The 144,179-nt window shown below is 49.6% G+C and overlaps 1 protein-coding gene across 3 annotated transcripts; it reads right to left on the bottom strand.

Annotated features, from left to right (window-relative positions):
• Nucleotides 1–25,785: 25,785 nt before the first annotated feature.
• Nucleotides 25,786–107,164, bottom strand: SMAD6 (SMAD family member 6). 3 transcript variants are annotated; one of them, XM_059697472.1, is made up of 4 exons: nucleotides 105,198–107,160; nucleotides 96,944–97,000; nucleotides 93,200–93,277; nucleotides 25,786–26,755 (listed from the first exon to the last, which is right to left on the bottom strand). In XM_059697472.1, exons 1-4 carry the CDS (start codon nucleotides 106,009–106,011, stop codon nucleotides 26,214–26,216), a joined length of 1,491 nt encoding a protein of 496 aa, XP_059553455.1. In that variant the 5' UTR covers nucleotides 106,012–107,160; the 3' UTR covers nucleotides 25,786–26,213. The 3 variants fall into 3 exon arrangements, with proteins under 3 accessions (XP_059553455.1, XP_059553473.1, XP_059553465.1); XM_059697490.1 differs by lacking the exon at nucleotides 93,200–93,277 and having other exon boundaries at nucleotides 105,198–107,164; XM_059697482.1 differs by lacking the exon at nucleotides 96,944–97,000 and having other exon boundaries at nucleotides 105,198–107,163.
• Between the last annotated feature and the right edge of the window lie 37,015 nt (nucleotides 107,165–144,179).

Here is a 144,179-nt window from a genome sequence, read left to right on the forward strand (position 1 = left end):
TGGCTACTCCAGCTTTCTGACTAGTGTTAGCATGGTTTATCTTTCTCCATCCCTTTAATTTATCTGTATCTTTATGTTTAAAGTGGGCTTCTTATAGACAACAGATAGTTGAGTCTTGTTTTTTATTTCTCTAATAGTCTGTTTTTTATTTTATTTATTTATTTATTTATTTATTTATTTATTTATTTATTTATTTAATTGATTGATTGATTGATTTCAGAGAGGAAAAGGGGGCTGCCTCCCACACGCCCCCTACTGGGAATTGAGCCTGCAACCATGTGCCCTTGACCAGAATTGAACCCAGTTTCCTTCCGTTTGCAGGCCAACGCTCTATCCACTGAGCCAAATCAGCTAGGGCAATAGTTTATTTTCTAATTGGTGTATATACATAATTCATATTTAAGGTGGTTACTAATCTCTACCATGATATTACTAATATCTAGGTTAATATCTACCATGTTTATAACTAATTTTATATGCTGCACTTTTTCTGCCTTACCTGGTTTTATATGATTTTTCTCCCCTCTCTTAGTTATACCAATTAAATTCCTTTAAAAAAAATTAGTTGTTGCCCTGAACTTTGCAGTATACATCTACAACTGATCTAAGTCCTTTTTTCAACAGCACTATATCATATTGTGGTGCCTGATAGCAGAATATTCCCAATTCCTCCTGCCTATCCCTTATAACAATGCTGATATTCATTTCACTTACCCACATGCTAGAATCACCCAATACTTTCTTATTATATTTTTGCTATTACTTTAAACAGTTACCTTTTAGACCAACTAAGAATTAAAAAAAAGGTTTATTTTATCTTCATTATTCCTTCTTTGATACTCAGCCTTTCTTTATGTACTCCAAGTTTCTGACCTACATCTTTTTCTTTCTCTCCAAAGAACTCCTTTTAACATTTCTTGGAAGGCAGGCCTATGGGTGACAAATTCTCTCAATTTTTGTTTGTCTGAGAAAGTCTTTATTTCTCTTTTAAATATAATTTTGCTGGACACAGAATTCTAGGTTGATAGGTACTTTAATTTCAATACTTTAAAATTTTCACTCCATTCTCTTCATTGCATGGTTTCAGATGAGAAGTCTGTTATAATTCTTATCCTTGTTGCTCTGTGGGTAAAATGTATTTTTCCTTTGGCTCCTTTTGAAATTTTGTCTTTGCTTTTCTGCAGTTTGAACATGATATGCTTAAGTATAGGTATTTTTGTATTTATCCTGCTCAGTATTCTATGAGCTTCCTAGATCTATGGTTTGATGTCTGTCATTGATTTTGGAAAACTCCCAGCCATTATTTCTTTGGCTTTTTTTTCTCTTTCTGCTCCCTCTGGTATTCCCATTACACATGTGTTATATTTTTTTATAATTGTCCATACTTCTTATATATCCTGTTACTTTTTTTTTTCTTTTCTCTTTGCATTTCCGTTTGGGAAGTTTCTATTGATATGTCTTTATGCTCACTGATCCTCTCCTTGGCCATATCCCATCAAAGGCATGCTTCATTTTGTTAGGGTGTTTTCGATTTCTCACATTTCCCTTTGATTTTTTCTTAGAGTTCCAATCTCTCTGCTTATATGACCCAGGTGTTTTTGCATGTCATATATTTTTTCCACTGAAATATTAATCATAGTTATTTTAAATTGCTTGTTTAATTTCAAAAAAAATCTTTGTGAGATCTGAGTCTGGTTCTAATGATTGCTTTCTCTCTTCAGGCTGCTTTTTCTTGCCTTTTGGCAAGAATTTTCTGTTGAAAGGCAGACATGACATATTGAATTATGGGAACTGAGGTAATTAGGCTCCTAGTGTGAGATTTTGTATTAATTTTACTAGGAGCTGGGCTGTGCGTAAGGTTTGCTGCTAACTGTAGGTGCCAGAGGCTTCAGCTCCCTAGAATTGTTTGTTTTCCTCCCTTGTTATCTTTGGGTTTCCCTGAGAACTCTTTCTTAAAAAGCGTCTGTGCCTGGCAGCTCTTTTACTTGTCATTCGCTCTTATTATACTGAAGACCTGCTGTTGGTGCTAAGATGTTGGGGACGGGAGCCTCCTACACTCATCGTTAAACCTCAGCGTTTTAGTTGACCTGAGTCCCTGGGCTGTGACCTTGAGAAGCCCATCTTAGCCCTTTTTTCCTTCCCTTCAATGAAACAGGGAGCCTCAGAGGGCTGGAGTTGCCTAACTGCCCTCCCCCAGGTCAGACAGGCTCTGGTAAAGTCGTTTCTCCTGAAGGGTAGGCCTTTGTTATGGAGAAAGCGCTGGGCATATTTCAAAATGTTTATTTTTCCTCTCTTCCTACCTAAAACAGAGGGTTTTCCCCTGGTTTTTACCATGTGGGCCTGGTGGGGTTCCTGGGGATAAAACCCATGATAGTATGGGAGGTTTGAGATGGGCCCCCAGAAACTTTTAACTTTCAAGCTAGCCCACACTCAGTGTATGGCACAGATTGTAATGACGGTTTCACAGGTCTAGACTTACCTGCAGCCTCATCAAGTTGCAAACATTAAATATGTACAGCTTTTCTGTATGTCAACCACCCCTCAATGGCGTAGTTTTAAAAATTATCATTTAGGTGTTTCCAATAGTTACTGGTTCTGGAGGCTTCTGCTTGCGGGTAAGTTGATCTTAGTTATGATTCTCCGTATGCACCCATTTCTCCAGATTTCAGAGTAGAACTCTACCTGTGACATGAATTCTCTGATGGATCTAAGGAAAGGTGTTGACTTTCAATTTGATCCGTTTTTTCTTGTTGTTAGTGTAGAATGACTGCTTCCAAGACCTTTATGCTCCAGAGTTGAAACCAGAGTCCTCCTTTGCTGGGTGTTCACGCATCTTCCAAAGGCCTGCTTTCTAGTCACAGGACAGAGGGATGGACAAACTTTGTTGAAGGAGCAAGGCCAGGAGCAGCTAAATCCCTACAGGTCCACTCGGCAGACCTGACCGGCACCTGCAAGAAGGAAGCATCACAAAGGAGACGGAGGCCCTAAGGAGAGAGCCCTGAGCATGTCCTTAGGAGCCTCCACCCACCTCTGCCAGCTCAGACCTTCTAGCTCCCCGATCTCCTTGGGGACAGGGTTTGGCTGTAATGGAGGCAAAAGCATGCGTCATGTGAAGTGGGTACGGGACTGAGGGGAGGTTGACCAGGCAGCCCACCAACACTAGCTCTACCCTTAAACAGTTGTGTCCTTAGGCTGGTCACTGTACTTCTGGAACCTCAACCCTCATCTGTAAGCTCAGAAAATAACACTGCTTTCCCGGTACAAGTGGAGAGGAGGACAATGCCTGGCAATGATATCGTACAGGGATCATTTCTTCTTCCCCCACAGGAGCCCCTGTCACCTCCGGAATCCAATTCAGCAGCCCCGCCTTGGCACTAACTCTTCACAGGTCAGGACTACCTTTTCTCTAGCCTGCCTCAGCCCACGGGCCACCCAGAAGAGGGAGAGCAGGAAGAATGAAAGCAGGTAGCTAATGTTAAGGGAGTTATGTGCCAAACACTGTTTTAAGTACTTTATGTGTATTCACTAACTTAATCAGCCCCCCCAAAATATGTGATCTAGGAAATATTGTTACCCTATTTAAAGAAAAGGAAAATCGAGGCACCAAGAAGGTTATAACAGGAATCAGTCAGTCTAAATGGCAGAGCCTGAATTTGAGCCCAGAGCCCACCTTCTAGGAAGAGAGTATAGGAAGTGAAGACCCTTGATCTTGGGGAAAGCAGACCTGGCAAAGGGAGAGTCCCGCCTGCCATATTAGTTTGGCTGAGTTTTAAGGGCTGCAGGCTCACTCCAGTGCCCTTGGGCTCCAGAGTTTACTGAAGGGATGCTTATGCTAACACTGGAGCCCAAGCCCAAAGGATGCAGATCCCAGACCCCATGACCCTTCCCGCTCTGAGGCAAGAAGAGACTCAGGGATATATGTTCTTACGTGCCCCTGCCCATGCTTCTCGAACTTGAAAGTGCACATGACCATGTTAAAATGCAGATTCAGACTCGGGTGGCCTGGTGGGGCCCGAGATCCTGAATTTCTAATAGGCTCCTGGGTCATGTGGATACTGCCGGTTCAGGGACCACATTTGGACAAATAAGATTCTACAGCAAACATGTCAAACTCGCAGCCCGCAGGCCACATGCGGCCCACAACCAACGCTTTTGCAGCCCAGCCGATGTAACGGTATGTAAGAAATGTTTTAATAAAAATTTCGTAACTTAGTTTTTACAATATCCTGTTATACATAATTATTAATAACGAACTACAACGTTCAGTAATAACTGATTACTATAATCGTGTTGCATTCATTTCCCTTACACACCTTACACTAATACTAGCAGCGAATATTTTAGCAGCTGATTGTCACGTCATTAGTCTTGGACTGACTTGTTTCCTGTGCACAACAGGAAATATTTCGCTTTCGGAGAACAAGAAAAATAGGTTTATTTGCATTATGCTTCTTAATTTGTGCAGATATTCAGTGTCTGGTAAGTTAATGTTCAAGAAAAATATTAATTTTTATTAAAATGTTTTATTATTTCATGTTAACGATTACTTATTTATTTCAGCCCTTCGTATTCAGCACGTCTATGGAAATAAACCTACGTTTCTATGAAAATTGAAGCTTTTGTTTCTTTGCGGCCCACATACACTTACACCTTGTGCATGTGGCCCGCGTTAGCCTTTGAGTTTGACATGCTTGCTCTGGCGGACCCTGTGTCTCTCGGCCCAGCTTGCTCTCTTCTTCCTCCTCTGCACTCCACCTGCCCGATTGCCTCTGACTCCCCACTTCCCGAGGGAGAGCTTGCCCTGCCACCACCTCTCAGGCAGCAGGGCCGCCTCGGAAGAGCATTTAAGCCAGTGGTTCTCAACCTTCCTAATGCCACAACCCTTGAATACAGTTCCTCATGTTGTGGTGACCCCCAGTTTCATTGTTACAAATTGAATGTAATTAAAGCATAGTGATTAATCACAAAAACAATACGTAATTATATATGTGTTTTCCGATGGTCTTAGGCGACCCCTGTGAAAGGGTCGTTCGACCCCCAAAGGGGTCGAGACCCACAGGTTGAGAACCGCTGATTTAAGAAAAGCTACCCAGGGAAAGGTCAGCTAAGAGACCAGGTACCCAGCATGGGCGAAATCTATCAGTTGGGCCCCGCATCTCCCATCACCTCCAAGGTCCAAGCATGCTGGCTTCTGGCCAAAAAGTAGCACTTATGTCACCTGTAAAATGGAGAAACTATCACAGAACCTGACCTCCGGGTGGACGTGAGGCTCCAGCGACTCGGCGTGTGTAAAGCAGACAGCCCAGTACCCGGCACGCAGTAAGCACGCCGTAAGCATTACCTCCTAGTTCTTTGAATGAATAACCAGCAGATGTGAGTTTGAAGCCCACTTACAGATCTTCAAGTACAGCGGCCCTCCAACTTGAGTGTGCGTCAGGATGGCCTGGAGGGCTTGTTAGAACACAGATCTCGGACTCTACCCCAAGAGTTTCTGGCTTAGTAGGTCTGGGGTTGGCGCCTGAGAATCTGCATCTCTGACCAGTTCCCGGCTGATACTGATGCCGCTGGTCCAAGGACTGATTCTGAGAACCTCTGATCCAGGGCACTCTCGCCTCTGCCCCACGAGGAGGAGCCTCGAGGCCAGGCCAGAACTGGCAGTGCTAGGCCAGGTCACACCGAGAGGTGGGGGCCTTCCCAGCAGCCCAGGTTCCAAGGACACCAGAGAGGGCCCTGCCAGGCCCAAGGCCCCTCTGCAGGCCTCTCCTCCAGGCTTGCTCCCTCCTGCCTGGCCCCGTGGCCCAGCCCTCAGAAGGCCCCTCCACCCAGCTTTGTTTGCATTCCTGGAGCCTGCGTCAGCCTGGGCAGCAGGCATGTCTATGCGGGCAGGCCTGGCGCGGTCCTGCTGGCGGGCCCTGGGCTCCAGGCCTCCTGGGCTTGGGGCCACAGTGTCCACGCAGAGCTCACTTAGCAGGCTGGTGACTCACACTTCCTCCCGGATTCCGGGAAATGCTTTCCTGCTGCTGTAGCTGATGCTTTTTTTCTTGTTTAATGAGAAGTTCTCTGCAGACTTCCATGGCAACGTCAGGATGGGGAGGCAGGAGGAGAAAGTGGACAAATCCATTCCCAAGAAGGGCCCCCCAAATTCCCATCTCACACACAATCGCACTCACACACACACACACTTGCACACATACTTCCATCCTCTTGCCAGCCTTGGCCTGAGCCCCCAACCCACCACGGAGCTTTGGTCCAGGAAGGCCAGCCCCAGAAATGCTTGCTTTTATTAAAAAGGAATGGCCTCACAAAGGCACGACTGTAGGAAAGGTTGTAATTTGCCCAAATAAAACTTAATTTGATCCATGAAATAGCTGTGGTTTATTGTGTAATAGATGTGCTATGTGTTTCAATTTAATAGAAGCCAATATAATAGGGGGCCAGCTAGGGCCTCCAGAGGTCGGCCTCTTTCCCACCACACATAGTAGGGCCACACAACCTGCCTCGATGGTGGGACCCTCCTGGCCCAGACCACAGAGGCCCATGGACGAGACAGCCCAGGGGCAGATAAGTAAGAGTGCTTGAAGGAAAAAGAAAGAAAGAAAGAAAGAAATGAAAACCACCCTTTTTCAAAAGCAAGACTGTGAGTGTGTGAGTTTGAAGAGGGGGTTGTGGGGGTTGAGTCACCTTCCTGTCCCCTGCCGGAGTGGGAGGGCCTCTAGCAGGGGGTGCAGGAGAAAGAAGGATGGGTCTGTCGCCCGAATCGTGGTGGGAGGGACCCTCCGGAGAAGCCTTCAGGGACAGTGCCTGGGCAGCGGCAGCGGGCAGCGGCTTAAGCCCCCAGGCTCTGTGGGCAGGCTCAGGCGGAAGGTGGTGCAGGCTAAGAGAGAGCTGGGGGAGGGAGCTCACGTGGGTGTGAAGCCCCAGAGATGGTCCAATTGGCACCCTTGCTCCCCGCCCACTCAGGCAGTCCAACTGAGGCCCAGAGAAGGTAAGTGAGCTCACAAGGTCATACGGTCAGGAGCAGCTCAGCTGACTCTCATTCTATGAACCCTGTGACACACTGGTGCTACGTCAGGGAGAGGAAGGGCAGGGTGCCAGGCTGGTTCTACGAATGCCCCCAGAGTGCGGACTGACTAACAGAGACCAGGAGGAAAGGAAGAGTGGGTAGGAGGAGAGGGACCTCGCATCTGTCGGGCATCTCTTAGGAATGCTCTGAGAATGCCATGTGCACCATCCCATTAATCCTATGACAGCCCTGCACAGTAGGTACTGGGGGCCCCATTTTTCAGATGAGGACATTGAGGTTGGGTTGGTGGCTTGTCTAAAATCATAGCTACCCCTGGACACTCTGCTGCCTCCTGTGGGTGGAGACAGTATCCACCCAGTCGCTCCCCCCGCCCCCCCTTCCCTAGTCCTTTCTGGCTCTGGGACTCTGATCCTGGGTCCAGGTTACTCCAGATTCCTTCTCCCCATTATGCTTCCCTAAAAAGGCCTTTATTTGTCCCAGTGTGACCTTGGCCAAACCTCTGAGCCTCCATTTTTCTCATTTGCAAAATGAGAATAATTATACATGCCCCACAAAGGCTGCCCTGAAAATTAAATGAGATACCACATACAGATCACCAAAGCCAGGGCTCAGCATTCAGTAGGTACTCATTAAATCCATTCATTTCAAATGCCTCCCACTAGAATATCATTTGCTGGGTAAGGTCTGGGTATTAGTTTGGGAGGGAGAACCATCCCTCCTATCTGAATTCCACCTCTGCCATTTATCTCTTGCCAAGTATCCGAACAGGTGACTTCACCTCTCTGAACTGCAGCTTCCAAATCTATAAATGGATATAACATGATCTAGTTCACAGGGGTGATGGGATAATTAAATGAAATAAGAGGTGGCATATAATAGGTGCTCAGTAAATGATAGTTGTTACTTAGTATTGCTGTTGTTACTGTTATTCTCTTTCTAAATGTCTCCTATGGCTTGGCCTCCAAGTACATGACCAACATGTCCGGTGCCGTGCTGCCCCCATACTCCTGCCTGTGCTGCTCCTGCTCCCCCAGGATTTCTCAGTCTCCATGAACTGGGGAATTCTGCGCGGAGGCTCAGAGGGCCCTCTGTATCCTGAGCACCCCAGCAACAAGTCACACATAAGCCACACACTGACAAAATCACTGACTGAAAGAACAGAAAGCAGTCAGCCTGGGAGCATCGGTAGAACATGGTTTTCTCTTTTGTTCCTCTGAGGAACGGTAACCTCTTCGCCAGACCCACTTTGGGGATGAGAAAGGCAGCTCCACGGGCATGGGGAGCAGCAGGAGCCTCATTAGTCATTACGGGTCTTCCAGGGACAGCAGCCAGGAGCCTTCTCTGAAGCCAAGTGAGAGATGAGACGCACCCCATCCCCTCTTGAGGACTATGGGTGTGCTCCTCTCTCCTCCTCTCCCCTCCCCTCCTCCCCCACCCTTCCCTCCTCTCCTCCCCTCCCCTCCTGCCCTGCCAACTCCCACCTGTGCCTACCAAACCCTGGAGAGGCAGGAAGCCCCTCAGAAAGCCGCGCTGTGTCCTGTCATCTAAATACGAGGTTGAAGCCCTTGAACACTGTGACTTGCCCAGGGTCATAGCAGGCGTGTGTGCCAGGTGTGTGCGCACGTGTATGTGTGAGAACACTTTCCCCATCACGTCTTGTTGAGTTTCCTTATCCCACTTCCTTACAGGGGTGCTGCAGAGGGTGAAGGGAGGCAGCCAAGCGTGGAAGTGCACTATTAAATGATACAAATGGGAGGGTTCATTTATTGTCCCTCAGTACAGACAAACTTCAATTAATCTGAACACTGGCAGTTATAAAAGTTCAACTGAGCTTTAACACCAAATCCCTCTTGGTTCAACATTTACTGTGGAGAATCTGTGTGTGTTTTTTAACTATAATTTATAATAAACTTAGTATAATGAAGATATTAAATATTCATTGTAGAAAATTTGAAAACTGTGGGAAAGTTTTTTTAAAATGTGAAAAGCCTCCCTAACTCCACCGTGTTCCCAGATATATTGACTGGTTACATTTTACATACATATATATGCATTACTATGATAATATAGAGATGAATATATATTCAGCACTTTATATGTACAAGGGCTGAATCCAGTGCTTACTCGTGATCTACATACATGTAAATGAAGTATTATAGTGTGTATATGTAGGTTTATCATCTGCTTTTATTCCACCCAGCATCATGATAACTTCTCCATATGCAGGTATCCCCTGCTTTTCAAAAGTTTGCTTTATGCGACTTCACTTTGATGAAAGACATTGCTGCCTGCTTTTGCTCACCAAAAGAAATCAGAAGAGGATTTTTACTTTTACCAAAAAAAAAAAAAAGGCAAAAATAGCGACCAGTGTTTGCTCTGCAGCAAGCGTTCTAGAAGCAGAAGCATCCAGAGCAGTGAGTGTGGCCGGCCAAGCTCCTCCCTGGACCACACTCAGCATCTCAGCATCAAGACAAGCAGCTTTGAACTGGGGCTGTGAGCATCTGGGCTTTATTGATTTGTGCCTCCACTAGCAAGATGTGTCCTAAGGTATTGAAAAGCCTAAATGAGCTCGTAAGGATGTAATTAAGTGTTTTGATCCTGGTGAACAAAATTAAGACATTGTGCATGCCTTGCATTTTGGGCCTGGGAACACTCAAAACATTTTTCGTCTAAATCAGGGGTGACTGCTTCTTTGCTTGATGCCTTTTTGGCTTGTGGAAGGTTTCATAGAAACACTCTACTTTCAGAGAGTGGGGGGAACCTGCAATTTAAAATATTCTAAAACATGATAGTTTTCTTTATAAAAATAATACATGCTTATGGTAAGGCGAATAGTCCAGAAAAATAAAAAGTGGAAAGAGAAAAAAGAACAGTTGCACCTTGATATTGTCTCCCATTCTCCAAGGCACCATTATTAATAATTAAACATGATTTTTAAAGGTGAATAATATTTTATCACACAGATATGCCATCATTTCTGTAATTCCCGTTATTGGATGTTTAGACTGTTTCAAAATTTTGCTGTTATTAAAAAAAAAAAAAAAGAATATTTCTCAGGAAATATCCCCAGAGGCAAAATTGCTGGAACAAAGGGCATATGCCTTTTTAAAAATGTTCTTATTGATTTTTAAGAGAGGAAGGGCAAGGGATAGAGAGAGAGAAACAGGGACCAGCTGCTTCCTGCACGCCCCCCACTGGGGATTGAGCCTACAATCGGGGCATGTGCCCTGACCAGGAATCTAATGGGTGACCTTTTGGTTCCTGGGTCAATGCTCAACCACTGAGCCACACCAGCTAGGCGAGCATAAGCATTGTTGAGACTTTTGATTAATACTGAGAAACAGACTGCATGAAAGCCACCCTTGTTTACAGAGCCATCAGCACAGGGGAACATAATCTTGCTCATCTCACTTTATCTCAGCCCCGTTAGGCCTACTTTTTTTTTTTTTTTTAAATAGTTTGACCAAAGTAATAAGTGAGAAGTAACATCTCACTATTTCAATTGAATCTTTTGTTTTCCAATGAGGTTAAACATATTTTCATATTCTTACACACTTACACTTTCCTGTTATTAATTTTCATGTCCACTGTCCCTTTTTTTTTTCTATTGAGGTTTTCAGAATTTTTTTTTTTATTTTCATGTGCTCTTTACATATTTGTTTTATATGATTCTATTTATGGGATGTTTTGATGTACAGAAGTTTCCACTTTTAAGTATACAAATGCATGCATCTTTTCCTTTGTAATTTCTTTTATTACTGCTGTGCTTAGAGAGGCCCTTTGCATCCAGAGATCAACATCATGAACATTTTATTCTAGTTATTTCATTGTTTTCACATTTTCAGTCTCATCCATCTGGAATTTATTCTACTCTATAGTGTGAGGTGAAGATGTAGCTATTCTCTCCCTACCCCGACCCTCCCATCTCCTCGGTTCCCCCAGCACCACTCATTAAGCAAATATTCCCTTCTAGGGGGCGTTGTGACATGCAGCAGCCCCAGACACTGTGCCGTCACCACCTGAAGACACCCCCAGTCCTCCAGCAATACCTTTAACTTATTTCCACCATGTTCAGGGCCCCCTCTCTCCCGCTGGGGACACAGAAACCAACACAACAGAAAATAGGCCAGTCAACAATCACAATGAATGTGCCCGAGGTTTTAATGGGAGAGACATCTGGTGCGGTGTGAGACTCAGTGGGCAGGCTTATCTGGGCATTTGGGAGAACAGCCATTAGGGGATGGGTCCCAGCGGAAAGGACAGGTGAGCTAGAGCATTCGGAAGTGAACATATTAACGATACAAAGGCACCCAACGCACAGGGAACCCACAGAGGTCTGTGTGGCTGGGCCTGCTTGGGAGGAGACAATTGCTATTCTACGCCATTTTGTGCCACATGCATGTATCTCCTAACGAATACGCTAAATATTCACAAGGATCACTGCTGTAAATGAACAAAAAGGAGTCTGACAATTAAGCAATGGGGTGGGCGAAGGGCATCTGGGAAGAGGACACAGGCTAAGTAAAGACTTGGTGGAGTCACAAGAGGCTGGGCCGTTTAGGGAGCGTTGCCGGCTCCGAGGGCGCATGAGGGCTGCAGGCTAAGGAGGCCTTACAGGTCCCGTAAGGGGCTTGGACGCCAATGGGCAGCCAACGGGTGGCTTAGCCAGGAGAACGGCTCGGCCAGGGCTGCCTTTTAGGAAGGTGCTTCTGGCTGCAGCTTAGAGAGAACAAAAGGAGCTCTGGTGGCCGGTGGCGGGGCACTGCCAGGCGGCTGGGGTAGTGTCACAGAAAGACCATGATGTTCCCAGCGCCATGGTGGTCAGGGGCTGGCCCTTAGTCTGGAAGCCTCTCCTTAAAGAAACTCAATCTTTGGTCACTTTGGGATTCCACCCATGGGGGCGGGGGGCGGTTCTGGGCCAGGAAGCCCCCTTAGAAAGGCCCAGCTGCAGCATGCTTGGCTTCTCTGGGGTAAAAAAAGCCAAAGTTATAAAAGAACCAAGGAGTCCAAAGGCAACCAGGCCCTGAAATAAGAGCCATCTCAGTCAAAACTCTGGTTCTGTCCCTGCTCTCCCATGAGACCTTAGGCAAGTGACTGAGCTCCTCTGAGCCGCATGCTTCCATGTCTATAACGCGGGACCCCACGGGCTAGTGTGAGTGTGCGGTGTGAGCATTCCATTAGATGGTGTATGCAAGGCTCCTGGCACGTGAGAGGGGCACGGTACACCAGTGTGTACTGTACAATACTGCTCTAAAGAGGATGAGTGTTTTATTTATTTTTTTTAAATATAATGTTAGCTCTAGCCGGTTTGGCTCAGTGGATAGAGTGTCAGCCCAGACGGAAGGGTCCCGGGTTTGATGCTGGTCAAGGGCATGCACCTGGGCTGCAGGCTCCATCCTGGCCCTGGTTGGCGCCAGTGCCAGAGGCAACCAACTGAGTGTCTCTCTCACATCAATTTTTCTCTCTCTGTCTTTCCCCCTCCCTCCCATTCTTTCTCTAATAAAATAAAATAAATTATACTTTTATTGATTTCAGAGAGCAAGGGAGAGGGAAACAGAGATAGAAACATCAATGATGAGAGAGAATCATTGATCAGCTGCCTCCTGCAAGCCCCCTACTGGGGATTGAGCCTACAACCTGGGCATGTGCCCTGACCAGGAATTGAACCGTGACCTCCTGGTTTATAGGTCGACGCTCAATCACGGAGCCACACCAGCCGGGTAAGGATGAGTGTCTAGAAAAGGCACTGCTTACCCCAAAGGAATGTCCAGGATTTCAGACACAGGAAGGCAGGCACCATTGCAACTGACAAACAACGCATAGGGGAGCCCTGAACAAGGCTCTGTGTCTGGCTGGCCTTTTCCACTTACATTCTTTCCAGCCCAGGCCCTCCATCCAGCCTTGATTGTCTCCTCCTGGGCCATGGCTCAGATCTCATCACTGTTCACAGCAGTACCTCCTGTTTTCTAAAGCCCTTTCCAGCTCCTGAGTTCATTTGTTCCTCACAACTCCTCTGTTGAGCAGGTTTTAGATCCATTTCACAGATGAAGAAACCAAGACCCCACAAATGGGGAGAAGGTGGTAGTGAGCCCACTGGCAGCTTCATGCTCCCTCACGCTTCTAAGCCTCCCAACCACATGTCCAGAGCCAGGGCACAGGCTAAGAGGTGTGAAATGCTACGGACCAGGGTCTGTGAGGTACGTGGAAGAACCCAGCACCTTGGGTGAGGGAAAGATAGTGAGGTGGAGCTTAGCACCGGAACAAGAGTCAGGCAAACCTGGTTGCAACTCAGTACCACCATTTGCCTGTGTGACCTTGGGCAAATGCTGGACTTCTCTGAACTTTTGCTTCCCATCAGTAAAGCAGGCATCAGCCCACGAATGCTAAAGCATTGCTGTGAGCGTGGAACAAGAGAACTGATGGTGTATTAGTTACCTACTGTTGTGTTACAAGTCACTTTGTTTTTGGAGGGACCACCTGCCCAATCCATCCTGTTTGTCAACACTGCCATTCAAGTGGCATCTTCAGCCCCAAAGGGTGCGTGAGCCGTGGGAGTGGGTGGGGTAGACGTACAAAGTGCTGCTGACAGGTATTCTGCATGGGAAGTGCAGGAATTGGGGTCATCTCATGCTATTTCTCATAACTTCTCGGTTTGGGGGAAGGTTAAAGGAAATGGCAACCAAATCATGGTCAGAGCTGTCTGGCTGGGGATGAGTAAGCCAGCAGTCAGTTAGATTTAAGGCCCTCGCAGCACCGTGGGCGGGGGGGGGGGGTGGCTGCCCAGGGCACTGTCCCCTGTGAGGAGGCCCTGACATCTAAGGTGCTCCCTTCCCAGCTGCTGGGCGGTTACTCTTCCTAAGCGGCCACAAAAGCAGTGTGTTCTGTTCCAGGGGCTATAACTTCACCCTTTCCCCAGTCAACCCCCACTTATATACAGAACTTTCTCCCAGGACTGGGCGCAAGAGTGATAGGATGCTGTTGGTTTTTCAAATGTAACCAGAATTCAGTTTGAATCCTCTTTTGACCAGATAGCAAGCATAGTCGGCATGAATGAGGCTAGCCATTCCATTCCGGGAATGCTCAGGAATGGTAAGGGAGGAACCTCAAATTTTCAAAATAGGTGTATATAAACCCGCACCTCTTTCATGTCGCTCATGACATCCATACAGGAGGTGGCCCAGGGTGGATGATCTGAGGACAGCCAGTCAATGACCAAGCTGCCTTCCTCAGGTTATGGCCCAAGAGGAGGTGAAGGAGATGGAGTTGAGGACTTTGACTTGACAAGACCATCCCTGTCGATGGCAGGGAGCAGGGAAGGTCGTCAAATGCCTAGACTGTCAGCCCACTGCAGAGTGATAAACAGCACACCATGATCAGACTGCACATGATCCAGAAAGCTGAAAACATGACACAGGTTAGTTTCAAGGGCCACCATGTTGTGGCTGGAATAGGCTGAACAGACTGGACAGCAACACTATAACCTGAAAATGTGTCAACAGCAGAGAGGCCCCCACCCATAGCCACAGAAGGGGTCAAAGTTCCAAGGCCGTCCATCTGCTTTAAGCAGGCAGGGGCCATGCCACTGGGAGACAGACAGGTCAGCTTCTGGCAGGAGTCACAGCAGTGTGGAACACAGAGTCCTTACTTGCACAGGTTTCTAAGGGTAGGGGTATGGTACATCTGCTAGGACGATAGGTCCAGGCAGCAACGGGGGGAGGGCATGCCAGTTGGTCTCATAAGAGAATAAATGCCTACAATGGGCACCCATAGGAGTGACCCGCGCAGTTCAATCAGCAGCCTCAACTCATTCCCACAGATGGTGACCCTAGAGAGGGGTGTTTTCAGTGTGCCAGCCCGTTTCCCAAGTGGCAGACACAACAGCCAAGTCATTGGCTATACCCAAGAGACAGTACAAATATAACAAGCTGCATCAAGGGTAGTGTTGGCGAGAGCTGTGAGAACAGCCTTGACTTCTGTCCACTCGGAAAAGTGACCATGGCCATTTTTGGTTCTGCAGAACTGACACCGAGGTGGGACAGACACAGCAGCCTAGTGGACACCATCAGGACAAACCCAATCTGGAGCAGTAAGAGCTCTGATAGTAGTCAATTCCTCACCCACGTTTTCCTCTGGGAGGTTGTCTCATGAGGGGAAATTTCCCCAAGAAGACCAAAATCCCTTACAGCTGCCAGGACTCGCAGTCCTTTTACTATCACCTCCAATGGATCTAAAGTTGGCATGATAAACCTCCAGGGGACCTGAGCCATCATTCTTCCTTAATGGCATGCCCCACCCTCTTGTCTCTGAGTAAACCCGCCGAAGTTCTAGTGATCCCTCCGGTTTCTGCCCACAGCGGTCGTAAATGTCCCTCCAATCATGCTCAGTGTAGGTGTCCATCTTGGTAACTGCTATCTGACAAACACAGCCTCTCTGCCCACCCAGGGCAGTCCCTAATGCTAGTTTGCTGCAGGGAAGAACTGAGGCTGGCCCTACACTGGTGAGGAAGTCCTCCCACCAAGAGGTGAGTTAGCCACGACCGGGGTACCATTTGGGCAGCTGCCTTTGAACCTGCTTCCCAGTACTCAGCCTACAACCACCTCTCCAACTCCTCCTCATGGAAAGGCAAGAGAGAGCCATTTATTGCCCACTTGGTCATACAGTTTGGTCAACATATTTGCTACCGATTTCCATGGACGTCCCTCGAAATTTCATTATTTGGCCTGTGAGGTCCTCATCATTCCTCTTCCAGAATGCCATGTCTCTGTCAGTATTTCATCTGCATCCCCAAAGCTGTCAAGAACTGTGAAGGATCTGAGATTTTACCCAATCTGTACTAATAATAGTCTAGGCCAGTGATGGCGAACCTTTTGAGCTCGGCGTGTCAGCATTTTGAAAAACCCTAACTTAACTCTGGTGCCATGTCACATATAGAAATTTTTTGATATTTGCAACCATAGTAAAACAAAGACTTATATTTTTGATATTTATTTTATATATTTAAATGCCATTTAACAAAGAAAAATCAACCAAAAAAATGAGTTCGCGTGTCACCTCTGACATGCGTGTCATAGGTTCGCCATCACTGGTCTAGGTGGTGTCAAGCCCTCCCATCATCACAAGATGGCTGTCACAAGATGGCTGCACGCACAGCAGAGGCAGGGCCCCGAGGCCACTCCATGCGGTGAGGCCTGGGGGTTGCGCAACTCTGCGCAGCGTGGAGGAGGCGGGTCCCAGTGGAGGAGGCAGGTCATGGCAGGTGAAGGCAGTCATGGGCAATCAGGCTGGCAGGGGAGGGCAGTTGGGGGTGATCAGGCCAGCAGGGGAGCAGTTAGGCATTAATCAGACTGGCAAGGGAGCAGTTAGGGGGGCAATCAGGCAGGCAGGCAGGCTAGTGGTTAGGAGCCAGCAGTCCCAGATTGTAAGAGGGGTGTCTGACTGCCAGTTTAGGCCCGATCCCTGCAGGGGTCTCAGATTGGAGAAGGTGCAGGCCGGGCTGAAGGGCACATCCCCCCTGCATGAATTTCGTGCACCAGGCCTCTAGTTGCAAGATAACAAGCTAGCTTGCCCTGTTCCCTGGAAGCTGGCAGAAGACACAGACTCCTGGGACAGAGACAACAGACTTCTATCACTCATGGCACAGCCAGCAGCATGAGCATCATGTCTGCATTGGTGTCCTTGCAGTGCAAAGAAAGACAGGTGGCACCTGTGCACTTGGTGGAGTGCTTTATAGGAGGGAAACCTTAGCTTAGGGAACTCAAATCCTATAATGGGCAGTAAACATGTCTGCCCTTTGCACCAGAGGGAAACACTATCTCTGTCTTCTAAGGCTGTTGGCTACCATATATTCTTGAAGATATAACCCAGAACAAAGGCAGTCGATACCTCTGCTTGCAAGACTTCCCGAGAGGCCCATGGAGAATTGTCTCCCAACACTACAATCTATCTCATGGTAGATTTGGCCCCTCCATGGTAGAGGATACCATCCCCATTTTACAGATGAGAACACCAAGGCCCAGAGGAAACACATAAAATGCACAAGTTCATACATTGTGGAAAGTGGTGGAGGCAGGATTCAAACCTATGTCCCAGGCTCGCACTTCTCTCCAGAGCTGACCCCTTCATCCTCATTAGCAGCAGCTCAGGCATAAGGTTGACGGAAAAGGTGGGGAAATCTCTCTGTACAAAGTTGGTTTTCAGTGGCTCTGTGGACTTTAGCTCCCCCGTATCTCCTCTCTCCCCAGTCATAGCAAATTCAAGAACAGACTCAGCTCAAAAGGCTTTGGCTTCTCGTAGTCACTTGGGAGCCCACCCCTAAGCCTAGAAACGGTCACAGAAGACTGGCGACGTCATCCACTCGGGCGAGGGCCAGACCAGCCAGAACCCTCCACCCTTGAGGAGCACCCTGGGAATCTTCAGAATCTGACTCATAACAGGATCCCAAACATGTGGACTGACAATTTCTCACTTTAAAACCCATGTGGCTCAAGCAAGCTGTGGCAAGAGCTCCCCTCAGCACGACCGGCGCGGGTGTGTGGCAGGGATCCTGGCTCTGAGCCCAGGGGAGCCAAGTGACCCCAGGGGTCAGCTGACCTCAGCCCCCCACCCCCACTTCAGATCCCCAGAGTAAAGTGGGCCCAGGAGCCAGCCAAGGCCTGTCCCCAAAGCAGGCCAGGTGCCACTCGACTTCCTGGAGATCTAATGTGTTTCTGGTTGTGTGTGCTTTCTGATGTGGCTTTGATGTTCACAGATATTATATTTGGGGCAGCACAAAGCAGGGGATTCTTAAAGAGTCTAAATAATTGTCATCGTGACCATGAGTAACAACCATCCTAGTTCCTTGGGTAGAGCAGGAAAGAAAAGAAGGAGCAGGGGTGGGGGTGGTGTAGCCATTTTCAAAGGGCCTGCTTCTAATACAGTACTTAGGAAACATCAACATGCTGCCCGTTTTATACAGCTTAAGGAACCTGGCCAACAGGATGAATAGGTGTTTTTGTTTGTTAAGATGTTAAGGAGAGCGCATCTTGGGCTTGCCTGTATGTATGTTTTGTGTTTTTCTAGGCATCCCTAAAGCTTCATTGTGCCCATTACTCAATTATAAGACATAAAAAGCAAAACTTGTATTTTTTTAAATTTCCAATTAATTTGCTGGTTCAACAAAACTGACCAAAATAAAATAAAGCTGTTGAGAACATAACATATTTTAAATTGAACAGATGCTAGATGTTACTACTAGCCAGGCCGTGTTTAAACTGCTTCACAAACATAAATGCATTTAACTTAATCTTCCTAACCACCTTATTCTTATGCCCATTTTTACAAATGAGGAAACTGAGGCTCAGACAAGTTAAGTAACTTGCTCAGGGTCACTTAGCTGAGGGCATAGCCTCTAAATAGAGCCTGTGTGCTCGGCAGCCATCAAAGTCAAGTTCAGAAGTGCTGACATCAGCAGGAAGGGAAGTAGGAAAACCAGCTCAGGAACCAGAGAGATCTGGGTAGAATCCTCGTTCTGAATCTTAGTTGTGGTGTGTGACCTCGGGCAACTCTTTCAACTTCTCTGAACCTCATCTACAAAACAGGGTGGGGATTAAATGAGATGATACCAAGTGCCTAGTATAGTAGTCCCCCCTTATCCATAGAGGATATGTTCTACGACCCTCAGTGGATGCCTGCAGGTAGCACGGGGCCCTGTATATATTATATTTTTTATCTATACATATATGCCTATGATCAAGTTTAATTTATAAATTAGACACAGTAAGAGATTAACAATAACTAATAAAAAATAGGACAGTTATAACAATATGTTATAATAAGAGTTATGTAAATGTGGTCTCTCTCTCTCTCAAAATAACTTACTGTGCTGTACTCACCCTTCTTGTGATGATGTGAGAGGATGCAATGCCCAGGTGATGAGATGAAGTGAGGTGAATGGCGCAGCATTGCGACCTAACAACCTGACATAGGCTACTGGTGACCTTCTGACAATAGAAACCAGCACTTTACCACCCCCCTCTTTGGCATCCAAATTGCCAACTTCACTACCTTGCACTTCGGGGCTATCATTAAGTAAAATAAGGGCTGCTTGAGCACAAGCACTGTGACACTGCCGCGGTCAATCTGATCACCAAGATGCAGGCAGCGTAGAGCAGAGCCGGGGACGCAGGACAAACAGGTGATTCAAGCCGCGTGCAGGACAGAGCGGGACTCGCGAGACTGCAGCACCACTCAAATCAGCTTGCATTTAAACGGATGAATTGTTTACTCTGGAATTTTCTATTTGATATTTCTGGACCATGGTTGACCACAGGTAAGAAACCAAAGTGAAACTGTGAATAAGAGGGACTACTGTATACAACAAGTTCCCCAATAAATAACTGCTATTAGTTTTGCTAAACAAAGAGTTATATTTCTAATGATTATCCCAGCTTCTCTCAGCAGGTCCAATATTAAAGTGCACTCTAGCTTCCACCCCTGGAACAGACTTTTAGGAGAGGGGCGGGGCCCCTCCAGAGCCCTTAGGCTCTCCCAGAAGGCACCCTCCAACCATCTGGTTTAGCTCTTTTACTTTTGAGGGGAAATAGACGCCCAGAGGAGGAGGGGGCGCCCCCAGGTCATTCAGGTCTCCCCTGGTGCTCCAGGGAGTCCAAGGAAGGCACATTAAAAACCATCTCTCTCCTGGGCTCAGCCCATGGCCTCCGTCCCATGTTCAGAAATGATGGGCATTTTATCTACACTCCACTAGCCTTGCTGTGATCTGCTTTTACAACAGTCAGCAAGGCTGCAGGGCTGTTCCAGCCTGTGTCCCTACTGATGTCAGCCTAGACTGGACACCCTTCCCCAGCCCCCTCTGCCAACCCCCAACAGGGCCAAGAGGACACACAGCTTCCTCTGGGCTATCAGGGCTGGAAGTCAGCAAAGGCCTCAACATCCCAGGGTGAAGAGCTTTAAAACTTTCTCTTCATTTGCTTTTATTGAAAAGCACAGGGAAGCCGGGCTGGCGTGGCTTGTGATTGAGCATAAACCTATGAACCAACAAGTCAAGGTTTGATTCCCGGTCAGGGCATATGCCCGGTTGCAGGCTCAGACCCCAGTGCGGGGCATGCTGAAGGCAGCCGATCAATGATTCTCTCTCATCGCTGGTGTTTCTATCTCTCTCTCCCTCTCCCTTCCTCTCTGAAATATATATACTAGTATATATAGCACATGGAACACAATGAGAATGTACTTAGTGCCACAGAACTGTACACTTAAAAATGGTTAAAATGGCTAATTTCATGTTGTGTATATTTTATCATAATAACATACAAAGTATAAGGAAGATGAAAAGGTTCTAGAGATGGATGGTGGTGATGGTTGTACAACAAAGCTAATGTACTTAATGCCATTAATCTGTACACTTAAAAATGGTTAAACCAGTTAATTTCATGTTATACTAGAGGCCTGATGCACGAAATTCGTGCCAAGGGCTCAGCCCTCGCAGCTCCTCAAAGCCCTTTGCAGCGCCTCGCAGCCCTGGCTTTGTCTGGAAGGTCGTCCGGACGGTTGTTCTGCTGTTTGGTCTAATTAGCATATTAGCTCTTTATTGTATAGGATCTATTTACCACAATCAAAACAAAACACAGAAATGACCTGCACCCCTGCCCTAATTGCCCCCCGGCTGCGTTGCTCAGGTCCCTGCTGGTTCCACAGAAGACTTTGCAGCTTTGCTAAGAGGCCAGCTCTGGAAGGAGCCCCCAGCCATGGGTTTGGCTCCCCTCTGCCACTGCCTTGCTGTGTGACCCTGGTCAGCACCCTGCCCTCTCTGGGCCTCAGTTCTGTGAGCAATGGAACTAGATGCACTCTAAGAACCTTTCCCAGCATGGATGTGCTCTGACTCTGTGTTCTAAATTACCAAAGGGACAACGCCCCCAACCAGGAATTCTTGCTCCCACACTCTTGAGAGGGCAGAATAAGGCTGCAGAAGGCGAGCCCCCCGAGCCCAGGGCCTGAGGGTGGGGGGAGGGTGAGGGTTCTTAGGGGCCTGTAAGGAGAAGCCAGCTGGGGGTTGTCATGGAGACAGAGGATACCAAACACACACACACACACACACACACACACACACACACACACACACACACACCGTGGGTGCCTGCTTAGTCCTTTAGCATTTATAAAATACACACCCACATCCATTACCTCCATGACCCTTTCATTCCACAAACATGCAGGGGCCCAGGACCACGGGGGCAAACAGTATGTGAGACATCTCCGGCTTCCAGGAGACTTCCTGGGAAGAGAAAGGGGCAGCGGTGTGGTCAGTGCTTGGACTGCGCGGGCTGGGGCATGATCTGGAGTAGGGGCAGCTTGGACAAAGACCTGGGAGAGAGAGACAGGGAGACAGACTGACAGACAGCGAGACAGAGAGGTCTGGAGTGTGGTGTTTGAAGGGGGTTGGCAGGTAGAGGTGGGGCAGGGTCAGATTCCATTAGGGCCACTCTAGGAGGTAGTTCCTTATCCTGAGGGTGCAGGGAGTCATGGGAGAAGAGGCACACTGCCGGATTTGCGTGCAGACCACCGCTTGGGGTGGAGGAGAGTGACTTGGAGGAGGCAGGACTGGCAGGAGGCCCAGTTAAGAAGCCACAGCAGCTGTTGGGGGGTGAGGAGGGAGGCCCTGGTGCCACAGACTGGGGACATCCCAGTGGATCACCGTTCTACTGTCCCCCTGAGGAAACGGAGCATTTCACAGGTAAGGCAATGCCCAAATTCATCAGCTTTTTTCACCTCCCTGAGCTGCCTTTCAGGCCCCCAAACAGTGAGCAGTCCTGAACGCTTCCTACATGCCAGTTCTGAGTGCGTATCATGCTGAGTTCATTTAATCTTCCAAAGAACCTCAGAGGTAGATGCTCTTATTATTGTTCAGATGAGGAAACTGCGGCACGGAGAGGTTACGTAACCTAACATGCCTAAGATCACAGCTGGCCAGTGGCAAAGTCAGGATTATCATCAGGCAGCTGCAGCCAGAGGTGGCCAGAACGTTTAAGCCCCCTGAAATGTGCGTGGGGGACAGGAGAGGTGAAGGGGTGTATGTGCACGTCCTCCAGAGCACCGGAGGAATCTGTGCCCAGACAGAGGAAGCACCCAGACCGGAAATCCCAAGAGCTAAGCTTTAGGTTCAGCTCTGCCCTAAACTTGCTGGGTGACCTTGGGGTACTCACACCCCTCTCTGGGCCTAGAGTTTTCTCACTTGAGGCATAAACACAGATCTGCAGAGTCCCCTCTCCTAGCTATGCTTCTCCCACCCCTAGATTAACCCCTCCACTCCCACACCCCAGACACTCCAGGAGACTAAGGCGGGGGGCGGGGCTGGAGATGGGGTGCACTGTGGAATGGAGAGGAGGTGATGGGCTAATCCTTCTCCAAAAACCTAGTCAATTGCAGAATATCCTGCCTCCCCCCCCCCCCCCACTCTAGGCCTGAGTTTGTGTTTGGGGCAGTAAACCCCACCCACATTGCTTCCCAGAGCCTGCAGGGACCAGGCTCCACAACACTCCCGAGGCCAGGCCTTGCTTAGAAAGTGTCTCCTTCGGAGCCCGAGTCACCAGCTATGTGGGTGCTACCGGGGCACCAAGCCTGGGCGAGGGGAAGGAGGGCAGTCCTGCCACCACTTGTGACAGTGACTCAGCCTCTCCCGTCTGGGACTTGGTTTCCCCATCTGTAAACTGAGGGGCTGGACCTGGATTCTCAGACCCCCATGAAGAAAGGCAGCCACAGGGCCTCTCCCTGACACTTGAGGCCGCCCACGGACCCCAGGGAGGTCCCCTGCCTCAAAGCAGGCAGGTCTGGGAGGCGAAATAGCTGTGAGGTTGATGGCTCTGGGTCCCCTGAGGTTAGCCCTGCAGCGCAGACTGTCCCCAAGGGCAGGCCACTCCAGCAGAGCCAATCACAGCTAGCACATAGGCGCCCAAATGACAGCAACTGAGCATCAGTTTCTCCATCTGAAGAGGGGGAATAACTGAGAACACTGCACAGAGGTTCTTGTGGAGATTAGGTGCATAAAAGACCCTTGGCACATAGGAAGGGCTCACAAATGGTTAGTGTTATTAATTATCGACTTGAAAAGAGAGGATATTCTGCAATTGACTAGGTTTTTGGAGAAGGATTAGCCCATCCCCAAGTAGCACAGCCCAGCCCTGCTCAGGCTCGAGGACCAAGGCCTGGGAGGTGCAAAACAGCAGAGGGAGTTGTGCCTCCCAGGAGGGCCAGGCCCAAGGCTGGCAGGGGAACCAGGACAGCTTTCTACGATAAACTGTGTGGTCCAAGAGGCTTAATTCTAGAGGGAAACAATGTCATCTGCCTGGAGGGCACCTCTGAGAATCTGGGAGATGGGGAAGGGATGTCGCCATCTGGTCTGCATGAAGTAGACCCTGTGGCGGGAAGCAGGAAACCTGCTCACATCCCAGCCCCCATGATCACCTGGCTTGAGATAAGCACTTCCCCACTTCAGGCCTCCGCTTCCTCATCGATAAAATGGGAGAGTGAAGCTCCGTCCCTCTTGCTCTCGGATGAAGGGGAGTTATCACTTCCAGGCCGAGGCCTTGGGTGTGACTGGCTGCTGCCTCGAAGGGTAAGGAGTCTCTGTTAGGAGACTGGCATTAAGGGGCACCGTCTTAATGAGCCAGAAAGGGTTCAGGGCTCAGGGCTCAGGTGACCTATTCCTGCCTGCAGCCTGGCCCTCCTCTGGGAAATCCCTTTAGCTTAGCTCTCATAGCTCACTGGCCCACTCAGAAACCAGCCCATCTGCCTCCTGAATGCCAACTATTCTCCTCATCTTAGCATTTGTGGGCCCCCAGCCTCCCTTCCAGCCCTGGCCCTGTGTTAGTAACAGATGATAGGCACTAATGATGAACCAGGTACGATGTGCTTTGCTTGATTCTTCCAATTCACACCTACTTCTCAGGTGGGAATAATTTTATCCCCTGAACACTGAGGCACCTTAAGTCTCTGAAGCCACTCTGTAAACGGTAGAGCTGGAATTGGAATGCAGGCACGAGGACCAAGGCCTGGGAGGTGCAGTGTCTGAAGACTCCCCTCTCCTGCCTCATCTGCACAGTGGATGCCTCCTGGTTCCTGCCACTCCTATGGCATTGCCCCTTTGCTCCTGCCCCCTCTGCCACTCCTAGCCTGTCACCTTGCCACTCATCTCTCCTGCAAGGATCAGAGGTGAAGCACTGAGACTTCCTGGGAGGCCCCGCTCCCTTCCCTCCGCACTCCCACGGCTCTGGCTTCTTATTCTGTCTTCCTGGGGATCCTGCTGTTTGAGCCCGAGGTGCCTCCACGGACCCCACACTGAGGATACCCCAGTGAGCAGGCATCCCAGAGGAGCGTCTTCAGGGCAGGGTTCAGTGAGGTGCCCTGGCCTGTCCAGCTGTCAGCAGTGGACCAGCCCACAGGTACTCCTGGGCCTTCGTATGGGGACAGGAGTAACGGGTGGGGAGTCTACTGGCAAATCACTTCAAGAAACAAAGTGAAATGATCCTTTTTTTTTTTTTTGGACACAGTGGATATGATCCCCACCTCTTGGCATTCACACTCTTGTGTAGTCTCTTCCATGTTAGCAAGAATGGCTTGTGTGACCAACAGAATGTGCAGAAGTGATGGGATGTCACTTCTGAGATAAGGTTGTAAGAGGCGACAGCTTTGATCTTGGTCTCTTTTGGATCAGGTGCTCTGGGGAAAGCCATGCCATGAGTGGCCAAATGCAGAGGCTTCCATGGTGAGGCACTGAGGCCTCCAGCCAACAGCCCCAGGAATAAGCTTGGAAATGGGTCCTGCAGCCCCCACTAAACCTCGGATTACTGCAACCTCATGGAACCCTGAACCAGAACCACCCAGCTAAGCTGCTCCCACATTCCTGCAGCAGAAACAGTATGAGATAATAAATGTTAGCTGTTTCAAGCTGCAAAGTTTTAGGATAATTTATGATGCAGCAACAGAGAAGCCACAGGACTTCTCAGAGCATTTGCTATGCTGATGTAAATCTCCAGGAAAGATATACTGTATAACATAACATTCCCCTTCGCTATTTGGCCAAGGAGGCTTTCCTCTCTGAATTTCCTTCATCAGACAAAACTGATGTAATATGGCTCTGGTCCTACAGGGAGATGCAACTTCTAACCTAGATCTGCCTCATGAGTGAGCCACTGACCCTTCCAGAACCTCAGTTCTTCCGTTAGAGTAAAAAACCACCTGCCTTTGCGTAACTCATGAATGTAGCCCCAGACGGGCCGATGCTGAGCTACTCAGAGTGGGTGGGAGGGCGGCCTGGGGAGGCCCTAAGAGGAGCGTCACCCTGGGTTCTGCGTGGTGGTAGGTGAGCCTACAGCCCACCGCCTGCTTTCCCCCCGAGTGAGATGTAGTGTTTTCTTCTAGCTTGTGCATGGCTCAGAGACAGGAGGCGTGGGCCTGAGTGTCCACCATCCGACTGGAAGTTCCTCTAGGCCAGGGCAGGAGCCTCCATCCTCAGTCTGGGATGGGGCCCAAATACTCTCCCCTTTCCCTCCTCCTCCCATCCTGTGGACGCACCACAGCCGTGGGTAAGAAGGAACAGCAGAACTCCTGGTCTTAAGAGTAAACATGCCCTTCCTCCCTTTTTAGTTTACTCCCTCTACTCTTTATCTGGTAAAGGGATCAAATTTCAGGATATCTGATGGGTCAGAAACCCACTAATACCATGCATGTCCCTCTTTGTTAAAAAGAAGACAGTTAAAAAAAAAAAAAAAACCTAGAATGCGAATACTTTATTATCAATGAGTGACTGGTTTAGCATTTTGTCTGGGCATTAATATTTCAAAAACCATACACCAAACCCAGGCTTTTCCACCTAGCTCTGCTGTATCATTTTCTTTAAAAAAAAAAAAAAAAAAAAAAGGAGAGGGAGGAGGAAAAGAAAGAAAATATATCTGTATTGAAAGAATTATAAGCCAAAGTGCGTCTTTCTTGTTTTGTCCATATACACACATTGCACCATACATAAATAATTACATTGTAAAAATGACTCCATAATTACAAGTATAATATATATTTCCATATAATATATAAAACTTTATATTAAATCTAGGTAGATGATATTTGGGGGGTTTCGTCCGTGGGGCTGTGTCTCTGGCACTGGCCCGCCTGGCGGTGGGCAGGTCGGCCGGGCTCGCGGCTGCCGCTATCTGTGGTTGTTGAGCAGGATCTCCAGCCAGCAGGGACAGGAGGTGATGAACTGCCGGGAGTAGCAGGGCCCCCAGCCCTTGGCGAAGCTGATGCGGACGCTGTTGGGGTCGTAGGGGCCGTCGGCGGCGTCGGGCTCGGGCCCATGCTGGAGCAGGCCCGAGCGCTCGAAGTCGAACACCTTGATGGAATAGCCCGGTGGCACCTTGCGCACGACGAGGGCGCGGCCGCCGGGCGCGTCCAGCGTCGGGGAGTTGACGAAGATGGGGTGCTCGCCGCGGTTGTAGGCCCACACGCCGTCAGGCTCCTTGCTGAGCAGGATGCCGAAGCCGATCTTGCTGCGCGTCCGCCGCACCGACTCGCTGCGCTGATCCAGGTTGAGCTGGCCCAGGCAGAAGCCGCTGCCCTGAGGTAGGTCGTAGAAGATGCTGACGGCCTGGTCGTACACCGCGTAGAGGCGGCCCACACGCGTTCGGTGCTCCCAGTATGCCACGCTGCACCAGTGGCTCGGCTTGGTGGCATCTGGAGACATGCTGGCGTCTGCGGGGCAAGCACAGGGCACAGGATGTTAGCGGTTCAGGCTGGGGAAGCGGGTGGCCGAGGGGAGCAGCACTCCTGCCTGGACGCCGGGGGTTGGGTTGTGTCTCTAGCAGTCAACACGGATGTCAGCACATACAGTGGGACCTTGACTTACAAGTTTAATTCGTTCGGTGACCGAGCTTGTAACTCAAATGACTCGTATGTCAAATCATTCACGTGAACGAGTGAGACACGTGATGCTGGGCTGATGTGGCGTTCACTGTGATGTTCGCTGCGCCAACTAGCGGTGGGGTATCTGAAGCTGGCTCGTAACCTGAATTTTAGCTCGGAACTCAAAGCAAAAAATCGGCCGAGAGACGGCTGGTATGTCGAAAAACTCGTTAGTCGGGACACTCGTAAGTCAAGGCCCCCCTGTACTGTGTGCCAGGCTGTCCTCAGGAAATTTAACACACAGGGGGGCACCCCCCCCAACACGCACACACACACACATACACACACACTCACTCACTAATAGTTAAAACAGAGGTTATAAATGTACAGAGAAGGCAAGGCACCTACTGTGTGCTAGGTGTTGTGGAGACACAAACATGAACCACACCCAACTCCTGGCCATAAAATTTCTCAAGCTGGCAAGAGTTGGAAAAACACCCATGCACCCAAAGGAGGCGCTGGACCTTGAGCGCCTGCAGTGTGCACCTGACCTCACCGAGTCCTCCAATCACTCTATGAGGAGGCCATCTTCTCCTTTTACAGAAGGACCCAAGACTGCAGGCACCAGCAGCCTGCCACACAGGTAGTGAGTGGCATGGCCAGGATTTGAACCTAGTCAGTCCAAGCCTCCACCTGAACAGAGCAGGGTTAAGTATTAGAGGGCATAGTCACCAATCAGGGGACTCAGGCAGAGGAGGTAAGGGGGGGGGGGAGGAAGTTGGCCCCCATGGTCCCTTCTAGCCCAGAATGGGAACTGCCCGACTGCTCCCAGCCTGGCCCTTGGGCAGTGTGCCCAGTTCCCCCAGTGCCCGCTGCACCCTGCCACTCGAGTTGGCGCTCTGGCAGAAAGTGCAGGTTGTCACCAGGATTGCAGCATCTCTGGGAAAGGGAAGGTGAAGGTCTCCAAAATGCTAGAGAAAGTCACTCCTCAAGGGCTTCGGAGCCTGCCAGCTCTCACGGTTGTGTGCTGTGTCTCTCTGGGCCTCCGTTTCCCCACAGACAAAAAGGGGTGCCCTGGAGGATACCTGGCATCCTTTCTCCCTCCAGCCTGGGGCATCTCCGTGTGTCCAGGTGAATTTAAGTTTTCTGAGACCAGACGCCCCCCCCCCCCCCCCCCCCACACACACGCTGGAGTCTGTCTTGAAGTGCAGCCCATGCTCGCTGCTCTCTGGTGTGGGCAGCTGTTCAGATTCAGAAGCCCTTTAATGCCTGCTCTTTCCCTGGAGCTCACAGCTGAGGAGCCGGTGGGCACCCATGACTGCCCAGTCTGGTGACATGTTCCCACCCGGGCCCTGCTGGGGCGTTTGCCCAGAGGGAGAATTATGCTGGAGGCCTGATGAGAACACAGCAAAGGCGCCTATTCTCCAAGAGAAACTGATTAAAGTCCAACTAAACCTGAGAGAAAAGACCCTGCTAACAACTTCACTGAGGACCCTGCGTATGGTCAGCTCTGACCGTCAGCTCGGCCTTACCCACAAGCCCCAGAGCAGCAGGGCAGCCCCCTGACACCTCCTCCTATGTGCTAGGAAGCCCGCCTGGCTACCTGGCAGGAAACTGTCTGCCTGAGGGGCCTCCCATGACCCGCCAGCTCTGCTGTGGCCTTGGGCTGGGCACAGCCCCAAAGGGCACGCCCCTCATTCTATGAGTGGCTTCAGGTCCCAGCCATAGGTCCCTAGGACAGCTCCTGAGGAGGCATCATTTTACCTCACATCCTCCGTCCCGGGCCCTCCTGGTTCCAGCTGACTGTCATGTGGGGAACGGAGAGGCCCTGCTCCCTGCCCTCACTGACCTGCCCCTTAGCCGGTGGACAGAGACCACTCTATGCCATGGTGAATGACCAAGCTGTGGGCACTGGGTCAGTCCCAGCAGGTGGGCAGCCTTTGCCCCTCTCCAACCACCCACCCACCCACCCATCTGGCACTGGTTGGGAGTTCCCAAGCACCATCCCAGCCTGGCCATCAGACTCCAGCACGAACCTTCTCACCAAGCAAAGAGAGTTAGCACAGTGCTCTCAGCAGAGAGAGGTGAAGAAGCAAAGAAGCTATGCCTGGAGGGCTCTGGGCAATAGGAACCCCCGAGTGCCTTCCATGAGCTAGGCGCCTTCTGCACAACAGCCCTGGTTCACCTCTGTTATCACCCCATTTCACAGGTACAGAAACTGAGGCCCAGGGAGGTGCCCTAACAGCTCGAGGGCACACACTATTGAGTTCTGTGGTCAGCATCAGTTCCAGGCCATACTCCAGAAGGGAGTGCTTCTCCGTACTCTGGGCAGACTCCCCCCTAAAACCCATGCACACTGAACAAGTCCCTCCCTTTCCCTAAGCCTCAGTCTCCCTATCTGTAACCATGACTATTCTCATGGTCTGTGTCCTAGAGGTGCTTACCCACAAGCCTATGAGTCACTCCCCTCTAACCCCCAAACAAAGGTCCTTCACTCCCCAAGGACTCACTGCAATCCCCCTTCACAGATAAGGCTCAGAAAAAGCCACCTCTGCCCCCAGGTGTAGCTGCTCCACTGTACCAGAGAAAGAAACAGGTTCACAGTCAGAGTGTGGGGAGTGAGGGTGAGGATAATGGGACTGGGGTTGGGGTGGGGTTCCTCTCTCCCATCTCCCATAAGGCTTTCAATCCAAGGCCAGATGGGACTTCCTGTCCCCTCCTCCCACCAGCCAAGCCAAATGCCCCCTGATCATCTGCACCCTCTCCCTTCCCAATCAAGACCTGTGTCCCTGGCTTTACCCCAGAGCCCCTCAGGGGGATGGTGAAATGTGCTTGGGGACAAACCTCACAGAGCTGCCCCTAGGGCCTTGCCTGCCCCTGCCCCAGCTCTCAGGCTCAGGGGCACTGCCCACTGCCGGGGCCAGGTCTCGCCTCCTGCAGACTCTTTGGCTGAGCAGACTAGGTGACACTTCATCAGGCTTGGGCTCCTGGCCAAATCTTCCAAATTCCAGAAAATGGACGAGGCCTCAGAAAAGCCCTCCCTGACCCCTCCCTCCTGTGCAATTACAGGCTCAGCCCCTCCCCTGGCCTAAGCAGGTGTCACTGCCCCTGGCTAAGCTAGACTCTCAAATGGGAAGGGGTGGGTCTCAGTTCTCTCTGTCTGTCCCAAGGCTGCATGTATCCCTACTGTGCTCTCAAAGCCACTGAAAGGGAAAGAAAATACATCTCAAATGCTGGCACACTGTCCTCGCCCCCATCAGAATCCTGCTCAGCAGGTGGGGCCCATGGCCTGGGCCAAAGGGGATGGTGGGCAAGGACTTAAGTTGCAGGTCTGATCTGAGAACAAGCCAACAGGTGAGCCAGCACCATGTTCTGGGGAAATCCCCATCCCCATCCCGCTCTTGGGGACTCAGGGCTCCAGAGCTTGAGGACACCGTGACAGCATCTCATCCAGGGAGCCCCAATACTTTGGGCTTTCACAAACCAATACACTGTGTAACAGAGAGGTTGGGAATGTCACAGGGTTACCACTATTTTATTTTGTCATGACATTAAAAATCCCCAAGACCATCTACTATCACTAGCACACAAAAAAAGTGTAATTTGCCCGGCCAGCGTGGGGCGGTCACATTCTGGGGTTTTGGGCTTGATTCCCAGTGTGGGGTGTGCAGGAGGCAATGGATCAATGATTCTCTCTCATCATTGATTTTCTATCTCTCTCTCCCTCTCCCTTCCTCTCTGAAATCAATAAAAAAATACATTTTTTTTAAAAAAAGTGTAACTTAACACTAACAAAATTACAGAAGTATAATTTGATACTAAAAAAAATCAGAAATTTTAAAGTTAATACATTTAGTGATCAGCAATTTTCAACCGATGTGCTACAAGAATTTTTAAAACATGCAATACCTGACTATTTAGTCAGGGGCACTGACCTATTTTCCTTTAGATTGTCAAATAAACAAAATGACAATAGGCAACACAACAATAGCCATCCTGTGTGAATGTCCTGTCTTGAACCATACATATAGGTCATACAATAGAGCTGCATCTTATTGGTCACACTGCATAATAAGGTTGCATCTGATTGGTTAATTCTTGGTACTACAAATCTTTATATAAAAGTATAGACACCTGATTTTTTTAAAAAGTCACTTTGGAGCAAAAAGGGCAGGTAATTACTACTATTATTTTCTTTTGTAAGTCAATCAAAATTATATCTATGGAGGGGAGGGGTGTCAGATTGGCAAAATATGTATGTTTTCGGTGTGCCGCAGTATTTTAGTAATTAATTTATGTGCACCACGAGATGAAAAGGGTTGAAAATCACAGCATTTAGATTATAAGAAATTTTCTTATTTCTTTCATCATGGACCAATGAAAACTTAGTCCTAAAACTAGCCTGTGTGAACCACTGATTGAGTCCAATGTCCTTGTGTCCCAAAGATGGCGCCCCTGGGTGCAGGGTGACTCCCCTGAGGTCATACAGTGGGGTGTGGCAGAACGGGGACCAGACCTTGAAACCCCGGAATTCTAAGCTAACGCTTGCCACATGATCTGAAGGTTCCAGAACTGCGATAGCCCGAATGGAGGCAGACCTAAACTAAGGCTCTCACCACTGACTACATGTGTGGCTGTGGGCAGGCCTCAGTCTCCCCGTTTGGGAACAGGCTTATCCATAATTGAGTGCCTCACTTACACAGTCTACCTTGGGGTTTTCTGGAAACTCCCGGCAGATCAGTTGGGTGCAGAAAGCAGCAGCTGGCTGTTACTGGTCCCAGCACTGGGTTGACTCTCCAGAGGCCTGGGATCCCCAGGGTGTTGGGAGTCACGGCCCACCCACAGTCACCACCATGGGAGGTTACAATAGGACCGGGGACAGCAATGCCCTTTGCAAACTGTTAAGGTTTAGCTCCCAGCCTGGGTATTCAGAAGCAAAATAATGAAGAATGAAGCAATGCGTAACTAAATGTCTAGATTAGAACAAAGGTGAGTAGTGCTGTGGCACTATTTCACTGCACACACATGTACATACATGCATGTGTGTATTCATATATCCTGCAGTGTCTGACAGAAGGTGGCACACTGTCTTTGAGAGGGCTGGCGCCCCCAAACTGATGCAAAGCCCTATTCCATCCACCACACTACACCTCCCATCTGCAGCCTGAGCTGCCACTCAGGGTGCAGGGGGACAGTCTCTTGCAGATCTTTTTCTCCTCATGGTTCCAAGGCTGTGGTCTAGCCATCAGCCTAATTAGGAACCGGCTCCTTAATTGCAAATAAATGCTGGGGAGTCAGACCTGAGTGAACAACATCAAAGATGACCGAGCTCTGACCGAAACTCCTGCTCACTACCCCTGCTCGGGGCCTGGCCTAATTCCCAGCCAGACTCTGGGTCCTGGCTGGGGCGGTTCCTGGGGGAGGAGGGGAGGAGAGGCGCAGTCTGGTGCTGATCTGCCAGGAGTCCTAAGTCAGGTGTCCTGCCTCCTGGCTCTCATCAGGAAGGTGACCTCCTTCTCCTGGCCTCAGTCTTCCCACCGAAACAATCAGCTCTAAATTTCTGTGATTTAGTGAATGTTCACAGCAACTCTACTCATCATCACCCAATCTTGGAAAACTGCCCAGATGTCCAACAGAAGAATGGATGCTACAGACTGAATATTTATGTCCCCTTCAAATTCACATGTTGAAATCCTAACCGCCAGTGTGATGGCACTTGGAAAGGTGGGGCCTTTGAGAGGTCATGAGGGTCATGAATGGTATGCCCTTATAGAAGACATACCAGAGGGCTCTCTAACCCTTCCAGAATGTGAGGAGCAACAAGAAGAAGCCATCTATGACCTAGAAATGGGCCCCTACTACAGACACCAAATCTGCCAGCACCCTGACCTTGGACTTCCTAGCCTCCAGAATTGTGAGAAATAAATGTGTTACTTAAGCCACACAGTGTATGGTATTTTGTTATAGCAGCCCAAACGGACTAAGATAATGAACAAACAAAGATAAAGTACATCCCTGGCATAAAAACAGGCACAGAGCTCAATGAAACAAAATAGAGCCCAGAAGTAAACCCAGGCCTATATAGTATATGGTCAATTAATATATGACCAAGGAGGCAAGAACATATCATGGGGTAAGGACAGTCTATTCAATCAATGGTTTTAGGAAAATTGGACAGATACTTGCAAAACAAACAAAATAGACACTTTCTTACACCATATACAGGAATAAACTCAAAATGGATTAAAGACTTAAATGTACCACTCGAAACTATAAAATGCCTAGAAGAAAACATAGGTAGTAAAATCGCTAACATTTCTCTTGGCAATATTTTTTCTGATATTATCTCCTCAGGCAAGGGAAACAAAGGAAAAAATAAGCAAATAGACTACATCAAATTAAAAAGTTTTTGCACAGCAAAGGAAACCATCAACATGAAAAAATAGTCTACTGAACGGAAGAACATATTTGCCAATGAAACATCTGATAAGGGATTAATATCCAAAACTTATTAAAGAACTCATACAACTCAACCCTCCCTCCCCCCCGCCAAAAAAAAGCAAAAACAAGCAAATGAACAAAAAGGACCAATCCAATTAAAAAACAGGCAGAGGACCTTAATAGACACTACTCCAAAGAGGACATACAGACGGACAATAGATGTGAGAAGATACTCAATGTCACTAATCACCAGAGAAATGAAAATTAAAACCACAATGAGATATCACCTCACACCTGTAAGAATGGCTATCATCAATAAATCAACAAACAACAAGCGTAGGTGAGGATGCGGAGAAAACGGAACCCTAGTACACTGCTGGTGGGAATGTAGACTGGTGCAGCCACTGTGGAAAACAGTATGGAGTTTCCTCAAAAAAATTAAATACGGAACTGCCCAGCATTTCCACTTCTGGATATAGATCCGAAGAAACCTGAAACACCAATTCAAAAGAATATATGCACCCCTATGTTCACTGCAGCATTATTTATAATAGCCAAGATATGTAAACAACCCAATCAACAGACAAGTGGATAAAAAACTTATGATATATATATATATATATATATATATATATATATATATATATATATATATACACAATGCAGCACTGGTCATAAAAAAGAATGAAATTTGCCTTGCCAGTGGTTGAGCGTTGTTCTGCGCACAGAAGGAAAGGATGCCGGTCGATTCCTGGACAGGGCACATACCTAAATTGCGGGTTCAATCCCTGATTGGGGCACATACAAAAGGCAACCAATTGATTCTCTCTCACATCGATGTTTCTCTCCCTCCCTCCCTTCCTCTCTCTAAGCATGTCTTCGAGTGAGGATTAAAAACATAAATAAATCTTACCATCTGTGACAGCATGAATGGACCTAGAGGGTATTATGCTAAGTGAAAGGAATCAGACAGAGAAAGACAAATGCCATATGACTTCACTTATATGTGGAATCTAAAGAGCAAAATAACAAATACAATAGAAACAAACTCAGAGATCAGACTGATGGTTATCAGAGGGGAGTGGGGTTGGGGGGCTGGGTAAAAGTGAATGGATTAAGAAGTACAAACTGGTATTTACAAAACAGTCACGGGATGTAAAGTACAGCATAGAGAATACAGTCAGTAATACTGTAATAACTAAGTATGTGCCCGGTGCTACATCAGGGGACCCCTCTGTAAAGTATGACTGTCTCACCCAGCGGTCGGCAAACTCATTAGTCAACAGAGCCAAATATCAACAGTACAACGACTGAAATTTCTTTTGAGAGCCAAATTTTTTAAACTTAAACTATATAGGTAGGTACACTGTTATTAACTTAATTAGGGTACTCCTAAGGCTGAGGAAGAGCTACACTCAAGGGGCCAAAGAGCCACATGTGGCTCGCAAGCTGCAGTTTGCTGACCATGGGTCTAACCACTATGCTGTACACCTAAAACTAATACAAAATAATCCTATATAATAAAAGAGAAAAATGGTAATTGGCGTACGACGCTACCCTTTTCATTGGCTAATCAGGGCTATATGCAAATTAACTGCCAACTAAGATTGGCACTTAACTGCCAACAAGATGGCGATTAATTTGCATATGTAGGCACAATGCAGGGAGGCGAAAGGGAAAGCAGGAAGAAGCCCCCTGCCACTGACAGTGATCGGAAACCCAGAGGGGAGCTAAGAGCTGGGGGGCAGGGCAAAGGCGGCCCCAGGGCCGCCTTTGCCCTGCCCCCCAGCCATGATCGGAGAATCAGGTGCCTTTCCGCCCTGGCCAGTGATAGCAGGAAGTAGGGGTGGAGCCAGCGATGGGAGCTGGGCACGGTCGAAGCTGGCAGTCCCAGGAGCTAGGGGTCCCTTGCCTGGTCCTAAAGCGAAGCCTACGATCACGGGGCCGCTGCAGCTGCAGCTGCAGGGCCCCGCTGCCCAGGCTGGATGCCTAGGCCAGAGGCGTTAGGCCTGGGCGGGGCGGAGCCTGCAACCGCGGGGAGCTGGGGGTCCCCTGCCCAGGCCTGACACCTCTGCCAGAGGCCTCAGGCCTGGTCAAGGGGCCGATCCGGTGATTGGTGATCGGAGGGTGATGAGGGTCAACTCCTCTGGCCGAGGCATCAGGCCTGGGCGGGGGGCGGAGCCGGGGATTGGGGGGATATGACGGTCCCCTTGCCCAGGCCTGAAGCCTTGGGCGGGGGGGGGGGGGGGTGGAGCAAGCGATCAAAGGGAGATGGGGGTCCCCTGCCCAGGCATGATTCCTGGGCCAGAGGCCTCAGGCCTGGGCGGGGGTCAGAGCCAATGATCGGGGGGAGGTGGGGGTCCCCTGTCCAAGCCTGACACCTCTGGCGGAGGCGTGAGGCCTGGGAAAGGGGCCGATCAGGTGATCGGAGGGTGATGGGGGTCTACGCCTCTGGCCGAGGCATCAGGCCTGGGCAAGGGGCAGAGCCAGCAATCGGAGGGGTTTGGGGGTCCCCTGCCCAGGCCTGATGCCTGGGCCAGAGGCATCAGGCCTGGGCTGGGGGCAGAACCAGTGATGGGGGGAAATGAGGGTCCCCTGCCCAGGCCTGACACCTCTGTCAGAGGCGTCAGGCCTGGGCAAGGGGCCGATCCTGCGATTGGAGGGTGATGGGGGTCAATGCCTGAGGGCTCCCAATATGTGAGAGGGGGCAGGCTGGGCTGAGGGACACCCCCCCACACACACACACACCCAGTGCACGAATTTCGTGCACTGGGCCCCTAGTATTGAATATAAACTGTAATTGCAAAAGAAGAGTTAAAAAGAAAACAAAACAGTAAAATAACACACACACACACACACACACACACACACACACACAAAGAACAAGGTACATCCATACAATAGGATGTGACTCACCAATAAAAAGGAACTACTGAAACATAACAACGCATATCAGAAGCCCAAGTTGCCAACAGCCCACAGAAGTGCTATTTGTTTCCATTTATATAAAATTCTCAGATAGACAAAACTAACCTATAGTGATAGAAATCAGTACAGGGATTACCTCTGTGGAGTAGGGATGATTGGGAAGGAGCATGAGTGGGTGGGGTGATAGAAATGTTTGATATCCTGATTGGTACAATGGGAACTCAGGTATACACATTGTAAAAAATCATGACCTATACACCTAAGAGCTGTGGCTTTCACTGTAGGTATGAGGCCATGAAAGAATTAAAATTAAAAAAGAATTAAAATTAAAATGTTCTGCCCAGGCCAGCTCTAGTTGTGGAGTAGCTCGGCAGGGCTCTGTGGTTGCCCGGGGGACAGCCCTGTGTTTCCAGACCGGGCAGGGGTGGCCCGGCTTCCTGGTGATGCCCACATTCCTGCCACCAGAGGGAGGTGGATGGCTGCGGTGGGCTGGAGGAGACGGGCTCACAATAGGCCTGCTCCCCTAAACTGGAGCCAGCCCCTCCAATGGTTGGCATTCCTTCCTCTTGGCCGCTCTGCCCAGGGAGGGTGCTTTGAGCCCAACATGTAATTTTGTGGGGGTGCTGAGGCACCAAGGGGGCTAAGTGCAGTCTGGGGGAGGCGGGGAGAGCTGAAATCCCAAGAAAAGCCTTTAGCTTCTTCGAATCAGCAGTTTTCTGTCAAAACAAAGGGCAGGAACGTTCCTGTGTGCTCCCCCGTGGGCTGCACGCTCCAAAAGCTTGAGCACACACGATGCAGCTTGTTTTCCTCTTGATTCCCCCCTTTCCATTTGGCCAGACCGCCTTGGCCTCCGCCACCCTGTGAAGGGAACCTAAGACGTGCCGAGATTGTTTCTGATCCCTCAGGCTCTCAGGGAGCTAGACATAAAGGCTCAGAGTATTTGCAGGAGGCCAGCCAGAGTCCTCTTGGTCTCCAGGGTCCTGGCCGTCCACCTCACCCCATGCTCCTCTATGTTCACAGCCTTTGCTGCTGCTTCATACCCAACTTGGGCCACAGCAGCCTCCCTGCCCCTCTCAGGTCTGGATGGAAAGGGTCGGCCCAGCCACACCTCAATGAGCAGGAAGCAAGGGCAGACAGACCCAGACCCCACTGAGAGCTGGGAAGGGAGCTTCAGAGAGAGAAGCTCAAACAGGTTAAGTGACTTGCCCTGGATCATCCAGCAAGTTGGTGGCAGAGCTGGAGAGAAACCCAGGGCTGGCTCTTCCAATCCCCTTTTCACAAGCCAGCCTGGGGCCTCCAGTCCCCCTGGAAAACGCCTTTCTTCTGTCCCATGTCATGCCTGTGGCTTCAAGTTCCAGTCCAACCGGCAGCTTTTTCATCCATGGCTCCTAGGCCTGGGAATAATTACGTGGCCCTGCATCTGGTTAACCTAACACCCCTTTAAAAGCCTTGTTTGCCCATTAGATAAGTAGTTTTTGTTATCAAACTGAAGGGGAAAAAAGAATTTCTACTTAACCTTCCTTTGTCATTTTAAGCTGCAGAAATGGCTTCAGGTTTTGCAGTGAGTCCAAAGATGCAGCATTAATTAAAGGCTCTTTTTTTCTTTGTTAAGGGAGGGGGCGATCAGCCCTTTATTCACTGAGCTCGGGCAGTAAAAGCAGAGAAGGAATGTACACAGGCCCCATTAATGGTCAACAGCTTAGACCAAGCCTCTCTGCTGAACTCTTTCCAAAAGCAGGGCCCAGCTGACAGGAGTTTCCTCTTACTCGCTCCCACCCCCCACCCCCCACCTCAGAGCCAGCACCTTTGGCTCCTAGAGGAAGCCAGGCTTCCAAGAGGAAGTTCCTAATCGGTCATTACATCACGGGCGGTCTGGCCACCGCTGCCGCCTACACAGGGTCCACCTTGGGGGCTCTTTCAGCCGCTGGTCACCTGAGGCCAAGGACTGTGCTTACCGGACAGTCAACCAGCCGCAGATTTGCTGGTGGCGGGGTTTACCCCCAAGACAGAGAGTAAACAGAAATGCAAAAGGAGAATGTCAGTGAGCAGAGGAGGAAGGCCAAAAATGGGACAGTCCATGTGGCCAAAATTCATTGCAAATGCAAAAACTGAGGCCCAAAGAGCTCAAGTGATTTCCCAAGGTCACCGCAGAAATTAGCCACATGCCTAGGACCGTCGGTTATCTCCTGCACAGGCTGGATTAATGTGGGCCCAGGAGCCAAACTGCCTGCATATAAAGCTCAGCTCTGCCACTCACCAGCTGTGAAATCTTGGGCAAGTGACTTCACCGCTGGGGCCTCAGTGTCCTAATCTGTAAAATGGGGATGCAATCAGTGCTTACTTCAAGTGTGTCTAATAATGCCTGGTTCAAAAAAAGCACTTCATAAGTAATAGCTACTATTATTTCACTAATATTATTACCACTGTACACCTACCTCTATATATTATTTGTGTAAATTATTTACTAGATTGATTCAGCTGGCATAGTTTCATAAGGGTATTCATATTAGGTAATAATACCTGCAAAGATAAGATGTACCAATGGAGTTGAGAACCAAGGGGAAATCATAACAGTAGTAGTGGTGTTGATAATAAAAACAACCAGCCTATAATAATAATAATAATGTCCGCTGACATTTAATAAACCTTTACCAAATACCAGGCAGAGTATGAAGCACTTTAAATGTACCATTGCGACATACTATTCATTTTCTCAGTCATTTCCCATTTTACGATGAAGGAGCTAAGGCCCGAACGTTCCACGTCCACAGTCCTCAGCTAGGAAGTTGCAAAGCTGGGATATGAACTCGTGTCTGTCTAGGCTTAGAGACAAGGGACTGTGCATTACTCCCATTGGGTGCAACCTGTGGTCTACAAAACCCCAGAGGACTGCAAGGGCAAGAGCACAGGGACTGTGCTATAATAACGCAGCTACGTCCACTTTACGCCGGCACATAGAGACTCCATAAAGACTGGACAATAAAAGGGATCCTTGGGTGTGGCCACTGCCCCACACTCACTACCCACCTTCCCGTGAGGGCAGTGGGGTTTTCAAATAGCATGCCTTGTCACAACTGTCTATGGCCTCTATGCAGCCCTGCAAACACATACACTTTTTTGGTTTTTCAGTTTCTCCTATACACTCCATGCTCCCATCACCCCTCCAAACACAAGCAGCATTCAAACAGACCCTGTGCTACAATAAAGAACGAAGATCTTGAGAAAGGGCAGCTAATCCTGGCTGAGTCACTGGAGGGTGGAGGTTGCTGGGTGCCCTGTGCTCTTCATCAGTTCTCCCTCCCGAACTCCCCAAGCCCATTCTGACAGACCCCAGTGCAGCATGGGAATCCACCTGGCGGGCCTGACGCCGAGCCCACCCTGTCCCCTTTTGTGCTGCCTCATCGGCCCCATGTCTCCAGTGGAACAAAGTGGCAGCCTGGGCCGAGGTGGTAAGGTTTCCATTCTTTTATCTTGTGCCGTATTCAAACAAATCCTGAAAAGATGGACTCATCTTGCAACTTGACATAAAACAAGCATTAGCCCAGGCCCTAATAGGCAGACCTGTGGGAGGGAAAAAACTGGGGCCCCGCTTTCATCAGCATCCATCTCGCCCTGGAGCCCTGGCAAGACTGTCCCAGCTTCCCTGGGCCCAGGGACCAGTGGCTTTTCTGCCTAGGTCTTGGTGCGTCCTTCTTTTCATTATTTATATATATTTCAGAAAGGGAGCGAGAGATAGAAACATCAATGATGAGAGAGAATCATTGATCGGCTGTCTCCTGCACACCCCCTACTGGGGATCGAGTCTACAACCTGGGCATGTGCCCTGACTGGGAATGGAATCATGACCTCTGGTTTATAGGTCGATGCTGAACCACTGACCCACATCGGCAGGGCCCAGTGCATCCTTCTTAACACTGCAGGCAGCTACGGCTTCTGAGAGCCACACTGAGGCTGCCGTTAGACTGGCCTCCCCCATCACAGCTGATGGATCGGACTCCACACCAGAAGCACTGGTGAGGGCAGGAACCGCTCTCTCTCTGGCAGGCAGTGGAGGCAGGTGGGAGAATTCTGGTTCCTGTGCGCTGGGAGGGAAGGATGGTGACAAGTGTCTGAGGGAAGAGACCGTGATAAACAGCTTATACAATCGGCCCACATTTTTAGAACCAGTTTCAGCAACAAAAGGCTTCAGTGAACTTTGCTCCCATTCCAAGTCCTCTTTTGTTTTATCAGAAAGACTCTGTGTTTGTTTGTTTTCCTACCCAGAGACCCTCTGGGTCCAGGGGTTGGGAAAGCCTGGCTTTTCGTATTGGGCCTGGAAAGATTTAAAATAAGGATTCCTGAAGCTGATAAAGCTGAGTACCTTGGTCCCCAGGGAAGAAGGGAAGGGGCCCCATCTTCCCTGCCTGGGGGTCTGCACTGCTGATGGCTGAATTCCTGAGTTCACACACAAACCAGGCCCCTGGCTGGTCTGGGTTCTGAGCCGAGTCTGGGTTTTCATCTTAGGCTTTAAGTGCCAAAGTTCACTGATTCGATCCAACTTTGACTTCCCTGCTGACTCCAAGACCACAGAGAACACAATCGGCCCTTTGGGGGTTCAGATGGGGACAGCCCAGGCACGAGTCCGAGGGTCCAAGGGGCAGGGGTGCAGGTCGGTGGCAGACGGCAGTGTTGTGATTCAAGGAACATTCCTGCCCTGCAGGTTCCCAGAGTTAGGACAATTTGGGGCACTTCCATTTTTCTTTTATTTCCCCAATACAATTTGAGTTTCATTAGCAAACCTCCTGCCTCAGACTTCTACTTGGACCCAATATAGAGCCATAAAAGCAAAGTACCTCAAAATTGCCCTCAATCATCCCGTCTCAATTCTAAGGGACAGGAACCCCCAAAGTGGTACACAAACATCCCAGTGGATGACCAGGAGAGGCCCCCACAAATCCTTGGCCTCATCATCTCCTGCTATCAGGGTCCCTTAGCTCTCTGTGCCTTTAACACCCCACTCTGCGTGTACTTGGTCCATCCCACTGTCTCTGGATCTGTAAGACTCCCCGAGACCAAAGGCAGCAGAGGTTGAACTGGTGCAAATCTTCACAGCTCTGTTACTACGGGCAGGCAACTGCATCTCTGAGTGCGGGTCTCTGAGTGCAGGGCGGGGAGTAGGGGGGGAAGTGCAACAGGGCTCTTTGTTTAAAAATCATCCAGAATTTCAATGGTGAAAGCAGAGCATTAAAGGGAGGGGAGGCCCCTCTGAGCACCGGCCTGAGCGAGGCATGTGTTGCCTACCTGCGAAGCAGGCCCTGCTCAGCACTGGTTTCCTCTCACTTCATACCTCACTCAGAGGGGTGGAGGGGATTAGTAAAGGGCCCAGAACAGTAACCAGCACTCAAGGAATATGAGCTTCCTCCCGTTCCCCCGTGTTTTCAGAGCTTACTCCACCGGCAAGACCCCGAAGTCACCTCCCTTGAAAAGCCTTCCCCAGTCCCTGGGTCTGAATCTCCTCTGTGACTGATGCTGTCATCAGGTGGGTGTGTCTCCACCCCACCCACCTGGGAGCAGGCTGGCCTAAGAGCCGGCTGCTCTCACCTCTGCCCCCCCTCCCCTGGGACCGGTGGCTGTGCCGCCTGACCCGGGTGCTCTTAACAATGGGAAATCATCAGGTTTTCCCTGCGATTGAAAAAGGCACAGCCGCAGCGCTGTTCCCATTCCACAGGACACCTCTGATGCTCAGAGGCCAGGACACTGAGGCAGGGAGGGAGAAGCTAAAGTCCCTACGTTGCTGGTCCTCATGATGCGGCCTGGCCTATGGAATACGAGATGAGCTCACTATATGCAAGGTTTGTTTCAGCGGCTCAAAATAAAACAACCACCAAAAATCACCTAAAGCCTACAGTCATCTCATCTGGCAATGGGGGTGGATTTCATTTCTGTTTTGCTAAGTCACTCAGGTGAAGGGAACAGAGAGCAAGTCTCTGAACGGAAAAGCCAAAGAAGAGTGTGGGGGGCTGGCTTTCTGGTTTGCAAAGCTCTCAAAAACATGCCCCACCTGCACTAGCTTGTTGTTACTTACCAACAAGACAGTATCATGTGACCTTTGCAAGTCAAAATACACCTGCCTTATTTACCTTAAAGATGCACTTTGGGAAAAACAACCCCAAATTAAAGTCCCAGAGGTAAAGAAATTCAACTTTAAAATAAACCTTGCGTTAAATCATTTCCTTTAAAATACCCTTTTCTAACACAAAAGTCATAATCCACGCCTCTGCAGTGAATGCAGACTTCTCCACATGGGATTTTCTTCACGTGAGGGTGGCCTAGATCATTCTCGTGTATTTCTGGAACACACAGGAGTGCTTTAGAATAACCAGAAAGCTAATATTGACTGGAGAGATCATTAAGCCACAATTAAATACTAATATTTGTTGTAAAGAATGCGGTGACATAAAATTTAAATGTTCCATGCAAAAGTGTTGCAAAATGACCCACGGGCTTGGCAGAAGCTCACCCCTGTGACCCCGTCTCCTGTCTGTGGCTATGCTACTGTGCACACTGAAGCAGCTAAAGCTGCTCGGGCCATCCTTGCCCAAGTTCCAGGATGCCTGAAAAGGGATAGCCTGTTTGATCTGGGGAGGGAGGTGCAGAGGAGAAAGGGAGCCAGTCTGCCAGCAAGTCCCTCAGGCTAGCGGAGAGACACAGACCTGAGCCCCATGCCTCAACCCCAAGTCCAATTAGCTCCTTTCCTGACAGGGTTGAAAAGTCACAGGTCTACTTAGAAAGCAGCATACACCTGGTGTGCATGGGCCAGCAAACATCAGCAGAGATTTGCTAAGTAATGATCCTGATTAAAGAGTTGTTGCAGGTGCCCTTTCCAGTCATCCTATGGGAATTCAGCTGCTATTGAGCACCATCCATCTACCCCATCTCATTTAACCCTGAGGACAATCCTAGAAGGCAGACATAATCTTACAAAGGAGGACATGAAGGTGCAGGGAGATTAAGCCCCTGGTCCAAGGACACACAGCCAATTAGGAGGAATTTGAACCCAGAGCAGCCAGACTCCACAGCCACTCTTCCTTCCATTCCTCCTTGCAAAGTGGGCCCGGGTAGGCACTAAACTTCTAGCCTATACCTAGTTACCACAGGCAGTCAGTACAACCCCTCTCCCACGGGTGTGACTCGCGCCTCCTCCACAGAGGCTGGCGCCTGCCATGCTGCCCCCCCTCTTTCCTCCTCCCTTCCCAGCAGGCAAAAATGGCCCAATAGGCCCCCCAGTCTGCATTCCTGGAGCACAGGCCCAAGTTGGGGCCACTAAGGAGGATCCCAAGTAATTCAGCCCATAAATCATGGCCATTGTGAATTTCCCTTTTAGCCACAGGCAAAGTCAAACTTTTCCTTCCCCCACCGTAGTTAACCACTCTTTGTTAACTGTATCTCTCCCAACTCCGCCTGGCTGGGGGCCAGCTCTCAATTATTAATTAATCTGGGAGGCACAGGTTGCATTCCTGGCCACCTAACCACTTCCTCCTCAGTGGGGAACTCACAGGCCAGGCCCTTTCAGTTACATCAAACATCTCACAACAATCCCAGCCCTATCTTGTGGCCATAGCTGCAATAAAGGACACTTAAAACCAGTTTAAAATAACAGCAGAAAATCCAAATACCCAGAAGCCTCCTTCCCCAAATCCATCCCGCAGGGCCAATCCAACACGTGTGCCATTATCATCATAAAACCACAACATGCCTGTTTCTGGAAGTCAGTGAAATGGGGATCCATCCCCCTGACCTACAGGCTGTGTGCTGTGTGTGTGTGTGTGTGTGTGTGTGTGTGTGTGTGTAGGAAGGGGTACCTGGTACACCCTCCCCTCTGATACTTCTCACTAGCCACAAAGGGAGACACCAAGATTTAAAACAAAGCTAAGAGGCAAATCCAGAGGCCAGCCTCTAACTCCATGGCTCACTATCCTCACTGGGTGAAGAAAATGACAGGCAGCTGGGTGAGCAGAGGGCAAGCGAGGCTACAGTTGAGTTCAGGTTTATTAAAGTTGTTCAGGTGTCTTCAGGGGTGGTAAGGAAAAGGATGGACGTGTGAGCCCCTCTATGTCTGGGTCAAGTCTTTGGGAGGCCTTTGCATGGACAAACACCCACAAGAAATTTGGGATCAACAGAATGAGGTGACCTGCCATGGTGTGAAAGGTAGCCCCCATCTCACTACCCTGGGACCACACTCATGAACTGAGAACACAATTTTCCTAACATCAGTGCTGAACCCTTGGCTAATGGGGTAATAAGTAGGATCTTTAATTCCTAATCAGAAGTAACGCTAAAAGGTTGATGTCAGTGCCAGCTGGATGAATGTCAAAGATAAGATATAACCCAGCGTGGGACAAAAATGATAGAAGGAATGTATCAGATCATAAAAAAGGATAAATGTTTGTTATTGGAAATTGCCATCAAGTATTCCCCACCGGTTCCATACACACCCTACCGTACGTAAACCTCACCTGGAGTGTCCACTGAGCCAGTCAAGCCCAGGGACTCAAACTCTTAGGGTAATAGTCCAGGAAAGACCTTACAAATCTCATGCTTTATCTACCCTGCAACACGTCTACTTTTGATCTGGTAAGACAAATAACTTGTCCCCCAAGTCTTCATATAACACTAACACTCTTGTTTTTATCTTTTAAATATATTTTTTATTCATGTCAGAGAGGAAGGGAGAGGAAGAGAGAGACAGAAACATCAATGATGTTTCCTGTACACGCCTTACTAGGGATCAAGCCCGCAACCCGGCATGTACCCTGACCGGGAATTGAACCGTTCATAGGTTGACGCTCAACCACTGAGCCACTGGGGCCGGGCAGCACTGAGGCTTTTGGATAAAGCACTCATACTGCCAAGATAAATTATTGTACACATATAATAAAGTACCATTAATTAGGACTCATAAATCCAGACTGTAATAATTCCGAAAGCAGCTGGGTTCAAGTTAAAAAAAAGTTTTGATAAACAAATGCAAAATATAAACAAGGTTCAGGAGAACTGTTTATCCTACTAGCACTGTATAAACAACAGGCAAACCAATTACAAATTGCTCTTATCTGTTCACTACAGCAGATCTCCGAATGACCTCTAACAGTTAGCATCATAGTTTACAGTATTTGAACATCCCCAAACTTGGTTTATTAGACAGTATTCTTCCCAATCACCCACCCAATTCCCCTGAATTGGCGAGGAGTCGCCGAGTTGTCAGGTTCCCTTTCAGTGTATCTGGAAAGGAAGCCACCTGGATGGCTGAACCTCTAGTGTCCCCGGGACCTGCAGGCCCTTCGGTGGCTGCCCAGGAGAGACTGGTAGCCCTTGGCTGCTCCAGCACACCACTACGCCACCCAGTTATCTCCATACCCACTTAAAGAAGCAGCGTTTCCTAGGGCATTTGTCCAGGGCACCCAGCCAACTGGGGCATCTCCAAGAGAGAGGCCCCTCAGGCGTCAACTGCAGTAGATGAACCAAGGACGTTTATGGCCTCCTTGGTGACTTACAAATTAGCCAGGCTCCATGTTTTCTCCCATGGAGAAAGAGACACTTACAACTCCAGGGGGGTCAACAATGCTTTCGGAGGAGCAGGCGGAGCAGGCAAGGTGAGAGGCCCAGAGATAAGCTTGGGGAGTGTGGGGTGACAGGAAGAGGCCCCAGGCAAGTTGGGAAGCCAACCATCAAGCTGAGAGGGTGTGTTGGTCCTGGCCTGTGAGGGACAGACTGCAAGGCCCCAGAGGCGGGCAGTGGGCCAAGCTGGAAATACCGAGGGCTGCTCCAGCTCGAGGAGAAGGCCCTGCCAAGTTGGGGAGGCGGTACTGATGGGGGAATGGCAGGTTCCGGCTGGGCAGGTCCCCAAGGCCACCGAGGCAGGAGCAACCGCCTGAGTCTTTGGGCACGTGGGGGCTGGAGCCATGCCAGGAGACCCAGAGCCGCCAGTCTCCCCGGGGTGCCTCTGTCCTGGCGCTACCCTGAAGCCTGCCAGCACAAGGACCCCTGAGGAAGGCAGAGCCTCTCCAAGTGGCACTGACCTTGGGCAGGGAGTCAGAAGATTATTCACCCTCCACCTTCTAATTCGTGGGCATTTCAGACATCTTCTGGATTAACAAGACCCACTGGGTGACAGAAGCAGCCTCCGAAGAGCTCCCCAGGCTTGGGTCCCTCAGGGAAGACTCATCTTGGGAGGCAGGGAAGCCAGGTGTCCTAGCAGATACTCTTCCTCCCTCCCCTACCTACTCCTTTGGGCTTCAAAAATTGTTATCAGGTAAGACCAACAAAAGCACTGAGGCCCGGCTGGAATGGCTCAAAGGTTGAGCATTGACCCATTAACCTGGAGGTCAGGGCACATGACGAGGCTGCAGGCTCAATCCCCAGTAGGGGGCAGCTGATCAATGATTCTCTCTCATCATTGATGTTTCTCTCCCTTCCTCTATGAAATCAATAATAAATACACACACATACACACACGTATGTATATGTGTATGTGTGTGTGTGTGTGTGTGTGTGTATTTAAAGCACTGGGCTGGGGCTTGCCACATCATGCATCCTGCCACCAGATGGATGTTCTGCCACATACACCACGGGTTTTGTAGTTGACCCACCGTTGGATCAAAAGGATCTTCTCTGTTCATATGGAATCTGAGCATCCACTTGGTTCAATCCTCTCCCGCCTCATGGCTTTTACTATAAAACGGGCACACCGACTCTCTCATTTATAAAGACCCACCAAGAACCACAGCCTAGCAGGTCATTCACGTCAGAATCTGGCCATCTCTACCTTCCCGAAGCGCCCCCTCCTGACTGCTCCGACCCAGCCACAAGACCTGCCCTGCCCAGGCCTTAAACACATGGAGCTCCACCCTGAAACCCTGGGAGCAGATTCCCTGAGGGAAAGAGTGGGTAGGATGTTTTCAAGAACCACTCATTGTTGGTTTGGGGTCCAGCCAACAGAGTGCCACTGAGCTGCGAGAAGAACATTTGCTTAGGAGGCACCTCTCTCATGCTCACTAAATGCCTACTGTGTGCTAAGCACCTCCAAAACCAGGGGATGGAAGGTGGAGAGAGAATAATCTTCTGGCCCAGAGGCTGGGCCTGACCCCTTGCTCAAAGTCAGTGCCACTTGGAGGGGCTCTATCTTCCTCAGGGGTCCTTAGGCTGGCTAGCTTCAGGGCAGCGCCAGGACAGAGGCACCCCGGGGAGACTGGCGGCTCTGGGTCTCCTGGCATGGCTCCAGCGCCCATGTGCCCATAGGCTTCCTGGAGGAATTTAATCCTGTGGAGAGGGAAGTGCTGGAGGCTGAAGTCAACAGAAACGAACAGAGATGGCAAAGGAAATCAGAGAATCTTGTTTTTTTAAACACCATTCCTTCTGGTCAGTTCCAAATTATTTGGTGGGCCATACACATATATTTTCTCCCCCAAACCAAAATTGCCCTCCCTGAGATTTCCAGTCTGAGGGGAATAAAAGAAACAGCAGAAATGCTCTTTGTAGCTGGCCTATAGGAAGTGGGCACTAGCCTGGGCCTGTAGCGAACTGCAAGCCTGTGGAAAGCCCACTACCTGTGAGTTCTGAGGGTCATTTCCCGACTCCCATTCAAAACAGACTCTGTCACCTGGGGAATCCACCCACCACCCCAGTGGGTCATGTGAATATCTTAGAGTTGAGGGTGAGGGAGGCATGCCACTCTTGGATGGGTGGAAACTGAAAATTATAGGGTGTTGTGGAACATACTAACAGCAACATCATGTTTATTTCCAAAAGAAACTTAGGGGAATCTAGAGGATTCTTGGGGACTTGCTAAATGTCAGAGCTAGAGATCATTCAGCCCAACCTCCTTCCCTTTGCAGAAAGGGAAACGAAGGCTCAGGGAGCAGAAATCACTGGCCAAGAGCCCAGGGCCAGGCCACACAACTAGGGCTCCTATCTCTTGAGGAATGACCTGGTCCTTGATACCACTGGGCTCAAGGAATAAATAATGCTGATGAGTCTGACCCACACAAATTATTTCTGCAAAAGGGCCTGTTTGTTGGTTCTTGTGGGTAGCAGGGAGAGAGTCCTTCCTCCGTCGCTGTCGGAACAACTCCCCGCCTCTGCCTGAGAAGTGACCCGCCCCAGCTGGCCAGCACCACCACAGACTCTCAGGCAAAGGATGTGCGTTGCAAAAATGGGGCAAAGTTTCCTATTCTGAAGATAACATTGTAAGACACAGGAAGTCTGCAAGCAGAGCCTGCATTTCCAGAAGGTCTCTGCACACCCATTCGCAACCACTTCCATTGTACAGGGTTTCTAGAGATCCGAGGCTGGGGGTGGGGAGGGAGAGGCGGGGACAATGCTGGAAAGGGGCAGCCCAGGTGAGAGTCCAGAGAGGACTGCCCAGTTCCCCAGACTCACTGGGCCTCCCCCAGGCTGGGCTTCTTTAACAGAAAGAGAAAAGGGTTAAAAGAGCCAGTGATTCCCATACTTTAGGTCCTTGAGTCCAGATTCCCAGGCCCCACCCCTGGAGATTCTGATTCATGATCCTGGGTGGAGCCCAGGAATCTCTGTTTTTAACAAGATTTAAGAGGCCCCTTTTCTGGCTCTGATATGTCACCATCCCACAAGTGGAGGGTTCAACAGCCTGGCATGTTAGCGAGAGAGTTGGCTTCCTCGAGGGAGGAATGACAGGGGCAGGAAGGAGACCAAACCAAATCGACTTCCAACAACGAGACGGACGTGGTGGTCCCAGCGCCAGGCCGGGAGACCAGCAGGGAAGCACACTCTGGAGCCACACGGATGGCCCTGACTCGGTGTTTCTGGGTGTGTCTGAGGACAGGCCTTTGGGACAGTGTGCACCTCTCCATGGGATCTGGAATCAAGGACCTCAGTTCAAATCCCAACTTTGCCACTTTCTAGCTGTGTGTCTGGGAAGAACCGCCTTAGCCACTCTGGGCCTCAGGTTCTCTGTCTGTGGAATGGGATCAAAAGCACCCATAACAAAGAATCGTTGGATGGGGACTACCATGCTAGTAATAGCTGACATGTCCTGCGAGCTCACCACCTACTAGGTACATGTAGTTCCGCAACAACCCGAGGAAGTGGATGTTATTTAATTACATTTTTTGTACACCCCTGTGACCAGATACTACATAACTTAATACGTGATCATCCCAATGATTGTCCCATTTTACAGATGAGGAAGGAAACGGAAGCCACCTGACCAATCCCAGGTCACCCACTGGCGAAGAGGGTGGGACTGGGGTTCTCAGGCATTCAGTTCGGCCTTTCTGCAGCAGGCAGGAGGCTCCCCACAGACGCTGCCTTCCTAACACAGGCACTGCCTAGACCTTATGCTGCACACAACACTGTTCTCGTGGGTGCCGGACCACACACCTCTGCCCTCCCAGCTCCAAGCCCAGGGGAGGAAAGAACACAACTGCCAAAGAGCATTATCAGTAAGGAGCAGTGAGACAAGGGAAAGGCAGGCTACCAAACCCACCTGGGGAGGACAGGGGAGTGCCATTACAGAAGGGGTGGAAGGGATGGGGAGGGAAAGTGATGGTCCAAGAACAGCCTGGGCAAAGGCACAGGGGCAAGAGAAGACAAGGAGAGAACAGTGTGCTGTGGCCAGACTACAGAACACAGAAGTGCTCATGGAGAAAGAAGAGTCTACAGAGGGTGAATAGGGCCAGACCATGCAAGACCTTGGCTATCTGACTGGGTCTGAGCACTTGTACTGTGTTGTATGCACAGGGAGCCATGGAAAGGTGCTGGGCAAAAAGGGTCAGGGCCCAACCAGTACACTGTTTCGTGGGTGCACATTCCAACTGACCATTAGCTCATTAAGAATACAAATGGGTGTGATTAATACTAAAATACAAGTGAATCTTAGAAGTGGGAACTCTAGGATAGTGCAAAGCACTCAACACTAAAGATACGTATTTTTGTTTTGCTAACAATAGGAACAAGACAGGGATATCAGCTTTCACCACTCTTATTCAAGAAAATACTGGAAGTCATAGCCATAGCGATCAGACAAGAAAAGAATAAAAGGCATCCAAACTGGAAAGGAGGAAGTAAAACTGTCATTATTCACAGATGACATATTGTACATAGAAAACTCTTAAAGACTCCACCAAAAAAACTACTAGATTTAATAAGTGAATTTGGAAAAGTAGCAGGATACAAAATTAACATCCAGAAATAGATGGCATTTTTATACACCAATAATGACCTCTTAGAAAAAGAAACTGAAAAAACAATCCCATTTACCATTCCAAAAATAAGATACTTAGGAATAAACTTAACCAGGGAGGTGAAAGACCTGTACTCGGAAAACTACAGGACATTGAAAAAAGAGATAGAGGAAGACATAAACAAATGGAAGAATATACAGTGTTTGTGAATTGCTAGAATTAACATCATTAAAATGTCCATACTACCCAAAGCAATCTATAGATTCAATGCAATCCCTATTAAAACACCAATGGCATATTTCACAGATGTACTCCAAAAGTTTATATGGAACCAAAAAAGACCGCGAATAGCCACAGCAATCTCGAGAAAGCAGATTTTTTTTGTTTGTTTGCCCTTACCTTTATTTGTCAAGCCCATTTAGAGATAGACAGACTACTCTAGTTAAAAAAAATTACTCAAAGGGTAACCAAAGACCTCACATAGTACAGTGGGTCAAGCATCTATAAATACACACCTACCAACAAGTTTACAGTGTTCTTAATTCTCTGTCTACTGATCTGTCAACTTTTGGAAGCATTGTGTTATAAAGTCCCATTCTTCTGGGGTTTCTCAAGTTCTCTTTTTATTTCTATTCATCTTTGATTTAGATATTTCAAAGCTATGTTGTTAGTTATATGAAAATCCTTGATTGTTATAGCTTACTGAACATTTTAGCTTTGATTATGCCAGGAGTCAGCAAAAGCCAAATTTGGCCCACCACTTCTTCTTGTAAATAAAGTTTTATTTACAGTCAAGCTCATTTTTTTATGTGTTGTCTGTGGGTGCCACAATGGCAGCATTGAGCAGTTTGGACAGAGACTGTACAGCCTGTAAAGACCCAAATGTTTACTACCCGGCCCTTTATAGAAAAGCCTGACAACCTTGATCTATACAAAATGTGCCTCTTTGTTCCTTTTAATACTGTTTTGCATTAATAATGCTGGAATTATTTAACCTCCTATTAATATTACTGTACTTGCTTGCTTTTGTTTAGCTTTGACTAGTATATCTCCCTTCCCGCATTCTCTTTAGTTTCAACTGTTCTATATAATTTTGTTTAGGTCTCTCTCTTCTGGGAATCCAGCATGTAGCTGGATTTATAGAAACACAGCCTGAGAGCTTTTGTCACATGTATTGTCACCCGTGTTTGGACTCGCCATATATATTTTTAAATCAACCATTCTTTGTTGATTTTTCATCCTGTTGAGTTTTAGAATAGTTAACTGTACTGACGGCTAAGAAAAAGAGGTTTCTGATTTATCAGTACATCTTGAATTCTATAGAAAGAGAATATAACTATATTACTTGTATAAAGGCATACCACTTTATATTTAATAATAAATAGGAGAGGTTTAAAGAACCAAGAGCCAAGAATATACAAGGATCTGTATGACGAATTCTCCAGTCAAAAAAGTTCCAGTCACACTTTCCTTCCCACCACCTCCACCCGCAGACACACACAAAGACAACAACTTTATATAAATAGAGTTTATATAACATGGAGTTTGCTTCAAGGAGTGTCCCCGACCTTCTCAGACTAACCAGAAACCAGCCCCTCTGGCCACGGGAAACTGCTCTCTGAGGTCACCAAGCGCGCCCAGGCAGCTGCCCCGCTTCCTGGCCCCAGCCAGGCCAGCTCCACGTTTACAGAGACCTAATCCCCAGTGCCCAGGCCCATCGCGTTCCACCGAGGCTCTGTTGTCCTGCCAGCACTTCCTTCACAGCTCGGCGGACATTCCGGCATCCAGGGTGTGTGTGCGGAATGCAGTGCTCGGGGCAAGCCCAGCCCGGGCGCCCTCCAACACAGAGCGGCTGCCCCGCTCTCCCTGCAGGCCCCACCTCCAGAATTTCCTTTAGCCTTTTCCAGTTATGTCGGGGCCAGGCAAGACCTCCAAGAGACTGGGGATGAGGGCCTGAAAGGGGCCCGAATTAAGATGAACCAATCCCCAGCCTGGGAGTTGGGGTCAGAACCCATCCTGAGGGGTTGGATGCCCCTCAGCAGCCATGAGGAGTGAGGCCCTGGGTTCAGGCTCTACCCCTGGCAAGTCTCCTGCCATCTCTGGGCCTTTGCCCCGCGCTAAACTAAACAATTTGTCCACTCTTTCCTGACTCCAGTCCCTGTCATTCCGGGTGACTCCTCATTAAGGAAAGGGTGGCTGGAGGAGGTGGGTCCCTAACCAAAAGGGAAAGGGCATTTCCTGCTACGTCTGACATGGATCAGGGGCACCAGATTCTCTCTCCTCTCATGTGCCTCCCTGGGTGTCAGAGTTGGCAGTTTGTGAGGTTTTTACAAAAGCATTCCCTGGACACGTGCTATGCTTCATACTAGCCCTCCCGACACCACCCTCTCCATTAGAGCCTTACAACAAGCAAGGACGACACTATCACCTATGCTTCACAAGTGGGGAAACTGGGGCTCAGGGAGATCACACAATTTACCCAGGTCATGGAAGCTAGTCTCATGACTCTCGGTGGGGGTCAGGGGTTTCCACTATGCCACAGCTACCTCAGGTAGACATAAAGCGGAACTTCCCTCCCAACGTGAGGGCCAAGCCCACAGCTCCCCGAGAGGAGGAGAAAGGTCTCTTCATCGGGAGAATAAACAGCAAGATCCCCCCCCTCAACTTTCACTTCGGTCCAGAGGACCCAGCGTATGTACCTCAAGTCACCCACTCTGTTCCTAATTTGCTGTTGTGACTTAGGCAAGTCACTTTCCCACTCTGACCCTCCATTTCCAAAACAAGGGGGTTAGACGATAAGAAACTCTGGTGTCCCTTCCAGCCTCATCAGCCCAATTCCACCCATTACCAAACCTGATTAAGTCTCCACTGGAAGATTCGAAAGTGTATGGGACCTCTCCTCCTTGAGGGGATGTGGGATGGAGGGGAGGGCAGACAGAGCAATGGAAAACAAATATTTTCAAGGGATGGGAGTAAACACCGCTGTTGGCATGGCAGAGCCGGTGGAGTTGCTGAACTAGAATCCTGAAACCGTTAAAAATAGGAAAAGAAACGGTACAGTTCACATATTTTGCAAAGCTAAGTTAAATCAACATCTGCAAAAAATATCCCCGTTAAACGGAATAGCAGGATTTCATTAAGTAAATTGCAAGTTGGCAAAAATTCTGAAAGAAAGGGGAAAAGCCACGGGCTGGCCTGTAATTTAAACCCTATTTTAACTGTGACAGCATGACTGCAAAGAGCTCCGTTTCCAAACGAAAGGAAAAAAATAAAACCTAAAAAAAAAAAAAAATTTTTTTTTTAAAAAGGCCTCCTGCACTTCTGGGCACGCCCCTCCCCCCAGCTTCCACAGACCCACAATATTTTCAGTAATTATAATGTTACCTAGTTTTCCCATGGATATAACAAATGAGGGACAGAAAGAAGGGGGAGGTGTGGGGAAGAGGGAGGAAAAAGTGAGCACACAGACAAAGTCACTATTGTCACCTCTAATTAGGTTTTTTTTTTGTTTTTTTACCAAAATGGCTTGAAGCACAGAACTCTGGGAATCCTTTCCTTCCTCCAGTAGACCTTTCTGTTTAACCCCACTATGGGTTCCCCTGGCTTGAAACCCCATTTCGTGGTGGGAGCCAAGCCAGTCCTGCCCAGGGATGTGGGAGATTATTCCCCCCCCCCCAACCTTACCATCCCCACTGCATGGCCACTCCCTTAGTCCCTCACTTCCAGCAGGTCTCCTCCTTCCCGAGCCTCAGTTCCTCATCCTTAAAATGGGGTGGTAACAGCAGCATCCCTGCCCAGGCAAGGACAGGAAATCATCTGCGAGCACCTTGAGAAACAGAGCAACCGCAAAGCCCAGGGATGCGCTGTGTGTGGGCTCTTCACCTGGAGCCCAGGTAGGACCATGACTGCAGGTAATCAGATGGCTGCAGTGGGGACTTCATGGACTGGTAAGTTATTGCGGACCCGGTCTTTACCACTTAGAATCCTGCCTTTCATCCTCTACCCAGCACGCCATCTTCCCCCTCTGAGATTCCCTTGAGGGTCATCCAAGGATGAGCTTAGCATAATAAATCCTTATGGGTCATTTACTTGGTTCTTGAAATTTGTTCTCTTAGTTAGCAGGTGGAATACCCACTCCCCTTTCTCCCCCATAAGGAATCTTACCGTGAGTCCCAGGATCTAAAATAGGGAAAAGTAGCCCGGCTAACGTGGCTAATGGTTGAGCATCGACCTATGGACCAGGAGGTCCCAGTTCGATTCCTGATCAGGGCACATGCCCGGGTTGTGGGCTCAATCTCGAATGTGGGGCGTGCAGAAGGCAGCCAATCAATAATTCTCTCTCTTCATTGATGTTTCTATCTCCCTCTCTCTCTCTCTCTCTCTGAAATCGATAAAAAAAAATTAAAAATAGATACATAAAATAAGGAAAAGTTCAGCTACCCCATCCCTCATGCTTTGCAGCAGCACCTGAAAGAGTTTGAAAACCACAGATCCAAGCTGTCTGCTCTCCTCTCCTCCAAAAGGGGAACTGAGGCCCAGGTACAGGGAGTCATCATGGTTTGTTGGTTTCAGGGCAGGTGGAGTCTACCTGGTTCCTTGATTGAGCTAACAGGATTGTCTGTCGGATCCCCAGCCTGGTGGTGACTGCGTAACAGAAGGTGACCCTGAAAGCTGGACCATGATCCCCACACCCCTAAGGAGCTTTTGAAGAGTAAGGACTCTGCTGAAACTAATAAAGAGAGCTCCTTTCTGCACACAACTGATCTGCTGCCAAAATCCATACATGAACTGAGTAAGTGTACAGTCCTTATAGGCCCGGAGAGGGAAAGGGGCTTGCCTAACATCACACAGCAAGCAAGTGGCAGAGGAGGGACTAGGGACAAGAATAAAGCAGCCTATCTCTAGCCCCAAATGAAGTCATACTTCCTTGATGAGGTAAAACTCCCTGTGCCCCCAAACCACAGAGCCATCCCTCCCCCCTGCCACTGTTCCCCATGCTACTTTTGTAGGGAACCATAAGAACTCACCTTGACCCTTGCACTATTGTCTTAAATGGACTTCTAAGCCCTGAACTGTTTCCTTAAGTTGATATGTGCCTTTTCTCTGAGCCTCAGTGAACCTACCTGTAAAATGGGGATTATAATGAACTATACTCCCCTGACAGCCCTATGGTTACAAGGATTATGAAAGACACTCTTACCCTAACCGGTTTGGCTCAGTGGATAGAGCGTCAGCCTGCGGACTCAAGGGTCCCAGGTTGGATTCCGGTCAAGGGCATGTACCTTGGTTGCGGGCACATCCCCAGTAGGGAGTGTGCAGGAGGCAGCTGATCGATGTTTCTCTCTCATCGATGTTTCTAACTCTCTATCCCTCTCCCTTTAAAAAAAACAAACCTCTTTGTAAAGTGCCCAACTTTGTGCTGAACAGCTAGTAGGCTGTTACTCTGCACCACCCTACAATGCCCAGCACAGAGGGCACCCACCTGGTAACATCACTGCAGAGGGATAGAAAATAAAATGGGCACATGCATTATTGAGCTCCTACCAAGTACCACCAGTCGTCCTGCACAAGAGGCATGTGGATGAACGGTGTGTGTTCGTGTATAAGCAGAAGGGGGTCAGAGAGAAGTGGGTGTGATCTCTGCAAACTACAAACCACGCCAAGCCTTTCTGCAGCCCAACAAGAGCCTGCCCACTTCCAGGCAGTGTCACTGCAGCCTGGCCAACGCTGACCTTTCTGCAAGAGTTTGAACTCAACGCCTGCCTTGAACGGAGACCACAAGCCAGCGGCCAGCCCACTTGGTAAGCGTGGTGGCGGCTGAGGGCGCCGGAGGAACGCAGTCAGATAGAGAAAAGGAGGGGGGAGAAGCGCCCCCTTGTCTCAGGACCAGACAACAGCATCACCCATTTATGAAACATTTACTGTATGCGCAAAACTCATTCCCCTGAGGCAGGGCTACCATGATCCCCACTGTTACAGAGCAGGACAAATGAGACCGTGACCACTGGTGGTGAGTGTGGCAGGGCTGGCATTTGACCCAGAGCTTGAGCCCCCCACCCCTTTCCCCTCCAAAGGCTGCCTTTCAGGGTCTCTGATGGTGAAGGCAGGCAGTGCCGGGAAGCTGGGCCAGGAGATGAAGCCTCGGCATCACCCAGCTGGGGCGCCTTCCCTTCCCCACGAATCTCCGAAAGAGCGGTGAAGCCCTTGCAGGAAAAGAAAAAAATGATTTTTTAAATTCCTCCTCAAGTTTATGAGGCTCTTTGGGGTGGGAGGGCCCGTGCTGTACAAGGCAGGGAGGAAGTACTGGATCCCATTAACCATCCTATCATGGCAGAGGGCTAGCAGGCCCACATGGTCACTCCTAGCCAGGGAGCAACAAGAGTTCTGGTCCAGTCCATGTGACTTTGAGCAAGTCACCTCCCTTCTCGGAGCTCCATTACCCCATCTGTAGAATGAAATCTTGAGCTGAGTGACCCCTGATGTCTCGGGTCCATGAAGCAGGACCCTGAGAAAAGGCCATCCAGGGATTTGGGAGAGAAGCAAGCATGCTGAGACTACCCTGGCCACACCTGCTTGCCCTTGGTGCATGTGTCAGAGGCCTCCCAAGGAAGCTAAGGCAGGAGGAGGGGAGAGGTGGCGAGATGGTGCCCGAGGGGCAGTGCTGAGGTTCTGGGATCAAGGAGCCTCTGGGAATCCTTCAAGACGCCCAACTCTACCCAGATCCCGCAGCAGGGATGACTCAAGGGCAGGCTGGGGGGGACAAGGTGTTGGCATTGAGATCGCCCACTCCCATCCTGTGCACACCCTCTTATGGGACTGCTCAGCCTCATCACCTTTTGCAGTTCTCAGATCCTAAAAGTGCTGGGAGGATCTGCTCAGGCTTCAGGGCCTTTGTGACAGGGGTATGGGAGGCTGCAGGAGGTGGAAGGAAGACAAGGGGCTTTGAAACCCAATCCAAACAAGCCATCTCCCTTCTCTTAAGGCCCAATGACCTCACCTGCCAAATGGCAATAATTAAACAACCCTCCAGGCCTGTCTGTCGTAAGAACTCAATAAATAACATACGTAAAGCACTGTGTACATGGTATGTGTTTGGCAAATGCTACTGTCATCCCCCCGCATCTTCTCCTTTGAGTGTCCCTATTCGCAGTAAACGTCACCTCCTCCATGAAGCCTTCCCACATCTACTTAGGCAATTTCTGCTGCAAACCCATAGCAATCTGTTCAGATCTTTAGTATAGATTTCTGAAAATGTAATTTTTCATTAAGTGTCTACTTCCATTAAACTGCGAGCATTCTGAGAAAAGAGGCTTGACTGGTGGAGTGACCTGAGACCATCTATCCTAGTGAAAGAACTCAGAGCAGAGAGGTGATGTGACTTCTGGTAGTGATCAGCAAGCCAGGGGTGTCCTTAAATGACCCACTAAAGCCCCTTGTATGGCAGAAGAGATCACTGCTCTGGAAATTCCAAGGGCCAGGCAAACTTCCCGGGCCTCAGTTACTCCAGCTTGAAAATGGGTGATACTGCTGTTCCTTTCAAGGCTTTCCTAGAACCAAGTGAAAAGCTGGGTTGTAAACTGCTTTTATAAAAAGGAACCATTAAACGTAAGGGACTTTTATTATGTTTATAAGCAACTATAATAAAATGTATTCTACACAGCAGCCTCCTACGGAAGGAGTAGGAAGAAAAGCAAGCTGGCCCTGAGGGGCCCGGCTGCGGCTCTGGTTGTCAATAAATCACCGTGTGCCCTGGCCGTCATCCCAATACACGAAAGGTTGCAGGTTTGATCCCCGGGCAGAGCACATACAAGAAGCAACCAATACATGCATAAGTAAGTAGGACAACAAATCTCTCTCTTCCTCTCTCAAATCAATAAATAAAATAAAAAACAAAAGCGTCACTGGGTGACTTGAGGAAGTCACTGGTGTCTCTGGGACCGTTTCCTCTTCTCAACAAAACAAAGGTTTGAGTGGCTGACGGCCAGAGTCCCACAGGCACTGATACCCATGCCTGGCACTGAGGATGCAGAGGCACAGATCAGAAGCTCCAGTTCTGATGAGTCTAAACATCTTGAGGCGACAACCTGCTCCAGGCGGGTGAGTGGCACAGCCAGAGAGCATGGCTGGTGCACCCCACCCCAGGCAGGCTCTGCAATGTGCTTTGACCTTTGACACACACATGACATGTCAGGAAAGCAATGTCACCCAGGGACACAGGAGACCCGAGTCTTGGTCATAGCTCCTATGGGCCTCAGTTTCCTATCGTGAAAGAGGCAGTGACACACAAGGCATGTTGGAGGCCTATGGAAGGGTAGCGTTTGTGTGATCAGCTTGTAAGAGATGGGAGTGGGGGTAGCCATTTCTTGGGCATCTATGTGCCAGGTACCAGATGAACTATCATTTAATTTCAGGGTCACAATAGGCCAGCAAGGTAGGTTCGGTGGCTTCCTCAAGGCCACAGACTACCAAGTGGCCCTGACTTCTGATTCTAGAGCAGCGGTTCTCAACCTTCCTAATGGCGCGACCCTTTAATACAGTTCCTCATGTTGTGGTGACCCCCCGTTTCATTGTTACAAATTGAACACAATTAAAGCATAGTGATTAATCACAAAAACAATATGTAATTATGTATGTGTTTTCCGATGGTCTTAGGCGACCCCTGTGAAAAGGCCGTTCGACCCCCAAAGGGGTCGCGACCCACAGGTTGAGAACCGCTGTTCTAGAGCAAAGTGCAGAGCTGTGGTCACCACCATCATCCTCTGACCACCCACAGAACAGAACTCAGCAACTGGCAAAGCATTTCCCCCCAGAGAACCTCAAACACAGGGCCCGTCTCACGCTTGTTCTGCAAAGGGCAGGGACTCTCCGTGCTTAGAAGAAGCTACTGCCCCGGGAGGCCAGTGGCAGGGATCTCTGGGCCACTTGGGACCAGGCAAATGGAGGGCGCTCAGCCCTCACCAGTTCAGTGCATGACCCAGCTTTCAAATACGTACCAACATCTGCTGTTGTCTGAGGACATGCCCTGAGAGCCGGGAAGGGCCAGGAATAGATGCCCAGGAGTGGTGAGTTAACACCCCAGCTCCCTCACCCCTGGGATGGGACCACGCTGGGGTGAATTCTACATTGTTTCCCCAAGTTCCCAGCAGGCTTTAACTCCAAGTGCCCCAGAGGCAACTGGCTTCATAATGCTCCCTGCACTGGTCTCCCACTCCTTCCCTTCCCTACGCTCCCCCTGCTGTTTCCTACTGTGCATCCAAATTTTTGTCTCAGGGTCTGCTTCTAGGAACACCCAAACTAAGAATACCTCGCCTTGGCACCAAACAAGTCGTAGCTTACAGTAGCTCAGGGATGGAGAACCTTTTGAGTTCGGCGTGTCAGCATTTTGAAAAACCCTAACTTAACTCTGGTGCCGTGTCACATATAGAAATTTTTTGATATTTGCAACCATAGTGAAACAAAGACATATTTTTGATATTTATTTTATATATTTAAATGCCATTTAACAAAGAAAAATCAACCAAAAAAATGAGTTCGCGTGTCACCTCTGACACGCGTGTCATAGGTTCGCCGTCACTGCAGTAGCTGGTCCCCAGCCCAAGCTCCTGGAGAGACAGGAGGTGCCACAGGGCGGGAGCTGGGTCTCCTCCCCTGCCCTGGGCACAGGCTGGCTCCCAGGAGGTGCCCACAAACGGAGCAAAATGAACTTAAGATGCCTCATTCACTGAGTACTCACTGGCCATATGGAATACTCGTCCTGTCCTGAGGAGCCCCCAGTCTGGCTGGGAGATAAAACATAAAACAGTTCATGAATATACTCAGAAAAAAGGAGGTATTTGGTACCAGGGGTTTTTCCCAGGCATCTAGATAAAAAGGTCATGATTCTTACTGAGAAAGGACTACCCAAGGTCACACAGCTCTTCTGTCTTATGTGTGAAAACAGATGACAAGCCCCTCGAGGGCAGGGTTGAGAGGCCCCCGCGTCTCCCATCGCGGCTCACAGCAGGCAATCAATAAAGGGCCACTGGTTAATTTTTAAGGAAAGACCTGGAGCCCTGTCTGTGGTGAACCTTGGAGGGAGTGCCTGTGTTGCTTCCCATGTGTACACATTAACCTCGAAGAACAGCACCTGGCCAAGTTTGAAAATGTGCTGCAGACCCATGATCTTCCCTTTCTCACAGATGCCAAACCCAATCTGTCAGCAGGCCTCACCGGCTCCGCTGTCCCGGCAACCTGGAACCGCTGTCCACACACATACACAGACCCAACTCTAGGGCACGGTGTGAAGGCCACCTCCCGGACTTAAAACTGCCAAGTCCCTAGATCCTAGAGGATTCAATGAGGTAACCCACAGCTAGCTAGCCCTCTCCCCAGCCCCCCCCACCCCCCGGCACATGGCCCAGCCCCAGGAGGTGCCCAATGGCCACTGTGTCCCTACCCTCTGGATTCCTAGACCCGGAAGAGCAGCTACTCCAGTAATCTTTAACCAGGAAGGCACAACCTTGGCACCCAGGGGACCTGCTGAATCAGACTGGGCACCAAGCACGTGTGTGGTGACAAAGTTCTCCCATCCAAGCCTCTTGGGAGAAACTGAGTCTCAGGGAGGGGTGGTGACTAACCCAGGGTTCCAAAGCCAACACCATATCCTGGCAAACACAGCATTTGGAAAAGCACATCGCATACAGGCCTCTCCAGATAGCTTTACAAGGAAACTCCAGTCCAATTGCCTTTTCCTGACATCTCCGGTAAAAGTGAGTTAGGGCACAGCAGGGAAGGGGAAAAACCCGGGGAGGGGCAGCGGTCTGCCCCCTCCCCCCAGGAGCCCTGCCATCTAATGAAGCGAAGAGAACGCTTCAGGTGGCAGTTCAAAAGCTCACGTTTTAAAGATGAAAGTATGCGATTCAATTAAATGTTTAAGTAGTGTTTTCTCATACTAAATCACTGAAACATTTGTGCATTCCTTGAATTTCTCAGGGCACTGTTCATTTTTATTTATTGTTGTAACCCAATGCCCTTAGCAGCGTGAATGGTGCTATTCGAAGGAAACTTGTTTTGCAATGGGGAAAGTTGTCCCAGGTCTCTTAAAAGGTTCATTATGTACGTGGTAACTCTGTTCTATTAATAATCCCGGACTATATAGGCAGGGCTTACTTTCCATTTAGCATTATATTTTCCACAATTCTGTAAACAGCTCCTCCACACAAACCCTTTTGATATTTAATTTCTCCCTGCTTTTTTCCTAACCACTCTTCTCTCTGGGCCTACTCCTTATAAAAAAAAAAGGGGGGGGGGAATCACCAAGCACACACATTTTTTCAATTAAGCCATGTTTGGTGCCAAAATATATGGATTGCACTAATAGCCATAAGTAATCTTAAGGTCTTTTCCCCAAAATATTTTGATTATTTTACAAATCCCCCACGGAATGTGCTCTGAGGGTGATTTATGGAGTCTAGGCAGGATCCATCATCCAGGGAGGGGTCTGGCTGCAGTGGAGCAAGTTAGGATATGGGGGTAGCTGTGCACGCCCCCCAAATAATGCTAGGGCAAAGGGGAGGGGGACCCAGATGACTTTCAAGACTTTTAGGCCATCTCTGCAGGGGAGAGAAGGGTGAGTTAGTGGTTCCTACACAGGACAGATGGCTGCTGTCAGCCCTCTAAGGAAACAGTGGTTTGATCAAAAGCGGCCGCTCCAAAAAACTCCCCATGTCCAGGGATCCCCACGTCACCCACTCTGGCCTTGCACTCTAAGGTCGGGTGTTTTGCTCAACCTCTACCAAAGGTGCACTGCTCACTTTTCAACTGTTAATAAGTGCATGTGACTGAGGGGAAAACCACGGTGGCAGAGGAAGGCTGACCTGAATGAAGAACTCCATGAACACTGTTCAGGTGAAGAAGCAATGCTGGCGGGCAGACAGGAGGTACCGATGGCCTGGTGGGCTCTGGCAACAGCCTCTCTATGAACGTCCCTGAGCATGAAGCCCCTCAATCCCCCGGGGAACACCCGGCAGATTGGGCCACAGATCTTCAAAGGCCAACTGGGACTGTTGGCTGGGTCCCGCCTGGGGCAGCTGAGGAGCTGACCAGGGGGCCCAAGTCCAGAACAGGCTTATTAGCAGGGGCAGATGAGGCTCTCAAGGGAAGGGCCGGTGTGGCAGCAAGGGCCAGGGCTTGGCAGCCAGAGTCCCAAGGCCCATCCACACCCCAGTGTCTCATGACCTTGCAAGCCAGGCAATCTCAGCCAAGCCTCAGTCTTCCCACTTGCCAACTGGAGCTAAGAATTTCTGTCTTCCTGGCTGGACCCTCTTATGGAAGATCAACTGGATTGTTCTTTGTAAACCGAAAGTCAGGTCAGAAAGAATTTTGTGTATTGGTATTGTTATGCCAATAACTGACATATTAAATGTCCAAATGCATAGTATCTCTCAGAAAGTAGCTTAAATGTACCTTTCCCTTATTTATGCTTTAGAACAAGGCCAGTATCTTCAGATTACAGGAACCTACCCCCACCCCCAACTCTGGGGTACTCAGTTCTTCACACTTAATGCTGATTAGAATGTCCAGTGAATCTACTACACTGGGCAGACTTCCTGGATTCACTAGGGCAGTGGTTCTCAACCTTCTGGCCCTTTAAATACAGTTCCTCATGTTGTGACCCAACCATAAAATTATTTTTGTTGCTACTTCATAACTGTAATGTTGCTACTGTTATGAATCGTAATGTAAATATCTGATATGCAGGATGGTCTTAGGCGACCCCTGTGAAAGGGTCATTCGACCGCCAAAGGGGTCGCGACCCACAGGTTGAGAACCGCTGCACTAGGGGATCATCATACCCATTCACATCAGAAGCCAGAAGCCAGCCCTCTCTGCATTACCTGTCAGCTACAGTCAAATTGAACCTCATCCTTGACTGGCCGCCTGAGCAGTTTAATTATCATGCCCATCAAGGGCATGAAATCAGCAACAGACAGAAGTGGCAGACAATGTCTCAGCCTCCCACAGAGCAAGAGGGTGCCCCGAAATGACATTTTCCCTGAATGAGCCAACAACTTTTCATAAGCAAGTATGCACAGATCCCAGTCCCCAGCCGCCCCCGCCCCCCACTGCCAATACCAGGAACCCCCCCACCCCCACCCCAGTGCAAATCCAGAGAGAAGCTGGGAGCCTCGGTGTCAGCAGCGGGAACAATAAGCTGAAGTCAGGGTCCTTGAGAATGTGCAACAAAGCTGGCTCGCTGGGAAGGGAGACCTTTAACTTCCAGAAACTACACGCGTCCCATCCACACACTGCCCACATGCCAGGAGAGAGCCCCAGGGTCATGTGGCCTTTCAGGCGGTCCCAGGTTTGTTGAGGCCAGAAACGCCCAGGTTTGCACGCACATAATAGTGCAGGAGTCACCAAAGCTGCACAGCTGCAAGTCCAGCATTTGTCATGCAACCTCCTCTCTCACCTGAATGACAGAGCCTGGGGAGGCCCTGAAGGGGGCGGGCCCAGGCTGGTGAGACCAGTGCCAGCCGGCCCTATCTGCCCCCTGCCCCCAACACCTCCAGCTGATTCACAGGGAACACGGCTTCTTATCAGGGCCCGCCAGCCAGGCACCAGCACACATCCCTGCCGGCCGCACCTTCCTCCCAGAGCAGGCCTTTGTCTCTGGCTCCAAACTGGCTGCGGGAAGTGGGGCGCAAGGGAGGGGTGGGGGTGCCACAGGGCCCTGGAGGCACTGCAAGGGGCCTCCTCACCTGATGCCACAGGATACTCACCTAGAGAGAGACAAGCAAGGTGGAAAGGAACTTGAGGAGACATCCACCACCCACCCACCCACCCCCTCTGGCTGAGCAAGCTGAGGCCCAGAGAGGGAATGGGACTTGTCCAAGGTCACACAGCAAGCTGGAGGTAGAGGCTTGGCTGGAGCCCCGGCTTTGCTATGCTAGGCTGCTGCTGTGCCATGCACCCTGAGCAAGTAGCTGCACTTTTCTGGTGCTCAGCGTCCTCACCAACAAAATGGATTCAGCACTCAGATCTTGAGGATACAAGTCCAAGATGGGAAAGTGTTCTGACAAAGTAAAAGTGCCCTCCTGGAGTGGGAAGCCCTTCTCTTCTTAACCTAAGCAGAGGGGAAGCTTAAGGAGCCAAGTGGAGGGGAACAGAACAGAGAAGGGAGAAGGGAGCCATCGAGAGCTGTTTTATTGTCGGGCCCAGGAAGTGGGTGGGGTGGGGGAGTCAAGCGGAGGGGTAGAGGCATGCCAGGCTAGGGGCTGCAAAAGAAGGGCCGCCAGGGATGGGGGTGGGGTGGAGGGACTGAGGCCAGAGCTCAGATTTTAAAAGCAGGATGTTTGGCTGGGGCCTCTCCTCTCAAATAAACAATCCACAATCTTATTCAAAACAGAGGGTCACTGCTGGGGAAAAGCTGGATCACCTTATTTCCATATCCCCTCCTCCCCAGGGACACGCCACCAGCCCTGCTGAGGGGTGGGATGGGAAGCAGCAGCACGGATCTGGCTGGGAAGCAGCTGTCCTTGGCCCAGAGGTCACCTGGGGGAGCCCCCATCTTGCTGGATGTGTGGGGCCAGAGTCTTGTGAACTGACACCCTCCCTTGGCTCCATCCTGACCAGAGGTACCCAGATTCTTGGCCCGAGAGCCAGAAGGGGGCCCTGAGAACAAAATCTAGTCCCTTCGGAAAAATGAGGCTCAGATAGTGAGGCAACTACCCCGTCACACAGGAACAGGGGGATGAAACCGACACCCGGACTCCCTGGCCGGTGCACTCCAGCATCAACAGCAAAAGGACTCATCCCATTTTCTTGGGTGATCTGGACCACTCCTTCTTCACTTCCTTGGAGTCATTTGTCCCAGAGAGCATTCACACTGGGTCCTAGCCAGTATTTATGGAAAAGGGACGCTGTTCTAGGCTCGGGGTGCAGCCAGCTGTGAACAAGACTCAGGCCCTACTTCAAAGCGCTCACGTAGACTTCCACTGGTAACAAGCTGCTTTTTGTCATTCGACGAATATTCGCCACACTTCTGGTCCTCCGAGCACTGAACCGGACGCCAGGGACCGGGACGGAGGTGGCTGAGGCAGCGTGGCCCTGCCCACAGCCTGAACTCGCCGGGCCCGGGCTCACACTCCTGTCGCCTTCCAGGGGTCCAGCATCTTCCCCGTCCCAGGAGGCTGGGAAGCCGGGGAAGTCTCGGGGCTCCTGCGTGCTTCCGCATGGCCTGGCCCGAGGCAGGCCGAAGAGCATCCACTCAGAAGCTGGGAGTGGACTATTTACCAAATGCCTCCCTTCCTCTGGCAGGAAGTCGCTCCCAGCACGGTGGTTTTTATTTTTTATTTTTTTTTTTCCAACTCTTTCTGGGCTCGTGGTTTGGAAATAGCCAAGGGTTGTGAGTTACGAGATCCGGGCCCTCTCCTGCACGGCTGCAGGGAGAGAAAACGGACACAGCCTTTCCGGAGGGCACCCTGGTCCTAGTGTGCATGGCCTTTGACCTAGCAGTCCCACTTCTAGGAATTTATCCTAAGGAAGTCACCGGCGAGGCACGCAGAGATGTGTGCGTGAGGGTGCGCACCAAGAAAGCACAAGAGTCTGTGACAGTTAAAACCTCAATGTCTAGGCCCCTGGGGGTTTGGTAAGTAAGTATGGCACATCCGTGAGATGGCATAACTAAGAAGCCATCAAAAATCACACCGAATATTTGCTGAATTGAGGACATGTTCTCAGGATTGCTAAGAGAAAGAAAGGGAGCTCCAAACGGTTATACGCACTTTTAATAGTGCCCTTCCTTTCATTTGGCAATACAGATGGATAAAGCTGATTTCTAGTTCCCACTTTTTTTGTTAAGAAAGAGGATGACAAGAAAATTAATATTCTAAGCTAACTAAAAAGTAAAAATGATTTTCTTTCAGGGTGGAAGAGTTAAAGTTAATTTGTTTTTCTTTTGTGCTTTTCTTGTTTTCTAAATGTTCTACATTAATCAAGTATTACTTTCAAAAAAAAAAAAAGAAAGAAAGAGGAAATGCTATTGGTGTGGGTCTTTACTCCTTCACTAACTGGCGGTATTAACAAGTCTTTTAATGACTTTGGGAACCTCCTTTACGCATCTGTATGATGAGGAAGGACATTGGTGAGACTGACAGCTAGGGAGATAATACCTGCATAGGTGTTAGTGTACATCATCTCATTTCAGTCACAAAAGCCCCTTCAAGTAGATACCCATTTTACAGATGCAGAAACTGACTCCATGCCAGCCCAGAGGTCTCTGGTCAGCATCCACCCCCAACACCAGCCACCCCAAGTCAATTAGTGGGAACTGCTCAGTAGAACCCTGAGAGAAAACTGCCCACTACAGAGCCACTGACCCTCCTAAAAAGCAAACTCTCAGGTGCTACATTCTCACCGCAAACTGCAGGGGACTCTCAAAATCACAGGGGAATAAGGCACTGTAGGGTCTCTGGCTAGCAGACGCATCCAATCATTCCTCAGCCTTCCCTGTGCAGCTACCACATCCAGGTCAGGGGTGACGTATGGAAGCACCAGTTATGGCCTGGTTTGGGAACTGAGGCCACAGAGGAAAAGGTCACACAGCTAGGGTGTGGCCTACCACATGCCGACCGTGGGGGCAGCCCCTCTGAAATGCCAGACCTCCAGGTGGGGGGGTCCAAGAAAAAGACTTCCAGGACTAAAGCTTCAGGCAAGAACTCAGTAAAAGCACCCAAGCCCAGAGGCGAAGCCAGGTCTCAGGCCAGGGATCCCAGTGGGAAGTCCGAAGCAAAGGCCATGTCCTCTGACCCACGGGGCTTCATAAATAAGGGATACCGACTGTGGCAGGGTCAGAAATACCAATGGTGACCCTGAGAGCCAAGAGCTGCATCAGGAGAGGGCAGAAAGCCAACCAGCCACCCCTTCCCTGGGGGAAGGGTCAACCAGCAAGAGCCCTATGGCCGGGTGCCATTCCTGTGGCTGCCAATTACTGTCCAGGGGCTGGCTGCACAACGCATGGCGCCCCAAGACCACAAACATCAGCGCTGCAGAACCCTGTGCAGGGTCTCCCGGCCTGGAGACACCCGGGGGGGGGGCCTGCCTAAGAACACCAGACACACCCTCCTCCAGGGCAGCGCCTCCTAAACCATCTTCAGGGAGCGGAGGAAACCCCGGAAAGAACCTGCCCCTTTATTGACAGCTACTACAGTGGTAACTACAGTAACTTCTCCCCCACCCCCACCCCTGCCTCAATTCTGTGGCCCTTACAAAGACCTTTCTGCTAGGGGGTAAAGTTTCCAGGTGCCCCAAGTGGCTTGGAGGGGAACTCTCGAAGGGTGTGACCTGGGTGGGATTACTAGGACTTCACCCTTAATGCCCGGAGAAGGGGCGCTTGCTCAGGGCCACAGAGGACACCGACACACATTCGGGGTAAGCTGAGAAAGTGGAGAAGGGCATCCCTGGGGGGTGAGGAGCCCCAGGGTCATCACTGTGTGTGTGTGTCCTGGCTGTGAGCCCAAAGCTGCTCAAGCTGCCCTCAGAATCCCAGGCTGGGGGCTGAAGGGTCACCAGATATACGTGACTGCTAACTGGATAGCAGGGTGTGGGGTGCACTGCACAAGGATGGGAGAGAGCCTCTGCTCCCCTGGAAAGTTATGGGGAAACAGGACCACCTCTCCTGGAATCTGGCCCCCTCCTCTCTCACAGACCCCTCATCCCTATTCACAGAGATCTGAGACACCCACTGATTCTCCCAGCAGGGAACCCGAGCAGCAAGCAGCCTCACCTGGTACGGGTCCACCCCCATCCATGCCTCAGGACACTCTTACAGAGGACCCGAGGGACAGGCGGCATCGGAATCTCTAAGGGCACTTGTTCAAAATGTACATTCCTGCCCTGGCCGGTTTGGCTCAGTGGATAGAGCGTCAGCCTGCAGATAGAAGGGTCCCAGGTTTGATTCCGGTCAAAGACACATCCCCGGGTTGCAGGGTTGATCCCCAGTAGGGAGTGTGCAGGAGGCAGCCAATCAATGATTCTCTCTCATTACTGATGTTTCTATCTCTCTCTCCCTCTCCCTTCCTCTCTGCAATCAATTTTTTTAAAAAAATTAAAATTAAAAACAAACAAATACTAAAATCTAAACTCTCCCTTAATTCTTAAAAAAAAAAAAAGTACATTCCTACTGGATTTCCATAGTGATGATGAGTGCATACCACTGAGAATACACCAAAAAGCACCAAACTATACACTTCAAAATGGTGAATTCTATGTTATGTGAATTTAACCTCAATTTTAAAATTGCCCTCAAAGCATACTCTGCTAGGCCCTGCCCTGAAGATTCAGATTCAGGGGCCTGAGCATTTGCACTTAATACATGGTTCCTGTCCAGGACTAGAAACCTTCAACCCTAGATCCTGGTTTCCCTCAGTACTGGGCCTGAAAGTTACACATCCCCATTTTGCAGATGGGAAAACTGAGGTCCAGAGCAGGAAAAGAACCCAAAGCTCCTGCAGGATCCTAATGAAATTCCAGTAATCCTTCCCTAAGAGAGTCCCTGTGAGGCAAAGCCCCTTGGCCAGCATGGAGTGGTGTGGACCGACCTTCTAGAAGATGAGGTGGGGAGGGGACCCCTTTCTGTCAGACTGCCCTGCACAGGGCAAAGACATCCACCATCTCGCCACTTGGGACCGGAGGAACCAGAAGGCAAAAGGAGATGGAGATTTTTTTATTATTGTTATTTTTTAAATACGAATTATTTCCAGCCGGAAGGCAGAGGGATGAGGGCCATTGGAGGCCTCCGGCCGCCGGCACCCAGCCAGCCTCGTAAATGTCTGGCAGCTGGAGGGAGACTCAGCTCATTGCTATCGAAATGAGCTCGTTACTGCTAATTTCCTTGGCTCACCAACTGATGTATCCAGTGTGTTCCTGAATCTCCAAAGACAAGTTTCCTACGCCACCCTCAAGAGACCTGCCAAGAATCATGGAGTGTAGGCGGAACTTCAGGGTGGCCTCAGTTTCCCCAACCAAAGTGTGGGCAGAAGAAAAGGGAGTAAAGACAGTTCATTCAACTGTAGCTGAGTCAACTGTACTTGGTTCAGGTTAACTTTTCCCCACTGGGCTGTTCATTTCTATGGGCGAAAGGGGAGATGACGGGACAGTACAATCTCACTGTTGCCACTAAGAATAACCCCCACCACTTACCAAGCTCCCACCATGTCCCTGGACACTACGAGGCACTTGGCATATATTATCTCTTTTCATCTACACAACAAACTGGCAAACAGGACATTTTTATCACTTGCATTTACAGAAACCAAGACTCAGAGAGTTCAAGGAACTTGCCCAGTCCGCACAGCGAGTGAAGGGCAAGGCCTTCCTCTAAAGCCAGTTCTTTACGAAGCAACGAAGAAAAAGAGGCCCAGCGTAGCAGGGACGATGCCCACCCTGTAAGCACACAATCTAGGCAGCATGTGACTCCTTAGTGGGAGTTCAGAGGGCAAATACCCACTTGCCACCCCAAGCTGGAGCGACCAGAGAAGGCTTCCTGGAGGAGCCATCCCATTCATGCCCAGGGTTGCCAAAGCTTAAAGGAGGGCGTGGTTAACGCCACCCATGATGGGTGTCCACCTTCCTGGGCCAGGCCCGGGCAGGAAGCAACACAGCCCAGAGGAGTGGTCGGGGAGGACCGAAGGAGCCAGAGTCACTGCCTGCCCCGGGGCAGGGTCCTCCTCCCAGCCTAGGCTCATCTTCCCACCTGGGAGGCCAGGTGTTCAACTGATGAGCTAGTAAGTCAGCCCTGGTCAATCCATAGGCCGGACTAGAATGAAGCCATCAAAAACAATGTTTATGAAGAGTGTTAACGACATGGGGAAATATTTATGTAATGCTGAGGGGGAAAGGCAGGATACAAAATTGTATTTTTTTTTAACAGAAATAAAAAATTTAAACAGAGTAAGCCAAAATGTTAACAGTGGTTCTCTCTAGATGGTAGGATTATGGGAGTTTCCTCCTTGCATCTCTCTGCACTTTTCTATGCTTTCCAAATTTCCCATAATGAGCCATATGCTTTGTTGAGAAACAAAGGCAAATAGGCAGGTGTATTTTACACTGACCAAAGTGATGCCACTGCTAGAGCCCTCTCTGTCCAAGGGTCCTAAGCCCTGCACACCTGCATCCCCGAGCAGCTCCCGCTGGCCTGCCCTACCAGCTGTGCAGAGAACAAGGGAGCTACACTGGGAGACAGATGGCCTGGGTAAGGCTCTCTCTCCAGGGGGTCCTAGGAGTGGCAATCTGAGGCCTCAGGAAGATGGACACACAGGCCACATGTTCACTGGCCACCTCTAGTGACTGGAAGGCTGCTGGGTTGAACGATCCACACCTGAGTTCTATCTGCAGCCAGATGAGAGCCCTAACTCCCCCCATAGGTGATACAGGACCAAGAGAGGGATGCCTGCGAATGTAATGCATGGATGAAAATATGCTACGTAACTATTCCCAGCACCCACTGTCCATGGCCTTGCTCAAATGAGGTGCCCACAAGCTGCCGAGGTGTCTGGCCTACTTCGCCATTTCGGCCCATCCAGCTGAACCTGTTGTCTGGCGCCCAGTGTAGCCAGCACTCCCACACCCACCGGCCCCTCGGAGAGGATTGATGGTAGGAATGCTTCCTAGACAAAGCAGAGCTGTTTGTGAACATTGGGAAGCCTGGGGGTGGAACACGGAAAAGTGGTTCCAGTAAGATGTTAGGTGAGAAGGGCAGAAAGGAACATGTGATCTTCTATGCCACTGCCTTGAGACAATGTGAAAATACGACGGAGACAAGACCCTGAAGGACAGGGAGAAAACTGAGCATGGCCGTCAGTATGGAATGAGCGCTTTTTTTTTCTATTTTCTGAACTTCCTGGATCACTGTGACACTCGTTTCACGCACTGTTTTCACGGGAGTGACATGAACAGATCGATTTATAAAAGTGGCCCGTGTGTGCCATCACTCTTATCGCATTCTGGTAAGTCCCCTCCACAGCACACATCCATCTGGGCCCTCCACATTCACTCGTGTCCAACTTCCCTTGGCTCATTGGTCCAATCTGTCCCACCAGAATGAGAGCCCCCTAAGGGCAGGGTCTGTGTGCGAAGCCATTGTAAAGTAGCCTCTCGTTGTCTATTTTCAACAGAAGTGAATACGAGGCGTTAAAAACCCATTCCCCTTAAAAACAAAACAAAACAAAATGAACAAAAAAAACCCTCCTCCTTTTGCAAGATGAAGACAGTTCTATGAATGGATGGTGGTGATGGCTGCACAACAATGTGACTGTACTTGATGCCAATGAGCTGTTCACTTAGGTTAAAGTGGTAAATGTTGTTATGTGTATTTTATCACAACTTTTTAAAAAAGCAATTCTTTTAATACCCAAAGAACAAGTACCCCGCCTCCCCCCTCCTCCTCTTCCCCAGCCCCTTGGCCGCCTTCTGGGCCAGGGTCCCTCTCAGAAGGCTGGAGGCTTCGCTCCTCACTTCCGTGTTTACCCAGGGGAGTTCTGGGAAGTGGAGAATCAGCCCAGGCTGGCCGGGGCCTGGCTCCAAGGCTCCGGGTTTGCCACAGGGGCCTTTTTCCACCTACCCAGGCCCAGAGCTGGCACTGCACAACATCCTGGCTCACTTGCTTTTTTCTTCCCTCAAGTCATTATAAACCTATTTACCTTTGGGCTGCACAGGGCCTAGGCTCCAGGCAAACAAACGTAGATGCCAGCCCAGAGGAGGAGCAGCAGGCATGGGGAACTCGACTGGAGACAAGAGGGTAAGGAGGAAAGATGGGATCCCATTCTCATAAAATCCTTCTGTTTTCCTCCAATGCAATTCCCATTTTCCAAGTGCCTCCCCATGCCAGGCACCACCTTCAGACATGGACAAGTACCAAGGTAGCAATGCAGGGGGCCAGCAGACCCCTTAGCAGGAATGAACTGCTATCGCAGAGTTGATGCCATCAGTCAGTGGAGGGCAGAGAGGCCAGCTCCGCTGGGAGGGTCAGAGCAGGCTCAGTGAGGAGGAGACGGGAGCTGGACCTCCAGAAGAGGGCCTAGCATGCTGGCAGTGTGGGACAGGACCCGGTGCCAGGCTGAACTTGCTCCTGCCATGGGAGGATGCTGAATTGGAGAGGGTGACAAAAGGGCTCCCTGCTTCTCCCGAGCACATTCCTGGCCCAAGCCGGGGCGGGGGCCCCGCGTACTTTCCAGGTGCCAGAGGTTCGCTCTCGGTCTCTGGTGGACTCCTTCCCACATTCGTGAACAATGAGGGCCCTGGTAGTCTGGGCCAGTGATTCTTGGCCCTGGTTGCATGTTAGATTCACCTGCGGAGCTTTAAAAAACCACTGAGGGAAGGAGGGGGTTGTCCAACAGAAGCTCTAATTTCATTAGTCGGGGTGCTCAGGCATCAGTAATTTTCAAAGCTGCCCTCTGCTTTCAGGCAGCACCTTAGTGAGGCCCTGAAGAGAACTACCTCCAAAACCTCTTGTTAGTGCTGTACCCATCAGGGTCGAAAAACAGAAGCTTTAGTGTCAGCCCCAAATTGAGTATGAATCTTGGTTCTCCACCACTTACAATTAAGTGCCTTAGGTAGGATTGTCAGGTAAAATACTAGATGCCCAGTTAAAATCTGAATTTCAGATAAACAGTGAGAAGCTTTTTAATGTATACCCCAAATGCTGAATGGGACATACTTAAATTTGTTGTTGTTTATCTGAATTTCAAATATAACTGGAATCCTGTAATTTTATTTGCTAAATCTGGCAACCCTAGACTTAGGGCTGATTACTTAACTTCTCCAACTCTCAACTGCCCCATCTGTCTCAGGAAAATAACCCAGGTGAAAGCAAGCAGAGAGCTGTTTGGCATTAAGCCAACCTTCAGCGGGTGGAAGTTACCTTTTCCTTCCTTCCTTCTCAGAATCTCGTTTCACTAAAGATTTTCTTTTTCTTTCTTTTAAAAATATAATATGTATATATATTTAATATATTTTTATTGATTTCAGAGAGGCAGGGAGAAGGAAAGAGATAGAAACATCAATGATAAGAGAGAATCACTGATCAGCTGCCTCCTGCATGCCCCCCACGGGGGATTGAGCCCACAACCCCCGCATGTGCCCTGACCAGGAACCAAACCGTGACCTCCTGGTTCATAGGTCAATGCTCAACCACTAAACCATGCAGGCTGGGCAAGATTTTATTTTTCATTATGAAAAATTTTAAGTATACACCCAAAATTAAAAGAATAGTAAAAATAAAACTCCTATATAAATCCATGTAGTGGATGCTGTTACATGCCCCAACCAGGTCCCCTTTAGCCCCTAGGAGGTCAGGCTGCCACTGTTCACAGATGCCCTTTATGGGAGAATTGTCCTGGGTCAGGTGATTATAGCCCCCCACCACCACCACCACCACCAACATGGGAACAAAAGGCTGACCCTTGCCTCAACGTGTGACCAACTCTGGAGTGCAGTTCCCGCCCCAGAGCTCCCTGCGGATCAGGCTGAGGCTGGACTCCAGCTGAGACCAAACGCTTGCTGCCCTGTCCTGCTTCCCTCGCTCGCTTCTCCTGCAAACACCGCCCGCCCCAATAAATCACATGCATCCAACTCTGCACCTCAGACTCTGCTTTTAAGAACACAACCTAAGTAACGTTCACTCATTTAACAATCACATGGATGGCTTCTTTTAGCCCCTGTAGTTAGTTATCTGCCTGTTTGTTTGGCTGAAGTGCGTACCTCATACCATTTCCCCCTACATCCATCATTACACATCTCTAAAAAAATATGGGCAGTTAGGTTCTGACTTCCTTCCCTGGTTTTCCTCCCAAAGGGGAAGGCTCTTGTGAGGGAAAAAGTCATAGCTCCCATCAATGACAAGGAACAGGGACCAGAAGCCAACCAGGCGGGCACAAGACCATCCACTCTGGCTCCAGCCCAGCCCTGGACTGTGGCGTGGCTTTGATGGCCAGCAGGCCCTGGTCACCCCAGGTCCCACCTCTTTTGTGTGGATCAAGAGTCCTCAGACCATGTCCCAGCATCCTCTTGGGGATGCTATCAGGGTCTAAGTGTCTCTCTATCCTTAAAGAGGGGGATGATGTGGAAAGGCCAACCCAGTCATGGCTATCCACTGGCCAAAGGCCCTGCCCGCCCTTCTGCCTGGACCCTGGGCAGTCGCACCAACCAGGAGACATGGCTGCAAGGGCCCACACTCTCCATGCCAAAGAGCCTGCTATGGCAGGAGGCACCAAAGACTGGGGGAAAGGGCACACCAACCTGTTATGATTATAATGCAATACAGATAATATAAAAATAACCATTTTGAAGTGTACAGTTCAGTGGCATTAAGTACACTCACAATGTTGTACAGACCTCCCCACTACCTAGCTCATCACCCCAACGGAAACCCTGTGCTCATCAGTAATCTTCCCCATCACACCCGCTTTTTAGTTCCTTCACTTGCTACCTCTGTGACCCTAGTAAATACATGAAACCTCTGAGTCTCCGTTTCTTAATCTGTAAAATGGGGTGATAACTCATAGAGGTGCCATGAAAGCCAAAGTTAATGAGCACTAAATGCTAAGAGCTGCTCCTGGCTCTATTTAGTAACAGCCACAGGGGCCTTCCCCTCTCCTCCCTGGTCATACTCCTCAGGTTCCTGGGTCATCTGCAGTGACTAGGGGGAGAGGAGGTTGCTCCCCCCTCCCAGAGGCAGAACAATGGGAATGAGCACTCACGGCTTCCAGTGTTTTCCCCTAGCCATGCCCAGACCCTGCTCCAAACCAAAGAGTTACAAAGGCCTTTAAACTCCACACTTGGGGCGAGGTCAGCCAAAACCCGAGCACAGTGCTCTGATACTCTGAAAACAGCCAAACGTGAACTGGCCACTCCTAAAGGCCACAGCTCCCAGCCGCCTTCTGGCAGGAGGCACAGATGGCCGCCTCTCCAGCCTCTCCCCCTCCTCCCCACCTCCCTCTTGGCTGTGGCAGTGCTGTCACCTCCCACTCACCATGCTGTGCTGTCTTTCCCCGTCCAAGTCAGGGGTCCTGTACTCCCATCAGCTGCTGTGCAAGCCCAGGCCAGTGTTGTACACTCTCAGTTCTGTGAAATGAGAGGGTTCCCTAAGACAGACTCAGCTCTTTTCTAAATCTCCCAGCCTGGAGTTTATGTGAACATCAAGCTCAGAGCTGGAAGGGACCTCACCACCAGGTCATCTGACCCACTTCTCTCCACTGCCTTCATTGTACAGACAGGAAACTGACACCCAAAGCCTTAAGCAACTCACCCAAGATGTCACATCTGACTCGGTAGGATAAATTCACACTTGACTATCTTAGGGAATGGCAGAAGGCAGAAGTGATGTTTCTGAGCGTCAAGGAGAAAAAATTCTCCATTTTGTAACTTCCTCTGGAAACATGGCACCCGAGGCAAAGCACCAGAGCCATTAAAATCCCAGGCATCCAAAAATAAAATAAAATAAAATAAATCCTATGCACCCAAGGACAATATATAAAAATTAAGTGTATGTCTATTTTCTAGTAAATAACTACAGTATGTTTTCCAATGTACAATACTACCAAGAAGCATGAACTACACTGGTATAAATGTAACAATAATGTGCAAGATCTGTATTATCTGATGAGAGAAATCAAAGACCTAAATGTACAGAGCCTGTACCATATTCATCGACTGGAAAACTCAATATTGTCAAGATGTCGATTCTGCCCAAACCGATCTATAGATTCAATGCAAACCCAATCAAAATCTCAGCAGGCTTTTTTTTGTATAAATCAACAGCTGAATCTAAAATTAATATGGAAATGAAAATGCCTAAAATAACCAAAACAACTTTGAACAAGAGGACTCATGCTAATGGAGTGAACCTGCAGAAATCAAGACAGTGCAGTCCTGGCCGGCTTGGCTCAGTGGATAGAGTGTCAGCCTGCGGACTGAAGGGTCCCGGGTTCGATTCCAGTCCAGACACATGCCTGGGTTGCGCACTCAATCCCCAGTAGGGGGTGTGCAGGAGGCAGCTGATCAATGATTCTCTCTCATCATTGATGTTTCTATCTCTCTCTCCCCTTCTCCCTTCCTCTCTGAAATCAATAAAGAAATATATTTTTTTTTAAAAAAAGATAGTGCAGTATTGGTAAAAGGATGGACACATAGACAACAAAACAGAGTAGAATCCAGAAAGAGAACACAAATGATCAATTAATTTTTGACAAAGAGGTCAACATAACTCAACAGAGTTGTCTTTTCAACAAATGGCACTAGAACAATTGGACCTCCTTATCTCACATATAAAAATTAACTCAACATGATTATAATCCTTAATATAAAACCTAAAACTATAAAATGTCTAGGAGAAAAATCTTTGTGACCCTAGGTTTGGCAACGTCTTCATACAAGACAAAAAACTTGAAAAGAAACAACTAATAAATTGGACTTCAGAAAATTTAAAAACTTCTGTTCTTCAAAAGTCTCCATTACGAAAATGAAAAGACAAACAAACCATGGACTGGGGGAAAATAGTTATAAAATACATCTTTTAAAGGACCGACAGAATATGTAAAGAACTTCCAAAATTCAATAAGAAAGCAACCCAATATAAAAAATGTGCTAAGATCTAAACAGACACTTCACCAAAGAGGTACAGTACAGCTGGCAAGTAAGTATATGAAAAGATGTTCAACCTCATTAGTCATCAGGAAAATGTGAATTAAAACCACAATGAAATACCACTACACATCTATTACAATAACCCAAATAAAAATAAACTGGCCATATCAAATGCTGGTAAGGGGGGTGATGAGGGGTGGGAGGGCTGGGGGAAATGGGAGATATCTCTAATACCATCAACAATAAAAAATATTTTTTTAACAAATGCTGGTGAGAATATAGAGTAACTGGAACTCTCACACACTGCTGATGAGATTGCAAAATGGTACAATCGCTTTGGAAAACCATTAGGCAGTTTTTTATAAAGTTAAGCATACCTTTAACCATACACCAGCAATCCTACTCCTAGGTATTTACTCAAGTGATTCAAAACTTATGCTCACTCAAAAACCTAAACACAAATGGTTATAATCAAAAACACTGGAAATAACCTAAACATTCATCCATGCAACATGGATAAATCTCAAATTATTATTCTGAGGTTTTTTTTTTTTTTTAAGGGCATAATAAAAGTTACTTGCTGCCCAGCCAGTGTGGCTCAGTGGTTGAGCATCTACCTATGAACCTGGAGGTCACGGTTCGATTCCTGGTCAGGGCACATATCCAAGTTGTGGGCTCCATCCCCAGTGCGGGGCACGCAGGAGGCAGCCAATCAGTGATTCTTTCTCATCATTGATGTTTCTATCTCTCTCCCCCTCTCCCTTCCTCTCAGAAATCAATAAACATCTATTTGAAAAAATAAATAAATAAAAGTTACTTGCTGTATGATTACACTTGTAGGATATTCAAGAAAAGGCAAAACCATCAAGATGGAAATCAGATGGTAGTTACCGGCAGCTAAAGGCTGGGCTAAGGGCTGACCATAAAGGGGCACCAAGGGACTTTCTGGGGCAATGGAAATGTCCTCTATCTTGATTATGACAATGGTAACATAACTATCAAAATTTACAGAATGATACACTTTCAAAAAGTGTTATTGTATGTAGATTGTATCTCAGTAAAGCAAACAACAAACAGCAAACCTTATGCAGCCTCATGAGGACTTGTCTCGTTTCTCCAACCAGTGTGCAAACTCACTGAGAATGTGAGGGGGATTCGGGCCCAAACAGGTAAAGTGACCTGTCCAAGGACACAAGTTCTGGAGTCAACCCCACCTTTGCCACTTATTAGCTTGGTGCCCCTGGGCAAATTACTTCTCCTCTCTAAGACTCAGTTTTCTCATCTGAAAAATGGGGGTAATTAACAGAACCTACCTTATTGGGACTGAATGGGCTTAAGGAATAAGAAACACAGTGTCCGCTACATGTTTTGCTCTCAAATTTTAGCCATTATGATTACTTCTTTTACTGCTATTGACATTATTACTGTGAAAGAGCCTGGACTGAGTTGCACGTTCCAATCGATCCATGTCTTCCTGCACAGGGTGGGCAATGCCAGGCACCAGGGACAGCAGTTTCCCTGAGGGGCAGAGGCGGGCCCAGGCCCTGAGGAGTCTGGTTGGGGACAGCGAATAACTCAAGGCAGTTAACTCACTGCAAGGGAGTGGTAGAGAGATGAAAAGTACTGACAGTTCAGAAAAGAGAGAAGCCACTGTGGACTGTGCAATTCCTGACAGCTTCCTGGAAAAGGCAGGCTTTAATGAGCTCCAAAGGACAAATCGGGTATAATTAAACCAAAGGAGAGGAGCTATCAGGAAGGCAGGGCATCAGAAAATCCCTCTACCCCTAACTCCTCCCCACCCATCCCTGGCAAAAGGCAGTAGGCAGCCCGCACGCAGCCTTAGCATTTCCTCCCAAGGAACAGCCCAGGGCCAAGGGAAGGGCTAGGCATGACAGCACAAAGTTAGGCACCAAGCGTCAGGCACCCACATGTGTCCCCACATCTGGACAGGAGGCTCCAGCAGAGGGCTGGCCTGGGATGCTGGGCTTTCACTTTCCCCCTTTTTTTCCCATGGACCTGAATTTGGGTTTGTCTGGGGAGTGTTTTCTTAAGCCCAAGTGTTTTTCCTGCAGCCCCGGCCGCCCCCTCCCTGCCCCTCCTGGCCTCGTCTGGAGTGCCAGTCCAGTGAACCGCTGCCTGGCTGGGCCGCCGGCCGCCTTTGATGCGCACCCCTCCCCAGACTTCAATGTCGCTGTGTGCACGGCCCCTTTAATAAGTTATTTCCGTGGAAAACCCTGGTAACTCCGTTGTGAATCAAGCCTATAAACACCTCAAACCCATCAAAGCACCCAAGAAAGGAAGGGGGTGGGCAAGCGAAGAAAATCTCTTACAGTAACTCACACACTGCTCCCTCATAAGGGCCTAGGCAGCTTGTTGTCAGAGGTGCCCCCTGGGGCTGAGCCAGCCCGCTGAAAAAATGGCATGCCACCCCAAAGTCCAGGGATCCAAAGCCCCAGAAGACAATGCCTGCCTGTGTGTCCTGGGGATGATGCAAGAGGAGAGTCCCGACCCAGCACCCAGCAAGATGTACACCCAGAGAAGCAAACCCGATGGGCTGCTCCCGGGCCCAGGAATGTAATGTCTTGGCTACGGGTGAAAGGCCCGGTTTATTGGAAACACGCTTCTTTTCTAATGTTTGGTTTCCTTTCACTCTTTTCTCCTTTTTGTTTTTCCCAGAGTGCACTGCCCAGGGCCTTCAAAAAGGATATGGAGCTCAAACCCTGCCTCAGGGTGAAGGACGGAGGCGGAGCCCAGGACCAGAATTCCTCGGAGTGGCGCACTGGGCACCACCTCCACGTGGGCAGACTCTGGACACTGAGCGTGGAAACCCCAGGTCTAGATGAGCTCTGCCACTTGGGAGCTGTGGGGCCAAGGACAGGCACTGCCCCTTCTCAAGGTCTCGGTAAAATGGGTGGAATGAACCAAAGCGCCCCTAGAAGTGTTCCTGGCTGAACACTGTGGCCTTGGACAACGGTCCAGCGTGGAATAAAGCTGCCCACATGATTAATGGGGAGCCCAGAGGTCCCAGTCCCAAGTATACATACACCCAAGAGAAGTGTGTCCTTATGTCCACGGACAGGCCTGCCCAGGAATATGTACTGTAATATCATGGACAGGCGCCAGAAAATGGAAACCTCCCAAGTGCCCTGTAGTAGTGAAAGGCATACGTTAGAGTAGGAGAACTGTGGTCTGCGCCCAGAGAATATTATCCAGCCATGAATGAGCGATCACAGGTGTCCCAACCATACAGATGGGCTTTGCAAACATACAGAAGAGCCCAGAGGATTGGTGTTGCCAGAGGTGGGGTGGGGAATGGTGTGTGTGAGGTGGTCAAAAGGTACAAATTCCCAATTACAAGATAAGTAAGTTCTGGGGATACAATCGACAGCACAGTGACTATAGTTAATGTGGATGTATGGTATATACGGAAGTTGTTAAGAGTAGATCCTAAGAGTTCTTATCACAAGAAAAAAATTGTAACTCTGTGTAAGTGATGGCACTTAACTTACTATTGTAATCATTTTGTAATATATAAAAATATCAAATCATGATGTACACCTGAAATTAATACAATGGATGTCAATTATATCACAAATAAAAGAAAAAAATTAATAAAAGATAAGAACACAGTGTATACTTCCATTTGTACCAGGTTCAAAACCAGGAAAATTCATCTATGGTGTTCCAGGTCAGAATAGAGCTTACTAGTAGTTGCCCAAGGGGGGTTGGAGAGTGACTGGAAGGGAACCTGAGAGGGGGCTTCTGACACAGTGTTCTGTTTCTTGATCTGGGCAGTAGTTACACAAATACATTTGGTTTGAAAACATTGTTCACTTGTGATGTTTGTGCTTTCTGCATATTGTACATCAAGCATGTCAAACTCAAAGGCTAACACGGGCCAAATAAACAAGGTTTAAGTGTATGTGGGCCGCAAAAATACAAAAGCTTCAATTTTCATAAAAACATAGGCTTATTTCCATAGAGACATGCTGAAAACAAAGAGCTGAAATAAATGAGTAATCGTTAACATAAAATAATAAAACATTTTAATAAAAATTAGTATTTTTTCTTGAACATTAGCTTACCAGACACTGAATAACTGCACAAATTAGTAAGTGTAATGCAAATAAACCTATTTTTCTTGTTCTCTGAAAGCGAAATATTTTGTATTACGCACACCAAACAAGTCAGTCCAAGACTAATGACGTGGCAATCAGCTGCTAAAATAGTCACTGCTTGTATTAGTGGAGAGAAATGGTGCGCCTGCATGTAAGGCGTATAAGGGAAATGAATGCAATACGTTTATAGTAATCAGTCATTAGCGAACATTGTAGTTCATTATTAATAATTATGTATAAGAGGACATTGTAAAAATTAACTTAGGAAATTTTTATTAAAACGTTTATTACATGCTGTTATATTGTCTGGGCCACAAAAACATTTGTTGTGGGCCGCATGCGGTCCTGACGTTTGACATGCTTGCTGTACATCAATAAAAAGTTTACATTAAGCAAACAGAACTCTACACTCTTGGGTCATGCAAACCTATTCTCTAAGGCTGCAGTCAATCTACCTATCAATCAAAAGGACTTCTGGGGCATGTAGCTGTGGCCCACCACAGAGGAAAGTCCTGCCCTTCCTGAGGTAGCCTCCAAGGCCCTCCCTCTAGGCCTCCCTTCTTACGGCCCTGCCAGGATCACTCCCCTCCCTAGAACAACCATTTCACATCACCTTGCCTTTGCCCAGCAGTTCCCTGGACCTGGGGTGCCCTGCCCTCTCAGCCTAGTGAAACCCTCTCCTCCTTCAGTTCTAGCTCTGCTCCCAGCCCACACTATTCACTTTGGAAACAGCATTCACCTGCCTCTCTCTAGGGTTACATTAGATTCCAAGGTATCTTCTCCTTCATGCCATTCTCTTCCTCATTCTAATACTTGGTTACCAATTCACTTAATTACCATCGACTGAAAACTGGGTGTGTGCCAGGCACTGTGCTATCGACGGTACTTGTGGGATCTCCAAAGCGTCCGAGAGGTGTTGCCCAGCCCACTTGCCAGAAGTGGAGTGGAGTGAGGCTGCAAAAGGGAGGCTGTGTGATTTAGACCACAGGTCTGTCTGGCCCCAAAGCCTGGGCTTTTCACCCCTGACGTCTTGAGTCCCCAGCATCCCCGACATCTATACCCTTTACTACACACCCTACTACTCCAAGGTCTAGAAGCAGGTCTGGGCAGAGCTGAGTGGCTCATTTAATTCTTAGTAAAGCTACTGAGACCCAAGGGAGGTGTCAGGATAACAAGAAGGGCATAAGAGCTCAGGTGGGGCTGGCCAAGCTTCCTAGAGCAATCACAGAGAACCCGCCTTCCTGCAAAGACAAAAACCACATCTCCACGCGCTCACTTTCCGCTGAGTGTCTTTGAGCAATCATTTTTACCACCCTCCAGACTGAGCTTTCTCACCTGAAAACTGCAAGTACAACACCGGGTTGTAGCAAGCATCAAACATGTCGGGACCTGGTGACCCTCAGAGGGACAGTCCGACGTGACCTCACTGGTGCTCTCATACTGCTAAACCCCAGAACACATACCACAGCACGAGGGACCAGAGCCGGGCAGCTCACAAACAAAGCAGGCTGCGCTAAGATGCCATGTGTGCCCGTCCCCAGAAATGACAAAGTACAGGCTGGGGCCCAGATACAGAAAAGGCTCCTGCCTTGAGGGGAAGACGGCTGGATGCTCTAGGTCAGTGATGGCGAACCTATGACGCGCGTGTCAGAGGTGACACGCGAACTCATTTCTTTGGTTGAGTTTTCTTTGTTAAATGGCATTTAAATATAGAAAATAAATATCAAAAATATAAGTCTTTGTTTTACTATGGTTGCAAATATCAAAAAATTTCTATATGTGACACGGCACCAGAGTTAAGTTAGGGTTTTTCAAAATGCTGACACGCCAAGCTCAAAAGGCTTGCCATCACTGCTCTAGGTCCATTCAGACCTGTGTTTTCAGCCCTGGCTGCATATTAGAATCACTTGGGGAAATTTTTTAAATCCTGAAGCCCAGTCTTCCCCAACCACTCCTGGAATGAGGTCTCCACTATTTAAAAAGTCTTCACGGGACTCTGCAAAGAGGGCTGAGAATAAATGAGAGAATAAATGCCTGGCCCACTTACAGACGGAGAAGCTGAGTGGAAACAATTGGAGATCACCAAAAAGACGTGAGACGGAGCCAGGACTGGGACCTGGGTCTCCTGGCCCAGGTGTGTCACTCCCTGAGACTTAGAGGAAGCCCCTGGGGTTCTCTCCAGCCTTCGCCCTGTGAGGAAGGGAGCTGGCAGCTAAGACACAGCTGAGCAGCCAGGCAGGAGGAGTCTGAGTCCGTGTCCCTCGCTCCTGGGGCCCTCTCTACCCTCCTCAGCTCCTCTCTCGGGTCAAATAGCAGCAGAGGCTCTGGAGGCAGGGCTCCTCCACCCTGAAAAATCAGGGTCTCCTTGAGCCTGAGACAGACAACGTGAGCTGAGAGTCAAGGGGTGTGGAGAAGCCGCGGCCGCTCTGAATCACAAACACAATTCCAACACCCACTGCACACCAGACCCTGAGCTGGGTGCCATGTGGGGAAGACCCTGGCCCTGCCCTGAGTCAAGCATCCCCAGCCCCATTCCCAACACCTGCCCTCGGAGAGCAACCTGGAGTCCTTGTTTTGGCAACAGTGTCCCCTCTTCTCCTGCGACCCTGCAGGCAGGCCTGGGAGGGACCTAAAATCTAAGGCCCAGAGCTGACATGTGGTTGGCAGGAAACCACACAGTCACTGAGTAGAAGGCTGGGCCCCAGCATGGAGGCTGAGAAAGGTAGGCTCTCAGAGTCCGACAGGAAACAGTGGACGGGCGGGCTGAGGAGGCGAGTAAAGACAGGCAGAAGGGGAGACAGTCGGGGTCTTCCTGGGGCGCACACACCCTGATGGCCGATGCGGACAGCCTGCCTACAAAGGTGCCTGCTGGATGCCCATTTCACCCCATGCAGCCCAAAAGGCTGGAACCGGAGTGTGCGCCAGAACAGCTGTACCCTGCCTCCATCCCTCTCCCAACATACTCCACTGGTCACATCTGGCTAGCAAAGCCCCTCCCCTGAGCTGCTTCCCAGGACTGCTGAGGAGCCACACAGCCCCCAGCCCAGGCCAGCCCGGCCCAGCCCAGCCCAATCCCTCCTGATTTCAGGCCACGTGACTGTGTGGCAGAGCCCACCTCTCCACCTGCTCCCAGCTCTGCCCAGTGCTGGCACGACCCTGGGCACTCAGGGAGATCGAGATGGCTTCCAGGCTCCTATCTCTGAGCTATCCTCTCCTTTTAAGTATCTCTGCAGTGATTCACTTTACAGTCTGAGATGGTGGCTTGGATGTCTGCTCCAGACCTGAGACCTATTCCACCCCAGGGTGAGGTTAGCATCCGTCCCTCAGGTCAGGGCAGCCCCTGCTTTTCAGAAGTGCCAGGCCCCAAGGCCCGACTCACTCTGGCTGGGGGTGCCGGGCCCTGACTTGGGGGTGTGTGGGGAAACGCCTATGGACACCAGGAATTCTTTCCACAAGGGCAACTGGAAAAGCCATGCATCTCTGCTTCCCTTGGCGGCCAAGGACCACGGAGGGAGAATGTTTAATATAAAAACATCTGACCAAGTACCTTCGGGATACATTTTTTGCATCAAAGAAGAAGCTCTTGGCAACAGCCGCTCTACCCCGACAAGGAAACTTTCAAGTGCAGCTCCCGATTGTTACAGATGCCCGGGAAAGCGTGCCAGCAGGGACAGGAGGAGGGCGAGCCATGGGGCCTGGCAGACAGATGGTTGTGATTAGGCTGGATGCAACCAAGTGCATTTACTGGAATTTCAGGTCTCCGGAGAAAACCTGCCGGTTCCCTCCGTGTTGCAGGCCGCCCAAAGTGTAGGGGCCATCTGCCTCCAACTCAGAGTCGAGCAGCCCTGGACAGGAACAGGACTCCTCTCAGAAGCCCACCCACCCACCATCTCACGAGTGATCCATTTATTCATCCAGCAACCATCCTATGAGCAGAGCTGCTCTGGGGCCCAGTGACAACTGTACACACTGAATCTGGGGTAACCAGGGACACAGAAGCCCCCAAGGAGCCAGAACTGTGTGAGTCCTACATCTTGCAGGGGACATAGAAGGCACCATGCCAGATACTAGGGAACCCAACAGGGGCCAGACTAACTAGGTTCTAATCCTAGTTCTACTGATTTCTAGCTGGGTGACCTTGGGCAAGTTATTTAACTTCTCTGGGCCTCAATTACTTCTCCTTTAACATGGCCAATAAAAGTGGTTACTTTAGCTCTGGCTGGTGTGGCTCAGTTGGTTGGGCATCATCTTGGGCACCAAGGTGTTGTTGGTTCGATTCCCAGCCTGGGTTGTTGGCTCCATCCCTGGCAAGAGGCATGCAGGAGGCAGCCAATGGTGTGTCACTCGCACATCGATATTTCTCTCTCTCTCTCTCTCAAAATCAATTTTAAAAAATCTAAAAAAAAAAAAAAAAAAGTAACTACTTCATAAGAGCTGTGTGGAGGATTCCATGAATGAATGCGTGTACGACACGCACTTAGAGAGTATCTAGCACAGAGCTGTGTTAGTTATGATTCTTTAATATGTGCTATGATCTTTCTGTCTTTACCTTTGTATGTTCTCTCTCTCTGGATCTCTCTCAGCAACCATCCTATGAGCAGGATCCTTTGTCCCAGGCAAAGTCATTTATTTATTCCACAGTGACCTCTGTCTAGGGAGTAGGCCCTGTGCTGGATGCCAGACAACGTCCAAGGCCCTTCAGGACCAAGTACATCCCAAAGTCCCCTTGACCCCAGTGACCAGTCCCTCTCATCCAGCCCATTCCAATAAATTCAAGATACCCTCTCTGGATTCATCTTTTCCTGTTCTCCCATCTCACACATATTAACCTTCTAGCCACAAACAAACTAAGAACATACGGTGGTAACTGCACACCTCCCTGCTTCTGCATAAGCTGTTCCTTCTATCTGACAGGCTGCCTATGCCCTGTTGTCTTCTTGCCATTCCCACCCCAACACAGTCCCCTGCTCTAATTTCTGTGCTGCTGCTAAACCATGCCCACAGTTCCACAGCCTTTAACACAATCACTCACGACTCTTTGCTTGCTGTCTACTTCCCCTTCTAGACCATCAGCTCCTCAAGGGAAAGGTCCAGGCATTCTTTACTTTATATCACCTGATACCGGCATACAGTAGGTCCTTAATAAATGTTCACTACATGGACCTGTCACCCCAAAGCCTATAGTCAGGGAACATACCAGCCCTGGAGTCCTTTGTCGGAGATCCCAGAGGATGTAAAAGCTGGTGATCTCTGGCAAGTCCGTTTCCCTCTCTGGGCCTTGGGTTCTTCATCGGTCCAGGGTACCCCCACTCCATTCCCAAGCTTTAGTGTTTTAGAAAAGGGGGAGAGAGAAATCCAGGACACCAATCCCCTCCCTCCATATGGTCTTGTCCCAGACATTAGTTTTGCTTTGGGACAATGATGACAAGCTGAGATGCTGTAGGCCAGAAGCCTCAGTTCTCCACACAACCCCTCAGGGCTCAGGACCTGGTACCCTCTGCCTAGAACACATGAGCATCAAGGAGCCCCTGAGATCAGTGACCCAATGGCCCCCATGCACAGTTGAGCAAACTGAGACTAGCGAGTGAGGAGCTTACCTGAGATCACAGCAGGGGAAAAGGCAAAGCCAGGCCTGGAACCCACTCTGGCTTTGTGATAAACCCCGTATGCTTCATGGCCAACCAGGTTGCCCAGAACCCCTCCACCACTACCTGTTCCTCCCAGGACTGCTGAAGTCACCTTTGTCACTCCTGCCCTTCACCCCTCACCACCTCTATTCCAACTTTACACAACCGGCCCAGGAAGAATGGGTCCTTTTATGAAATATCCAGGAGGTTTTAAGGGGGGAAGAAGGCTCTTTTTTCCTTTGGTTGGTCAAAGCTAAAAAAACGCAAGGCAAAGGCTTGATGCAAGTTCCAAATGCTGCTGATTTAGGCTCCTTCTCCCCCACCTCCGCCCCAAGAGGAGGCAAGGAATCTGAGGCCATTTCTGAATTGGAAGCGGCAAGCTGGTCCTGGCCCAGGAGCTCAGGGTCCATCCTGAAACCTGTCCACCAGCCCTAGACGACTGGAGCCTGACTTGGGAGGTAGAGAGAGCGGGTATGGGCCATATCCAAAGGGCAGCTCTTAACCCAGGGGACTGATCTAGGTTCATATCTGATTGTGTTAGGACACCGGATGGGCCAAACTCCAGACAAAACATCCCTCTTGCCCTCCAAAATCAAACGAAACCCTCATTTTAGCTAAAACGTTACCCCTGCCCACTCACTGGACATGCAGCGGCCCTAGGCCCACAGGCAAGGAGCACTCTCATGTGTCAGGACTGAGCATGGTCATGCACAGCAATGCTGTCCAGGGTGTGATCAGTCTGTAAAAATTCACCGAGCTGGACACTTACCTGTGCACTCCGGGTATTAGAGTGTTTAACAGATACTGCCCAGGCCCTGGCCTCCCCTTGCCTTGTCTCCCACCAACACCTGGTGCTTTGCTTTGCAATCCGTCTGACATCCTTTGGCTTCTCAACCTCAGGCTTGCTTTCACACCTCCAGGCCTTCGCACGTGCTATTTCTTGGACCTGGAACATCTCCCACACCCAAACCCTGTCTCTTTGGTAGACTCCTATTCATCCCGTAAAAACCAACTTAGATGTCATCTCTTGCAGGGAGTCTTCCTGGTCTACCTCCCCACCACACCCAGTCGATCACTAATCCCTTCTTCTTCTGGACCGTTTCTTACACTACTTCTCATTATTATTGTTTGTCTTTACCTGTCTGTGAGTACCTTGAGGGCAGAGATGATACAATTTTTATCTCTGTGCCCCCAGACTTCAGCACAGGGCCTGGCTGCCCCAAAGTCCTACAATAGGAAAAGGCACAGCTGGGACTTGAACCCAGGGCTTCTGGTGCACAGTCCATGCTCTTCGGTCCACCTTGCTATAGAGCAGCGGTTCTCAACCTGTGGGTCGCGACCCCTTTGGCGGTCAACCGACCCTTTCATAGGGGTCGCCTAAGACCAACCTGCATATCAGATATTTACATTACGATTCATAACAGTAGCAACATTACAGTTATGAAGTAGCAACGAAAATAATTTTATGGTTGGGTCACACCATGAGGAACTGTATTTAAAGGGCCAGGAGGTTGAGAATCGCTGCTCTAGAGGCTCAGCACACACTGACTGAACTGAATTGAGCACTCTGGAGAACGAAGAGCTCAAGGATCTGCTAGATGAGGGCATCCGAGGAGAGCAGGCTGGGGCCGTAGCATCGGGAAGCAGCAGGAGACAATACTGCATCAACACTCCTCTCCCAGCTCCTGTGGGCACTAAAGATGAACATCAGACAGCACTGACCCCAAAAGGTACCTGTTTAGAGACCACTGGGAGGAGAGGTGGCAGGTGGGTGGGCAGCACGCAGCCACCTAGGTTGTAAACTGGCTCTGCTTGCTTATGCTTGCCGTGTGGCCCTCAGCCACTCTCCTCACTTCTCTGAGCCTCTGTTCCCAAACTCTGTCAATCTACACAGTGTAAGAATCCTAGAGAAGGATCTGTGCCCTCAAGGAACTTGCAGTCTGAGTGGTGGAGAAAATCCAGCTGCGACCCCACTCTCCATGTGTTCCTGCATAGCTCCCTTCCTTCCCCAGGCCTTCTCTTTAAAATGAGGGTTTGCCCTTGCTGGTGCAGCTCTGAAGAAACCAGCGTGCTGCAAGGACTGAGATACCGGTACACACATCCTAGGTCAGCAAAAGGGACAGCCCAGTCCGCATGACAGGCAGCTTACAACATGGCTGGCACACAATGGGTGCTTAATAAAGCCCTGGAACTGTTACCCAATAGGCACTAGAACGGGATACCAGCGATAAGTCACTGGATCCTGAAGAAGCCTGCACCACCATGGAGTCAGGCAGGTCTAGCTTCTAAAGCAGCCCCACTACGCAGCCTCTCAGTAAAGGACCCATAACTCAGCACCCAGCAGCCAGCCTGGCCTAGCTGCCCCTTGTCTCACAGAGCACAAAGCTCCTTGTGTTCCGCTCATTCTGCTCTTCTAGCCTAGAGCACTGAAGAGCTGAGAGAACCTGCCTTCTTCCCTCAGCCCTCCTCAGAATGGCCATTCCCACAGGGCCCTTCATCCTGTCATTCTTTGAATTACGGCATATTCTGCCTTTAAGTTGCTCAGAATGAGGGTTGCCTACCAGCCACTTACACCTTAGTATGAATTTAACTAGCTAATCTTGCTTTTCCTCCCGGAACTAAACTGAAATCAAGGAAATAGGAAAGGGGTGGAGATTTTACAGAGAGGAAGATGGCTGGAGGAGACAGACCTTTAGGGGGAAAGCGCCCCAGGTCCTGAGTTAGGCAAAGAACCCAGAGTGTCAAGGCTCTCCGATTTAAATTTGGGGGTGATATAGATATGAGATGAGAATATTGTGTCAACCATTCAGCAGAGAGCTGAAACAAGACAGTCTCCGGTCTGCTACCCCTGCCCTGCCCACCCCCCCGCTGATGAGTTCCTGCCTGCCTGGCTGTGACTGAGCCTCAAAATTCCCACCATTCCTTCTAAAGTGGCCTCAACAACAGGACAGGAAAGTGAAGCGGAGACCTTGGACTGGATAAAAATAGACAGCCCCAACCCAGGCGCTGGATTGTCATTGTGCAAGACAAACAAGGGCAGCTCTGTCGTGGGGCTGCAAACACCCCACTCCGGCAGGACACCCATCCCAAGGCACTGAGAAGGGGCAAGCTCTCAGGACAAAGGGAGACAGAGTGGGCTGGGCAGCTTAGGGGCAGAGGCAGTGCTCTGGGTGGTCTGCAAGGTTTGCCTGGTGGTGACAATGAAGAGCACAGAGACCGGGCCTCCAGCCAGCTCCTCACCCCTATCCTTGGTACTAAAATTGGGACTGGCTGCCCCCAGGCTCTTCTGATCACCTATATGGCCCCCTAGGGTGTGTCTCCCAGTAGGGGATGGGAACCCTTGCTGTAGAATGCTAGGCAGGGCCCTCAGGATGGGAGAGCTGGGCAGTCACTGCTCAGGCTCCCATCCCACAATTACCACTTACTAATTTGTGAATTTGGGCAGCTGGCCCAATAATGAGCCTCAGTTTCCTCACCTATAAAATAGGGAGCATCGCATCTGAGTCTCTGGGTTGTGAGAGAGTCAAAGAGATGAAGAATGACCAGCACTTAGCAAAGTGCTAAGTAGTGAGTGTCAATACATGTCAACAGTTGTCACCAACAGCAGTAATATCTGTCCTTGAATATCAGACACCTTGTCCCTGGCTCTGGCCCCAGCCCAACACATTCTTCCCCTCACCTTTCTCACCTTACCTCCCACCCTGCCCTTGGGCACAACCCTGCATTCCATCTTTGCAGGATGACTCCTGCCTTCACCATCCAGAGACCAGCACAGCTCTGGGCCTTTTCCCAGCCTGAGCCTGTCCTTCAGTGTGACAGCCACCAAAGCCCCAAGTCTGTGACCTCCCTGGAGGCAGGGCAGTGCCAGTCCATTAGTCCTCGGACCCTCACAGCACAAGTAAACTGGAAAGCTGAACGGTGAAGTGAAACCTGGAGGGGGGGCAGGGGGGCGATGACCACAATGGGGAAAGCCACTAGCCTACTGGGACCACTGGAACTCAGACAAAAGCCCACCAGACCCCCTTCAATCATTCCCCCATCAGATATCCCAAACTTCCTCCCCAGTTCCGTCACCCCTTTAGAATTACAAAGCCACTGGATGCCAAATTTTCTCATGAGAACCATAAAGTTCTGGCCCACGGGAGAGAGCAGCAGGGGCCTGCTCAGCGGCCAGGACCAAAAACTGCTCTGGAATAACTAACAGGGACCCACTGGACCCCAAAGGCAGCCAAACACAATGGCCCAGGGTCTCCAAAGATCCCCCAGCCTCCAAAGGGCGCTCTCTCCTGGGAACCAGATGGGGGAGGGGCCTCGAGCAGGTGCTGTGGAGTCTGCTCCTTCCTGCTGAGCCGGCTACACACCAGGCCCACTCTGGGAAGACAGAGATCAAGAGACGATGACCGTCCGGCCACATTGGTTCAGTGGTGGGGCACTGACCTACGAACCAAGAGATCACGGTTTGATTCCAGGTCACAACACATGCCAGGGTTGCCAGCCTGATCCCCAGTAGCGGGCCTGCATGAGGGGGCCTGCAGGAGGCAGCCGATTAATAAATCTTATTGATGTTTCTCTTTCTCTCTCTCCCTCTCCCTTCCTCTCTGAAATCAAACAAAAATATATATTTTAAAGAAGAGACTATGACTATGAATACACCGTGAACTGTAAGCCATTTCCACACACTGGAGTTTCCACCATTAATGACAGAGGGTAGGGGGATGTCAGAAAATTACCTATCCATCCAACCAATGCTAATGTGATCCACGAAATTAAACCCACTCTGAAGATTGTCAGGGACACAGACACATGCAGTCAGACATACTTTTAATCCTCTTCTTCAGAATTATATGTAGCTTTCATCCCCACAGTCACAGAGGAAAAAAGATGGATTTATCTCTCCCCCCTCCTCTACCCCCTAACATCCAAAATGTTCACTCCTTGTGTTCATCTGGTTAGGAAAAGGCAGTATAATCAAATAGGGCCAAAAGGCAGAGAAGAAAACAAAGTGACCCAATTAGAGGGACCACCAGAAACCAAAAGGCAAGTAATATCCAGAAGACCTAGACCCCAGTACCAACTGTGCCCTGAGTCTCACAAATGTGACCCTCCACAAGTCACTTCCTGCTCCAGCTTCTAGTTTCTTTATCCTTGAAACTGATGTAGTCTTACGGTCTCCCATGGTTGTGACGGAACAGAGAATGGATGGGGAAGGGTCTGCAAATGGTAAGTAGTCAGGCAGGCCAGCTTCATGAAGAGTCATGGGGAGAATGCGGCAAGAATGACAGACAGAACTGTGTGTCAATTCAGTTTATCGGGGTACATTCAGCCCTTGCAGAAAAGTAGGGGGTGGGGGGACAAGGCAGAACAGTGGTTAGGAGCACAGTGACAAATGCTTCTGCGATTAGGTGCCCCTGGCCAAGTCCCTTTACTGCTATTCTGAGAGGATACAGATAAAGGGCCCAGGTACAGGCCATGCCCCAAAGTAAACACTTCATAGCTCTGGTCACTGTGGTTGCCATTATGACTTGGGCGTGGGTAGAGGAAAGACTGCTCAGACGCAGACAGAAGCCCTCAAGCCAAGATCTAGCCATGCAGCTCCAGCCTGGGGGGCTGTCACCTCATGGAGCATAGGGCCAGGGCACAAGGCCCAGCTGTCCCAAAGGGTCCCACAGACCTGGGCACCCAAGTCCCTCCTGGCCCTCTATGCCCCCAAGTCACCACCAACCTCTTACTTCTTATGGAAAGCTTGACTCAGATATCCTTGGAATGTCCCTATGGCCAACTCTTAATTGCAAGGGGTGGGAGCTCCAAACTAGTGTTCTCTCTGCAAAGGAGCCCAGCCTCCACCGCTCCAGGAAAGACAGGGAAACCACTGGCCTCTGGCAAACTCCCTCCGTACCAGACCCTCCTGAAAGCTTGTTCCACCCACTCCATTTCCCCCCCTTCTGACCCTTCACATAGCTCCTTCCCCAGAGTGGGGATGGAAGGAGAAACCCATGTAGAGAAATGTATACAAACACATCCATTTGCTGCCTCCCAACAGCTGGGAGAACAGGATCCCTTGCTAAAATGAGAGATGAAGAGCTGTACTGGGCTTTACTCACTTCCACAAGACAAGGTAGAGACAATTGGTTAAAACGTGGATCGACAGACATTTTAGGTTACCATCTTTAGGTCTCATTCTTAACCCCAAGAACACCAGTGATGAAGAGATGGGCAGTCTTCCCATCTAAGGGTTGGGAGGAAAGGGGGAAAGAAAAGGAGTGGGAATATCAAAAGGGCCTCCATCCAGCACCACTCCCACCTGTCCCCCTCTGCAAAGTTCAACGCAACAGCAGCGTGCAAAGAAAAGAAAAAAATGCCAACCTGAGAATTCACCCGGAGCAGTGATGAGGGAGTTGGTGGCCTCCGTTTCAGTGTAAGACAATGTGGAATCAGATAGATCTACGGGAGGAAAGAGAAAGAAAACTGAGTTGGCTGTGAGGTGTGCCTCCTGTTCCGGCTTTCTCGTGCATCTGTGTGCACGTGTGTGCGCGCAAGTGCTTGCAAAGGGCAGGGTGTCCCTCCCAACTGATGCCACTCTGTAACCCTGTCCCATACTTGTACGAGACCAGGCCGGCCAGCCCTGGAATTCTTCTGGAAAATGCCAACCACTGCAGCCCTGGCACCTGAAAAAGTTGCAATTGCTCTGACCACAGAAATAACCCAAGTTCAGGGGACTGAGCAAGTAGCAACTTGGAGCCTCGCTGGGTACGGTTAAATTAAGCCCCTAAACAATTCATAGTTGCTATACTTAATTACAACCATTAAAATTCTTGAAGTTGTTCCTTCTTGCTTCCTTCCTTCCTTCCTTCCTTCCTCCCGCTGGAGCTGGGGAAACTGTTTTAACAAGTTACCAGCCATCCTCCCTCTGTCCCGTTTACACCCCTCTAATTAAGGGCTCAAGCATTTGCTCCCAGATTAACTTTTTTTCCTCTCCCCTCCTCCACTCCCTAACATTCCAACCTGCTCACAGAGCGACTTTCAATGCCTGGACCGTTGTTTTTTAAGGTGTTCATTTTGTGTGAGTAGTTTTAAGTACTTCATATGGCGTGCATTATTTGTTTTCCCCTGCCTGCAGTGCCGTTAGATGGGAAAAGGAAAATCTTTTGCACTTTTTTTTCTTGAACACTGAGCTGCTAGCTTACTAAGCCAATGCCTTTTGGGGCAGGCAGACTTGGAAAATTTTTCCTGGGCCTGTGCCTCCTGCTACCAGCGATAGGGTATTGGTCCCTGTTAAGGGACAGGCCTGTCCAGGAGTCGGAAGAGGCATGTTCTGGGAGGCCTGCAGCACTTTCACCATCTCACTCAGCACAACCCAGGTCTGGTTCAGCTGGTTCCACCTGGCTCAAGAGAGGCACCCAAGCTGGGGATTCCTAAGGCCAAACCGTTAGCCTAGGCCCTTGCTAGCTGGGATTCCAGTCGATCCTGCAGGATTTTTTTTTTTCCCTTTTACCACATGGCTTGGAGAGCGGGAAGATGAAACATTAACCAATTTGGCCTCTTTTTTTTTTTTTTTTTCATTTCCCACTTGCCAGATGCTGACTGGGTGTTCTGGGTTTTATTTTGTTTTTGGAATCATGTGATCACAGAGGCTTAGAAGTGAACTGACTTTTTGTTTATGAAAAAGCAGCAATGCAAGGAAAAGAAAATAATACAAAAAAATAACTTGGACTATTTATCAGGGCATGAAGAAGTTATCTGCTGGTAAAATGTGTTTGGAGGAAAATAAGGACAGATGGAAAAATCTCTTTAAAAGAAAAAATAACCTCAACTCCTCAGTGGGATCATCTTCTTAAAAGATTGTTCCTTTTAATACTGAATGTTCCCAAAGTGTGCGCCCCGAGTCTCATTATCACAGGCTGAACCCCATTTCTTAGTGAGCCACTGTGGAACTAACACAGACAGCTTTGTCACTCCTGGGAAACAACAAGAGTGACAACAACAGGCAGTTTCTACCTTTTGCAGCTAGTAAGTTCTCATAATGCACTCTGCAAACCCTCACATCTGGTGCTTCTAGTGGGGTCCTAGAAGTCTAAGTGTCTTCGGGCTGTTGTAGAAAAAGAACACTCCCCACCTCCATCACGGCTCCAGCCCCAAGGACAGACCCCGGCTAGAAGTCGGAACCCCCAGGTTCAAGTCACACCTCCATTCTTAGCAAAATCAGGGGTCACCAACTTTTTCTACAAAGGGCCCAATAGTATGTGTTTTCAGACCTGCGAGCCATACAATCTCTGCTGCAACTCTTCACCTCTGCCACTGCAGTGTGGGAGCAGCCGCAGACAATGTGGAAACGGGTGAGTGTGGCTGTGTTCCAGAAGAACTTTATTACAAACACTGAAACTGGAATTTCATACAATTTTCACATGTCATGAAATGTTATTCTTCTTTTGATTTTTTTTAACCATCTAAGAAAGTAAAAACCATTCTTAGCTTGCAAGCCATACAAAAACAGATGGTGAGCTGTCGTTTGCAGACCCCTGGGCTATATGACCACCAGCAAGTGTCACTTCCTCTCTCTAGGCCTCAGTTGTCCCATTCGTGAAATAACCAGGACACCTGTTGACTTCCAAATGGTCACTCTGCAGGGCGAAGCGGCCTCCAGTTTTTGGTGCTTCATCGCAGGCTAACCCACAATTCCTCTGGGCAATGATCCTTGACATTCAAACTGAGTTTACTACTTTACTAAGAACATTTGAGGGTGTGTTTCTTTTCTAATGAAACTAGGGACCCTCTAAGCGACTAGTGCAATGATGTTAGGGAATGCTGAGACAAGCCTGTGAGGGAAGGATGGGGAACCCGTGAGCTGAAAAGGGGGTGGCCCTGGGTTGATGCTCGTCAGCTGGGGGGGCCCTCCCTATCCTTCAGTTTATTTCCCTGTCTATGAAGTGACAGAGTCCAACCAGATGACCTTTCCAGTTCCCCAGAAAACTAAATAAAGCTCCTCCATCCATGGGATGACCATATGTCAAGAAAAACAACGAGGAACTTGCTATCGTTAAGCCTCTGACTCACACACCATCATGGGACACCCTTGGTCCTCCTGGACAGAGGAGGTCAAACTCCTGGAGGGACCTGGTGGGCACTTGTGGCTCCACAGGAGGGCCTGGAAGGAAAACGGGGCTGGATGCCTGAGAGCCGACGACACTGAGACGGGACCTCCCAGAGAATGCTGACACACGCTATTGAGAAGAGCCTTTACCAAAAAACAAAACAAAACAAAACACACTTTTTGTGGTCACTTGTGGGAATGTGTTAGCATCACTGCCACGCCATCTGACTTTTAAAGCCTAGCGAAGTCCCATGGGAACTGTCTGGGTCACAAAGCTGTTCTCCTGGTACTAGTAAGGCCAAACTCACTCACCGCACCACTAGGATGCTCCACGGGCGGAAACAGGAGGACCAGGAAACAAGCCATCTCTACTTTCAGAACCACACACACTGACACAGAACACAAGCTGCTCACCTAGCCCCAAGGTCTGCAGAGAACACGTTCTCCCTCTGAACGGGACCTGTCTAAAACGACGGGACCTGTCTAAAACGACGTGACCACCGGGCCAGGGGCTTCGTGTACCAATACAAGTGCTTTCTTAAAAGTTCCAACTGTTCCTGCCCAGGTGAACTTTTCGGCTTAAAAAGGGGGGAAACCTATAGCTCCTCTCAACAGTGACTTCTTGCTCAACCTATCTGTGATAGTAACAATTAATACTCACTAAAGGAGAATAACCTAAGACTGGGGGAGGGAGAGAAAGGAAAAGAGACAAACACCAACCCACCTCCAATGAGATGCTTAAATCCAAACCCATTCATCTCCCACTGGCCCATGTTTAAAGGTCACAGAGAGGTTAATGATGAGCGGAGGAATTTCAAGATGTAAATAGCCCACTGGAGAGGCTGTCTGCTTCAGCCCAACTGAGGGTGTGTTTGTAATACTTCACCCCATTTCAGAAGCAGCCAGGCCAGCTTCCACGCCCCCCCCCCCCGAAGCCCTTCGGCTCGGAGGCTGGGCGCTGGAATGAAGGGGCACCCCGGATGGACATACCTCCCCCAGGGTCGGAAGGACACACTTACCCAGTGGCTTGTACTCGTCACGAGGAGACAGCCGAGAGTAGGGGGGTGGTGGTGATTCTGGAAGACAGGAGACAGCATGTCACTGCCAGGGTGGGAAAGGTCACACTGGGATTCTTCTACAAGATTATTGATTATTGATTCCCTCCTATAATAAACCCAGCTCACAGGAAACCCTCCTTTTCTCCCATCACCTCTGCTACCCAAATCCACTGGAACATCACTGCTCAGCAGTAAGGCCCAGGTATAGGGTCCAGACCTGGGGTCAATCCCTGCTCTGCCACCTTTGGCTGTGCAACCTTGGGCAGGTTACTTTACTTCTCTGAGCCTTTTCCTCAGCTCTAAAATGGTGACACTAGCCCTGGCCAGTGTGGCTCAGTTGGTTAGACATGGTCCTGTGCACCAAAAGGTTGCTGGTTCATTTCCCAGTCAGGGCACGTGCCCAGGCTGCAGGCTCGATCCCCAGTAGGAGGCATGCAGGAGGCAGCCAATCAATTGTTTCTCTCTCCCTCTACCTTCCCCTTTCTCTTAAAAAAAAAAAATCAATAAAAAAAACACTTTTTAAGAATAAAAATAAATAAAATGGTGACAATAATCATATGGACCTCCCAGGTTTGCCAGGTGGGTGAAAGAAGATAATGTATATAAAATGCTTAGTACAGCTCTTGGTACTGTGGAAAAATACCTCCACAAACACTTAACAGTTATTATTGTAATGAGAAACACAGGTGCAGGGAAAAGCCAGAGCCAGGGTTGCGTGATAAAATACCAGATGCTCAGGTAAATTTGAATTTTGGATTTCCGTGGCATAGCTTTTCGTATAAGTATGTCCCTCGCAATATTTGGGACATACTTATACTAAAAAGGTATGTGTTGTTTACCTGAAATTCAAACTTAACTGACAGTCTGTATTTTTATTTGCTAAATTTGGCAACTCTAATCAGAATTGAGTCTGAGTGCAGAGACTCAGACATAGAAGCTCATTTCCCAACAAGCTGCATCAGAAGTACCATTCTTTGGGGCAAGGAGGAGGGCAAGGAGGAGGGCAAGGAGGAGGGCAAGGAGGAGGGCAAGGAGGAGGGCAAGGAGGAGGGCAAGACTGGCTGGGACCCGAGAAGCCAAACCCAGCTACCTAGATGTGAGACCTTACACCAGTCCCTGCCAGCCCTCGGCCGCAGTGCCCCCACTCTGCAAAGGGGTGGGACACAAGCTCTCTACTGCCTTCCAGCTCAGACCCTGTGTGATTCCTTATTGTCTACGGTATTTTTCTTTTGGTTTCCTTTCATTTGCCTAAAATACTCCTCCTTAAAAACATATACTTTGTCTTCAGAAGAATTCCTTAGCCTCTTGCTTTAGGGGAAGTAACAATTTGCTAAACTAAGTAACAATTTGCATGAATGAAATGACCCTTCATTTTCCCTAAATGAAGCTAAACACCATCAAATCGCAAACGAAAACAAACTCTCAGTGGTAGTAAAGTGGTAATAACTATTATTAGGCAGGTATCAGTAATGACACAAGGGGTAATAAGTGTTTTTCATAATTATAATAAGGCACAATTAGCTGTAGGAGCATTTGTTTTGCTCCATACACCCTATGCAGCTTCAGCTCTTCCCCACCCTGGCTTTTCCAGCCAGAAATTATTTCAACAAAGTGAAGGCTCTGAGGTCTAGAAACAGGGCATCTTTTGTGGACAGCATTTAGGGAGAAGGAAAAGTGAATCATGGAGTAGCTACTGGGAGAGAAGCAAACATTTGCTGAAAGCCTACCCTGTGCCTCCATGCCAGGCATTTTCAATTTCATTTATTGTATTTTATTCTCTTGGACCTTAGGTACAGAGTTGCTCATCGGGCACTTATTTTTGTCTTATCCTTTCTCAGAGACAAAATGGTCAATATTCCCATTTTACAGAGGAGAAAACTGACTTGCCCAGTGTGCCCCAGCCAATCATGGTAAAACTAGGATTTGAGCCGAAGCTGACTCCGCTCTACACCCCAACGAGACAGGTAATCAAAAGGCACCCCATCTCCTACCCCTTCACCCCAGCTAAGTCACATCATCCGCACAGAAAGTGCTCAGTAAGCATCTGTGGACTAAGACAACGGTCATGAGGATAATGGTAAAGTTGGGGGCATCAGTGGACAAAGGTGTGGAGAAGGAGGACTTAAGGGCCAAAGTGCTCACAGGAGACCCCACCAGGACTGAAGGAGGGAGTCATTTGCCTTTAGTAGGCGTCACCTCATCTACTGGTCCTCAGGACTTGGGAGGGGCTAGAGACCACACCTGAGTGAGAGCCAGCCTCTCAGGACAAGAGTCAAAACACAGGTAGGGCTAGAGTTCCCCAGGGAAGGAGACTTGAGGCTGGTGCTCCCACTGGGCAGAAGACTGGGGCCTGGACAGTGGAAGTGACTCCCTCAGGGCCAGATAGGGAGCTGGTTGTACAGCCAGAACCAGAAGCCAGGTCTACGGACCCCCAGCCTCAGGCCCTTTCCATACTACACCACTAACTTATCAGGACTGCAATTACTGTGTTAGGGTTCCTTTGGCAAAAATCTGAAAGACTGAGGCCCAGGCCACACAAGGTGGGAGGCTCTGTACAGCTGCCCCCCCAGAGATGTCCCAAAAGTGAAACTTAGCAGCAGTGGACAGTGGTGGGAGTCAAGCCACTGTCAGTCATCAACCTCGGTGTCTCTTGCAGGAGCTACCTGGGCCTTGAATTGTGACACCCACCACCCATGGCCACACCTGAGGTGGCAGGTTCTAACGACATGAATGAGACAGAAAGCATCTACAAACCTGAAATGTCAGACACACCAGCTGGCAGGGAACGGCAGAGTTCTCGGGAAAGACTTTCCCAGGCCCCCATTTGCACCAGCAAAGCAGTTTGCACAGAACTGTAACAACTGTGGGGACTGGAAGCTAATTACTCACTTACACACTAGGCAAGTGAAAAAGTATGAAGGCCTACAGACTTCACCCCCAGCAGGAGGAATCAGAATGTCAAGGGTTTGCCTTACTCAACTTCTTGGAGTTCACCCAACTCAACTTCTTTTAAAAGACCGGGCAACTGAGATCCAGCAAGATAAAGGACCAGCCCAAGGCCACATAGAAAAGTAGAAGTTACTCTTTCAATTAAACAAAGGGGGAGGCTAGTTGGGGACCAGTATCAAGTTATGTTTTCTTAAAAATTTTAATTATCATCACACACTCTTAAGACTCACTCTTTTGAAGTATACAACTTAGTGGTTTTTAATATATTCAGAGTTGTGAGACGAACACCACTACCCAACTGTAGTACATCTTCATCACCCCCAAACTCCAAATGCTAGGCAATCAAAATAATCTACTTCCTCTCCATTTCACACAACTGTACACATGTGTGACCTTTGTGTCTTGGCTTGTTTCACTTAGCATTATGTGTTCAAGGTTCATTCATGTTGTAGCGTATCATTCTTTTTTATGGCTGAATGGTATTCCATTGTATGACATTTCATTGGATATATCACATTTTGTTCATCCATTCATCAGCTAATGGACATTTGGGTTGTTTCTACTTTTGGGCTATTAGGAATAATGCTATGAACAATACTGAGTAACCTTTTCAAAAAATATTTATATTTTTTAATTGATTTCAGAGAGGAAGGGAGAGAGACAGAAACAACACAGACAATAGAGAATCATTGATCAGTTGCCTCCTGCACGCCCCCTACTGGGGATGGAGCCCAAAACCCTGGCATGTGCCCTGACTGGGAATCAAACTGTGACCTCCTGGTTCATAGGACTCAACCACTGAGCCACACTGGCCAGGCCTGGGTGACCTTTAACTGGAACCTCCACTTCCATATATCCAGGTCCCATGGGTCTGGGAGAATGGAGCTCCAGACATTAAATCAGGTGAGCAAGGTGGGCACTCAAGTCAGACACTTGATATGTAAAACAAAAGGTTAGATTAGAAAGGTGTGAGCTGCCCTCAGACCCTCTGTACCCGCCCTTCTTAGAAGCTTAGTGCTTGTAAAAGTTGTGTTCTTTAAAAATAGTAATTTTTAGCCCTAACTGGTTTGGCTCAGTGGATAGAGTGTCGGCCTGGGGACTGAAGGGTCCCGGGTTCGATTCTGGTCAAGGGCATGTACCTTGGTTGCGGGCACATCCCCAGTAGGAGGTGTGCAGGAGGCAGCTGATCGATGTTTCTCTCTCATTGATGTTTCTAACTCTCTATCCCTCTCCCTTCCTCTCTGTAAAAATAAATAAAATATATATATTTTTAAAAAAATAGTAACTTTTAGAGTCCTGCAGACCCAAATGAAAGAAATGAACATGGAGGAGGGAGGGAGAGAATGGGAAAGAGAGAAAAGGAGAGGGAGAAGGAGAAAGAGAGGCAGAAAGACCAGAAGCTCCAGTCCCCTCAGACATCCAGCCTCGGGCATCAACTTCAGGAATCTCCTCCAACTTTCTTCAAAAGTGAGAGAGCAGTCAGCCAGGGGCAACAAGTATCAGGAGACTAACGCTCAACTCAGCTCAGCCCAGCCTGCCTCTGCTTAGTCCCCAGAGGATACCTGGCCTTTTGGGACCTACCTCTTTCTAAAGCCAGAAGAGTTCACAGCCTCTCTCAGGGCTGGTAAAGTTTCCGTTTGGGGCACTACTTTCCACCCCCCATCCTTGCAGCTCAGCATCTTGCTTAGGAAAGGCTCCATGACCTCCCTGGCCCTCCCAGCTCCACCTTACCAAGTGGTGGCTGATGGTGGGGAGGTAGCCTCCCAGGGCCTGTCCTCTCCTCCCCCAGAAGCCGTAGGCTCAACCCCAAGCCCTAGGGTGGGAGACACAAAAAGGCAGCTCCTGGCACTTTAAGGCCGGTGGAGCCTAATTGCCCAGATTCCCCCGGCAGCCAGATAAACAGCGCGGCCGGCTGGCGCCAGCAAGAGGCAAACTGCACATTATCACCCCTTCCTCACCTCCAAGGAGGAGCTCCAAGGAGCAGGGCGGGCAGGCCAGAGGGGTGGGGCGGGGGCTTGGAAGCCCAACTTGAAATTGATCTCATTTCAAAGGGATAATGCCAGGCCAAATAAAAGGAAAACTTTCTAGCCCATTCTAATTCCTATAGTCCTGGCCTGGGAAGCCTGTGTTTTCCTAGGCAGCCTCCTACAGTCGTTTAGAAGTTCTCTCTCTCACTCTGTCTCTTTCCCTGGCGCAATTTGGATAATAGTAATTTACTGAATATAATTACAGAAAAAAAAAAGTGGTGAAGCAAAGAGCAGGAGATTTATTCCAAAGTTAATGGATACTTTCAGGAGAAAGGAGCTCTATAAACACAGGTTGGAACTGTGATTAAAGTATTTCTCCACATTTCCGTCCACATAGGCACCAAGCTCAGCGAACTGGCTTTTCCCTGGACAGAAAGACACACAAAACACACAAAAGAGGGAGGGAGTGCTAGGGATTGACTCCCACGGGGGACGGGGAAGCACCAGAGCTGGGCAGAGGGAACCAACTTTCTGAGACAAGCCATGAGGGAGAGGGCAGGGCAGGGGAGGTAGGCCAGTGTCACCTGAAATCTGTCTACCGTTACCACTTTACAGATGGGAAGACATCCAAAGAGGAGAACTGGCCCCAATGTGCCAAAGGAGGTTACAGCTGGAACAGGGTTTGCTCTGAGCAGCGAGGGTCTGCACTGCCCAGAAAGGGACTTCCTGCCACTGAGGATCCGTTTGGATTAGAGGCACTGAGGTGACCGGCACCGGGTGGGTGCCCCTCAGTTGGCCTGCTGGGTGTTCCAGTGACTCTCTAGCTGTCTGTCTGTCTGCCCCAGTGCCCCAGCCCTCTCCCCCAGAGCCCTGGAAGGAGCAGTCTCCTTATCAGGACTCGCACGACTGAGCTCCAGCTATGCACCCGCCCAGCTCTGCGAGCCAGGCTGGCGGCCAGCCGGTGGGGGTGGGGTGGGCAGTAAAGGGTTCCCCAGTTCTCAGTCCCAGTCTCCATGCCATTAGGCAGGGGAATGAAGCAACAGGGTCCACCTGGCATATCCTGGAAACTCTTCCAAGACCATCAGTCCTCCCAAAAGCCCCCAGGATGGCTTAAAAGGGGGGCCCCTTGGGTTGGAGAAGAGAAAGGAGAATAGACATGGCCCCTGCAATAAATAGTGCCTCCTTCTGGGGGCAGGAAGGGAGTCAAATGCCAGTGCTTACTCTAGAATTAGATGTGGAGAATATTCCTGGAGCCACCCCCACTGACCAGTAGGGACTAGCAGGGTAGGTTACTCATCCAAGGTCAAGTCCTGTTACTGGCCAAGCCGAGCCTAGGACCAAGTCTGTGGTTAAGCACCATCCCACTGCAGTTTGTCCCGCAACGTGTATCTGCCCAAGTCCACCAAACTCAAGTCAACACCCAAGATGACTTCTCAGACAAGGAGTAGGGACAACCCACCAATTGTCCTTGGTAAGGGTGGGTCCTATCTGTTGTCCCCAGCTTTTTCACAACCCCCCTTCCCACCCACACACCTGAGCTTGCCTGGCTGGCATCTTGACTCTCAGCTGCCCCTCTTCTCCCCAACGCCCACCTCCCCTTACCCACTCTCTAAAGGCCAGGTTAGGGCAAAGGTGCTCCGGGAGGTGACCCTGTTACATACACACCCCATAGTGCTGATAGTTCACACTCCCTGACCTGGCCCTTCTCCCCCCATCTCCACCCCAACTCCCCTGGAAGACTAGTATTTCTTGAGGGCAGGGATCCTACTCATATGTCCACTCTCTCTGCTACTGCATCCAGCATGGTGCCTGGCACAGAATAAGTGCTCAATAAATATTTGCTGGCAGACTGACATGGTGAGAGAGAAAATACCTGCCAGGACTTTCTAAAATAGCAGAGTGAGCCCCACCAATTATCTGCCACTAAACAATAATGACCACTGAGGGACGGGGTGGCCACAGATAGGGCCCCCTTCCCAGAGGCAGAGAGGAGAGGGGCGAGCAGAAGGGAGGAAGCCACTTCCAGGGGCTGCTGTGAGAAAGAGGAACAAGGGGCACAGAAAGCCATGGGCCACAGGTCAGGGACAGTCGAAGCTCCTGAATCAGGCCTGGAATGACAACCCATGTGGGGAGCAGGGCAGCCGGGTCAATGCTGCCTTTCACCACCAACCCCCTTCAGTGAACCACCATTGAGGCACCTTCCTTTCCCCTCCAGCCACTACCCCCAAGCACACTCATAGGCCACCCCTCCCTTTCACGCTGGGAGTCAGGAGACCTGTGATCTGACCCTCTATGGACCCTCAGGCTGGGTGCTCACTCACTCCAGAGGGACCAGACTGGAGAAACTTGGAGCCCTCCAACATCCAACAGCCTATAACTCTCTAATAGGCACACCCCTGCAGGACCCCCCAAAGCCCTCTAAAATGCATACGCCTCAAAGATGCTACAGGTTAAAATGTGTGTTCCTGCAAGCTTCTGGCCTGCTAAGAACCTCCACCTGTACTCACCTCGGCTAAAGCACCCAGGCATCCTCAGGTAAGCTGGGCTGGGGGTGGTATGTGTGTGCAGGAAGTCCCAGGGAGGGAACAAAGACAGGGAGCACTCCTCAGATGTAATAAAATACCTGGCTTCTTCACCTACTCATAAATGCCCCCAGGACCCTCAACTGGACACAGAATTGAGAATGACGATGATGGAGAGCCCTCACCTTTAACACCCAAGGGATGCTGGGGGCAATCAGGCCAAGAGAGTGGTATCCACCTTGAGAGGGGTTACCCTGAAAAAGCTTTGCTCCAAAGTATACAAAAGAACAAGTGGGACAGTTTACAAACACTTTGACTCAAGCCACGAATTGTCTACACCCGATTTCACAACATATACTTGCACTTGGTGGTGAGAAAGTACAGCTTAGGTATAGGTGTATGCACACAAATGCTACAGCCTGAGCACAGACGGGGGGTAAATGAGGGGCCGCCTCGCAATCTTTGGCTTCTCCTAGGGCCTACCCTCTCCCTGTAAAGTTGGAGCCTGAAGCTACATAAAGAAAACTCCACCGTGACCCTTTTTAAGTTTGCTGGTGCCTTGATGAAGTTGCCATGTGATGAGTGTGCCCAGATCCCCTCCCCGGTAGGACCAGGGTGAGGCGCCTCCACTGAAGCTCCCACCACCCAGGGGCACCCACGGGAGCGGGAGCACCGCCGCTCTGCCCACCCGAGGTGTCCGATATAAAAAGGCCACGGAAGGGACCGGAGGGGGACCCCGCGCCCAAGCGCGTCCCTCGCCCGGCGCAGCGCGCTCACCTGGCCCGCAGAGCCGGCTGAAGTGGTAGGGGTTGCAGCACACCGTGGGGCCGTCGGCGGCGGCGGCGAAGCTGTGGCAGCCGCACAGGGGCTTCAGCTCCACCGCGTGCTGCAGGTCGGGCCAGCGGAAGAGGCGGCCGAGCAGCAGCTGCGGGGGCGCAGGCTGGCCGCCCAGGCGGAGGTCGGCGCGCGGCACCAGCACGCAGCCACCCGGCACGCCGCCGCGGGACTCCACCGCCTCCAGCAGCGTGTCCAGCGAGCGCTCCTTGAGCCGCTTCAGGAGCGAGTACGTGACCGTCTTGAGTTCCTGCTCCAACAGCAGCAGCCGAGAGCGGGCTTCGCGACTCCGCCCGCCGCCCACCGGCTCCAGGGCCGCCCCGGCCAGGGGGTCGCTGGCGTCCCGGGGCGCGCCCGCCGCGTCCCGCTCCGAGAAGAGACAGCAAGTCACCGTCTCGCAGTCACTTTCGGGCAGCCAGCCCGGGCCTCCCGGTTCCGCCACGTCCAGCGGGAAACCGCCAGCGCCGGCCCCCGGCTCCGACATGGGCCTCGGGGGGCCCCCCGCGCGCCGGCGCCTCACCGCGCCCTGGGCGCCTCGCTGTCCCACCGCGTCCCGGGGCCGCCGCGGGGCTACCGGGCGGACTTCCGAGCGGCCGCAGCCTCCGCCTTCTCGTGCCCGCGGGGCCGGCTCAGCTTGGCTGCCCAAGCTCCCATCCTGGTCGCCGCCGCCGCCGCCGCCGCCACCTTCCTCCCGGTCGGGGACCACACGACTTCGCCAAAGTCGCCGCACCAGCCCCGAGCGTTTGGACCTGAACATACGATATCCTTTGGCGCCGGGGGTGGGAGGGAGGCGGTCTCCGGTTACCGCGGGTCCGTTCCCTCAGCGAGGCGCCGGCTGCGCGGGCCGCAGCCCCACATGAAGCACCGCCGCCGGGCGCCGTGCAGACCGCGCACAGCCTGTCGTCGAAGGGGCGCCGCAGGGCTGCAACATGAGGGAGCTCGCCGGGGTGGGCCGGCGGGGAACACGCGCACGCCGAGCCGAAGTCTGCGCCCGGCCAGCGGCTACATGGACCCCGGTGGCCGGGCTGCTCAGCAACTCCAGCCCCGGCGCTTGAGGGGGACCGCAGGCGGCGCGCCGCCAAAAAGTCCCCGCATGGGCCGGCGAGCCTTCAAAAGTTGCGCGGCTGGCCCATGAGCACAAAGCGCTCGCGCCGAACCCCCTAAATGTGCCTGGGAAGCCCTGCCTGTAAAACCCAAGCGCTTAACTGCATGGGCTTTTCCTGCAGGATCCGAAAGGCAGGCTTGTTGATACTCTCAGTTTTCGTCTTACTCCCTGCAAAAAGGAAAAAAAAAAAAAATGGAAGAAAAAGAAACCCCAAACAAACCCCAAATCCCTGGAATTGCATGCACGAAAGGCCAACTCCGTCTCAGGTCCCAGGCGCTAGATGCACTTAGAGCGAGTTTCTCCCAAACGCGAGTGTCAACACATGAGTGGAAACTGTAAAAATCCCAAAGAGCTGCTGGGAATCCTTAATTAAAAATGCAATCCAGCGAGGCAGAGGTCGCAGCCCACCCCACACGGCGCTCGGACGCCCCGGGCGCCGCGGCTGCAGAGGTCGCTCCCCCTCCCCCCTCCACAAAAAGTGCCTCCCGGTGGCCCCGCGGTCCCGGCGAAGTCCAGCGAGGCAGCGCCCGGCGGCTCTTTCTCTCGGCTCGGCTCCCTCGCTCGCTCCCCCGCTCGGCTCTCTCTCTCTCTTTTTTGTTCTCCTCAAACGCACACTGAGGGCCCCCGGAGGAGCGCCGCGGAGTCATTGGCTGCCTCCCATCATATGCCAGTCTAGACACTTTGGCGGCTCCGCGGCGCTGATTGTTGCGCAAACAAGGTTTCAAGTTTCTTAACTCTTAAAGGAGAACACGTCCCTTTGCAGGGCCCGCGGCTCCGAGGGGCCGGCTCCCGGGGCGGGCCGAACCCCGGCCCCCGCCCCGTGCTCGCCCCGGCACCCCCGCCCGGGCCGGACTGCCCCCACCGCCCGCTCTCGGACTCGCGTTGCGCCGCGGGCACGGATGCGAGCGAGCACACGCGCGCGCGCGCACACACGACACACGGTTACACAAACCACGGGCGGGTGGCGCGAGGGCTCCACGAACCCACCGAGTCTCGGACGCAAACGGGGCGCCTTGCCTATCTCTGGCTGGGGCACAAACTTACAAACACACACTGCACGTTAGAGTTGATGCAAACTCCATCACAGGGAAAGCTAATAAAAATGGGTGTGCGTGTGAGCCTTACTGGCTTGCGTCTTTTAGGAACAGGGGGTGCTGGTTTGGTGGGGTGGTGGGATCTTCCGTGATGGCCGAGGTCTCCACACCCCCCGAGCCAAGACAGGGGTCGCTGTACCGGGCCAAACGGGCTACCGTGGGACACTTCGCACGCAGGGGCCCGAGGTAAGGAGTTGCTGAGGGTGGGGTAGAGGCGGGAGCGTCTGCGCCGGCCGAGCTCCTCTCGGTCGCCACAGCCCTCCCTCGGAGCCAGCGCTCCCGGGCCCCCGCAGGGCTGATGCTTCCTCCTCCCCCTTCCCCAGTTTCCTCTCTGCACCGCGGAGAGCGGTGTGGGTAGAGGTCGTGCTTTCTCCAGCGACATTTCACCACTGAAATGGGGACGGGGTCCTGCAGGGTCAGGGACGAGCTTGGGGGCGCGGCGGCGGCTGCGGGCCCGGCGCGGGAAGGGTTAAGGCCGCTCCAGGCCCTGGAGCCGGCGCGGCGGGGTACCTCCTCGGGCGCGCTCGCTCGTTCGTGGGTGGCAAAAGTTCAAGCTTGTAAAGTCCGGATTGGCCCCGCGCGGAGGGAAAAAAGGCCTGGTCCCCCCTCCCCCTCCGGGCGCGGCGCCGATTGGCCCGACCGCGGGGCGGGCACCGCCCTCTCGCCGGAGCACGGCGGCCCCGCCCCCGGCACGGCGCCCCGCCCCTTTCCGGGCAGGAGCCGGAGGCCGGCCCCTCACTGAATGAAAGAAATTCCGCTACTCCCATTGGCCCGGGGCTGGGCGCCTTCGGGGGCTCCCGCTTGGGGGTTTCCCTTCCGGGTGCCCACGCGTCGAGCTGGCCCAGCGAGTATGCGTCTGTGCGAGCACCCGACCCGGCGCCTGTGAACACTGGGGGAGGAGGGGGACTTGCAGGAAGGGCTCAGAGCCTTTTGGCGAGCTTTACCTGGAGCCAGGTACTTTTCGCACCGCGCTCCCTGGTAGAGGCAGTTGCTCTCCCGAATGGAGCACGGGACTGAGAGGCTCCCCCACCCTCATCCCCTACTGCTTTGGCCAAATCAAAATTGTCTTGGCCTCAATTTCTTGTTTGTAAAATGGGGACGAAGCCTGCCTTGCGTTCTTCACAGACACATATAGATCCTATAAGAGATAGTGCATTTTAAGTACACAAATCGCAAGTGATCAGCAGGATGAATTTTTCACAAGTGAACACAATACCTGTGTAACCAGTGCCCAGGAGACAAGGTAATGGGGAGGGGGGCACACCCCAGAAGCCCTTTTAAGTCACTTCCTGTCCTCAGGGAAATTAATGCATGTTAAAATACAAGGAGAAACTCAATGTAACATAAAGTATTTTTCTTATCAGGGTATTTGCTGTTTTGGCTGTTGATTACAATAATAATAGCTCATTGTATAGACTCATTACTATGGGCAAGGCGATGTTGGAAACATTACAAAGATTTTAGTCATTTAATTCTCACAACAACCCTGATTAGGTACTATTATCTCTATTTTACTGATGAGGAAACTGAGGCACAGGAACTTGCCCTTTCAATTTGCTGTTGAAATGAAAATAGTGTTGAGGGTGCTAAAATACTAAAACAGAGGGGCATAATAAACTAGTATGGATGTTCACCCCTAACAGCTAGAAGGAGGTATGTAGGTCGGAGCACATCCTTTGGGCAGTGATTTTTCATAATGTGATCCGCTGGGCCTGCTGAATCAGTGTTATGGGGTAAAGGCCCCGACTCCATACAACACAACTTTGGAGGTAAGTATAATTGTTACCACCGGTTTTCAGATAAGAACACTGAGGCACAAAGGCATTAAGTAACTTGCCCAAGCTTGTAGTTAGTGGCAGAGGCGTAATTTGAACCCAGCCAGTTTGGGGAAAGGGTATGTGTGTGTGTAATGAGAAGCAAAGGAAATGGGACAGCAGGCAGGAGATGGGTGATCAGCTTCCACAGATGCTCAGCACCTACCGCTGGGGGCAAATCTGAACTGTGGCTCTCCCCCCTCCATCCCCGCAGCTCCCTGGGATACTATGGCATTTCTTTTTGCAGGGTTCCTGAGGGACTGCTCTGAGGGATGTCAGGCGGAGTCTGAAGCAGCTGGCCCTCCTGGGAGAGCAGCCTTCTCCCCTGGGCAGTAACTCGGATCAAGTATGGCTTCAGCTCTTGCTCGCCCAGAGATGTGGTATTGGGGGGTGGGGTGCCAGCCGGATGAGCCTGAAGAGTGCTGAACCCAGAGTCATCCAGGCCTAAGTTCAGTACTGAGCCTACCTAACCTATCTCAGCTCTGAAGCCTTGGGGTACTCCTCTGTGACATGAGAACAGGAATCATGCTGGAGGTGGTTACCACAATTAGGACAGCCTGACAGGAAGACTGCCTCTGAGGGGAGATAGTATCAGGAAGGGAAGAGCAGTGACAGTGAGTCCAAGGTCTTTGGATTCCCAGGGCCCATCCAGCCCAGCGCAAGCTGCATTATGACCACTAGAGGGTGTGTGCAGCAGGGTCCCAGAAGGGCAGGGCCTCTGACCTCCAGCTTAACAGCACCCCCCTAGAGAACAAGCTCCAATTGCCTGGGGGTGTAGGAGAGGTGGAAGGTGGGGTCCCAGCTGCTGCTCCTCAGGTGCCTGTAGCAAGTCACTGACAAAGTAAATCACAGAGAGTGACTCTAACCCCTCAGATTCAAATCCGCACCCTTCCCATTATTCCAGTACCCCCCATCCCTCCCCCCCGCCCCCCCCCCCCCCACAAAGCATCCTGTGCTTCCCCTTTACAGGGCTTCTCACAAGTCAGAACCATACAACTCCTTGTCATTCTCCTCTGCCTCTAGAGAGGAAGACCCGAGAGATGCTGGAACTGTCAGGCACGGGCCTCCCACAGCAGCACGAAGGAAGTAGAGTCAGAAGCATGCCATTTGATGCCATTCTGCTGTACCCACCAAGAAGCTACCTCACATAAGACAGCACCAGACCTACTCCCCCGCCCCAGTCACTAGCACAGTGCCTGCCACATCCTGGGCACTCAGTAAATATTGGTTGTGTGGTTACCTGAAATCCCTCACTTCACCAAGCTCCATGCTCATGATCATCCTGTACCGAACACTTACATGCACTATCTCATCAAATCCCCCCATCAACATAATGAAGAATTTTTTCTTACTAGAACAGACTTTAGAGAAGGAAACAGAGAGGTTAAGGAATTCATCTCTGGTCACACGGCCAATAGTTGGCAGAGTTGGTACTTGAACCCAGGGCTGCTTGAGGTAAGTGTGCATCTTCTTATTGCCTGCTCCTAGAAAAGAAAATATGATTCTTTGTCCTTGGGAAGTTTCCACTTTAGCTGGAAAGATGTAAGGCATGACACAGAAACAAGGCAGAACTTACTTGGTGGTGGGAAGAGGCGGGCTCCAGGGGCCACCGGTTATGAACTGAGGTCTCACAGAGGGAGTCGGAGCCACCTCTCACTACAGTCAAATGGATAGGCAGGGAGACTGATTCATCCTAACCCACTTTACAGGAGACGGGTGAATAAACCAGGGCCCGACTCATTACTTCTTCTGGGAAATAACTATAGCCCCAACTAAGTCGGCCTCTTTGGAAGGTAAATCTACTTGGCCAACGTGGCCCAAAATGGGGGAGTTGGGAGACCCTTGGGTGGTAGACTACCCTTCTGAGGCTTTGGTGAATGCTATGGACCCTCTCGCTCTCTCTTGAAAAATGCATATGTGCATGAATGGAACTTTACGTTCATTCACTCAGGAAATACTTACTGAGCTCCTATTGTATGACAGGCTGTGTTCTAGGTGCTAGGAATCCTGCAGTCAGCAAAACACAAAAATCCCTGAGCTCCAGGGGGTCTGGTGGGAGGACAGACAGACCATAAACAAAGTAATCAGGTATAAAGTGTTTGGGAAGGCAAAGTTGCCAAGATCGAAATAAAGCAGAGAGGGGGAGAGAGGAATTTAGGAGGGTATGTGTGGTTCAGGGAAAGTGGGCAGGGAATGCTTCCCTGAGAAGGTGGCATTTGAGCAAGGTCTTGACAGTGATGGGTGAATCACTATGACACTATCTGGAGAAAAAATGTTCCAGGCACAGAGAACAGCAAGGGTGCTGAGGTGGGAGCATGCTCAGCACGTTCCAAAACTAACAAAGATGTGATGAGATGGGAGAAATACTGGAGGGCAGATAATAGGTTCATACTGGACATTGTTGGGTCTTTGGCTTGTCCTCTGAGTGGGCTGGGGAGCCCCTGAAGGTTCCTGGCCTGGGGCATGATCATCTGTTTTAATTGGCTCCCTCTAGTGGTCGTGTGAAGAATAGATCGCAGAGGGCCAGTGGAGCAGGGCCTTGGCAGGAAGGAGGCTGTTGCTGTGGTCCGTGAGGCCCTGCTGGGTTGGGGAGAAGTGAACGTGTTTGAAGACAGAACCAGCATGATTGGCGGTTGCATATCGAGAGTGTGAGAGAACATCTGCACAGTATGCACATGTTACTGATGCTGATTTACTTAATTTTTAAAATCAACTCACCGTATGTATTTAGCCTTATCGTAAGCAGTGATCTCCATAAAGTCACAAATGTGCTAGTTATACTTATCACTTCTAAATAAATATGTAAAATATGTTTATCTTTGCATCACCTGAAATTACCCTAGGAACCGCCAGGATGCATGAAATGTTGGGAATACTGGTTCAACCAATCCCTAACTAATCTCACCCACTTTTAGGCTTGTTTAGTTTTTGACTTTTGACTACTTTCCCTCAGACAGAATTACCATTACCATAGCCTCTGTGAATTGACTTCTGGTTTCACTATTGCCACTCCACAGAGCCTGTGCTTGGGCAATACAGAGTAATGGTTCTGAACTTGGTTAAACCCAAGAGACCTGTGTTCAAATCCTGCTTAGCCACCTCTGAGCTTTATGGACTTGGGCAACTTCCTTGACCTCCTACAATAATCCCCAATAGTGCACTATTATTATTCCCATGTTGTAGATTACAGAGTTGCAGCCTGAGACTTAACTGGTAATAATAATATTGGGACGTTGTTTTGAAGATTAAAATGCTTAGCACAGTGTCTGGCATCTAATAAGTGCTCAATAAATGGTAGCTATTATTAGTTATATGAAATGCAGTCCATCATTAATTACCAGTTTAAGCCACTAAACTAACCCTGGAAACTACTTAATATGTAGGAGACTCAATTTCCTCATCTATAAAATGTGCCTATTTAATCAAGGTGGGAGTTAAATGAGTAAAGTTCTGACACACTGTAGGACTCAGCAGCTCATTGTGGGAAGTGACCTGGAGAAGAAACGTGGGCTATGTAAGGGAACCAACAGAAACTCCCCTGCCAATTGCTATTGGTCACACCCCCTGGGCTGCACTTAACCCTCTATCTTTGTAACCTTTCAGGAGTGCAGGGCACAATGGGGCAGAGAGGAGGAGCCTGGGTAGATTCTAGGACCAGGAAAGGAGACTGGCTTGTCCAAGATCACAGGGCAAATTGAGCTGAGGTTTGCTGACTGCCAGGGCTCCTTGCCCTTTATCGCAGTACTTAAGGCTTCTCACCCCCAGCTGAGCAGTGCAGGTAATGCAGGAGGTAAGAGGACAGGCTCTGGGGTCAGACTGTTAGGTCCTAATCCTGGCTCTGCCCCTTACACAGTAGCCTTGGTCATTTTACATATCCTTTCTGAGTTTCAGTTTCCCCATCTGTAAAATAGGCTTAATAATAACAGCACCTACCTCACAGGGTCTTTGAGAGTATTGATTGAGATCAAAATGTAAAGCATTTAAAGCTGCTGTTGTCATTCTGCTGTGATGCCACAGGAGAGGACAACACCCAATGATCAGATAAATAGAGAGCCTCATGGTTGTTGAGAGGGCTGGAGGCAGCAGCACAAAGGTCAAGGTGAGAGCTGTGGATTTGCAACAGTGAAATTGAATTACCTGCACCCTTCTCTGTCTGGGCGGGGTCGTGGGTTGGCTCTTGAAGTCAAAGGATTTTTCTAGAGAACTAATTTGACCCAAAGATGTTGGGAAATTTATTTGTATATTATATTTATAATATGTTTCATTTGTAATATTAAAGCTAACCCAGATATATTAGGGAATAGACTGCAAAATTCCTGAGTTTTGGACAGAAATGGGAGACTTCTAAAGAATGCCACTGTTGCTGTGAGTAGCATCAGACCACAACCCCAGACCTGACCTGACCACTCCCCATCCCCCTGCCCTGGAAGAGGCTCACTCCCCTCCACCTCAGGGTAACACAGGAGCTGTCATTTAAATGATGCCCAGGGATGTGGGTCATCTTGGTGCTTGGTTATATTTCTGTGGGGCACTTGCTACTGGCCAAAGGCATTTAGTGCAGGGAGCCCTGCTCTTCCGCCTTCGCACATGCTGGCCCATTCACCTAGAATGCCCTTCCTTCTTTTCCTCTAAGAAACATTTTTTCTCTCTCTTCCCAAGGGCAGGCCCAAGTCTGTCTTCCTTGCACTGTCCTGGCATTTATACGTGCCTCCTTCCCAGGCTGGAAATGATGAGTCTGCCTCTGAGAGCCCCTGGAGCACAGCCTGAGTGCTCCTCATGTCTGAACCCCTGGCCCAGCACCCAGGAGGGACTCCGGAAATTGTCTGGGGAGAGAGGTTTTAATATTGGATAAATAGGGCCAAATTGGCCTCCCTATAGAAGTTGTACCAGGGACAGGAAGTTCCTGTCCCTGCAGCAACACCCACACCTGTTGATGCTGCAATTCCACTTAGTAAATACATACACCATACAGATGTGTCTTTATACCATTAAATAATGCACATCTTAAAGAGTGGGAGTTATGCTCCAGAACGTTACTTTATAATAAAAGGAAAGAAACTAGAAACCACCTTTATCAATAGAGGACCTAGTTTAAATAAATTATGCTAGATCATCCAGCTATTGAGAATGAGGCAGCCCTCAGTATCAAAAGATCAAAATACTAAGTGGCTAACAACAATGTATATAGTATGCTACAATTTGTGTACATTTTTTACAGAGCATATATGCTTGCATATGCATACAATGTCTTTGTAAAGATACACTGGAAACTGGGAAAGATAATTGTCTCTTGGGGTGGGACCAGGTTGCTGGAAGCCAGATCAGAGGGAGATTAACCATTCAGCCCATACTTTGGGTTTTTTGTTTGCTTGATTGTTTGTTTTAATCATTCTATTAAGTAGGTAGTACTTGCACCTTATACAAAGTCTAAGCAGGACCAAAGGGTTAGTAAAAAGAAGCCTCCATTTCTCTCCTGCCTCCAGCCTTCTTAATGTGTATTCTTCAGTACATTCTGAAGTTTTGCACCATAGGCTGAATTAGCCATTCAAAAGAAATCAAGTATTTAAACATAAAAAATATATTCTTTTTAAAATATATATATATATATATTATTGATTTTTTTACAGAGAGGAAGGGAGAGGGATAGAGAGTTAGAAACATCGATGCGAGAGAAACATCGATCAGCTGCCTCCCGCACATCCACCACTGGAGATGTGCTCGCAACCAAGGCACATGCCCTTGACCGGAATCGAACCCGGAACCCCCCAGTCTGCAGGCCAAGGCCCCATCCACTGAGCCAAACCGGTCAGGGCTAAAAAATATATTCTTAAAATAGTAAACATTTGTTGAAGAAAGAAATAAATCAACAAAAGACTAGTTGATTGAATAATTACATACATGAAACAGTTCAATCACCTGCAAGCAGGACCTAAGTGACAAATGAAATGACAAAAACAAGAAGAGATGGAAGAACTGACGACAATTGGAGAGTGCATCCTGTCTTGTCTTGCCCGTGGCTGCCTGTGTGTCTATCTTCTCTTCCGAGCCAGACCAGGGCAGGCTTTATGCTCTTGTTTACTTCCCAGAGCGAGGCGCACAGAGGCATGTGATAAACATTTCTTGCCTTAATCCCCACTAGCACTAGCCATGCTCTGGGAAGGGCCTTCCAGAACCCATGACTGTATGCAGGGCTGCATCATGACTTCCATGGGCTTAGACAGTTTTGGCTACATGGGTCTCCTGTTCCATTAAAAAATACATATTTTTTTACAAGTGTATTGGCATAAAGATAAATGTAATCCACACTGAGTTTCTTGTTATTATTCATTTTTTTCTTCTGGTTTCAAACAAAATTGAAATATTTCATAGGCCTCCCCTAGAATTATCGTGAGCCCTAGGTACTACTGTGTCTGCTGTGTCTAATGGATAAGTCTGCCGTGGGCTATGCCCTGGGCCTGTGACCTGGGCTTGGCTGGTGTTCAATAAATAGGAGCTGCCTGGCCAGGGAAATACACGAGGGCTTTATCCGCTTCAGCAGTTTCCACTGGGGCTCTGAAGGCATCACAAGGCTTCCCGAGCTCAGTTTCCTCCCTGCTGAAATGCAGTGTTGCAGTGAGGATTAGAAATAACATCAGGTGCTTATCAAATCCCTAATATTATGGGTTGATTTGTCCCCAGCATGGAGGGAGTGCCCTGGAGGTGGGCCAGGGATGTGGCTGGTGTTGATGACACTGACCACAGCCAGGAGTCCTTCCCTCAGAGGAAGAGGGGAAGGAAGGTGGTGGTGGTGGAAGGTACAGTCACCAGGCTTCTCTTGGTGTAAGTGTGGAGCAGATAAAGAAAGGTTAAGAGGCAGGACACTGCTCAGGGGTTCTTGGCCTTGACTATGTTAGAATCTCCTAGGAGCTTGAAAAGTACTAAAACTCAATCCTCAGTCAAGAACAATTTTAAGTCAGAATATCTGCTCTGGGCCGGTATATTGTTTTTTTTAAGCTCCCCCAAGTGATCCTAATATGGGGCAAGGCTAAACATCCCCATGGCTATTCCTATGGATGGAGGGGTGAGCTGAAGAATAACCCGTCTTGTCCATCAGACAACTTCTCACCCTGACATCTAAGACCACAAACTCTCAATGGCTGCCAGGGGTGGATTGGAAATAGGGCAAATGTCACTTGTAGAGGGGTCTGTCCAAGGCTCTGCACCCAAAAGAGTATTCTTTTTCTTAAAGAGAGCCTCCCAAACTGCACAGCTTCAAGCTGTACCAGCTTGTATCCACCCCTGTGGGTGCCACTCGCAGCCCAGAACCTTACTGGATCCTGAGATAAAGGGACCAGATGGCCTCTAAGGGTTATACCCTCACCTAAGGGGGCAATAACGAAGAAGATACAGGACCTACCCCAGCAAGGGTAGGCTGCGGGCCACTCAGCCTCAAGATCTGGATGCAGTTAACCTGTCCTCCTGGGCTATCCCAGACCCACTAAACCAGAGATTCTTATGCACAGAAACATTTTTGAGTTAACCCATGTTTTACATCTTGGTTAGGAAGGGGGATTACGCAATCCTATATAATAAAAGGCTAATATGCAAATCGAACTAATGGCAGAATGACCGGTCGCTATGACATGCACTGACCACCAGGGGGCAGACGCTCAATGCAGCAGTTGGACATCCCCTGAGGGCTCCTGGACTACAAGAGGGCACAGGCCATCTCAAAACTTTGCGAGATGGTTTTAAACTTGCTAAAACTATTTTCATGCACCGGGCCTCTAGTATACACATACTAGTAAGTCAATAGTCATCAAGGTTTACATTTAAAATGCATACTTTATGTATCTGATTCAAAAACAAATGAAAACAGCCCTAGCCAGTTTGGTTCAGTGGATAGAGCATCGGCCTGCGGACCTAAGCATCCTAGGTTCGATTCGGTCAAGGGCATGTATCTCAGTTGTAGGCTCCTCCCCAGCCCAGGCCCTGGGCAGGGCTCATGCAGGAGACAACCAATCAATGGGTTTCTCTCACATCGATATATCTGTCTTTCCCTGTCACTTCCTCACTTCCACTAAAAATCAATGGAAAAATATCCTCAGGTGAGGATAAAAATTTAAAAAAAATGAAAAAGAAACAAAAGAGAACCAACCTACCATGTGTCTGGAACTTGAAGGAGAGTCAATGGAGGCTGCCTGGAAGAGGGGCTCTTTGAGCTGGGCCTAGACAGGGAGAGGAGCAGAGAACAGGGTGGAGAGAGTTGGGAGGCCCAGGGGGAAGAGACTCTTGTAGACATGGCAGTGGGGAGGCAGGGGGGATGGAGAGAAGGGTGGTTCTGAGGCCTTGTCAGGCCACTACCTCACTCCCACCCAGGAACAGGGTGTCCCCAGAGGCCCGCAGGCTGCTGTGGTCAGCATAGGTAGCCCATGTAAACTCCCCACTTGCTTCCAAGTGCATCCAGGTCATTCTCCCCAACAAGACGGCATTGTTTGGGGTTCCAATGCAGGGCAAGAAAGACAGAGAGCCCAATTGTCCCTGTCATAATGGGTATATAATTTATAATAATGTCAGCTATTAAAGGATTTTTGGTAATTAACTGACAGTGGTGTGCTATTTCACTGCATTTTTGCCTGTTATAATGATCTTGAACTTTGCAAGATGGTTTTGAACTTGCTAAAAAAAAAAAAAGCCCTGAATACAAAGAAGGGCAAGATCATTCCAAATGAGGGGTAAGAAAGGTTGGACAAAATGAGACTTTTCCTAGGAAGAGGGGTGAGCTGTGCCGAACCAGGGAGTCCCACTGTCTTCCCAGGGAGCTGAACAACCAGTAAATACCTGCCAGGCCAGAGTGATGAGTAATGCTGTTTCATAATGGCGTGTTAAGGTGCATTTTTTTTTTTCAATACATTGTTTGCATGATATACAGCTAGGAATATTTTTCTCTTCCCCAAATAAATATACTTCCACTCTCATTTTTCTTAAAACACATGACTCTCTTGGTATATCTTTTGTCCTTTTGATTTTTTAATAGAGCCATAGGTATAGAAGTTTTTTCCTCCTTTTAATTTCACTAAGAAATAAAAAAGCCAGCACAAACCCAATGGGAAACAGTTACTGACACTGAGTGCTGAAGGGGCATTAGGAAGTGGTGGGTCTGTGGCAAGTTGGTGAATCAGGCCCATTGTAAGCAAGGCATCTATTACTTCACTCCAGACAATCAGGACGACAGATGTGAATGCTCCCCACGTCCCGCGTGGTTCAGGGCTCAGGATCTGGAAGAGGGGCCGCACGCAAATGAAAGAGATGAGACAAGAAATAATAACTTGGAAATTGGGGGGCCAGGCGAGAACCTATCCCAAGAGGATGGACTCCCTTGTGCTCAGGCCTTGCCATCCTTTTATTCAGTTTGGGATACACCTATAGCCCTTAGGCAGGCAAGTTCCAGTAACAGACAAACTATCTGATCAGTAAGGATTTACATGACTATCTGGTGGGGAAGTTGCTTCAGCTACCATTGTCTCCACTAAACAGTGGGTGCATAGCCCTGACCTTTGCCAGGGCTTCAGCGGTCACCGGCATTCCGGGCTCCGTGTCCACACCTCTGCCAGAGAAGACAATGGGTGGCTTCCCACATACAGAGGCTGTTAAGTCCTATGGCGACCTCAGTGTCCCTCTTTCTCTTTAATAGCAGAATGAAGATATATTTTCAGCTGGGCAAATTTTATTTATTTGTTTTTGCTAATCCTCACCTGAGGCTATTTTTTCCATTGCTTTTCAGAGAGAGTGGGGCGGGGGGGGGGGGGGGAGAGAAGGGGGGGAGAGAGAGAGAGAGAGAGAGAGAGAGAGAGAGAGAGAAACTTCGATGTGAGAGACATACACCAATTGGTTACCTCCCACACGCGTCCTGACTGGGGCCAGGACTGAACCTGCAACCCAAGTACGTGCCCTTGACCAGGAATCAAACCTGAGGCCCTTCAGTCCTCAAGCTGACGTTCTAACCACCGAGCAACACTGGCCAGGGTGCCCCTGATGACCTTTTTTAATCCACCACCCTAGGCCTGGACTGCCTATTTATCTCCTGGATCCTTTCATATAAAAAAGAGGCATCTATTTTATTTAAGCTACTGTTATTTGGTGTTTTTCTGTTATCATCTGCTCGACTTGATCTTAATACAACTGGGCTCACTATCACCAGATTATCCAACTTTTTATACAGATTTGCTGGTGACATACCTAATGTCATAAATGTTGGAAACCTTATAAAAAGATTTAAGATACTGAACAGGCCAAACAAACCACATCTGAGGCACACCCAGCCCAAGCGCCTGTCTGGCCAGTTCCATCGATGGCGGTTATTAGGACTGTTGACAAGGGGCCAGTCCTACTGGGAACATAGTAGGATTCTATGTACTTTTCTAGCCCCCCACCCCCCACCCCCGCCCGAACTCAAGCGTGCCATGTGACTTGCTCTGGTCAATGAAACATGAGCAGAAGTGGTGTGAAGCACTCCGGGGCAGGTGATTTAAGAAACAGTGTTGGGTTTGCAACATACTCTTTTCCCTGCTGCTGTTATTATGGAAGCATGTAAACATGGCGGTTCCTTCATCTAGATCTTTGAGGGATTGTGAAGAACAGAGCACCCTCATAACCCACCAACTAGTGTATAAACAAGAAGTAAAGATGAATGTGAAGCCATGAGCCTTGAGGATGTCCGTTGCCACAGTACCTAGCCTGTCCTGACTGGCCTGCCATCTGCACCCTGAATATTGATCAGTGGAATTTTATGAAGCCTTCCTTCAGCCTTTTTCTCTGGGGTAAAATTTCTCCATGTTTCTAGCCCTCTTACTCATTGTTTCATTCATACATTCATACATTCTTACATCAAACCCATGGAGGGCCCTTCTATGAGTTAAGTCAAATCACTGCTATCTGGGAGCTCATGCCCTGCTTCCGATCAGATTGTTTCTCTTTCTGATATCCCCTTGGACCCTTCCTAGCCTCCCTCACATCCAACCCAGCAGGAGAAAGGAATAAGGAGAGAGGGATGACACCCTTTGAGGGCAGCCTCTCAGGACTAGGACTTGGATCAGGGTTTGTTTCTTTTACCTAAGTCAACCCTTACCTCCTCCAGTAAGAAAACCATGGTTCAGAGAGATTAACTAACTTGCCCCAAGTCACACAGTCAGCAAGCAGCAGGCCTGTGCCCTACAAGTACTTTATACCACCTGCCTCCATGGAAGTCTCTTTACTGTGGTCAGTGCCACCACCAGAAGCCATCTCTGGCTACAGGGCAGCCTAGCAGAGGGTCCATCTCCCATTTTTTATTCTTTCATCACAGATCAGAAAAGCATTTAAAACTCTGCACTCAATTTGATGCAGTCTATTCAAGCTCATGGTCAGCAGGAGGGCTGGGTCAGTGGGAGTCTGTGGGAGCCAAGAATGCTTGCCCGTGGGCTTGGAGATGGTGGATGGCACTTGTGCCCATTAGGAAGCTGTGGGCTACAAGTAGTGTAACTCAAAGTGGTTCAAAAATAAGAACCTTTATTATTTCATTAAAAAGTAACTTATAGGTAGGACAGGTTCTTGGAGAAGTTCCCCAAAGTCCTTAAGGACCCAGTTCTTTCCGTCTCTTGTCCATCCTCAGTGGGTTGGTGTTGCCTTGGGCTGGTTTTCCTCACAGGTGCAAAATGGCTGCTTCCATTTCAGGCATCAAATCAAACACAATAAGAACACCTTTCCTGCTGTCTCCTTCCTAAGGGTGAAGAACCTTTCCTCAGAAACTCAAGTTTCATTTGCCAGAACAGGGCCACTGATGGACTTAAGGTAAGGAAATGTCATTTGTTAGGGGCTAGGCATCGTCTGTTCATCCCTCCCCTTCTCCACCCTCTCTGTGTCCTGTGAGGCTGCCGTGTATCTGTAGCAATAGGTCACCTTGCTCTCTAACTTTAGGTTGGACTCAGCCAATGGGGGAGATCAGAAAGAGGGAGCAGTCAGGGTATTGATTTCCCTGTGTCCTCCTTGCTGGGTTGTCATGGATTATCTGCATTTTCTGCTGTAGGCCAGAGTTCCTGTATGGCAGCCAGACTCTCCAGACCATACCCTCTCTTGGTTCTGGTTCCTGCTCCCTCCCTTGGGGCCTCTCAGACCTATGGGGTAATAGTTCCTCCCATTGCTAGCCCCAAGCTACTCCACTGCCCCTCCTGAAATGCCCAAACTCTTCAGGCACCTTTGTAAGTAGTTCTTTATCCACCCTTCTCAAATGCCCAATCTGAATGTGCTATTCTCTACCCTTCCCCAGACCTGACTGATATAAAACTCCCTTTGCAGTCCTGAATCACTGTCTCCTGGGCCTCTTTCCAGAAGGTCCCTTCAGCACTTAACCCTCAATCTGTCCCAAGTACCATGTATCTCTTTACTCCCCCTCCCCACATGCTGACTTCCCCATCTCCATCACCAGCATCACCAACCATTCAGCCTCTCAGGATCAAAAGTTGGGTGTCAGCTTCCACATTCCCACTCCCCTGCCCTCAACTCAATCCAGAACAAGTTCCGCTGATTTCACCTCTACTCTCTCTATTCCATTCCTCACCCCCTACCCAAGTCTAGGACTTCCTCACTGCTTATCTGCCTCATGACAGCAACCTCCGAAATGATTCCCCGGCCTCTGAGTCATGCCATACTGCCTCCATGCTGCCACAGGAAAATCCTTAACCACAGCTCTGATCATGATCTTAGTCTCCTGCTCAAGTACCTCCTCCCATCGCCAGCAAATTAATGCCTTAATCTGACATCAAAGCCCTCCACATTCAGGCCCCTACGCTGCTACCCAGGCTCACTTCATACTGCACATAAAACCCTCTGGCTATGCAGGTTATATCAGCTATTTCTGGGTTAAAAATAACACCCCAAGTCTCAGTAGCTTAAAACAACAACATAGTATTGCTAACAAGTCTAAGGTCAGCCAAAAGTTCTGCTGATCTGAACCAGTCTCGGCAGACCTTGACTTGGCTCACTCACATGTCTACAAGCAGCTAACAGGTTAACTGGGGTTGGGTGGTCTAGGATGGCCTCACTCACATGTCTGGTGGTTGTCGGACTGTTGGCTGGGTGAAAGACGGGTCACATGTCACTAATCATCTGGCAGACTAGTCTGGTGATGTATTGGTTATCTATTGCTGTGTAACAAATTACAGAGCTAAAAACAACAAACTTATTTTCTGTTTCTGTGGGTCCGGTATCCAAGTGCCATTTAGTTGGGTATCTCTGGGTCAGAGCCTCCCACAGGGCACACTCAAGGAACTGACTAGGCTTCAGTCATCTCAGGGCTCAGATGGGGAGGATCTGCTTCTAAAGATCACTCGTGTGGCTTTTGGCAGGTCTCAGGTGCTCACTGGCTGTGGACCAGAGACATCATCTCCGTGCCACCTGGGCCTCTCCATAGACCGCTCACAGCATGGCAACCGGAGTTCCTCAAAGGCTGCCGGGGGGAGAGAGAGATATCACAAAGTCTTTTCATAACTTAATATCAGAAGTGCCAGCCCGTGTCTTTTCTATTCGTTAGAAGCAAGGCATTAAGTCCAAGCCAACACTCGGTGGGAAAGGATTACATAGGATGTTAATCGCAGAAGGTAGGGATCACTGGGGCCATTTCAGAGGCTGCCTGTCACACCTGGGCTTGGTCATACACTGGCGGCAGGGTTCTAAGAAGAGCATCGGTGAGTGTAGAATTGTGCAATGCTTCTTGAGGCCCAGGCTCAGAACTTGCATATGTTTGGCAAAAGCAAGCTATAGGGCCAAATGCAGATTCAAGGGATGGGGCAATAGACTCCATCCCTTAATCCGAAGAGCTGCCCAGTTACACTGTAAAGAGGATACTGGAAAGGGTGGAGAATCGTGTCCATTTTTTGCAAAGACCCACAGTGTTTCCCACTGGTCCCCCCAAATGCCTAGTGCTTTCTAACCTAAGGGCCTTTGGGAACACAGTTCCCTCTTCCTGTGTGTTCTGGCCCATCTCTGCCTGTTATCCTGCCAGTCTAAAGGGACCAACTCACATCCTTTTTTGCTGCTATAACAAATTACTACACTTAGTTTTCCTTTTGTTGCTGTCACAAATTACCACGAATTCCATGGCTTAAAACAATTCAAATTGTATTACCTTATAGATCTGAAAGTCTGAAGTCCAAAATAGGTGTCACTGGGCTAAAGTGAGAGCACTGGCAGGGCTGCATGCCTTCCTGGAGGCTCTAGGGAGAAGCCGTTTCCTTGCCTTTTCCAGCTTCTAGAGGCAGCCGGCAAGCCTCGACTCTCGGCCCCTTCATCCATCTTCAACGTCAGGAATGGCTGGTAGAGTCCTTCTCACTCATCACTCTGACTGACTCAGCCTCCTTCTTCCACTTATAAACTTAAGGACCCTTATGATTAGTTTGTGCCACCCAGATAATCCAGGATAATCTCCCATCTCAAGGTTGACTGATTAGCAACCTTAATTCCCAGTAATCTAACATAACTACAGGTTCCAGGAACTAGGACATGGACATCTTGGGGGAGGGTCATTATTCTGTCTATCACACTCCCACTCCCACCACCATCCTATATAATAAAAGGCTAATATGCAAATAGACCGAACAGGGGAACAACCGAACAACCGGTCGCTATGATGTGCGCTGACCACCAGGCGGCAGAGCGTGGAACATGGCAGGCATTGGCCACGGTGGGATGATGGAGCAGGTGAGCAGGGGCGCTGACCAAGGCAGGGTGCCAGTTGCTGTCATTGGGGTGAGCCTCTGGTAGTTACTGAAAATTCTCTGCTCCTGCCCGGCGCTCACACCTGCTGCCGCCCGGCCCCAATTGCTCCGTGCCAGCGTCATCAGCCTGTGGGAGTGGCGGCAGTAGGAGCGGGGGCTGCCGGCAGGTGGGGGACCCGGGGGGGGGGGGCCACGGCGGGAGGGGGCCGGTAGGGATGGGGAGGATGGACCGAGACCCACCCCTGTGCCCACCACAGCTTCTAAAGCAGATGCTATTCTTTCTAAAGGAGGAAATTGAGGCTCAGAAAGGTGAGGTTCGGGCTTAGCATTCATTAACATCAGTCCTGGGAGTTGAACCCAAGCCAAATTCCAAAGCCAGCTCTTTCCCTTTGTAGGCTGCCTCTGCAGTTGTAAGCAGGTTAGAAATATTTACATTAGTACCTAACTTTAGGCTGGCAGTGTAGCACAGTAGTTCAATTGGAGCTTCTGAAGTCTTACTGCTAGGGCTCAAATCCAAGCCCTCCCATTTTCTGCCTATGTGAGTTAGGCAAGTTACTTAATCCGTGTTTGTCTCAATTTCTTCATCTGTAAAATGGGTATAATAATAGCACCTAACTCAGAAGGGCTGCTGTGAAGATTAAATGAGCTAATATGTATGCCAGGCTGGTGTGGCTCAGTGGTCACGGTTCGATTCCTGGTCAGGGCACATGCCGAGGTTGTGGGCTAGATCCCCAGTGTGGGGTGTGCAGGAGGTAGCCGGTCAATGATTCTCTCTCATCATTGATCTTTCTATCTCTTTCCTTCTCCTTTCCTCTCTGAAATAAATTTTAAAACATTTTTTTTAATGAGCTAATATATTTAACATGTTTTCGACGGTGATGGCTACACAGTAAGTACTCTAAGTATTTGCTACCGGTTCGCTGAAGATCATTCAGGGTCTCGGCCCCAAAGTCTGGCCATGTTATTTGGCCTCTGCTCCAGCCTTCTTGGCATCTCTCGCCTGTGAAACTTCATTAACCCAGACTACCTAAATGGAAGGTTATCTAGGACAGCAAAGGAGATAAATGTTGAGAAAAGGCTTTGTGAACTAGAGTGAAGTGCCCATGTTGGCTATTAATGACCGATATGAAGTGCTTGACAACCAGGCCTCAAAACCATAGACTCCTTGGAGGATCCAGTGCAGCCCTTTTCAGTGTGGGCCCCAGGGAAACAGAGGGCCAGCAGCTGTCATAGTTCCTCCTCCTCTCCCATCTCCACACCCACCCCCGCCCCATCCATCCTGGGGTGGCCCTGGCTGCAGGAATGCGATGGTATCTCCGCAAACAGACAGTTTGTTCCCAGAGGAGCCGGGGCCGCCCCCAGGAGGCCCCACTCTCCCAGCCACAGTAAACACAAGGGTCTGTCCTCTTTATCAGCTCGGCTCAGCAGCAGCGGAGACAGTCTGCCCGCTGGAGAGTCTCTGTGGAGCGATAAGCTGCTGGGCCCCTTGTTGGCTGCCCTCCTGGGGCTGCAGCAGAGCTGCTCCGGAATAGGAATCTGGGGCTGGCCTGGCTTGGAGCCCAAGCACCTCATCCCGGGGCTGGGGGCTGCGGGTGGGGGCTGGCTGCCTGTGCTGAGGATGCTGGCCACTCCACTGAAAGAAGCAAAGGCCCAGATTTGTGCCAAGGGGCCAGGGCACACTGTCTGCGAAGCTCCCAGGTGCTCTCAAAGACCTGTGAATCCTTTAGTTAACATTGCTTTGCAAGATATCATCATCATCTTTACAGACCGTATATACGGATGATCGTCCTCCCTCCAATATTTTCAATCCGCACTTCATTCAATAAATGAGTGCACATAAAGCACTTAGCACTGGGCCTGGCACGGGCTCAGTGATGGTTAGCTTGCAGTAGGTGCAGGGTAGGAACATCCTGGTCATTGTTTTAGTGGCACAACTGACCCAGTCCCTTAAAATAATAACAGCTAACTTTTTTTTGTGGGAGGGTCAAGCCCATTATCTCCCCAGTTTCTCAACTGACTGGAAGTGGGAAACACTGGTGTGCACAGAGTTCACATTTGATTGAGGAGGAAACTGAAGGGCACAGAGAGATGAAATGCTTTGCCCAATGCTGCACAGCCAGGACATAACATAGCTGAGACCAGCCCCCAGCCCTCGCACTCAAAGTCTGATGCATCCTTTTCTGCCTTGGCCACTGCCTGCCCTCAGCCAACCACCATGGAGCCTGGGCTGGGTCACTGGTCCATGTCCTGGATCATCTCAGGGGTCAGGCAGATTAAGATCCTGGGGGTTAGGAACTGGCTAACAGCTCCTCCTCAGCACCCTAGTAAACAGCAGTGAATGGAACTCAAAATTACCAGTGGCCACTGTGAGCCTGCAGGATGAGCACTTGGTTGGGAGTCCAACAGCCCTGGGCTCCAGTCCCAACTCTGCTGTTTTTAAGCTGGTGACCTGGGGCTGGGCCCTTATCCTCTCTGGGCTTGTTCCCAAGATCTTTATTTCCTTATCTGTAAAATGCCGCCGCCATTGCCTTCGCTACCTTCTCTCAGACTTGCTGGGTGAATTAAAAACCCCTAGTTAGGCGCTCCTGAGTAAATCTTCCCCTCCTGATTAGCTGACTTTCAAACCCTTGGCCATCAATCAGTGCCCAGCTCATATGCCTCCTCTTCCAGGGAGCCCTCTCTGGTCTCTCAGCTGGGCACAACTGCAGCCTCCCAGAAGCTGTCACTTCTCTCCTAGGGTACCCTTTCCTTTGCATGGGGTCAAAGTTCAGGACTAACTCCTTATGGCATCCCCAGATCCCAGCACAGAGTCCAGCACACATTAAGTGCCTAATAACGTGAATGAATTAATTATGAGTGAAAAAAAATTAGTGAAATGGCCATTCTGTCCCCCTCCTCTGTCTACAAGACTCAGAGAGCATGCCTCCTCCTCCCCTTTGGGCAGCTCACACTGGCAAAGTCCCCTGAATATAGCTTCTTGGCTTTGCCACCCCTATTCTCTGCTCCAGATCCTGGTGTGCTCCCCAGGGCCCCCCGGATTCTATGCTGACTCCTTGGACTGGTCTTCGAGGCCCTTCCCAGACAGGCCTCAATGCCTGCTCCACCTCTTCTCTGGCCCCTGGTCCTGAGAGTTCTCTGTTTCTGGATCTTGCTATCTGTCCTCCTAGACTCACACAACATCTCTGCTCAGCCTCTATCATCAAAGGGACTTCTGCTGCCTCTTCCCTTCTAAATGTGTGTGCATGCACACGCGCGCACACACACACATACACACTGTAGACCAGTGATGGCGAACCTTTTGAGCTCGGCATGTCAGCATTTTGAAAAACCCTAACTTAACTCTGGTGCCGTGTCACATATAGACATTTTTTGATATCTGCAACCATAGTAAAACAAAGACTTATATTTTTGATATTTATTTTATATATTTAAATGCCATTTAACAAAGAAAAATCAACCAAAAAAATGAGTTCGCATGTCATAGGTTCGCCATCACTGCTGTAGACACTCTCTCCTAGCCAAGGGACCTCCAGTTCTGATGGATGGCCTTTAGTTCTCATGAATGGGTCCACCTTCACTTCATCCAACAAAGCAACGGGGCCCCTGACTCTCCCTCCCCCATATCAACTGGCTCTGATTCTCAGAGTACCAGTGAGAAAGGATGGGCAGAGCTGGAATTTCTCGTAGAACAGCCCCCAAAATGTCTGAGGTTTCCTCTAGGCCACATCTTCCTCCCTGTGCCCAATGATGTGTTCCTGCCTCCACATCGCCTTCAGATACCACATCACGGAGTGCCCCTTCCGTCCACGCTGCAGCTGCGGCCCTCTGGCTACCTCCCCAGGCATGGCCATGGCCTTGCTGCCATCCGCCCCTGAACACCCACCCTCCCACCTCCATATTTACAAATACTTACTGAATGTACACTCTGTGCCAGGTATTGTTTAGGCACTGGGACATAGCAGTAAACACAACAGGCCTGGTCCCTTCCCTCATGGAACTTTCATTCTAATGAAGGAAATGAGAAAAACAGACAAAACAAATGAGCAAAATATATAGCATTTTAATTTATTTTTATTATAGGTAACTACTATGATTGAAAATAAGGGTTTGGGCTAAAATTAAAGCCAGGATGGGTTTGGGGATTGTGGATGGAGCTGCTGTTTATTATTATGGGGTGGCCGAGGAGGCCAGCTTGAGAAGGTGACATCTGTCCAAACAGCTGGAGGAGGCAAGGGGGTGGGTCTTGGGGATCCTGAGGGAAGAGCATTCCAAGCCGAGGAAACAGCTAGTGCAAAGGCCCCTCTTTAAATTCATGTTCCCTCCTCTGTGCAGCCACAGTTTTAATTCCTTGATGTGTCCCTTAGCAGAATTCAAGAGTGAGAGAGAGGAAGTTGTTCACTTGGCTACCTGTCCTGCTGTATCAGGAGCTCCTTGGAGCAAGGACCCTACAGTGGTCAGCTTCATAGTCACCCCATACCTCACCCTGACATGTCCAGACACTCACACACCCAGACCCACATGCCCAGACATACACACCCACACTTGCACAGAGACCCACACACTGTGGCCAATAGAGAGGCCTCAGTTATTGTCTACTGAGATGAACTGAATGAAGAGTAAATAATAATTAAGTGCGCCCAGCCTGTCTAGTTTACAAAGGTCTCCCTTGTGCCTACTCTTTGAGCTTAAGAACTGGGTGGTTATTAAAGTGAGGCTCCGAGAGACCAAGGTGAGCAGGTTGGTAATTGGTATTTGCAATACTGGAACCCAATTCTTTTGATTACCATCCAGTATATGTTTTCAATTTAAAAAATATATATAGGTCAGATGTGAACATAGTACAAAATTCAAAATGTCCAGAGAGGTAAGTGTCCCTCTTCCCCGACCCTGACCCCTGCCCTAGGCACCCAGCTGTCTCCCTGGAATCTGAGCACACAGTTTATTCCAATTTACTTAAATGGAGACTTGGGCTCCTCGCTCTCTGTGAAGAGAATCTGCCTGGCATATACATCTGACAGGATGAAAACAGGCTGGGAGCCCTGACTCTGGAAACACCTCCTCTTTGCTCCTAGAGGCTCGGCTGTCTGGAGCCAGGCTTGGCATCCACTTGGTTTCTCCAAAACCACAAGCCTCTTGGAGCCATGACATGGTCACTGCATGTCCCACATCATAGTCCCCGGGGAAGATTCAGTCCTCATGAGGAAAAGGAGAAGGGGGCAGGGCAGGGAGGGGCTTGCAAGGGGGAGGCAGACACTGTGGAGGAAGTCACACTGGGCTGGAGTGTCTTTAAGATGAGAAACCCATTTAATGACCTTTGTGTTCTTCCCCAACACAGATGTGTTTTACAGATAATGAACTGTGAGCTCCCCATGAAAAGGACGGTGTTGGAGTCACTGGATGACTACCCCACCACACCCAGCACAGTGCCCCAAGCACACTCAGCTGCCACTGTGTGCTAGCAGTGCCTGCCTCTCCTTCCCTAGGAGCAGATGAAAATGAGTCAGCCATGGCCTGCGGTCAGGAGCTAGCAGTGTAGGGGAGGACACACATACACACACACATACACACACACATATGCACACACCACTGGGACAGTGCTCAGGGAGCCTGGCGGAACCAAAGGATGGTTCCTGGAGTGAGTGAAGAAGAGAGAACAAGAAATACACAGGATCCCAGGCAGTGGGGATGACATATGCAAAGAGCCAGGAAGAGTCAATAGGGGTCAGAAGTGAAGGGCTTGGATGTCATGGGGGGAGGGGGCTTTATCTTATAGGTGGAGATTTTCAAGCAGGGTTATGGCAGGATCCAGTTTGTGTTTATCTGGAGCTCTCACAGACTGTGAGCCCAGTAGAGAATGGGTTGGAGGCAGGAGATTCTAGAGGTTCCCAGGGCATGTATCAAGGCCTGACTAAAGTCAAGCAGAGAGAAATGTATTTATAATACTTACTAGAGGCCCAGTACAGGAAATTCCTGCACAGGTAGGGTCCCTAGGCCTGGCCGGCGATCAGGGCCAATCTGTGGGGCAACCAGCAGGGCGATGGGGGAGGGCTCCCCCCCACCGGCCCCCCCCCCCCCGCTGGCATCCACCTTGGCTGGCCTGGCACCGCCCACTCGCTGGCCCTGCTCCCACCGCCACCATTTGGGGCCTGTGGGCTGGGGGCAGCTCCTGCATTGAGCATCTGCCCCCTGGTGGTCAGTTCGTATCACAGTGACTGGTCATTCCACAGGTTGGTCGTTCTGCCATTTGGTCAATTTGCATATTAGGCTTTTATTATATAAGAAGATTTCTTAAATAAGGTGATGGAGACACGATGTTTATATTTCTTATGTCAGCTCATAATGGAAATGAAATTTTAAATAAGATATGTCCATGAATATAAGCTCCAAGAGGGTAAAGATAACAATGATAACAACTAATACTGACGCTTATTATGCACTTAATAATAGTGCTTAATAGGCACTCTTCCTAGGACTTTAGACGTATACATTCATTTAATCCTCACAACCCTGTGAGGTAGGTGTTTTACTTCCAAATTATAGGTGAGGACACTGAAATAGAGAAGTTCGGTGTCTTGCCCAAGGTCACCCAGTCAGTAGGGTGGAAGGCTGGGATTCAGGACTTGTACTGCCACTCGGGTCCCGTTCACTACCACATCCCCAGCACATGGCACAGTCACGACTACAGTCGTTTTCATTAAATGAATGAAGCCCTGAGAGGTTCAGCAAGTTCCATTAGGTCAAACAGCCCTTCAAGATTAGGCCCTCAGGGAAGCCTGGTTGGCAGGCTCCTGGTTCAGTGCTCCTTCCCCAACCCGGCTGCACCCTTCCTCCCTCTCTTGATCCTCTCACTGTCTCCATTCCCAGCTGTCCCCAGTCACTATGCCAGCAGCCGCAGCCTGACTCAGCCAGACCAGCAGAGCCAGGCTGGTGGCCACATACACATGACCCGGCTGAAACCAACACGGTGTGGGGAGGTGGGACCTGTGGTGGGGTGGGGCCAACTGTCCTTGAGCTGTGTCTGATCTCGCTGTCCTGTCCTTCAAAAACTTTGGGAGACCTACAAGAGTTGGGCGAGGAGTTCTCTCCACTGCTAGTGCCTGGGAGGCCTAGGGAGATGTCTGCCCACCCGCACTCTTGTCCTCTAGCAAAGCTTCCAGTGGCTTCCCAATACACGGACCAGCGCTAGCAGGATCCCCTGAAAACTTGTCAGAAATGCAAATTCTTGAGCCCCATCTCCAACCCACTGAATAGGAACTCTGGAGGCAGCGTCCAGCAATCTGGTTTAACCAGCCCTCCTAGTGATTATGATGCATGCTCAAGTTTGAGAACCACCACTGTAATCTGTAATTTCCCTGATTCTAGCCTTAAGCACAACTGCCATCTTTCTTGTGTTCAAAATATCATACATGGCTCCATACTGCCACAGAATCAAGCCCTAGCTCTTCTCCTGGCATCCAAGGCTATACATTTCACAAAGGAAGAGAGATGGAGAGAGAAATAGAAACATCAATGATGAAAGGGAATCACTGACCGGCTGCCTCCAGCATGCCCCCACACCAGGGATCAAGCCTGAAACCTGGGCATATGCCCTGACCAGGGATCAAACCATGACCTCCTGGTTCATAGGTTGACACTCAACCACTGAGCCACACTGGCCGGGCCACCCAAAGCTTCTGAGCAGTGGAGAGGGCCAACGAACCTGGACGAGGTCCGGCCATGCAGAAGGGGCAGGAAGCTGCCTCAACCCATCTATATCCTTGCCTTCCTAGCTCCATCGCTTGACACACTCCCCATGTTTACTCCTGATCTCCATGCTCTTCCCCACCGCACAGCCCTGCTATTTCCTTTGCTAGAAAAGTAGAAGAAACAAACATTGCTAGCCCTTACTAATGTGCCAGGCACCATCTAAGCACTTCACAGATATTTACTCAGGTAATCCTCTTCACAGCTGTATATGTAGATACTATTATTATCCCTCTTGTGCCGTGTGCTGGTGAGCAAGCTGAGGCATAGAGAGAAGGCCTCACAATACTAGCAGAGCTGGGATTCAACTCTTACTCTCTGAGTGTCTTACCCTATCCTTCACCATCCAGCATAAAGTCCCTCCCTATGCTTAGCACCCCTTAACCTCGGTGGTTTGGTTGTTTTTTTAAATAGTTCATTGATTTTTATAGAGAGAGGAAGGGTTTCCGATCACTGTCAGTGGCAGGGGGCTTCTTCCTGCTTTCCCTTTTGCCTCCCTGCATTGTGCCTACATATGCAAATTAACCGCCATCTTGTTGGCAGTTAAGTGCCAATCTTAGTTGGCAGTTAATCTGCATATAGCCCTGATTGGCCAATGAAAAGGGTAGCGTCGTACGCCAATTACCATTTTTCTCTTTTATTCGTGTAGATATCTCGACTTAACATGTTCAATCTTTAGCTTCTTGAACTTATGGTATACAATTTAATAGCTATTTTTATACGCTTTATTCATTATGTGTTAATGACCCTCTCTTTAATGAGTGTTGCATTTTCATTTTCCTTTGCATGCCTAGTGATTTTTTCTTAGATGCTAAGCATTGTGACCTGCTGGATAAAATCTTTTTGTATTTCTAAAATTATTCTTGAGATTAGTTCTAGGACATGGTTAAGCTACTTGGAAAGAGTATGACCCTTTCAGGTTTTGATCTTAAGCTTTAATGAGCAAAACAAGAGTCACATTTAGTCTAGGGTCAAGCCTCCCCACTGTGTATGATGTTTTACACTCTGGTTATTTGGAACAGAGACTAGTCTGAGCCCTGTAGAGCTCCAGGTACTATTCTTTCTAATCTTTTGGGGTTCTTTTCTGGCCTTGGGTATTTTTCTCACATATATGTGCTAATCGGCACTCAACTAAATACCAGCGGGAACTCTGACTTTTCTGATGTGGCTCTCTACTATCCCGTGAACTCTAGCTACTCTGGCTTCCTTGGACTCCCAGCTTCATCTTCTCAACTCAAGATGACTGCTGGGCTCTTCCTAGGTCACTCAGTGTCGTTTGCTGTGGCCTGGAAATGCCATCCCGGAACTAATCTGAGGCAATTATAATTCATCTCATTTGTTTTTCATCACTGTCCTCGATTGCCTGATGTCCAGTGTTCTTGAGAGTCATTTTTTCTTATATTTTGTCCAGTTTTTCAGTTGTTTTTAGATGGCAGGGTACATCCAGTTCCTGGTACCTTCAAGTATCAATAATGAGAATTTGAAACTTAAAACAAATACTGTACATTTAAAATAGCATTTTAAAATATTAAGTACAGCCCTAGCCGGTTTGGCTCAGTGGATAGACCGTCAGCCTGCAGACCAAAGGGTCCCGGATTCAGTTCTAGTCAAGGACATGTACCTTGGCTGCAGGCTCCACCCTGGCCTGGGCCGTGGTCAGGGCTCATGCAGGAGGCAACCAATTGATTGTTTCTCTCACATGGATGTTTCTCTCTGTCTTTTCCCCTCTCTTCAACTCTTCCTAAAAAATAAATGGGAATATATCCTCAGGTGAGGATTAACAAAAACAAAACAAAACAAAACAAAAACAAACAAACTATATATATATCAGATCTATCTGACCAAAGATGTGCAAAACCTATACAGTGAGAACTACAAAACATTGCTAAAAGGAAATTAATAAAACATGAAGATAGATGTACCATCTTCATGTATCAGAAGACTCAATATTGCTAAGATGTCAATTCTGTTCAAATTGACATGTACATTCAATGCAATCCAAGTCAATATTCCAGCAGGCATTTTTTGTTGAAATTGACAAGCTGAATCTAAAATCCACATGGGAATGCAAAGAACCTAAAATAGCCAAAATAAAAATCAAAGTTGGAGGACTTACACCACCTGCCCTCAAGACTTTTTATAAAGCTACAGTAATCAAGACAGTGTGACATTGCCCTGCCAATAGGCAAACAGATCAATGAAATAGAATAGAGGGTCTAGAAATAGACCCAGGAGTAAACAGTCAATTGATTTTTGCAAATGTTCCCAAATAGCTCAATGGGGAAACAAAAGTCTCTCTCTCTCTCTCTCTCTCTCTCTCTCTCTCTCTCTCTCTATATATATATATATATATATATATATATATATATATATTCTCCAATGTATTGAGAGTCATTATTTCTTATATTTTGTCCAGTTTTTCAGTTGTTTTTGGGTGGCAAGGTAAATCCAATTCCTGGTACCTGAAAGTATCAATAATGAGAATTTGAAATTTAAAACAAACATATATATTTCAGAAAGGAAGGGACAGGGAGAGAAAGATAAAAACATCAATGATGACAGAGAATCATTGCATGCCCCACACTGGGGATTGAGCCTGCAAACCTGGCATGTGCCCTGACTGGGAATCATCAGGAATTTTCTTATACTGCTGGTTGGAATGAAAATGGTAGAACCACATTGGAAAACAGTTTAGCAGTTTCTTTAAAAAGTTAAACATACATCTACTATATGACCCATCCTACCATTTCTAAGTATTTACATGAGAGTAAATGAAAACTTATGTTCATACAAAAACTTGTATATACATGTTCATAGCAGCTTTATTTTTTATTTTATTTTTTAAAATATATTTTTATGGATTTCAGAGAGGAAGGGAGAGGGAGAAAGAGATAGAAACATCAATGATGAGAGCGAATCATTGATTGGCTGCCTCCTGCACGCCCCCTACTGGGGATCAAGCTCGCAACCCAGGCATGTGCCCTTGACTGGAATTGAACCCAGGACCCTTCAGCCACAGGCTGACGCTCTGTCCACTGAGCCAAACCAGCTAGGGCCATAGCAGCTTTATTTATAAACTAGAGGCCCAGTGCACGAAATTCATGCATGGGTTGGGGGGGGGGTCCCTCAGGGCATGCGACTTTTCCCGGTCCTGGGCCGCAGCCTGGCTGGTCCCCATTCCTCTCTCACAAGCTCATTTGTGCCTGGCTCGTCCCCATTCCTCTCTCCCCAGTGTTGAGTATCTGAGCCATTACAGCGTGAGGGCATGAGGCCATGACAACCATTTGCATATTAGGTCTTTATTATATAGGATAGTAAAAAATTGAACACATTCCAAATGCCCATCAACAGGTAGATGGATAAACAAATTATGGGACATCCATTCAATGGAATACTACTGAGCAATAAAAAGGAATGAACGATTGATATACATAGGATATGCATCAGTCTCAAATAATTGTGCTGAGTGAAAAAAGCCTTATAAACAAGAATACATTCTGTGTGACTCCATTTAGGTACATAAAATTCTTGAAAATGCAAACTAATATATAGTAACCTAAAGCAGATCAGTGGTTGCCTAGGGACTGAGGTGAGGGGTGGGGAGAGAGGGAGAGAGAGAAGGAGTACAGAGCAGCACAAAAAAACTTGGCAGTGATGGACATGTTCATTCTCTTGATTATGGTGATGGTTCCATGAGCATAAACATATGTCAAAACTTATCATGTTATACACTGTAAATATGTACAATTTATTGTATGTCAACCACATTTCACAGAGCTGTTTTTAAAACATGAAAGAAAGAAACACAGAGATAAATCTGACCTGGACTCTGCTTCCAGCACCCTCAGGAGAAGGGGAGGAGGGCTGTGCATTATAACATAATCAGAGCCTGAGGCTGGAAGGGAGGAGTCTGGGCACAGAGCTAGGCTGAGAACAGGCTGAAGGCACGAGCCTTCTGAGATCCTGAAGTCACCCTCCCACATGAGAGGCTGGCTCTGCCTTATCTCAAATGGCCTTCTCTCTCCAACATTCTTTCATCCTAAGAACTTTCCAGCCAAAAAAGACTTCCTGAAATTGGGCAGGGCAGCCTGAGGAGGCAAGAACAATAGTAGAGCCCCAACTATGGGGCCAGGCTCTCTGTGCACATTATTGTATTTAACCCTCCCATCACCCCAGTGGGAGCTATTACCGTGGCCCCATTTTGCTAATAAACTGAGGATGGGGAAGGAGGGGGGCATAAAAATGGAGGTTGAGAAAAGTGACATGACTGATCGAGGACAAGCGCTGACAGCCTCTCAGCCATAGCTCGCCCTTGGGAATGTTCACACAGCTAGAGGACCAGTGGTTGGCAAGGCAGTTTTGTTTTTTGTTTTCTTTTTAAATATATTTTTATTGATTTCAGACAGGAAGGGAGAGGGAGAGAGAGATAGAAAGAGAATCATCAATCGGCTGCCTCCTGCACATCCCCCACTGGGAATCTAGCCTGCAACCCAGGCATGTGCCCTGACCAGGAATCAAACCCTGACCTCCAGGTTCATAGGTCGATGCTCAACCACAGAGCAACACCAGACAGGCTGGCAAGGCAGTTTTAAGACTTTTCTCACTCTGGGAATTCTTATTTTGGAGATACCACCCCACTCTGTATAGTAAATATGATTTTTGCTGCGATTATTCATTTTATTGCAGTGGACTTGTTATATTTGGGAACCAAGACATGTACTTTCCCCCAGTTTCAAACATTTTCTTAGGCTCTAAGTTCTAATGGCAAAATGGTCCTATTTGTTGAAGATCTTTTCGGGGGGTGTGATTGGAGCCCTGGCTTTGTGGACAAGGATGTGAAGACCTAGTAAGAGGCCCTGGGCTCAAATACAGGTATGCTTCGTTCCTGGGGACAGTGGGAAACCTTGCTGGGAAGCCTGGCTTAGCACACCGCTCGAGCACATTACCTCACCTCTCTGAGACTCAGTTTCTTCTTCTGTGAAACTAGGATTTTAATACCTACCCAATAGGGTCAGTGACTATAGCATGTTTGGTTCAATAGTGTTTAAGGTCCTTTGCTGTGCAGAGCCGTGTGAAGGCTCAAGAACTAATGTCTGAGGAGGTGCTGGAAATCCCGTCCTGTGGGCCATTTCAGCGTGCCCTCACCCCCACCCCCACCCCTGACTTATACTGTTTTCCTTTGGAGTTATCTTACCTTATCAAGTCACAAGTCCCTGAGTCACCCCCAGCCCGGGGACCAGCTCCTTGGCTGTCCCTACCACACTTCCTGTGGCCCTCCTCCGCCCGCCCCATATTGTTCCCTGCCCCACCACAGTCAGGGACGTTTTGTCTCCCTCAGTCTGGCGACTGTGAGCTGCTGGGAACAGGAACTGCATAGAGGCCCCCGGCCATTTCCAGGAAGTTCACGTGGAACGGAAGGGAACGTGTCGAGCGGCAGGCCTGTCTGCCCAGCCCGGACTCCAGCTTTCAGCCACTTTACAGCCCTGTCCCTCCACCCCCACTCACCCATGGGAAAGGGCAGTAACAAGATCAGAATGACAGACACCAGCCCAGCCTTGGGGCCCCTCCTGTGCCTTTCATAGTCACAATGTTCACCCACCATCCTAACAGGGTCCTGGACGTGCCATTAAGGTTTCTGGATACGGGAAGGTCCAGGGGTTAGGGGAAGGGCCAGGCAGTCTGAGTATTGGAGAGGGGAGGGGAGCATTGACATCAGTTATTTAAAACACATATAGAGCCCTGACCGGTTTGGCTCAGTGGCTAGAACATCCACCCACATACTGAAGGGTCCTGGGTCATTTCCGGTCAAGGGCATGTACCTCTGTTGCAGGCTCAGGCCCTGGTCAGGGCGTGTGTGGAAGGCAACCAATCCATGTGTTTCTCTCACATCGATGTTTCTCTGTCTCTCCCTCTCCCTTCCACTCTCTCTAAAAATCAATGGAAAAAATATCCTCCGATGAGGATTAAACAAAAAAAAAAAGTATAACACACATATATGAGTGCATTCATATCTCAACCATGCATGCCAGCTGAAGATCAGCCTGCAGGTTCAGCCCTGTGTAGCTATTAGGTGTCACCCCTTTCAGAAGCCCTGCCTGATCCCACCAGCCAGTATTAGGGGCCCTTTCCAGGGGCTGTGTTTACCCTCTGTCATATTACTTGTCACACCATGATCCCCAATATATATTCCCTTATCTGTCTGTCCTTTGAGATATTCAAGGGAGAGGGGCCCAGGCTGTCTTTTTCATCTCTATCTCCATGAAAGGGGCTATATTTTTTTTGTTAAATGAATAAAAGTAATCATATAGGTTCAGAGCCAGTCAGGCCTGGGTTCAAACGTCTGCTTTCCCTTTCATAGTTATGCCATCTTTGGTATATTTGTAAACCCCCAGTGCCTCAGTTTCCTCCTATGACCAAGTGTCATCTGGAACCATTTGGACAGTGTCTTCCCTCTCTTTTCACTAACTCTGAGATGAAGCTGGAGCCACCGTCTGTCAGAGGTCCAGACAGAGGGGTCGCTTTGACATACTGGTTGGAAGGGGAAAGACCTCCCGAGAGTGCACGTGAACCCGGCTGCTGCCCGGCCCCTCCTAACTCTGCTAAATGCAAGGCCCGTCCCGCCTTGTTAATGGTCAGGCCTTGAGTTGTGCACTGACATATGTACTACATACGAAAGAGTCACTGTCATTGTAATGGGAATAACTTCCATTTACAAAGGGCTCTGGGCGTCGCACACCTGGTCCTAACTAACCTCCCTGTTATAAGCACCCTGTAACATCAGTAATGGGAGCCTCTGTACAGATGAGGTTCTAAGCGTCCCACAGCATGCTCACTAATGGGGGTTTCAGGCAGCAGTCAGTGCAGTGGAGTAGAAGAGGAAATTGAGGAATGGCGAGGGGCTTTCCCCAGGCTTTTGAAACCTGATCCCACAGGTGATCCTGCCTCCTCTACCTATAGTTAGACCTAGAAAAGCAAACAAACGCTGTGCTCTTGCTGACTCCCTGGCTCTGGGAGGATCCAGGGAAAAACTTGGCCCAGTCAATGTACTGAGCTGGCTCTCCACCCTTCATTTTTATAAGTTCAAGCAGGAGAAAAGGCCGGGAGAAAATCTGCTACTAATAAGGAAATCAATTAGTTGGTGTGCGTGTCACGAAATGCTTCAATAAAGATCTGCCTTTCGGGGATTTTTTCCTTTCCCTTTAATTTTTCCCTCCAAAGAGACCTGGCTGGGGCCAGAGGCATTTCCAGCATCCTGCCATCAGAGGGGGGCAACGCAGCTGCGTCTGGAGCTGATTACCAGAGGAATATGCTCCAGTACCCTGCTGGCATCCTGGCAGCTATGCCTGGCCTGGCCACACCCATGAAGGGTCAAGGAGGAGGGGTCGTGCCCACCTCGGTCCCAATCCACCAGGCTGAGACGAGGCTTCATGGCCCTCCCACACATACACACAGTCACTCCGAAGTACCCACGCGTAATCACACACACATGTCCACACACACACATATAATCTCTCACAATAACATTTGCAGACAGCCCAAATTGCCCACAGACCCACATATCACAACTCACATACTAGTATATGCACACATACAATTACACACATACTCACACTCACCCCCAAACACACATATATGCAATTACCCTTCTCCATACACATATATAATCACACACACTCCAATCATACACATTCACATATACAATTATTCACACATAATCCACACACATATACTCTCACACATGTAATTATACCCTATACTCACCATCCCCCACAAAGAATCACATACCTAATCATACAGTTACTCACATAATCACACACCTAATTGCCTAGAATTGCACACATAATCACACACACATATTTGATGTGAGAATTCAAGGATATTTGAGCTAGGATGGATCTTAAAAGTCTTCAATTCCAACCCCTCCTCTTATTACCAGTAGAGAAACTGAGGTACAGAGAGAAGGCATGAATTGCACAAATGGCACCTCTCCATCCTTACCCACCCAGTTAAAGATGTCTTGGAATGAGAAATATTGACCAGGGAATTCGGGGCAGAGAGAAGGTGAGAGAGAGGAACTCATCTGGAGCCCAGCCCCTAAAGAACTTCAGTCCAATCTTCTAATATGGAAATGTAAAAATAATAATTAGGAAGGCTTCCATAGAGCTCCATAATTCCCCCACCCTCTGCCTGGCCTTGAAAACAGCACAGTCTAAGTGGAGAGACCATGGCCTTATTGGGGAGACAGCTCAGGCTTCCTGAAACTTGGCTCTGCCATTCACATGCTGGATGACCTACGGTAAGGTCCTTCATCTCTCTGAACCTCAATTTTCTCAGCTATAAAATGGGAATAAAACTGACCTCACAGGATTGTGGGGAGGGAGAGCAAGTTAATGTCTCCAGAGCATCCAGCACTGTGCCCAGCAGGGGTAGCAGGTACTCAAACAATCCTCCTTCCTTTTCCCTCTGTCCCTTACTCGGGCCACAGTTTTGCCATGTGAGCCGGGGAAGCCATCGGAAGAGATCTCTAAAGCCAGCAGCAATTAAGCTTCTCGGCTGAGGGCTGGTGTGGAGAGTGGGCCCAGGTGGTAACCACAGTGATGGCCTGGAACTTGCCCCTGAGACTCCAGGCCTCCAGGTTCCAGGGAGCAGAGCCCTTGCCCCTCAGAGAGAAGGCTTTGGGGGGGAACTCAGCCTTTGTCAGCACCCGCCTGGTGAGGCTGGTATTTGAAATATTCTTCTGAGTGGTTGAGAGACGCTGGGAGGTCTCAGGGCAAACTGGGAGGAGGGATGGGGTTGCCTAGGAAACCATGTGTTTTCACTTTTCTGAGATGGGGAGCCTGAAGAGGAAGGGCCTGGGGTACATACAAGTGGAGGGGAGTGGGGGGAATGTGTGCCCTTGGGGGGGCAGGCTGAGGGGGAAGGGAAGGAAGGAAGCCAGTCAGGAAGGGGCTCAGTGAGAGGCTTGAGGGAAAAGTTTGTGGTCCCCAAATGACTGAGGGCAAACAGTAGACTCAGAACCACCAAAATGCTTGCAAAACTACAGATTCCCAGGCCCTGCCTGGGACCCACCAAGTGGGAGGGCAGGAGATTGGGCAAGGGGTGGTGATGGTGAAAATCTGTTATTAACCAGTTCCTGGCCTGGGAACATTGGGAAGACACCAAGGGTGTCAAATTAGAAAGAAGGAAAATGAGGTCAAGCCTGGCCCCTCTTGGGACCTGGGTGTTTTCATCCATAAAAACAGGGTGGGAGGAGGGTGGAGCAAATGTCACCAAAGGCCTCTCCACAGCTCCACTCCCTGGGGGCTGTGGCAGGAAGGCAGCAGCCTGGGCTTCTGCAACAGGATGATCTGGGCTCAAATTCCAGTTCTCCCAGTTACTGACATAGTCTTGGTCAGGGCATTTCCTCAAGCCTCAGTCTGCTCAACTGTAAGATGGGTATAACACCTATTATTATTATTTATCATCTTATTAATGTGGTGAAGTAACATGTAATATGAAACCTGTTCTTCTGTCCTTGCCTTGAGCTGTAAGAGCTTCTCAGTCTGGCCCCAGCTTACCTTTTATCTCCACCTCCTCCAACCATCCTACATCCTTCTGCTATACCCCCGATTCTCACAGTGGTCCCCAGGCCTTTGCCCATTCTGGCCTCTCTGCCTTCGTCCTTTTAACCACCCAGGACAACTCAGTCATCCCCTCTTGGGTGTTTCCTGGCTTCTCTCCTCTCCCAGGACTCCACAAAGCCTGCTCCCTCCCTGCCCAAGCTCTTCACCACCCGCTCTCAACTCAGCAGCCCCCTGGCTGATACATGGCACTGCCAGAGGGCGGGGGAGGGTGTGGGGAAAAGCTGTTGGGTGGCTGCATGAAATCTGGGCTGACTCACCTGCAGGTATCCCCTGCAGGACTGACCCCCTTAGATCCCTCCCCCCATGCCAAGTGTCTTCACCTGTAACTTCCTGGGTTACTTCAGACCACCTGCAGCTGGAGGGAGGAGAGGTGGCTTTTGTCCTTTTTTCATGTTTAGGTTCTAGTCCCCCCATCACCTGGGGGCTGAAGTGGTCTTTGGATGGCACCTCAGAGAGAGGAGGATCCCTATAAGCTGAGGTGAAGAGAGCAGCACTCTACGGAGAGGAACAGCAGAGCCCAGGGGCCAGTATGGCTTAGAATGGCGGTTCTCAACCTGTGGGTCGTGATCCCTTTGGGGGTCGAACGACCCTTTCACAGGGGTCGCCTAAGACCATCGGAAAACACATATATAATTACATATTGTTTTTGTGGTTAATCACTATGCTTTAATTATGTTCAATTTGTAACAATGAAAATACATCCTGCATATCATACATTATGATTCATAACAGTAGCAACATTACAGTTATGAAGTAGCAACAAAAATAATTTTATGGTTGGGGTCACCACAACATGAGGAACTGTATGAAAGGGTCGCGGCATTAGGAAGGCTGAGAACCGCTGGCTTAGAATGAGACAATGGCCACTGCAGAGGAGCCCAGTCATTTGCTGGGCCAGGGCCTGGGCCCCCACAGGCCTCACTGGAGGTCGGCACATTCTGGGGCTCCACTGGCCCCTGCCTCGCCGCTGGCACCCCAGCTTTGGGAAAGGAAAGCCTTCTAGACCCAGGATGGGGCGATCTTGATGGGAGGTTGGGGGAGGGGGTGACTTTGGCCAGTTACGTCCTTCTCTGGACCCCAAGTGTGTCTTCTATAAAATGGGGACGGGGCAATCTCCCACAAAGGTCCTCCTGGCTCCAAGTTGGTCCGTTCCTCCCACATCAGCTGCCCAGGGGGTGGTGAGGGCCTCCCCGCCCCCTCCGAGGGCCTACCCGAGTGTCTCCACCCGCCTCTCTCCCACACCCTCCCCAGGCCCTAGGGACTGGAGGCAGGCCTCCTCTCTGCTCTGCGGGGCACCCCCACCCCAGCTCTGCCCTGGAAGAGTCCGGAGGGACCAGCCCGCCAGCGTGGAGCCGAGCGGGAGCCGGGTGGGGGGAGAGGCCGCCCGCCTGGGAGGCCGGCCGGCAGGAGACAGCGCGGAGACAGGCGCGATAAGCCGGCGGCTCCGGGGCGGCCCCTCCCGTCCCGCTGGGTCACAAAACCCGAACTCAAACATCCGGCGGCTCGGCGAGAGGAGGGGCAGGGCGGGAAGGGGGGTCCACTCCGGCGGGCGGGTGCACCGTATTCCCTGCGTGGTTTTACCCTGTTGGGGTTTTACACTGCCTCCACTCCGCCCCCACCCCATCTCCAGGAGGCTGGGGGTTGGGAAGTCAACTCTCCCTTCTCTCACCCTTGGGGGCTGTGGGGCCCAGAACGGAGGCAGGCAGGGGTGACTAGGAACTTGGGAAGGGCGCACCCTGCAGCCACAGGCCCTACCAGCCCACTGCCGGCAGGCTTTCCTCAGCAGGGCTGGAGAGCCTTCCCATTGGGGTGGGCGTCAGGAGTGGGCGCTTCCTGTCCTGGGGACCATCCACCCTGAGATGATGGGGGGTGGGACCTAACCCCCAGCCCAACAGGGACTGCACTTTACTAGGAAGACTCCGGAAGTGGGTGAGGTCTGGGTACCATAATTTCCTGACCACATACTGTGTGCCGAACAATAATTATCATTAGAATCCTTTAAAACTGAAAGACTGAGAGGGACTGGCTCAGCTTGACTAAGGCCCCTGCCCCTGCAAGTATCATACTCTCTCCTTTTACAACTTCTGACTCAAACTTCTCAAATCGTCTGCACTTGCTCCATGCATGTCCTTTAATCCTTTTGCATCTGTGTTTTCATTCATTAATACTCATTCACTAAAATTCACTAGGCCTTTACTCCATGCCAGGCACCACACCTGGTGTTGCAGTTTATGGAGGACATAGCAGAACCGGCCTCTGCCCCTCACAGTGCTTCACATTCTAAAAAGATAAGCAGCACAATTAAAAAGTTATTGACAGCTGTGGGAAGTATTCCTTACCAGGTACAGTGTGTACAAAACGAGGACTGACCTGCTTTGGAGTGGGGTGGGGGTGGTTTCAGGGACTTTCCTTTAGATTCTAGTGGTTCTCAGCCTTCCTAATGCCGCGACCCTGTAATACAGGTCCTCACATTGTGGTGACCCCCAACCATAAAATTATTTTCGTTGCTACTTCATAACCGTAATTTTGCTACTGTTATGAATCGTAATGTAAATATCTGATATGCTATATGTGTTTTCCGATGGTCGCGACCCACAGGTTGAGAACCGCTGCTTAGAAGGCAGTTTGTCTATGATCTGACAGCGAGGTAGAACCAGGTGAAGGGGATGAGGGTGTGGACCATGGGGGTATCCCATGTGGAGGTACTAAGGTTAGAAGGGATCCCCGCAGATCAGAGAAGCTGGAAATGAGGCCTTGTTCAGAGCAGGGGCCCAAAATATGAATGGAGATGGGGCAGAGGCCAGAAGGCATCGAGAG

This window comes from Myotis daubentonii, chromosome 1 (assembly GCF_963259705.1).
Source record: "Myotis daubentonii chromosome 1, mMyoDau2.1, whole genome shotgun sequence".
In the NCBI taxonomy this organism is placed as follows: Eukaryota; Metazoa; Chordata; class Mammalia; order Chiroptera; family Vespertilionidae; genus Myotis; species Myotis daubentonii.

Bases quoted from the DNA above. Each gene is read 5' to 3' on its own strand.
- SMAD6 (XM_059697472.1), bottom strand. From the start codon at position 106,011: ATGTTCAGGTCCAAACGCTCGGGGCTGGTGCGGCGACTTTGGCGAAGT. The intron at 97,001-105,197 runs GTGAGCGCGCTG...CCTGTCTTCCAG, and splicing joins CAGCCGGCTCTGCGGGCCAG to AATCACCACCACCCCCCTAC. The intron at 93,278-96,943 runs GTAAGTGTGTCC...TTCCTCCCGTAG, and splicing joins TGACGAGTACAAGCCACTGG to ATCTATCTGATTCCACATTG.